We start from the raw sequence: 144,179 nt of genomic DNA, 5'->3' as shown, positions 1-144,179 counted from the left end.
CCCTGGAGGCCTGGATGCTCTCGTGGGACGACCCGCACCTGCGCTTCATTTTGTCACACGATGCCTGTGCCGAACCCCATTCCCACCGCTCGTCCGGATCCTCGTCGTCGTCGTCGTCTTTCTCGTCGTGTACGTCCTCGTCGCCTGTGTCGTCGTCGTCATGTTCCAGTTCCTGTGCCTCATCGAGCAACCTCTTCAACTCACAGGGTTACCCGTTATGGCATGGTGAGTGGCCCTTCATCGGCTTCAGTTGTAAATTTAGAATCTACGTAGGGTTGGCAGTATCTTTGCATATTCAGATTTTCGTGCAACGAGGGTGCTGTCTGCTGTAAAGCTGGGTTATCATGAAATACCACACGTATTACAAACCGTAATGTATAATGTGAGAAACATTCTTGGGGCTGTGGAATAAAAAGAAAGATTGTCTGCGCATAATACCGTAAAAACCCACATATAATACGGACCCGCATATAATATGAGGTGTTATTTGGGGATAGCAATAACGAAAAAAAATGTTTTCATCCGTATATAATGCAAGCAAGGAAAACCCACAGAAAGCATTTACAATCTAATCTCGTTAATTCGAACACGCTTAATTCAAACTGACGCTGTGGTCCCGTCAAAATTATGTGTATTCCTATGGGCAAAAACGCCCGGTAATTCGCACGCGAACGCATTTGCGACGGTTAATTCGAACATACGGCGCACCGACAATGCCCTCAGCAGCGCTCCAAATCACGCGGCGGCGCCTCTGACCGGCATTGCTCCGACACTGCCATAGAGCAAAAGCTTAGGATAGACCCCTCAACGCCACGCGGAGAAAAAGAAAATGAAAAAAAAAAAAAATGCGGCGGCAATTTCACTTTCAAATAGCAAGGTCGCTGTTTCACTGTCGCGCCGGAACATGCATGTACAAGCCGACGTCTCGGCCAACTTCCCGACAACGGCAGAAAACGAGACTTCAGGGAAAGGGCTAAGTTGGCGCCGCGCCGGCGGGAGCGGCGGCAGGCGCGCACGGAGCCAGTCGAAGGTGGGGGGAGCTACAAGGGACTTGAGAGGGATGGCGAGGGGAGCCACTGTCACCGAAGCGACGGCGTTGCCAAGGCCAAATGCGCTTCTCTGCCGCCATTGCAACCAACTTTGCAACTGAGATGTCATCTGAGCCGTGAATGCTGCCCTCGGTAACGCCGAAGTGCCGCCCTGCGGCTCAATTTCCGATGGTCTCGGCAGCTAAAATAACTTTCCTTTTAAAGGCAGCTGGGTAATACCTTCGCGGTCCCGACATCGTGCGAGATAGACTGGCGAACATGCAGATCCTTAGCATGGTCAAAATGGCACCCGTTGAAAGCAGCAGCAGCCTACCGACGCCACCGCAAGATGACGCATACTCCGCTACAAGTCTTGACGATGATAGCAGTGAGCAAAAACGAACCCGAAACTGCATTTTTAGGCTGAAAACTTTGGGATCCGCATATAATAGGAGGCAGAAATTTTACATGGGAAAATTTAGAAAAAAACCTCGTATTATACGCGGGTTTTTACGGTACAATGAAGTAGCACTTGGCTTTTGGTCTTATATGACCTATTCAGTAACACCTTATTAGGCTAGGACAGACACGTTTTAGTTCTTCTTTTCACACGCCATTTTCGAATGGGATTCTCTAACCGCACCATATCTACTGCATAATTTGTGACTGTCTTGCTGAATACGTAGGTGTGTAGGTACAGTGGAACTCCGTTAATTTGATACCGGTTAATTAGATTTTTCGATTCATTCGATCCCCACCAAAGGTCTCGGCCGGTGCCCACAGATTTCTGTGGGCCTAAACTTTTGTTATTTTCGGCTCTGAAATTGGCCTTCACCGGATAATTCGAACTTGAAGGAGGATTCAAACAATTGCCATAGCTCACAATGTCTGATTACAGTATTTACCAGATTGTAACCTCTACATTTTTTTTTTTTTTTTGTCGAGGAGATCGGCCCAAAAGTTGCCCGCGCAGTGCAATCGGACGCACAACCGAAACTGCCTTCGCGGTGTTTGTATGCTTCAGTGCGTAACACAGATGTATTGCGGCGAAGCTGACTTTAAAATTCCGCGTGACGAAGTTGACCTTAGGAAACCAGCCGCCAATGTGCAGCACATATTAAAGCTTTGCCCATTTTTCGTGCTAAAAAATTGGGTGCGCATTAGGCTTCTACTTTTGTTTAGGAGCTTTATTGTTATTTCTACATTAGTTTTTTTACTTCAGACGCACCTAAAGTGGACGTGGGTTTGATTCGGGGGCGTGTTAGAATAGGGCAAGTACTGCCAAATGAATAAGCGTTATGCAGTGACATTTTTTCTGCATCTTGTTTAGTTTGACCCATCGGATAATTCGATCAATTTCCTTGGTTCCGTCAAGGTTGAATTAACTGAAGTCTACTTTATATATATGTTGTTTCTTTTTATTTTATTTGAAGTGGTGTATTTCTTCTCCTTGTATATAATCGTGTGTGCCCGTCCTGCAAGGACTGCGTTGTGGTCTACAGTATGTAGTAAATAAAATAAAATAATGAAATAACACATTTAAGCCCACTATAACTTTAGTACCAGAATATAATAGAGTGGAACTTAGATATAACAAATTATTATAGATAGATATAACAAGGTAAATGTAAGATGTTTGTCGTCAATATCAGTGTTAAGAAAGCTATATGTCCTTAACACAATATTGGGTGTAGTAAAGATATTTCGGGAGAGGAGTCGGATGCGATTTCATTGTAACAGGGTTCGACAGTATCTCAAGAGCAGTGGGAGCCCTTGCCCTCACTACAAAGTGAAGCTGCAGTGTGCATTGGTGGCACCGTCTGCAGCAGAAGTTTTCTTCTATAGTTATGTTAAGTAGATGTGTTTCATAAATTGACTCAACCTGATATAATTGTTATTATTGTAGTCGAAGACTTATTACAGCAGCAACAGATGCCTAGAGAATTATGAGAGAATAATTTTCCAGCATACTGCGACCTTGTTCATTGGTTTTGGCGCACCTTCAAAATCACTGCAAACTGCAGCACAACAAAGACGAGATGCAAAGAAACAACGATTGACGGGCATGCTGTGCAGCGTTTCCTTTCTTTCTTGGCATATCATCTTTGCGCTATTATTCAAGACTAATTCACAGTGACATGCCTAAGTGGTTTATTTTTGTGATTCATAACCTGGCTTAAAAGAAGTGCTGCAAGAAATGCTGGATGCTGATACGATTGGATCTTTGGTACATCACCATTTGAATCGCCTGTGTGGCGCGGCCACATTGTCTTGCTGCAAGTGAGCGAGTTGAGTGATGGCCACTTCCACCACACGCAGCGCAGAGCCCATCCCGGTGGCGTGCTCGCGGGTGGAGGCCCTGCGCTCGCACGGCTACCAGCAGGAGGCCCTGCGGCTGGCGGTGGCCGTGGTGCGCACCATGAAGCGCCAGCAGCGCGAGTGGCAGTGCCGCTGGCAGGCCGAGCAGGAGCGCTCGGGCATCCACCACCACCACCACCACCATCACCACCACCGGGGGGGACGCACCTCCTCCTCCTCGTCCTCCAGCTCTTCGTCCTCTTCAACCGGTGAGTCCCCTCTGCCTCTCTGACGCCGCAGAGCTACATAGAGTTCCTAGCAATGAGAACACAAGGACAGTTCAATTCGCTTTATTTCCCAGAAAGAGAGAAAAAAAGCTTGATTAGTTTCGCCCAAAAGCAAAGCATTGACAGCGATAGCAAAGTTGAGCATTGTGCTTGAAATGCTCAGACAATGTTCTAACTATGCGCGAGTGCGACATGTTGGCATGACACAGCATGCAAGGCAACTCCTGTTGGGCAGATGGAACGGCGCCTTGGCAGCTACACCAGGCATCTCACAATGCTCGCAGGATGAGCGTTGAGGATGACCAGTGGCATTGGAGGCATTGCACCTCGGTGGTGCATGAGCTGAGATCAGTGAGAAGAAACTGTCGGCAGTAGTCAGCACCCAGTTAAATAGTAAATAGCATTAGCTTGGCGTTAACTGCTCAGACCAGAGCACACATACAGCAGCTCAGCATGATGGTTATTGTGCCTACAGCGTTCTTGCACACAACGCTCGGAAGAAGGCATAACGCTGCCGTTGCTCTGCCATAGAGGCGATTAAGCCAAGCGTCGATGGTGCGTCCACTTCACTTCGTCGTTTCTGCAGCCAAACGCACTCTGCATCTCTGGAGGTCCTCTAGCCATCCACGCGCGATCCATGCATGCGCTGTCAGCGGAGCAGCATAACTATGTTCGTTGAAGGAGAGAAGTATGACACTTCAGCACCGCATGTTGTTTTTTAAGGGTTGCAAATACGGTGAGACTTGTTAAATTAGAAATGGCTTTGCCTAAACCAGAGAACAAATTCTTGTTGAGCTGCCTGAGAGGGAGGCATTCTTATTTGATGATTGCAAGTTATTAAGCAAAAGTTATCTGCCCCCATACGTTCGCTCAAGGGCTAGTGTGTCTACCACCGCAGCTCTCGTGCAGCAGAATCGCTCGGAACAGTCCTCATTTGTGTCACTCTCTCTCCTTCGAGACTCCTGTAAGTGTTGTTATCCCCTGTATTCAAACAGAAACAAATATTCACCAATTCTGAATATTGGATTCTTGAATCCAATACAAATTGAATATCAGGGACTATTCGACAAAACCCTTCAGCGACAGAAAATTACATCCATTTGAAGTCTGTAGTGAAGGCACCTCACAACAGACAAAGTGTAGCTGCTTTGTTTGGTTTATTTCAACAGTATTCTAATTAAGAGTGCGCTTGATTCATGGTATCATGACCGTTTTCCGTGCTGACACCCGCCCCCTTTCTCTTTTCCTGGCTTGCAGGTTTCTCCAGCCTGACAACGCACAACAATACGGAGGGCTGGGTGGGCCACCCGCTCAACCCCATTGGCTCCCTGTTCGACACACTGGCTGAGGCCTCTCTAGTTCCAGACAGCAAGCACCTAGAATACTTCTATGGTGAGTACTGGCACAGATCTCTCTCGGGGTTTCATCTCGCCTTCCTTAGCCTTGCGCGCAGCTCTGCATTTGCGCACGCAAACTCGCAGCCAACATGGCTTGTGTACTATTACACCAGAATGAAACGCAAATTGAAAAGGAGCAAGAACTATGCAGGTGTAGTTCATGGCACCTGGGCTAAAAATGATGCACAGGCACTGCTTGTGCAGCATACATGCGGGGCTGAAGGTGCTGCTACAGCATGTTGCAGCTGCTTTTCATTCATGCACTAGGGTGCGGGCTGTTTGGTCTAATTGCTTGGCCAAGCCTGAGACTTGCCGAGCCTGGCAGGTGGAAACACTTTTTCACGGCAATGCACACATCCGGTTATGTTTTCAGTGTATCATTTCGATTGCAGTGTGCCGGGAATAATACTTCCTTAGTCCGGCAGGTGTGGATAAGCAACTGAATAGAGCTCACTTTGTAATGCCTATAACGAAGTTCGAAGCTCTGGAGACCCTTACGACTTGCATAGGAACATTGTCAACTATTTTAGGAAGCTTTCATATGTATTCTGAGAACATTCGCCATGTCACTAGTGAGTGTGCTGGTACAGTTTAACTGGTAAATCAATTATCGCACTGTTTCTTGCTCCTTCTCAGAGCAATCCACACTCACCAAATTTCTTGTACGTAAGAGTGTTTTTTAATCGACTGACAGTTGACTGTCTGCCATTTGTGATGGTGATCAGTGTGCTAAGGGGACAATGGCCTTGGCAATGGCCAATTGTGGACGGCACTTGTTAAGAGATGCTTTGCAGGCACTGGCCCAAGTCTTTGCAAGTACTGACTGAAGGATGTACTTCAATATCGACACGACCCTACCTGTTTGCATTCCCATCAAAATGGTTAATTTTGAATTCCTGCATGAATTCTTGCAGAATCTCTGCCGGGCCCCAGTGCCGAAGAAGCAGCAGCTACCGGCAGTGGTAGTGGCAGCGGTGGTGGAAATGGCGGTGGCGGTGGAGGGAACAATGGCGGAGGAGGAGGCAACAACAACGGCGGAGGTGGCGGTGGCGGAGGTGGCAACAACAACAACAACGCGGCTGCAAACTCGTCTCACCACCCTCACGCGCCACACGGGAATGGTGGCGGTGGCGGCGGCGGTGGTGGTGCTGGCGGCTCTTCGTCGTCGTCGCCTCCTTCCTCACAGTCATCGTCAGCGCAGCCGCGGGAAAGACCCAGGCAAGTTGTCGTGTTGCCATTGTTGGAAATGAGTTATGGTCAGCTCGTAGGAACAAACCTTGGAAATGAATTGGCTAGTGTAGTGAATGGGTACAGGAAGTGTGGCAACCCCTGCTGTGCTATTGTAACATTCACACTGCCCACAAAAGACGGTGTGAAAATGCACTGCAGTGTAGCACCTTTCCTTGATGGTATACCTGCAGAAGCGATCTAAGGCAATGTTCACGTTGTTTGCTTGCACTCCCCCACCCTGAATTTCTGTGTACCGGGATACGTGGCATAAAATGACACGCAGCAACACCTGCCTGTTTCCCTCCACCCCCGAAAAAAATTCCTGGCTGCACCACTTCCCACCAATAAGCCTTTTGTTTTAAAAAGCATGTGACAGGATGATATGATGTGATGTACTGTGTACTCTGTCATTGTTGAGGGATTACCAGCCTGGGGCCCTGTACATTACTTAATGTGTGGGAGGATCTTTGCAGTTTTCGGAATTGTCATAAAGTAAGCAAGGTATTAGTCATGCGAGCAACTATACCTGTATATTGTATGCCATTCACTAGCGCTCTATGCCCTTCAGTTTTGGAAAATGCAGTGGCCACGAATTATTCACAAACTTTGTATTAGGCCAGAAAATAGGGGTGTACGAATACTCGAATATCACCAAATCAAATCAAATAGTGAACGTTCGAATATCCAGATTTCATAATCTCTGATGGGTCATGCCGAACCTGACATCGAAATGCCTCAGACGGTGCCTGCTCTTTACTGTCGGCACCGACTACGTGCAGAGCGGTGATCGAACCACGTTATGCGCAGTCTTTTGTTGTGTCCCGCAGATTGGCTTTACGATAACCCACCTGCCGTAGTGTTGGAATAGCCCTTCTGTACTCTGGAGAAAAAGTGGGAAGCAAAACTTTCTGTGCAATAAATAAATCATTGCCGCAAAACACAGGTCTACTATTAAATGGAGAACCTCATTGGTATTCAATACAACAGTATGTTACTAATTCGCTAGTTTCAGGTGGACAGAAGCACGTCAACTCTATTCAACAGAAATTATATTGATAAAAAAATATTTTCCATACCTTCATATACTAGAACTGATCTGTAATCAGTGCTGGTATGCTAATTTGGTGTTCCTTTTAATAAGAGTAAACCATACTGTGTACCTTGATTTCTTTGTATTGTACCTAAGTTTCTGATAGCTTACTACATTCTTGTTATTCAATGCTAGATGAATCCGGAGGATGTGCAGCACCGTAGTTTCTTGGCCAAAATCTGTAAGCATTAAAGTTTGTGAAAAATTTTCTGATAATCGATATTCGATTCGATATTAGGGCTTTTTTTTCTTCATTTGATTTGCTATTTGATTCAAAATGTACTGTTCGGTATTTGCACATCCCTGCCAAAAATACAAGATATTGAGCTAAGCTTGCAAATGAGACGTCGTTTGCAGTATTGCTCCACGTGGGGTGACAGCATCCACTTGGATTGCACGAGGTGAAAGTAAGTTGTTGCAAAAAGTGCTCCGTAGCATGTTTTCAATGTGGAAAATTTTAGCTTAGATGTTCTGTGCAGTAGAACAACCTCACTGTGTACAGCATTCGACAGATTCTATCGAGGAAGCAGTTCGAAATGGCAAACCTCTGAAAAATCATCCAGCCTCTGCCATAGTTAGTGCCTTCTTCATAGACGGTCACACACTAGATAGGGCTTCACATGACCACCTGTGACGAGACTGTGACGATGCAGGTATCGTCACGTTGCGGTGCCGGGGAGTCGGGATCGCAGCGAGTCGCTCCTTTCGCTGGCTGTGGAGGCGGCCTTGGTGGGACTGGGACAACAGCGGTCCATGCCCGTGGGCCTCTATGCACAGGTAGGCAAAGGCTCTGGTGCACTCAACTAAGTTGTCATGATACGGCAGTCCACTGGTGGGTGCACCGCAGTCACCACGTTGGCGGTTCGCATTAGATCCGGATGTAATGCCTGTAGTTTAGTTCACGTTCAGGCTTCTGTAGTTGCATGCATTGCTGGTAAGGTACCGTGGCTTGTTACTGTGTTCATACTGTTCAGAACTTAATTCCATGTGCCTTTGTCAATGTCAACTTCATCGCTATAGCAGCTTTGTCATTGTAAGCATGTAACATCATTGTTGTTTCCTGCGCATTTCTTAAATGTACACATTGTATTTTAATAAAAAGGATGTGGGCAGTGAGTCATGATGGGAACATTTCTGGCGGTGTTTGCACATTTGAAGAATTGAACAAGTGTGATGATGAGGGCACTGGCCCCAGTGCTTGTGCCTCTTTGAAATTGCCTTGGACACATGTTGCTGTCATGTTTACGTGGTTCCAGACAGATCATGCTTGTCTTATCGCAATTTTTACGATGCTTCTATAAACTTCTTGAAATGATGTCCCACTAGGGCATTATTTGCCAAAACATGCAATGATGTGCATAGATCACTTGGTGATGAAAGCCACGGCATTCTTTTTTGGTAGTTTTGACCATGATCACTAGAAAATAATTTCTGGAGAGGTGATTTTTGGAGGGAGACTGAAGGGTACAACTTTCATATTTTGCGATAAGATGGGCACTTTTACATTTTTCCAACAATACCTTCAAGGAAGGAAAAGAGCATCCTCTTTGCTGAAAGTGGGCACTTGTCCACTGCTCACAGTGCAGCGTCAGAACTGCACTCTTTGGGCTACTGCAAAAACGGGTGCAGAGAGCAAGTGCTGTTGCTCACCTTGGGCTTGGATCACATGCACCAACCAGCATGCGATGTAATAATGGCTTGCAGAAATATCAGATTTGAAGAGCTTGTGATTATGGTCCTTCACTTTAATGTTGCTATTCTGGAGAAAAGCGGGATTTATAAATTGCCTGCAATCTTCTTTCTTGTTTGTAACAGGTGAGGCACTGGGTTTCCCTGGAATATGGCGTGGCAGCTCATTCTTGTTCTTTTTTTTTTTCTTTTAAAGTTATTTTATAGCGCACGAACGTGGTGCATACATGCAGCACAAGCTGAGAAGAGATTAGAAAGTAGCCCAAAGAAACATTTTAGCCGCATTAAAAAAGAAAATGCTCATCTGTTGTAGGACATAAGCTGCCTTGGCTCGATTGCTAAGGTTAGGTACTACCCAATAAAAATCAGTGTTTCTCAAACTTTAGCAGTACGGGACCCGTTTTATATATATATGTTACTTCTAAAGAAAATGGCGTTGAAAGAGAATGGGCACCAAGACAGGAAATTCATCACTGTTCCAGCAAGCAGATTGCGCGTATAATTGGGCCCTCCACGACCCCCGTAAAAGGGCTCGTGACCCATTTGGGGGGTCACGACCTGAAGTTTGAGAACACTGCCATAACTGAAGAGCCATAGGCCCAACATTCTGGAGCGTTGAACTGCGACGCCTTAAATGGGGTCACGGATGGCGTCACAGCGCCTAACGTGGTGTGTGTGGTCTCTTCCCTGCGGCTTGACAGGAGAAGGCGTGCCGGCAGGAGGAGCGGCTGATAGCGCGCCTGCGGGACGTGGACGCGGATGGCCTGCTGGTGGGGGTTCTGCGCAAGCAGGCCATGCTGCTGCTTGAGGGGGGCCCCTACTCGGGCCTCGGCGTGGGCGCCCACCCGGAGAGCGTGCCCATGCACACCTTCGCCCGGTACCTGTTTGGGGCCCTGCTGCCATACGACGCCGACCTGGCCTACAGCGTTGGGCTGCGTGCCATGCGGTCAGTGGTGGCCCGTGTTGCGCATCTCGGACAATCGCACCAACATTTGACCTGAACAGGGGCAGGGGTAGACAGTTAGTCTAGCATGTAAGATATATCGTATGGACTCGTGTAAGGGCCGCACTTTTTTTTTTTTTTCACAATTTTGACGAGGTGCGGCCCTTACACAAGACGGAGCCTTATGGTCGAAATGGGGCCGGCCCAGCCAGTGACTTGTGCGCACTCTGGCTCTCGCCACCTAGTAGCAGCATGCGGAAGTACACAGCACGCAAAAATTCGTCAATGATTGCACGCAGCATCGGGGCACCAAACGTGATTGCTTCTCGGTTGTAAATTTTTTTTCTCCAAATTTTGGGCTGCCAAGTTGGGGGCGCCGCCCTTGTCTATACTTTATGCCTCTTTTTGTTGCTTTTGTCATAGATTTTCATTGTTGCTTGAAAAGAAGATGAAAAGAGGTTGTGGGAACAGATAGACTTGCCCCTTATGTCCAAAGCGAGTGTTTTAACTAAAATACAGCTACACTAAGGCCCTTAGACCATAAAAAATTGGTGTCGTTCATTGGTTTTGGTGTCTGAAAAAAAGGAACTTTTCAATGCATCCTGAATTGGAACATTGTTTGATTCCCCCCGTATACTGACAGCCCATCTCTTAAGCATTGCATGCTCGAAGAGTTTTGCTGTCTTTTGTTTTTTGGGCTGGTAGATCTACACATTAAGTAAGGTAAAGGTAAAGCTTGTTATATCATGTCGAGTTCACAATGCACAAATAGTACTAAAGCAGTGGCTTAATTTCTGGCATGGCCTCTCACTATGGTGTTATCGCTTGTTATATCATGTCGAGTTCACAATGCACAAATAGTACTAAAGCAGTGGCTTAATCTCTGGCATGGCCTCTCAGTATGGTGTTATCGCTTCCCGTGTGCAGCAGTTCACTGTGGAGCAAGTGCAAAGTGGCGGTTGGCAATTTGCAAGTACTGGTGCTTCTTGTGCCTTGAAGGCATTAGTCACTCAGAAGCATTCAGAACTTGCTTGTCAAGTAGAAGAGGATGTAACGGGTTTTCCCTTCGTCTTTGACGTTTGCTGGGACTGCAGGCTTCCCATCCTGGAGAACCAGGAGGAACCGGATGACCCCGGCACGGGCGCTCCTGTCGCCCCTGCCGCCAGCCGGTACCCGCGGTGGTTCACCCTGGGCCACGTGGAAGTGCAACAGTGTGCCCTGGCCTCCACCATGCTCTCTGCCGCCAAGGGTGAGTGCAACCACCGCTTGCCCTTGTGGAACGCCCTGTTCCTCTTCTTTTATCTACAGCGAAAGAAATTTCGGGGAGCTGTCAATAATTCACTTATCTCTTTGCGGTCATGTGTCGGGCCCTTCCTGACACGCGAATACTATATTTGTTACAGTCAGATGTCAAAAAAGTGCGCAACACACTGGCGCGTGCTTGCGTTTGCTGGTTTTTTGGGTTGTTAGCTCCAGCTTTCGGGAACTTTTTCGACTAATAAGTGGCACTTTGCGATGTCTCCCGATGGGTTCATCACTTTTTTCTTCCTTCTTCCAGGCATGAAGGGATTTTCGTGCGATTTGTGGTGTGAAGCACCGACAGGATGGCCGTGTTTTCTGCGCATATGTGTTTATAAACAAAGTTCACATGCGTTCAGTGGATCAGAAGACTATTTTAGTGCTGTGGATGAATATATTTTGCTTTCAGATGGTTATCAAATGCCCTCGTATGAAAGCACCTTAGATAATTGCGACAATCGGGAACCTACAGACCTGCAGTTTAAATTCTTGACTCTATCCAGGAGAGTACTTCAAACGCTATTTCGGACCATGTCAGAAACCTAATTTCAGATATTGTAGTTATACAGCATCCCCTGCGCAAAATTTTATCGGGGCTCTCCCCACATTAGGCAGCAGAGGAAACGGTGCCCACTGTTCCGGTTTACCTGCTACAACTCGGATTTCCCGCCTACCCCTTTGAGGGTGGACTCGGCAATTAGAATAGTCGATTTAGTAAAAGTTTCAGATTTTTTTTTTTTTTTGCAATGTCCAGGTGTTTTTTTGTTTATGGGAAAATATTAGAAAGAAATTTGAAGTAGAAGTTGAGAAAACCTCACTTTATTAATGTGCCGTTGATGAAAATCGGGTAGAGAGTAGGGCTTCAGTAGGCGCCATTTATGCACCGGGGAGTGCACGGCTTTTCGTTGATGCAACGCCACCATCGTGGTACCAACATAAAGGAGAGAGATCGGAGCTTCAGTTAACTGCAGCACCATATTGCATCGTGCAAAACTAATAGTAAATGAAGCAAGCGAAAAGTGGAAAAACTAGCATCGCAATTCGTTACTGCTGCCGCATACTCACACAGGAAGCGCTCCTATTGGCTGAGGCAGATTTGAATCACTGGTACCTGTTTTGCACGCATTTTGACAGCAGCAAGCTGTGCAGTAGGCTGCGTCACTATCCCACTTTTCTTTTGTTACTGCACCCAAACTGCAAAATTCTCAGATGTACCATTCAAAAAGTCGTATCCAAAAACATGGGGAAGAAAAGCTCATAAAGTCGAACCTGGGTGTATCGAATCTGAAGGGGATCACCAAAAAGTTCAGTAGATAGGTAATTCCATATATAAAATAAACATTTTATACAGAAATTTTCAAGGAGGTTTTACAGATTTTACAGAATTATTCGTTATATGTGGGTTCGGTATATTCGGGTTCAACTGTACGCATGTGCTTATGCAGTTTTTAATGGTTGTTAAGGAGAAAATTAGATGATTATCAGCCCTGAAGCATTGGCAAGGTTCCTTCTATAGTATATATATTACTCATTCATTACCAATTCAGCTGAAGTTTTGTTGTGGTTGGCCTTTAAGTGAAACTTTGTCGATGCATGTAGGAGCTTGTTCGTATCTAGAAAAGTGAGGTAACGATAAGTGACATCTGCACTGCTCAGAAGCTCCCAGTGGCAATCAGAAGCTCCCAGTGGCAATCAGAAGCTCCCAGTGGCAATCGTAGCAGCATCAGAAGTTTCTGGTGCCACTAGGAGACATCCCATAAGGTGTAGGGTTTAGTCATGGAAAAAATGAAGGAAAGCGATTCAACCTCTAGTCGACGTCGATGAAAGACATTGTCTTCCTGAACAAGTTGGGGTTGAGAATGGGGCGGAGTCACAGTGCGCGGCACTCTATCGCGTCATCCCTCACTTGAGGGTCACGTGAGGGGAGTAGAAGAAGCGTCGAACTGCTTAAACTTTACAATGGGCAAATGCCCATCTTTGGGATCCGCCCACATTTTTAGACTGCCCTATCTCCGGGGTCGGCCCACGAAAGAGGCTAGAAATGGAAAAGTTTGGGTAACTCGCTAAGAAAGACATTGTCTTTAACCCTCTAAGTGCTGGCAAAAAATCCAAAAATGTGTTCAAATTTTTTTTTATTGCACATCTGGATAGCACTTTTTTTGCAGATTCGAAATATGTACTATATGACACGGGGGATTTGCAACTTGTGTCTGAAAATACACAAAATGTAAAATGAAGAGGCGCTGGCAGAAGGTTTTGCCCGTATAACTTAATTCACAGCCTTGCCATATCAAAACTATCATCGTAGTCGGCGACATCAGAGTCCCGGGGCGTGCCTATAGCACCGAAAACACTGCCATCACTGTCAGTGCTTTTATGCAGAAGCAAATCGTCTTTGGGGCTTGGAAATTCAACCAAATTACTGGCAGCAGCCATTTTTAAAATCTCTTATCTAAAGACATATTGAGTCTGTAGACCCCCTGGGGGGGGGGGGGGGGGGCAAAATGGGAATCTGCCAGAACATCAAAATAGATTGGACCAGGCCGGCATGTTACTGGCACTCGGAAAGAGAGCGCTCAAACACGGTACTAGATGAGACAGACTACTCTTTACTGTAACCAAGTAAGACTCGTCCACGGCAACTAAAGGATTAGACGCTTCTGCAACATATTGTGCCCTGCACTGGAATTTGTTTGTGTGACATTTACTTCAGTGAAGCAGAAGTTTCCGATGCCACCATGATCGCTCTCCCCTGCTTTTTGATGATGGTGGATGCTTGGGTTGCAGGGATGGTTCGAAGGGGGGGTCTAATGCATTAGTGAGTTAATAAATTTCTGTGTTATAATAGCTGGTATGCCTGAGTGACTAAAATAGCTGCCAAGAAGATGAGTGCCACACACTTCAAAAAAATGAACGCCGTGCTTTTCTTGTCTTGTCTGTGCCGTGCAGACGATGTGATGCGCCTGCGGACGGTGATGAAGTCGTCGCAGCGCAACATCCACAGCTCGTCGCAGTTGTTCAAGCTGGCACAGGACGCATTCCGTATTGCCGTGCCTCAGGACGGTGGTCCCAGGCACCTGGCCCTGCTCAACGTGGCCTTTGAGCTGGGCTTGCAGGTGAGCATCGTTTCCCGTGTTGTGTTGTACGTTCCCGCTTCTTCCGTAGATTGTGGAGTTCATGGGAGCAGCGTCCGCTAGACTGGGCGTACGCTTCCTTTTCCGCCGTGTTGCAGGAGCTTGATACTTCTTTTGCTGGTCATTCTTCACCTTTGAGCACCCGCCGTGTTACATGAAATGCTGCACCAATTTCCTGACTTGACTGCTCATGCTAGCAGAGTGCCGCATCTGTCACTGTGGTTGATGCAGGGCAGGGATAGTGCATGGCACACTCGGGATAATGAGTGTTTACCTGCACACACAGCGTCGTCGCGGCAACTGACGCGGTGTCCTGACGGTTTCTGCGCCCTGTGTCACATTGCAGGCCTTGCACTGAATCAAAGTGAAGCAACCGTGCGAGTCCAGCATGCATACACATGGCCATCCGTGGTGCTAGTGTGGCAAAACACCTCCCAATTAATGGGCATTTGATGCAATATAGTAATGCATACGTGTACTGGAAGCAGGTAACGAGTCCAAATTATTCTAATTTCTTAACGACAGTTGAAAGGACGAGGTTTTGTTGTGGTATTGACACGTTTGTACTGACGATAGCCAAAATACTTGCAACTATTCGACAAGATTGGCATACCATTGTCTTTGCATTTTGTGTCGTCAGATGAAATCGTAACACTGTGATGTGGCGGTCGACGTGCAGGTGATGCGGGTGACCCTGTCATCACTGAACTGGCGACGTCGGGAGATGGTGCGCTGGCTGGTGACTTGCGCCACAGAGATCGGCCTGGAGGCCCTGGTGTCCATCATGCAGAAGTGGTACCAGTTCTTCACACCCACCGAGGCTACCGGTATGTGGGGTTGGGTGATGCGACTGTTTTTCAACCTGTCGGATGCCATCTTGAACTTATTTGAAATCTTCAATCTAACACTGTTTTTCAATAGACACATTGATATGCAACTACCTCCATGTATGCATGGGAGACAGGTCTTGAATGTGAGGCTTGAATGTACTACATGTCGCATGCGCCGCAGAGCCCCTCATGCTTGATACCGCCCAAGCGAGCATTTCACTTCGTTTTCGGTGCAAGAGGAGTGCCTAGGGCGCTGCAGATGGGCTGCCCCAGCTGACACAGTAGCAGGCTGTCACTGCTAGCACTCCTCGTCAGCTGCCCAATATGGGGATCGCACACACAGCGTTGGCCGGGGCCACCTCTGTTGGTACAATGTTGCAGCGAGCGTTGCAAACTTGCGACCCTCCAGATTTCAGATTCTTTGACAGGTGACGAATCACGCCGAACAAATGGTCGGCGCCAGCTACGTGCAAAGTGGCGATCGAGTCACTTGATGCGCAGTCCTTTTGTCCGTTGAGATTGGCCTTACGATAACCCACCTGTCGTAAAGTTGGCATAGCTCTTCTGCATTTTGGAGAAAAACAGGAAAGCAAAGCTTTCTATGCAATCAATAAAAGACTGCTGCAAAACACATGTCCACTATTAAATTGAGAACCTGTTGGTATTCAGTACTACAGAACGTCACTAATTCATTGTTTCAGTGGAAAAAAATCTCTTGATTCTATTCAACAGAAATTCTATTGATAAAAATGTATTTTCCAGACCTTTATATATTACAACTGAGCTGTAATCAGTGCCAGCACACTAATTTTGTGTTTTGATAAGAGTAGACCATACTGTGTGTCTTGATTTCGATGTATCTATGTTACTGATACTAGGTGGAGTGAAGAAGTTAAGAAATTCGCAGACGCAAGTTGGAATCAGCTAGCGCAAGACAGTGGTAATGGGAGATCGCAGGGAGAGGCCTTCGTCCTGCAGTGGACATAAATATAGGCTTATGATGATGATGATTTTACTGATAACCTGCTACATTCTTCTTGTGGAATGCTAGGAGACTCCAGAGCATGTGAAGCGCTGTATTTTCTTGCCCAGAACTTGTAAGCATTAAATTTAGGGAAAAATTTTTCTTATATTCAATATCTCATGCGGCATTCGGCTTTTTTTGCTTGATTCGATTCTATATTCGTTTCGAAATCAAATATTCAGTATTTGCACACCCCTACTCAGTAGTACTTCGTCTTGGACAAGTAGGTTCGGTATGCTAAACATTGTTTTTGGGCTCAAAAGGAGACCTGCAAATAAAGAATACACACACAAAGCACCGTGTGTGTGTGTCCCTTCCTTTGTATGTCTCTCTGAACCCAAAAACAATGTTTAGCAACAAGAAAAATTCACTGTGGTATAATAGGCACCAACAAGAACAACAAAGAAGACGGAAAACGTTGCCATTGTCTGTTTTCTCTTGTGTTCTTGTTGGTGCCTAATACACCATGATAAATCTATACCAACTGACCCAAATTCCAGTTCTTCATTGAGGAAAAAAATTGTAAAGATGTTGGGCTGCCTTTTCTTTTTTCTTCCCCTTGTGCCCAGGTCCAGTGGCCACAACCATTATGTCCCATGCCACCATTCTTCGGCTCGGACTGGACTTCAGCCAGCAGGAGGAGCTGTCGTCGTGCGCCCGCACCCTGGCACTGCAGTGCGCCTCCAAGGACCCCCCAAACTGCGCCCTCAACGCCCTTACCCTGTGCGAGGGAGACGCGTACGCCTTCGAGACGGCGCACCAGATCGTCGTAGACGCCGCAGGCTCCGGGGTCATGACTTCCTCGCAGCTGTTCACCGTGGCTCGGTACATGGAACACCGCGGCTACGCCCACCGAGCCTACAAGTTGGCCGTGCTGGCGACGCGCGGCGTGCAGCTCGCGTACAACCAGGACGCCCACCCGGCCATCAACGACATCCACTGGGCGTGCGCGCTTGCCCATTCGCTCGGCCGCTCCGAGCTCGCGGGGCTCGTGCCATTGCTGGTCAAGCACGTCCAGTGCGCCACGGTGCTGTCGGACATCCTGCGCCGGTGCTCGATGGCGGCACCGGGCAGTATGGGGACGGCGCCGCTGGATGCCAAGCGGCGTTGCGTGCGCGCCCTCTCCCTGGACAAGCCCCCGCTGCGCCCCCTGCTGGACGCGGCCATCGCGGCATACGTCAACACGACCCACTCGCGCCTGGCCCACATCTCTCCGCGCCACTACGGCGACTTCATCGAGTTCCTGGGCAAGGCGCGCGAGACGTTCCTGCTGGCCCAGGACGGGCACGTACAGTTTGCGCAGCTCGTCGACAACATGAAGGCAGCCTACAAGGGCAAGAAGAAGCTCATGTATCTAGTCAAGGAGCGGTTTGGCTGAGAAGGGGCCGGTGGGGCACACCACCAGTCGAGGCAGTGCGGCGCGGGCAGCCAAATGCCTCCACCGGGCACGTTGGCCGAGGGCTCTGGCATCGCCTCTCAGTCAAGCTCACAGTGCCAGTTTGATGGCTCTCGGCGTACTGGCTACAACTGCCGACGCAGGGTTCTTTTTTTTTTTTTTCTGGAGCAGTGGCAACGATATCAAAAGCACTCCTCGTCCATTATTTAAAGGAGCTGCTTTTCCCTTCCTGCTTCGTCTCCCCGCCCCCTCCTTTGCCTGACGCATGTGCAGATACGCTCTCTGAAATTGGAGCAAGTCCCGGTCTGTTTTGTGCGCAGATGCCTTTCTTTTTTTTCCACTGGGCATCCTGAAGAAGGTATCCCTTCCGCGTCAACCTTTTTGTCCTTGACAGAGAATATTTTTTACGTTGTCCCAAAGCAGACGAGTGTCTGTGGAGTGGTTTTACTACTCGTGAACTTAGTGAAAGACGTGATGCCAAACCACCTTCGTTCTTAACGAGATGCCTCTCTCGGAACTGTTGCTATCAGGGGCTGAAAAACAAACGAAAAACAAAAAAACAAGAAACGTGGCAGGCCTGGCGAGAGACACTGGTCTTTGTTTTTAAGAGTTCTTATCATTTTGATGTTTTAGTTGATTCACACAATAGCAGTATTGCAGAGAGATGTCCTCTCTCTCTCTTTTTTTGTTGTTCGTTGTTTCGTGCCTACAGTGCGCGTCTCTTCTATGCTGAGTTTGTTGTTTGTCGTACTGTATGTTGCTTGAAATAGGTTGTACCCCATGCAGGTTGCGTTTACGTTGTATCACGCTCCAGATGTGTACATTCATTGTGTTTCCCGTATTTTTTGTTTTGCGCACAGGACGACATGCCACCGATGTGCTGTAGGCTACTTGCACTACCGCAGATGTTTTTAACCCACCGCGTTTAGTTGCTAGCCAAACCAATTACTCGACATGTTAGCCGCAGAGTGGCTGATTGCCAGTGCGGTCGTCTTGCTTGTTTGTGGATGCGAAACTGCGGCAAAAGCTCCTCTGTCTCGTGAGTCCGAATGAAGAAGGTAGTGCCGCAGCGTGCATGCATTTTACCCTAAGCCTAGATCAAACATAGTACATAAACATGATGATCTTTTTGTGTGTGTGTGCGCGCGCGCCCACATAGAACTGTGGGCGCTCTTATCACTCGTTCATTCCTCTGTTGCTCATTTTTACATGTTCCGCGTTGAATTCACTGTTCCACAGTGGCATTGTGTATAGTTGGTGGCCGACACAACGGGGAGGCAATGTCAGAGCCACAGTAGGTGCGTTTCTTTTTCTTTCTTTCTTTTTAAATTTTGTCATGTTGTTCGCGTTCGATCTTCATGACGGGTAGTTCTGCCGGAGCAAAGTCCTTGGAAGGTTGCAGGTGGCAGTGGAACAATTGTACTCCCACACAATGTGCCGCAAGACTTCGAGAGCATGTGGGATCCTTTGTAGGCTTCTTGGAGCCATTTGCCATGGTCTCACCTATAACCGACTAAGACGTCTGCCAGATTAAGTTGTCTACTCTCTACTCTACTATGCATCACCGGGTTGCACCTAGTAGTGGCCTCACCGAAAGACGTCGCAAATGGCACAAGGCCATTTTGCCTTGTGCCGTACGTGGCAGTAAGAGGACTGAAGTTGTCAACCCCGGTCGACGCCCACCATTTTTGGTTGTTTAAATTTGAAAGAGCTCAAGCATTTGCCAACAGCTATGGAATCTGCTTTTTCTTTTTTTTCCCCTTGACCTTGTCTCTCGCCAGAAACTGCCGGTGACGGGTGCATGTCGAGGGACAACGAATACGCGTCGTCGTTTGCAATCGCGTGTAACGATAAGTCCCTCTTTTTTTTTTTTCCATATCTGTTTTGTGGTTTGATGTCTTTTTGGCCACACGACGAGCCAGTTCTGTTCCGTGTTGTCAAAATCGAAGAAGAGTTTGCGGCCGCTTGTATATAGTCTCGTGTCCGTCTCCGCAATATTCCAGATGCGGCACGCACCCTCCTCTTCTGTTGTTTTTTTCTTGTCTTTTTTTTTTTTTTGGTTGGACCTATAGCTGTGTTTCATGATTGCAGAGGCCTCTTTTGTTTCTGAAAGTATTTGGTGACAACGTCCCTTTTTCAAACGCACTATACTTGCTAGAAAAGCGGAAGCACGCAGTTAAGTCACTGCGTGACGTCGTAGTTTTGACATTCTTGTTCATGTCCCTAGACAACAACTCTTTGTGCCTTGCGGTTGTTACAGTTCCGTTTATCGTTCGTATATTTTCTTTCATTTGCACCATATCTTTTCCACTTTTCTCCGTTTCTTTATTCATTGTTTCGCAATGTATCCTTCGTTAATACTGTGCAAGTAGAATCAAGTGCGTGCGCATTGCCAAAAAAAAGAAATGAAAAAAAAAAATTACGACAACGCGGCGCGCCATTCATTTGAATATTGCGTATCTACTTACTGATAAAAAGAGAAGCAAAACGCTGTTACGAAAAACTGTGCAGTGGGGCTGATGTAGCAGTTGAAATACTAGTCAGCGCTTTCATTTGGGTGGGCCATGCAGTTACGCACAAATATTTTGCACTATCCTTTGCCCGGTGTTTTGTTGTCTGGCATTGCCGATTGCTCACAAAAAAATGTTCCGTTCCGTTACTCGTCAGCAGTTAATCCTTCCTCTCTTTTTTTTTTTTTTGCACACTGATGGGAGGGGGGGGCGATATCAAGATCAGTGTTCTTTGTCAGCAAAGACAAAGAACACTGAAAGACAATATTCAGAATGCTGTCGTTGGCAAAACAGGCTGTTGTTCTGGTTCAGCGAGGAGTGATTCATTGCTGGAAACATAGTATTTTTATGGACATCGTGTACAAAATGTCGTCTTCTAGAAACACTTGGTGCCCAATGTCGTGCAGGAGCTACTACTCGTTGCGACGTCTCGGCGGCTACAGCACTTTGCTGTTGGCTGCAAGGTCGTGGGTTCGATTACCAATAGCATTTCGATGAAAGCAGAATGCAAGACCGCTCGTGTACCGTACCAAGCTTTGTATGCATGTTTAAGAACCCCAGATGGTCAGACTTAATCCAAAGCCCCCAATTTAGCGAGTCCTTCATAGCTGGGTTTCAGCTTTCAGGCATAAAAACCGTAATCTAATATTTTACCTCAGGACCCTGATTATGTCATCCTGATAGTTGTCTTTGATTTGGCCTTTTTTTCTAGTCTAAACCATTCTTTGAGGTTTTTCGCTGGTTATCACTGATTCAAGAAAAAAAAAAAAAACAGCAATGGGAAACAGGCTAATCTCTGAAGATAAGTCTCACAGAATTGGAAGTCTAAATATAGCTTCTTGTGGCATCACCCATAGAGCTTTGTATACTCGCCTTTGTTTTTTCTCTCTGAAACCATTGACCATAAAAATTTGCCACCATGTTTAAAGGGGCTGATACCAACTTACCAACTACAGTGTGCAGTAAGACACTGGTGCAGATGAAAAAATATTGCTTCATATTGATGGAAGCCAGTGCAATGTTCAGTGAATGACAGTTCCCGTTTAGAGATACAAATCAATCGTCATGTCCGCAGAGCAATCCTCCCAGTACTGCTGCTTTTCACGTTTTATTTTGTTGCCAACAGGCAGTCTATGCTTCCCCGGCCTCGGCAGTGGCTCGCTTCTCCGTTGGCAAGGGCCACAGATCAATGCAACCTTTTTTTCTTTTGGCGAACCAGGCATGTAACAGTGTTAAGTGTTGTATTATACAATCCAAGCAAAACATAAGTTATTAAGAAAATATGCAGATTAGAGACTTGCTCTAAAGAAAAAATGAAAAAAAGCATATTTGGTGGGGCTGTACAAAAAAAAAAACTCAGTCTGGTATGATTCTCTTGCTAAGCCTTTTCCCACCTCCTTTCTTTTTATTCATGTCTGATAAAGAAAAGCCTACATGTTGTTAAAAACAGCATTCTGTTTTTAAGCTCTCCAACATTAAGTTGCTTTAAGCCTCTGAATCGTCACACGCACACGCTTGCCATTCTTGCAGAAATCAGCCACTCGGTCAAGGAAAACAATTGGAGAGAAATGAACGTAATCCCCTTGAATGTCCTAAAGCAGTTGTTTGACATAGCAGCGCAAGTTCCACTCGCAGATGACTACAAAGCAACGTTACTGCCACGTCTTTTGTCCTGTGAGAAATCGTCGGTCTGAGGGTGGATTGCTCCATTCATCTCTTTAGTGAAGGCCTGCTTTCAAAGTTTTCTTTCCTCTTGTCCCTTCCGCATATGCCCAACTGTCAAGAGGCCTTTGTCTCTCGGAATCTCTTCGGATGATCTCTCTAGCAGCGAATCAACATATCGTACAGCTTGCACCGTTTCTAAGCATCTTACTTCGTGATAGTCTGTAAATGTCTCCGGTTACATATGCATGCTGTATGTGCAGTATATATTTTGGCTGAAGGCATAGAGGTCTGTCGACGTTCACAGCAGGGTTGGTAACTTCTTTCTTTGTTTAACAGTATCGCTAGGTCATAGCCCAAAACACTCCATCTTTAGCAACAAGTCGCTGAATGATGATAATGATTGATTGCTTGTAATTCTGTCTCTTTACGTTTCGATTGTTCCTGCATGTCTTCTATATTAGTTCTTGGACTGTAGCTCTAGGTCACGTTCACTAGGGGCCGAGTCAGCATTTGAAATGCGATAAGGGAAAAGAACCCCCGATTTTCTAAAACGTTATCAGATCTCAAGATTGTGCTTCGCCAAGAAAAGCAGATTTGATGACCCAGGTGGCTCTCCTATAAGCTCTTCGGTGTGTCTTTAAAACTAGGAACAAATGGAGGCGCAAATGGAGGCTCTTGGGATAAAATTGGGGCGAAGCGTTAAAAACTTAGAAGTCTGAGGAATTTTACCAGATCAGTTTAGCGACTGTTTAAATCAGTAAGATAGTCACCAGAAAAATCACTAAAACTCCAAACAAAATGCAAAGTTGTCGTTAAGGTTACCTAAGAACTTATTCAATTTAGCAACTTTCTCGCTAATTAACCAACACTGCCTCGCAGGTGTCTGGAAGGCAAACTTGAGGGCTGGCTTGTTATGGCACAAAGTACTGTGTAGTCCTTTGAGGAAAGTAAAACAGACCATTTGAAACATTGTGTAATAGTTCTTCAAGTAGATCTCCAATGAAAACGACTATTCTTTATGGCACAAAGTACTGTGTAGTCCTTTGAGGAAAGTAAAACACACCATTTGAAACATTGTGTAATAGTTCTTCAAGTAGATCTCCAATGAAAACGACTATTCTTCATTTCCCGATCCTGTATTCTTGGTCAGTTGTTACATTGTAACGTCACGTTGTGCAGTCCGATTTTGACTGCCTTGTTCCCCTTGTTAGGTGCTTGTTGATTCTGCCATGACCGCCACTGCTTTGCTTTTCCACACTTCTCCTTTTCGTGTGCTATTATCTAAATGTGTTACGATACCCTGAGTCTTCTTAGAATGCTTTGTTTATGGCACAGGTTCTTGTGGGCTTCTTGCCATGCATTTAAGTGCCTTGTGTTGAATCGGGAAAGCCGCTACTTCCTTTTTTTTTTTTTCTTAGCTAACAAGTAGGCCTGAACAACAACCTGAATAGCCATAGGTCAGCATTGTATCTCGCAGCATACTGTGCCTTTAGCTGCAAGTTTTGTATCCCTAGACTCTATAGTTTTATTCAACGAGGAGTTTTTGTTCTATACCCTTTACCAACTTCTGGTGCAGGTTACACAAACTGACTCCGTTATAAGTTCTGCCTTATTTCTTGATCCTGTTTGTTGGTGTGCTGTTGTCAGTGATTGTATAACCCACTAGCTGCAGCTCAAAATGTGTGAAAAAAGAAAAGAGAAAAAGTTGTGAAAATGATGTTTTCATTAATTACAGCCTGGAATAGAAAATTTATTGCACATTACAAGTAGTATACATGAAATGAGGGTACCAGCTTTGCAACTTACGTGTGAAAAGGGCAAAGAAAAAAGAAAACAAGGACCATCTATCACATGCTATGAGTACCTTGGTACCATGTACAAAAACAACATTTCAGACGAGCACGCCTTGATAACGGCATTCCGGGGTAGCTGTTGTTTGCACAGACAAATTAGGCTCGTCTTGGGCAGTTTGTGCAAAACATTCTCTGACAAGACTTACGCAGGGAAACTTCACCGTCCTGCTGATTGGAGCAGTATGCTACAAAGGGGCCTACTTCAGTTTCCTTTAAAATTTAACTCGGCAGTTAAAAAAGTTGTCTAGGTCTGTGTATCTGACCCAGGTACTCTGCCTTCCCGAAGCAGTTGCTCTAACATCTCAGCTAGCCAGAAGGCTAGCGCGTAGAAGCAAGTCCAAAACTTATTGGCAACTCATTCAAGTAAATTCAACATAAATCAGCAAAGTAAGGTTTATCGTCCCCTGTCCGAAATGAGTTTTCCATCAACTTCCAAGTTGGCTTTTTCGATTGGCTTGAATTTGGGTTCTTTCTTGCAGGGCGTACTGCCACAGTCCTGCAGACAGCGGTTTTAACTCGCGTGAAACTTTCTTTACCTTTAGGATTTCCATCAAACCCATTTGGATAATTTGTTTGATTAAAGCTCGTCCTTGGCACGTAAAGGGTTAACGCAGTCCTTTAGTGGCGTGCCTAATGAACAGTCCCACTTTGCTAGCCCCACTGCAACGGCTACGAAGGCTTTGTGTCCTCGTCATTTCCCGAAAGCTATCGGTGCTCGATTCTTCAGTGGCTGTTTGGCCACATGACAGCCATAGTAGTGTATCTGCCGTACGGCTTGACGCCCCTTATTGTCTCTCGTTTTGAAAACGTCGCACGCGAGTCGCTCGGCACGACTCCTGAACGAACGGAACGATGATGCCTTCTGTGGAGCTGCCGCAGTTGCCTACCTCACACTGAGCTATGCCAAAGACGGACCGGAGCTTCCATGTGACGACGATGCCTTCTCAAGTTTTGCGCATCACATATTTTTTTTTTTTTCAAGGATCTCACGCTCCTCCCGAAAAGCATCGAGTGTTCCGTTCTCATTGGGAGCCCTGTTGGGCTGGTCAGATTGGCTCGGTTGTCGGCTGGTTGACTAGACCGACCCATCGAAATTGTGCGATGTCTCGAGCCTGACTCTTGTAGATACATATCGCGTGTCTTTTCGCATTTCAAAGCCCTGCTTTGACTTATAAACCACTCTCGTTTATGCGTTTTTCGTTTTTCTACACTGATGTTAGTGTGATGCAACAAGCGTGAATGGTGTTTTTCTAGTTTCTGTCGTGTGGTGAGGGATAGAAAGTGCACGGAAAACAGATTTGTTTGAAGGAAACCGTTCTGCTTGTACGGACCATGCATTGCAACTGCACAACCACTGTTAGTAGGCAAGGTAGCGTGGCGAGGTCATCGCGCCAGCAGTGGCAATGAAACTGAACTGTTGACCAGTGTGCCAGGCACCGTGTAATTATGTATTTTAATACAGTTAAGCATTCGCTCGGACCACTTAAGACAAGTAAAGACAGTTTAATATAGATACAGATGACTGTGATGAAAAAAAACTTCGATGCACTATCGGGCTGTGACAAGGGGCACATCTTGTGTATCCGTTCTCGGAAATTTAGATGCGCTTCTCATCTGACTGGCATTATCGCCTCTACTGTATCTTTTCATTATCCTTTGAGCGTCATCAGATTCACTAGAAAGCGTACAGCAGTGCCCTAGTTATTAGTAAATCAGTTTGTATTGGCACTTGGCGGAAAATGATGTGTGTACCTCAAATTACGAGTTCCAGCAATGTATGCTTGGCTTTTACAGTTCAGCAACAGAGCCTGCAGCCTTCGTCAAAAGAAACAAAGCCACTGAGAGTACTAGTGTTGCCGAGTCGTGGCTGTACTGTGTTGCACCTGCAAAGCTCCTGGCTTTACCCACCATGCTGTGGCTTAGTGGCTATGAAGTCGTGGGTTTGATTCCCGACCAGTGTAGCGCCACATTCTGATGGTGGCAGTATGCAAAAATGCTCATGTACTTTCCACTATGGTGTGTCTGTTAGCCCCAGCATTGGTTTGGGATGCTAAACCCTGTGAGTCAGTCATTAAATCAAACTTCTGGCGCTGAAAAATGTTGGAGGATAAAACAAGTACTTATGAGCAAACAGCACTTCGAGAATGAGCCACACAGTGAAGGACACACAAGAGCATTGACTTGCATCGAATGCATGTACACTGAAGTGAATGCATACAAATACATGGAGCACCCACAAAATGGGCACTTGGACAGCTCGAGACATGTTTGCGTTAGAACCTACGGGTGTTGAACGCATACAACCTCTGTCGAAATGCTGATGTGCATTTGTGTGTTCTTCGTACATTTGCTTGCATTTGCCTCGGTGTACACGTAGTTGTGACTCCATTCTTTGGGTGACCTATACTGCGTGGTTCACCCTCGTCGCATTTTTAATTCACACGGGGTGCACACCAAGTTTCCTACTATCTCGTCACCTCATTTCAGCATCGCAAAACATAACAACGAAAATGATGCTGTGGGGTTCTAGCAGCGCGGATGCAACAAAAAGCTGCCTTGATGTTTCTGAGGAGAGCTGCAGTCTAGCATGCAGTTGCTTTGTCTCTTTTGCCGAAGACTGCATGTGTAAACAACTGTGCTGTTCTTGTAAAGCCTCTGACTCTTATTTGCAAGAAGTGTCCTTAAGTTTTGCTTCTTGCCACTAGTTTGGTGCTGGCCTTTGGATTTGTTTGCCTAGGTGTTACGAGATGCCAGAAATGGGAGTTACAGGGCAGTCCATCCTGCTTTGTAGTGTCTTATTTGGCGTTCTGTTGTGCAAACCTTCACTTATTCACTGTGATGTCCCCACTGTTGTTGCCGCAATTTGTTGCTGTTTGTATGAGTGAGGTTTCCATTTTTGTTTGTTTATGTGAGTGAAACATTTCTTTATGTGTAGACCTTTGAAATAAGTGTCAGTATCATTCCGTAATCATAGCAAAATGTGAGGCAGGCCTCCAACAATGTCAGTCAATGATCTACCTCTATCGGGCAAGGAAAAAGGCAAACCAAAAAGACTGTTGTGGTTGTGAAACATGCAAGCATCATTAAAGCTTTTCTCTGCTTTACTGTAAAACCGCAGTGTGGTGGAAGTGGTGTTGAACTGAATATTGTAAGCTGATCTCTGTATGTTCTGGCATGGCAGCAGACAAGCACTTCAGTCGTAGGTGCACCAACCAGACGTAAAAATTCCGTTATTTCCTCTGAGCTAGTTGCTCAGAGGATATACCGTTACCGTTACTAATGCTAGTTGCATTTGACTGGAAGGTATAATTCTGTTCAAGGGCACCCAGGTTTTGCATTTGCATGCTCAAGCCTGATGGTCAGCAAGTGGACTTATGCCCTCTTTATGACTTGCAGACATTGCAGTTATCATTGTAACTGGTTCACGGAGTTCAGTTAAAAGATTTGCTGGATAATTTAGTTGCACCGTAGATGATCCGGTAATGAAAAAAGTCTCTTCATAACTAGAATTCTTCCCCTAAGTTGTTTTATTATTTTGTATTGGCACGTTGTCGTTGCACATAAGACATTGACACTTTTTCTTTCTGTAGATCTTATCATTTCGATGAAATTCAATTCTGCAATGCTCACACTCGCGAGTCGTCCAAGTGTAACAGTTCTTGAATTGCACCAAAGAAGCACGTTTCGTCTTGGCAGGTTATTGTACCAACTCCCGAGAAACGTCTCATTCTTTTGCTGCTGGGGAAAGCGATTGAGCGCGTCGGCCTCTTCTAATTGTTAATGCCAGTTTGCAACTTTGAAATGTGACTTAGTCTGCTTGAGCACGTCACAGAAGGATTTTTCACGGTGAACCAGATATCTCGGTGATCGAGAAATGCAACAGCACTGTATGCTTTACAACAGTTTTCTCTGGCAAAGTTCGGCAGATGGCACTGCATAGACTGTGAAGTGAAGAGTATTCAGCACTCGTTTTAGGAAGTTTCAGAGAGTGGTCTCTGCTTGTGGTACAGCGGAACTAGGTTGACGTTTAGGTCCAAACCACGCAAATCGTCACGTACACGTCTGACTATGTCCGTATCACCATGTGCATCATAATTGCTTTGGGCTTGTCACGCGAGTCACGCACGTAGAACCTAAAGAAGCTGGGCGCATTGGTAATTCATATTTCAAACTACAGCGCAAGAACTACAACAGACTTAAAAGAAGACAGAGAGGACACGCTCTGAAATTATGGCAGAGAGCTGGGCTAGTTGGAATTTTGACGTTTCATGCATTTCCAGGGCTCAAGGGGAAACAAGAAAACAGAGAGAACAGACAACAGGACACGGAATACGCTCTGTCCTCCATGTCCTGTTGTCTTTTTTTTCTTGGCTTTTCTGTTTCCCCTTGAGCGCTGAAAATTCATGAAACGACAAGCTCTGAAGTTCTGTGCTGAAGGCACATGAGTGATATGCATGCAATGAGTCTACCACATACCATTCTTCATGCCTGTTACTGTGCGCCCATCATAGGTGTATGGATTTGGGTAAAGAGGAGCTTGAACAGCTGCTGCTGTTTTGTTCACCTGTCTGGTTGAGGCAGATGCAACAGCTGACTTAGCTGCACATCTCTGGATCACATATTCGCAGTTTACAGCTTTTTTTTATGGGAGTGCACATTTGCTCCAGTCTTGTGGTGCAGTGTGCAGAGAGTGCACACTGGTGCACTTGTTTTTTAATTCGTCAGACACATGGGGACCTCGAGACATTCAAGGTGATGCGGAAGCGTAGCCCGACGTGTGCGTAACGGTCCGTGTGGTTCGGGCTTTCATCTTTTCGTGGACGACATTTTCCTGAATTCTTAATTTGCAAAGCCAGTGAGGACCAAGCAATGCATGTTTTGTTTGTGGCTTCGTTTTGTACTATTTTGTGTCGTTTCATGTTCTGTTGAGCGTATGCTATATATATATATATAAATATATATAAACTGCTTGTGCAAGAAGAGAGTGTGCGCGCATGTGCATTTCGTGTCTCTCAGCGACATTGCCGTCGTGATCATCGTCATCGTCATCATAGATGAGTATGTGTGAAACTCTTACACGCATTGGTTTGCGTGTGTTCACTTGCTTGTGGCAATTCTGTCTCTTCGACACTGTACTCCGAAGAAATATCATGTACAGGATATATTGCGCAGATAACCATTGACAGTGCAGTGGGTTGGTGACGTGATTTTCCGTTGCCGACGGACATATTTGCAATCGCCCCCTCGCTGACTCTTTCCCTTTTTTTCCTTCTATAAAATCTTCCAAGTATGTGCTTATGTATCTATGAACGCTATGCAACATGAGAAACAAAGACGACAAAGGACAAACCAGGTGATGGAAAGAATGACCAATGGCGGTTTGCTTCGAGGGACTCATGTGACGCATTCGTCTTGAACTGTGCAGTGCAGTGTCTGTGTGGTCGTCTGGCGTTGGCGAGCCGGCCTGTCCCTGGAACAGTTGGCCATTGGCTTTGGACTCATGGTTGGTTTGACAGGTGTCCGTCGCGTGTTGTGCGCTCTCGGATTCCACAGCATGTCTGTCGCAATATGACGGGCAACGACCGAAGCTGGCGCTGCAAGACTACGACAAATGATGGAAAGACATTAGTGCGCGTGCCTGCTTGCCCGTGAACTGTTGTGTGTGGTGTTTCTCGCTGATGTACCTCTTTCTTTTCTTTCCTCTATCCCCAGTGCGCATATGTGCATTTGTGTATCTTGCGAGCGTGTGGCCGTATTACTTTTTGGCATTAATTTGCGCCCTTCCACGTGTTGATTGCTTTGTTCTTTCTTTGCCCTGTTTGTAATGTGTTTGATTAGAAACCTACCCACCCTCAGGACAGAGGCTGCCAATTTGCCTGCTTGCAGTTGCAAAGGAGCTTGAATGCTAAAAACTTGTTTCAAATGCGTGTTTGTTGCCATTTGTTTTAATTTGTTTTGAGAGCGTGGCATTTCACCGCCTCTTAACAAATAATTTTGGGCGGTGTCGTTCTTTGCTCCCGACATCACATTCGGCCAACATGAGGGTACGCATCACAATAGTTGTGCTTTGCTTGCTGTCACACCACAAGCGTGAGGAAAATGTGTGCCATAACCCAATCTGCTTACTTCAGTCTTATCTCCAGCTGTGGAAGCTGTGAATGGGACTGCGATACAGCATTTGTGGCATTGTGTAGATACCACTGCTTATGCTAATTAAGACATAAATTTTGACATTATGCCATAATTACAGGAAAGTTGAGCGTACATAACATTTGCATTGGAAAGCTTTCATATGCTTATGAAGTGGAAGCAGTGGTCTCACGATGTAGCTGTACCTTTATCTGCATCAAGGATGTAGTGGAAGCAGACGAGGGACAGATCGAACAGATAAACAAATTGATAAAATTTGATTCAGCTCAAGAGATAATTTTTATGCATCATTTGCTTTCTCTTATCTCTGTGACTGTTCTAGCAACTGCGCTTGTTTTTCTATTGTTTGCTTTTCAATGCTCAGAAAACCTAATAACTAGCGTTCTGTCTTTTCTTGAATAAACATACAAAAGTGATTAAACTGAACAGAAAGGGTGACCTTCTCTGTTCCCTATATTTTCTTACATATCCACCAGTTTTTTGCTTCGAGCTTCTGCGTAACCTTCAGCTCGCCATGCGGCGTACAGTTTAGGATAGCGCAAGCAGCGTAGCGCAGACCTACTTGTGAGAAGTGTTGTTGAGTGATTGTTTTGTTTGCATTTGCTTTGTATTGTGTCCCTTACCTCATACCTCATCGCAAAACCATATCCATCCCACCTACCTGATCGGCTAAGTTTGTTGAACCGTTGTTATTCCTTTGTTCTTGTTCTTTTTTACTCTTTTTTTTTTTCGGTCAACACTCGTCAGCTGATGAAATGTAACCGGTCCACCTGTGTTATCACTATTTATTCGAATGGCTATTTAAAGTGTTCGCATTGAAACAATTGAAGGGCAAAATGTGCGGTGGTGTGTGTGAGCATTGAGTGACTATGACCTTCGGAATAAAAACGTCTCAAACTGCTGTCAGCTGTTATTTTCCAAATGCAAAGCCACCATTCAACCTGTCGGACATGTCAATTCATATTTGGCTACAGGCATCCGAATGGTAAATTAAATCTACTGCATGTGTCATGAAATGTGGAACAGACGTATCTGTGAACAAAGTCGTTGAATGACTGACAATGTAAGGTGTGGTAAAACGTGATACAGACATGATGCACTGTGGAATACAATGTTAAACGGCAGTTGTAATGGTCGCTCACTTCAGTGGTAGAGGTAATCGCCAACTAAGCTGAGGGCTTGAATTGGATAACTGCACTATTTCATGCGCGAGTTCATATGCCATGTCTGCAATGCTTGGGGATTCTTGCAGTAGACCTGCTTAAAACAGGAAGAGTGAAATGGGGAGAATTTTGTGCAAAGCTCATGCTTGGGACAAAAAAAAATAGCATGATCTGTGCATGCATAGTTGAAATGCATGTCCATTTTGAGCACTCTGAGATCTTGAGGCACTGGATTTATGTTCATTCATTGACATAAGATTGGTACATAAGCAATTTGCTTGTGCAGAGTGAATCGTCGGCACCATGTACAACTGCGTTTATTTTTTTTGGGCGTTTACTGGGCTATTAATCGTGTATTCATCAGGACTAGTCATTGGGTAGAACACGTTCTCCATTGTATGGACTTCAGCACCAGACGAACTGTGCCTTCCATTCTACGCCCTCGCTGCTCATTATACTCGCCTGATTTGGCCTTGTGCGAAATTTCGGGGCTCTCCTAGCTGGAGTTGCAAATGAGGGTGCATCGCTTTGACAAAACCGGGGAAATTCAAGCAAAAATCCTGCAGTGTTTGAAGAAGTCGCATAATTTTTGGACACATTTGCAGGTCCCACTTCACATAATTACTTCAAAGGTTAGGACTAGGCTAAAGCTGCGTTTTTGTAGTGGTAGTGCCAATACCAAAGATCTTGCAGTCCTGTGTGAACTTATAGTCACACCTGCAGTGCCTTAATTGGACCTTTAGGTGGCCTTGTATGTTACATGCAGGGTGCCTGAGGAAGAAGAACGTCGTCGTTGATGACAGCAGATGACGGGGCTGTGATGAGATTGGAAAATTATCAGGCATAGGATATGGAGTTGGTTCACTCAAGACCAGCAATCGGGTGTTTGCTGGGAGAGTCTGTCGTCCTGTTGTGAACACAAAATAGGATGATAATAATGTGTTAAACATGTGGTGACCTTGCAGATTTGCAGTTATAATTTATGTGGGCATTGTTATGCTGCGCACAGCACCTATAAAGGCAGTCCTTGTTTACGACCCCCCCCCCCCCCCCCCCAGAAAAAAAAAAGTTATCTTAACTGGGGGGTGTGATGCAGCGGGCTTATTTAATTTTAGAAGTGGAAGTCAACCGCTTTCTTTCCACTTTTACATGGAAAGCAAAAGATCTTGGGAGAACACTGGCGTCATCTGAAAAATAACCACAGCTCCTACAGATACGACCTTAAAGGAAAATATTGAGATGACATTTCTGGACTTGCCTTTTTTTTATGTTAATTGAAGGTCCAAACCCTTTCAACAATAGAAAAAATAATGGCAATTGTCAAAGTTCTCTAAATAAGTTAATATGACACTAGCTTGTTTTGGACCAGTTTCAGTACTGATGAGGTGTGTTTAAGGAGTAGCTCACATTGTTCCTGCGATCACTGCGGATGTCAATGAGTGCAACCGGAAAAATGTGCGTACTCTCGTTAATTTTTTTTTATGGGCCACATCAGCAAAATTTGCTCTTTGTCATGGTGTTACAATAATGTTGACCACAGGGAATCGAACCGGAACTGAACCAAAACCAGAAAATTGGAAAAAAAAAATTATTTTTGCTCGAACCAAAGCTGAATCGTTACAATTCTTTTTCGTGGAACCGAAAGGAAACAACGGTTTTCGGTTCACGTTGGCCACCTTTTCATACATGCATTGCCTGCACTTGTGGCCCAATTACGCTACCTCATTTGTGAATACACACCATCTTCCCATGATTTTAGAAGTAACAACACCATTAGTATGGTTTTTCAACGTATTGCGTCGAGAGCAGACATATTAGTAATACACTTGTAAGCGTTTGAAACTGGTCACTGTCAAATAGCTTTCTGTTAGGAGAAGTGTATGCGACTGTTGAAATAAAGAAGGGCATTTCCTGGCTGAGTCGTGGCTTTTAAGTGCACAAGTTGAAGTAGGTGCAGAGATATGACATTGTTTCTGACATGTGCGTATCCACAGCATGATCTTTAAATCAAAACTTTCTTTGCCTGCTATCCTGGATCGGTGCTTCCTTTATTCATTATAAACAGGTATGGCCTGCCCACTTGGTGGTGATGCTTTGTGAAGAAATGGGCGAGAGAATGGGAACTAGCGTAGGGGCAAGTTCAAATCGTGCGGACAAAGGACGTCTCGCAGAAAGATTCTACGACAGTCCAGGATCTCCTTTTTGTGCTGTGGCTCCCCTCTTGATTGACCTCTTCCATTGCTGAAAACTTGCGGCACAGAGGACTGCGAGTCCTCTTATATCCCTGCAGCGGTGCTGGGTAAAGGCTGTACACTCCTATACAAGGTGTATGAAGACGGCTTGCTTTTTTGATGTTGCACATCAAACAGCGACCTATATACATGTGTCTGGTCCGCTATGACAAGAAGTCCTCCCTTTGGAAAAGAGTGCCAGTCTCACTTGTCAGAGTCGTGCCCGTCCTTACTGTAAGCCCTTAAGCTAACATTGGCCGCTGATTCGTTTTCCTGCCGAATAGGATCCGGGGCCTTAATTCACAAAGTGTTTAGCTCGTAAGTGCACTTTCATGTAACCGGTCCACCTGTGTTATCACTATTTATTCGAATGGCTATTTAAAGTGTTCGCATTGAAACAATTGAAGGGTAAATGTGCAGTGGCATGTGTGAGCACTGAGTGACTATGACCTTCGGAATAAAAACGTCTGAAACTGCTGTAAGCTGTTATTTTCCAAATGCAAAGCCACCATATTCAACCTATCGGAGCTTTGCTAGTAATATTTCCAGCATATAAATTGCCTGAAACTTTCTTTTACGAGCAATTTTAGCATTTGTGACGCTATTGGAAACTTCCCTAGGGTGACTGCAGGTTAAAATAATTTTAAGGCTATTATTGTTCTGGCGATGTTCAGCTAGCGCACATATAATAGGCTAGAAAATTACTGTGCCGTACAGCCATATAAACGTAACATTGTCCATATGTCATATGGCGATATGGCCATACGGTGCATATAGGTCATGACTTTCGTGTTATCGCGTTGGCTCGTGATTGGTTCATGTTATGTATATCACGTGCTCTAGGCGGGCGACGCTACATGCTACCGATGCTACTGCGTCAACATGGTGAAGAGTCGTGGGCTACGCAGGCTAAACCCGAACGGTCCAGCTGCGCGACGTCTAAGCGAAACACGCGCACGGGAGCGCGCTTTTCCATTCATTTCCATTCGACGCACCGCCCACGATGCTCCGCGTAAGGAAAAGTGGGTCACTTTCGCTTTCTCGCGTTCGAGGACGTTTCAGCAGTTTCAGTTTCACTCCTGCGCGCTCGGCGCGAACCGCTTTTGAAAAGCCCTTTTTCAAGCAGAGACGTCGCAGAAACGCGACGCAACAGCGTGCAAAACTAGGATTCGTTACATATTCTCAAACGGAGCTTGGGAAGTTTGTGGGCGTAATCGAAACAAGCGTTGTTTCCGTGATCGGTTTGAAGGGAGGCATTCGCGCGTTCGAAAGGCTTCGGGTTGTCCGCGCCTCGAGGCCCCTAGAGGACGCCCCGGTCGGCCTTGCCGAAATAGGCGCTATCTGGGCTTGCTTGTTTTGCGGGGAGCAGCCAGCGGTTGGGCGTGTGTGTTTATGCTCGGCGCTGGGAAGGCGCTATTATTTCGGCGCTAGACGAGTGAAGGATTTTGAGAAGACCGCTTTCTTCCAAGGGGCTCGTTCGACGTCCGCCTCGCGTCGTCGACCGAGAGATAAACCCGGCACACCTTGAAACGACGGGAGTGCGCTGACAGCGCCGGTAAACGCAGCCGAACATGCCGGTGTTTCACACCAAGACCATCGAGAGCATCCTCGAGCCAGTCGCGCAGCAGGTAAGCACGGGGCCGTGTGTTTGCCTGCGAATGGCTGCGAGGGGCGGCGGGACGGCGTCAGCTCCGGTGCTTTGCTGTCAACCCCCACACGTTACTTGCGCCTTTCCGGCGGGGCCAGGTGTGTCGAGTAGAGTTCTCGCCCCGGTTCGGCCGAGGCTTGCCGCCAGGTTCACCTTAGCTTGTTGCGTTCGGCGCGTGCAGTGCGGTTCCTAAACCGGCGCACGGACGCGCAGCATGCCATGTCGGAGGAACCAGGAGAGGGGGGTTGGTGAGGAAAGGCAGGCCTGTGTCTTGGATGTGGCACGCCCGACGCACAAGTGCACCATTGTGCCGAGTGGTTTGATTCGAAGCAGTACCTCCGGCTTTCGCGGTGTGAATGACATTGGAAGACCGTGTATCATCCTGTCGAGCGAGCAAGGACGAAAACGCCCTTGTTTCGACGTTTCTCCTTGCTTTGATTATATGCGCCGCCGAGGCGCTGTCAAGAGGATTTATTACATAAGCGGCGGTGTCGGGTATCGCACGCAGTGCAAGCTCCGCGTTTTAAACTTTTTCTCGCTGTAACCGTACTACGTGTACTAGAAGCTTGTTGGCTGCCAAGATCGGATCGCATCTGTCGGTTCTGTCATTTCGTACGGCGTCCTCAAAATGCTGTGCTTTGCGAACACGCTACACTGATATCCCGTGCGACCTCTTCAGGCTGGCTGGAGGTTTCGGCAGTTGACTCAACCGCTTGTCATTCGACGGCCACTCAAGAGGGCTTATGTCACCGTACTGTCGCGGCAATGCTGAAGCTGAGTCAGCTGGAAGAAAGCGATAACAGCGCTCTCTCGACCTGCTCAGTCCGAATCATAAAAGGAGCGTTCGCGAGGATACCTCACTGTTCGATGATATCATCATCGATGCGTCGTACGGGGGGAAGCGTCGTCTGCTGCCGCGGCTTTGAGAATCTGATGCAGACGACATCGTCGAAAACGGTTAACACGAAATCGAATTTGTTGCCTAATCGAACGGATCGGGGTTTATATTTGCCCATATAGAAGCGCGGACGATACGCAAAATCGCTCGCACTATCGGGCTAACAAGCAGTCATGTTGATGAATCTCTCCTTCGGGTAACGGGGTCTACCTTCACGCTTGGGTGACGCTTCGGTGACAGGTGTGTGACGAGTCCCGAAAGCGAGAGATTTTGTTATTTATTTGCAGTCCACCCTCTTTTGTTGCTATATTTAAGCGGGCGCCCCCAACTTTGCCGTTCGTTTTTAAGTTCTTTTCAGCACGGCGCGTCTCGATTGCGAGGCGTATGACATCGTGTTTTGGTGTCTGCACTTCGCTCGGCAAAAAAGACCCTGTTGCCTCATACGTTTTGATGGTAATGACCGAGTGGAAACGCGACGCGTTCGACTCGATTAGCAACAGTAAGGCGAGCTGAGTGTCTCAGGAGCGTTAATTGCTCGTTCAGGTACGATCGAGGTATTGCAAGAGTAGCGTACGTAGGTGCGCGTTGTACGCGGGCGGAATGCGCCACTTGATCATTTCTCCGCCCACATGAAAGACTCGAAAAAGCGTCGGCAACAACCACTCAACGCCGTGACGACACAGATGCAAGCAGGCGATAATATAAAAACCAATTCGCACGATGCCGTCACGTACTCGCGCCAGTGTCCGTAGGTGTTTGGGATTGGGAAACCGCTCGTGAAGTCCTTTTTAAGGTATTCGCCCAGTAAAATTCCTAACTGTGCCATTGGTGCCACCTCTGTAGCATCACGCCATGCTTTCCGTTCAGAAAAAAAAAAAAAAAGAAACATTGTACATAATTAACAAGCGCACAGACGGATACGGCGAGATTGAGTTGAACAGCTCTATGATTTGGATTTATTTCCCTGCAAGGGCATATAGTACGAAACGTCGGTACTATTTCAGAGTTAACGTGGACCTGAACTCACTTAATTAGTTCACGAAGCGCCCTGTCCCCTAAAAAATACTCAACTTGTTTCTTTTTGGGGGTCATATATGTACGACTAATTGTAATAGCTTCGGAAGAATTGATGACTATGGCTGGTACACGCACATATTTAAGCTTTACGTGGACTGAGCTGCTAATCAAGCAGTTTTCTGTGCTTTCTGAAAGCCATCCCGAAGTCCTGCCATGTACTTTAAAAATCGCATGGTAAACGTGATTTTTTTTTTTTTTTTCTGCGATCATGCAGATGTGGTTATGACCATGTGGAACCTGATCACAGGGAATTACTGAAGTCCTTGACGTGATCGCTGCAATAGTTGTTGCAGATACAACATTGGCCTTGAGTCTAGAAATATACTGGAATTTAAAAAGAAGTTGTCTTTAGTTGCATAACAGTCCGGCTCCCGCGCTAGTTTGAGTTGATCAACCTCGTCTGGCTTGTTCTCCTCCTCATTCAGAGAGAAGGATACACCAGTCCGTTTCGTTTATCTACGCTTCCATTCGTAGCGGAGGCGGAAAGTGTACTGCCTCGAAGAGGTGCGGCCGATAATAGCAAAAGAGGCGAGCAAAAAGTTAGATTCGGAAAAGAAGAAGAAAAAAAGAGGAAACAGCTGAAACCCTGAAACAGCTAGCGGCAGTAGCAGACGAACCGCAACTCGCCACCATCTTGAAAAAAAAAAAAAAAAAGGGGGGGGGGGGGGGGGCGTTGGTGGCGCCATCTGCTTAGCTGGGTCACGGTTTCCGCGCTGGGCGCGCTAATATTAGAATGGCGCGTCTCGGATTACGGCCCATGTGCGCGGCTTGCTTTATATTTTGTTCTTTTTTATCTTATGTACGTGTCACTGGGGGGGCACGAAAGTTTGTTTGCCTCCCTTCCCACACACTCATTCTCTTTCCCACACTTGCGCTGTGGGCCCTCATCAGTGGGAGAGAGAGGTGCGAGTGTCGACTTATGGAATGAGGTGATGAATGGTTTATGGCCATGTTGTGCAAGATGCTCAACTAGTTCACTGAGTGACAACTTGCACAACATGCTTGTGCAGTGTGGTTTTGTTAGGCACAGTCCTTTACTGAGGCAGTATCTTGTGTTCAAGGTTTTCAGTGAGCTTCCGGAAAGATGCAATAAGTTATGCTGTACCTTTAATCAATCAGTCTAATCGATTAAAAACATTACTATACCCGTGCCACATGCACAGAAAATGACATTAACTTGAATGCCATATTTGCATGATGCCAGATGGATCAACCTAAAGTAATTTGCCTTAATGTCATCATTATTTATTGCATTTGCCAGAATTCTTTTGACTCAGAAATGCATACTTTCGATGCCATAGCTTGCGCAGTGCAGTTTAATTGAAGTATTTGATCATGAACCGCACCTATTATGTAAAACATGTACACAAATCTTTCAAACATAACACTCCTGTCAAGAGTGGTACTTGGCGAAATTTCCCACGTCGGCATTGCAATGGCTTCGATGCGACAGGCACCACCTCATTGACACCAATTACGTCCTACAGATATCCTATGGACATCCACTGCCAGGACATGGATATCCTAGGGATGTCTTGAATATGTCCTGTGGACATTCCTTACACGATCGTTTGGTTGCACTTTCCATGTCCTGTGGACATACCTTGCATGTTCACGAGGGACATTGTGGGGACATGCTGCATACATTTTATGGACATGTGTCAGGTCCTTTCGCACAGTGTTTGCTATAATGCCAATTACGTTCGCTGCACACTGTGTGACAGATGCAATGGGCAGAGTGCCAACACATCAAGAACAGATCTGCACACATTACGCGCACGCGCATGCATGAGGAAGTACTCCTCATTCTTCTAGGCCTTCTGCCAAGCGCAAGTGGCTTATTGAACTAACTGAAGTTTCCACAGTAAATTGCGTCAGAAAATTCGCAAAGTGCGATGTACGCTTGAGCTGTAGGCATGAAATCTTTATTTTAATTGTAATTTGAACATGCGAGAAAACGTAATCGTGTTACGAGGAAACTCAGACAAAGCCTCTTGGAGGACAAACATCCATGTGTATGCCAAAAAATGTCCATGTGCAATACCCTTCGGACATCTGTGGACGGATACGTGAAACACGATCGTGTACCACGTCCTTTGGACGTTCAGGGTATAATATCCGGAACTGGATGTCTGGCGGATGTCCTATTTGTTTTTGAAGTGGTGCACTGACTTTGGGATATGAATTGGATGTTGTACGTATGAAGCGTTTTCACTGGGACTTAGCTTCTGGGCTTCGGACTTGACATTTAGCGGCAGAGGTTGCTATGGTTGGTTCCAACATTGTAACAGACAGCAACAAACTCAAGCTAATGGCATCATAATGCACCTGTTAATGCGTAAGCATTCTTTGGTGAGTACCCCAACAAAATCTGTCCGTCCCGTGACACCTTATATCTGTAAATAAATGCATAACTGGTCAAGTTAACACGTGATCATTATAATAGTGTAATAGTATATGATTCGTATCGTTAGAAAAAAAAAAGAAAACTTGTGACATCGTACTCGCCATGTCAAAATCGTAACAATAAAGGAAAATAAAAAAAGCTGTGGTGTGACATAAAAAAAAAAGGTTGTGACAGCATTTCAGCTCAGTTGATACGATATACCTACAAGATAAATGCATACTTGCTCAAGTTAACACATGTAATTGTTGTAATAGTATAATAGTAGATGATTGGTAGCGATGGGTAGACATACATAAGCTAGCTAAATAAGTCAGCAAAAGCTAAGTAGCACCCGAGCCACAGAATGCTTACGCATCAATGGACAATTCTCAGAATTCCTGTGGCATTTCATGAAGGCACATTAACTTGTTAACACATATTTATCTTTTATTAGTACCTTGAAAAAAAAAAAAGACACTGTCATCAACGTCATCGTGTCACATGTAATTAAATTTGGACGTGTGGCAATTCCGCTGAAAAAGAAATGTCATTTGGGAATGTTAGGCAATAACAACTGAATCTTATTTTTTGTGCCCTAGTAGCACAGGTACTAGGCGCAGAGAAATAAGTAATAATACATCAGGATAAATGCATTATAATTGTTTGATAGAAGATACGGGAGCATTGTAGGGTTCAGTAACCAGCAGGTAAGGATTGCTTGAGCAAACCAGAACAATGAAGAAATGACCCCAGTGACTGCCGGGGATGAATCGCCCACCTTTGCTTTCAATCTAGTACATGTATGTGCACAAATAGCCTCCTCTATTTTTTCAGTGCCAACCCTGCTGACTCTCCCAAACCAGGTGTCACTGAGAGGGCGTCACTTTTCCAGTAGTTTGGTCGCAGTTTCATGGGGCATGGTTAGGGTCATGTCAATTATCCTTCATTGTACATCATGCGGAAGCCAAGGAGCGGACACAGAGTGGCAGCAGTGCCCAACTAAAGTTTTCTATGCTGTAGTAGCAACAAGTATAATATGACTGGGAATGTGGTGCCGCCGCAGTAGGCTACTAGCTTTCATGCATTGTGGGGCGACTGGGGAGGCATTGAAAAATACAGGAGGCTATGATACACATCAAGTGTATCAAGTGTACCAGAAAGCTGGAAGAATGCCAGCATTATACTCATCCATAAGAAGGGAGACGTAGACGGAGAATTGAAGAATTATAGACCCATTAGCTTGCTTTCAGTGTTGTATAAAATATTCACCAAGATAATTTCCAATAGAATCAGGGCAACACTTCAGCCAACCAAGAGAACAGGCTGGCTTCAGGAAGGGATATTCTACGATGGATCATATCCATGTCATCAATCAGGTAACAGAGAAATCTGCGGAGTACAATCAAGCTCTCTATATGGCTTTCATAGATTATGAAAAAGCATTTGATTCGGTAGAGATACCAGCAGTCGTAGAGGCATTGCGTAATCAAGGAGTACAGGAGGCATACGTGAATATCTTGGCAAATATCTACAAGGATTCCACAGCAACTTTGGTTCTCCACAAGAAAAGTAGAAAGATACCTATCAAGAAAGGGGTCAGGCAAGGAGACACAATCTCTCCAGCGCTATTCACTGCATGCTTAGAAGTAGTATTCAAGCTCTTAGACTGGGAAGGCTTAGGAGTGAGGATCAACGGCGAATATCTCGGCAACCTTCGGTTTGCAGATGACATTGTCTTATTCAGCAACAATGGGGACGAATTACAGCAAATGATTGAGGACCTTAACCGAGAGAGTGTAAGAGAAGATGTTGAAGATTAATATGCAGAAGACAAAGATAATGTTCAATAGCCTGGCAAGGGAACAAGAATTCAGGATCGCCAGTCAGCCTCTAGAGTCTCTAAAGGAGTACGTTTATCTAGGTCAATTACTCACAGGGGACACTGATCATGAGAAAGAAATTTACAGAATAAAATTGGGTTGGAGTGCATATGGCAGGCATTGCCAAATCCTGACTGGGAGCTTGCCACTGTCGTTGAAAAGAAAAGTGTACAATCATTGCATTCTACCGGTGCTAACATATGGAGCAGAAACTTGGAGGTTAACAAAGAAGCTCGAGAACAAGTTAAGGACCGCTCAAAGAGCGATGGAACGAAAAATGTTAGGGCCTAACGGGACAGGAAGAGAACAGTTAGGGACATGGTGGGGAATGTTAGGGACAGGAAGAGAGCGGTGTAGATCAGAGAACAAACGAGGGTAGCCAATATTCTAGTTGACCTTAAGTGGAAAAAATGGAGGATGGATAACCGGGGGTGGACCATTAGAGTTACAGAATGGATACCAAGAGAAGGGAAGCGCAGTCGAGGATGGCAGAAAACTAGGTGGGGTGATGAAGTTAGGAAATTTGCAGGCGCAAGTTGGAATCAGCTAGCGCAAGACAGGGGTAATTGGAGAACACAGAGAGAGGCCTTCGTCCTTCTGTGGACATAAATATGGGCTGATGATGATGATGATACACATAACACTGAGGTGCCACCTGCCACCTTGCAGCAATAATGATAGCAACGTCTACATCTCCCTCCTTCCTTTGAGTTCATAAGTCCAACCGCTTTGGAGGAACCACCAAGCGTCCATGACACATGCGAAAGTACAGATGCAGACAGCAGAATAATTGTGAAAGTCCATATAACACTTTAGCCTAGCATATGCAAGAAGAAAAAAAAAAAAGGTCTAAATCTGGCACATGTCATCCTGCCCTGGTTAATAGTTTTTACAGGCTAGTTTGAAGTTCCTGGCAGTTTTCATGTGGGACAGGCATGTGGCCATTCCATACTTTGGTCCCATGAAGTTCCATTAGTCATTAGGCAAATATATTGGGACAGTTTGGCAAATTAAAGTTGGCGCTTGTAGCATGTCTGGGGTGTTGCGAGCTGGTAGACTAAATATACCTCGAAGGAAAAGAAAAATTGTTCATTACCGGGTGTTTATTAAGACAGAAATTTTATATTTACAGAAAGGCGAAGATGATAGTATATGGACATTTCGAAATACGCTATCAGTAGGACAACTCAAAAGGGACAATGTTATTATGTGTAGTTATCGATTTTGTAATCAATGCAGTGGAGCATAGTATGTTGTGTATGTGAGACCCTAGGTGTCTGTGCTGTAGTTCAGCTAGCAGTGAAATGAGGCGATGTGTAATTCTGGTTGTTCATTTTCATTTTTACACCCGAACATGTTTCAGGAGAATCTGGTTAAACCCGATTTCTCCCCGAATTCCAACACCACATACCAACCTATTATTTTTATTTTTTTTAACGCTGCATGGAGTTTGCAGTGCACACTCACTAGCTACCCTGCCTCAGGACCACGAAGTTTGTTCCTGTTCGCTTCATTGACCTATAGTTCATATCACAAGCTGCGTGCATCACTGTGCACGCTACACGGCTCTCAACCACAACCGCCCAACGAGCCGCCTAACTCTGAGCTTATTAACTGACTGACATCGTTGCACTGACATTGTTGTGCCTCGCTAATGGAAGCTGTGGTGTCGAGAGAACTTACTCTCAGCTGAGATATGTTCAAAGATCGGACAGGTCTCCGATATGTTGCGCATGCAGTTTGTAATGTAGGTTAACAAGGATGTGTGAAAAATCGATGACCAGCCTTTCATGAATACCATGTTTCATTTCCTTGAAGTTATCAATGCTCCTTTACTGTCATTATTACTTAATAATTTCCAAACAAACGCCTAACTTTGAAGTATTTGCTAGAAAACCATAATGTCCCCCCGATAATCAGCTTGAAACAGATCCCTAGTTTTAACACATTATCGTTAAGGAGCTCGTCATACCCTCCTCTAAAAATTTTAAAATATATAACGTAGTACAATTGTACATTTAACCCGAAAAAACCCGAATTTCGGAATGGTTCTATAAAATTGGAGGGTGCTTAGGCTTCGCCTGTAAGAGTGGAACGCGATAGCGTTATCAGGCTCCATTCGCATCACATTTTTCTTTATGAGTAGGCTTCATTGCAGCACACAGCGTGGGAAAGCCAGCTTACAAAGACCAAGCTTACACTGATCCCCGTAAAGTCGTCTTCACTTTTAAACACAAATGCATTGCTGGGAATACATTTTTACAGGAGCAATTTAAGCCATCTTATATAAAAATGTGAAGGCCCTAGTACCTTTGTTATTATTTTATTAATTGTTTGCTGTTGCCCTGAGGCGCGTGCATGTCCAAAATTTAGAAAACATTCCCCTCAATGTTGCCTAGGACCAAAGTACAGCGAAACACCATCAGAATTGAAGGACGCTTAAGCTTCACCTTTAAGAGTGGAACGCGATAGCATTCAAAGATCTCTGGCTGCTTATCAGGCTTTTTTCTCCTATATTCAAATCACAATCCAATGCTATCATGCCTGTAGGTTGTGGATAAGTTGTATTTTACGATTTTTCTGACGGATTGTACTTTGACAAATTCAATTTTTGTTCACTGATACCTTGCGCCACGCAGAGGGCATTGGTTCGGGATGATAATTTCCACCAGACACCGATGCTTAACGCCGACGCTGGATTTTCTGCGACACGGAGCCCTTAACGCTATCGTGTTAAAAAACCCGATTTCTCCCTGAATATCAGCTTGGAAAATAGCACCCGATTTTTATCCCCCGAATTAAAAAAAAATATATATATAAAACTCGAAAACGAACAACCCTATGTTTAATGTCCTTAGCAAGCTGCCTGGGAAGCAGGAGCAGGCTTTAGTTAATGTGTAGCAACTAAATGCCAGTTTTTTGCATACACTATCAAGCTGATGCTTCCAAAGCAGATGTTCATCAAAGACAATACCTAAATATATAAATGAGGAAACTCTTTGAATTGGTCTATTGTTTAACGTTAAGTTAAATAAGTTATAATCGACGGCCTTCTTTACAGAATGAAAAATTGCATACTTGGTTTTATCCACATTTGTAGTTAATTAGCTGAAAACAAGGCGTAAATATTGAGTAATTGTGTCGTTATGACACTCTTAAGTCCACAAGCGAGCTACCACAAAATGCTACGGTTGTATCTTCTGGGTACATCAGAATTAAAGCGTCATGTAGTGCCTTTGGGAGATCATCTATAAATATAGAAAAAAAAAAAGCAGTCCCAACACAGAACCTTGTGGAACACACGCCATTTTCTGTGCCACATAAAATGGGCTTCATCCCCGGCTTGCACATGTGGCAACGGCGAGGAGGATGTTTGCCATATAGCTCCTCGAATGCCCGAGGTGCCCTACGCTTAGAGGGCAGCTAGAACAAGAGCTACACTCAATTGATCCTCACCGACTGTTCTCACTCGCAAAATTGCCGGGCCCTTGGCCATCACAAACCACACAGCGTAAAGCATTGAGGCACTCGAACATTTATGCGAAGACACAGGCATCCTTAATGAGTACCAGATGCTGCACCTGAATAATAACCACAATGTAACCACAACCTGCTTCTGTTATTTGTAAATGTTTCGTACTCTTTACAATATATTTTTCTTGTTAGTATATTATTACTACTATAGAAAAAGGAGTAGCCGTCACCATTATAGGGGGTCGACTTCTCTTTTATATTCATTTCAATAAAAAAAAGAGGGGTTGGGGGGGCGTGAAACACTAAAAGAAAATCAACGCAAGTACGCCTGCCCTGCAGATAACAAGGATTCGAGAGTGGTTGAGTTGCCCACATATTGCAGAAGGGTATTCCATTTGCTTATTGCCTTAGGGAAGAACAATAAACGATATGGAGTTCTTGCCTGTGGCATTAAAATTATTTTATTGTAGCTACCTCTTGTCTGTTGTGATTTATTGAATTGCATGTAAGTGTCGAATTTCATTTTAGTGTAGTCATTAACAATGCTAAACGACTGTAAGCAGTGTAATTTGTGCTGAGGTTTTAGTGAACCCAACTAGTAATGTAATCTAGCTAGTGACGAGAATTTTATTTATTTTATATTGGTATAGGCCAGATAGCTAGCCAGATTCAGGAAAGTCGTCAAGCTGCTCAAGGAAATGTTAGCGTATTTAAGACATCAGAACACCCACGGCATTCCAATGGTTGTTGACACTGGGATATTATGTAGGCCCTGATGTGATCTGTCGGGCCGCAATATTCTGGAATAGATTGTCTGCGTTTCATCAGGTGGTGCTCTGTTGCTATCACATATGCTTTGGCGTCATGTCTTATTTTTCGGTGTTTTCAGTAAAATCTTTCTATTGCTAGCGCTCATATCTATTTTTTTTTTCAGCCGTTGTAGTTTTGCAGTGCTGTAGTTCACAAGTATAGAATACTAACTTGGCCAGCATACTATACTTTTATTGCCAATTCTTGCAGTCCAGGTTAGTCAAGAGTAAAAATAAAGTTTATCTTTTACAATATTTGTGAACAGATAGAGAAAGGTACATTGCAAGCGGAAGTCCCACAGCATGTTGACTGAAAGAGGCCCCAGCTGATGATATGGAAGTCGGTACAAAATCTTGCTAGAGCAGCTTAACCGTAGGAGCTTACAATTGAAATACCAAAAAGTAACAAGTGATAACAAAACAAAACCTCTGAAAAATTGCGAGAACAAATAAATAAAATAAATATTTGTGGATTCACAGGGTACAAATATGGGCCTGCCCAAGCCAGCATATGACTTGTGGGGCGGTGCCCAGCAGCAAGGGACAAGTCAGCATATGTCACTGTCGGTTCACATCACGAAAATAACTGGATTAGGGATCAGGCAGGAAGAAAAATAAAAAAAATGAAGCGTACAAAACAAAGATAAGACTGCACATCTTTCCGACTGCCTAAAGAGAAAACACTAATTGGGAGGTCATTCAGAACACTTGGCACATAGAAAGCACGAACACGTTCACCATGTCTAGTCCGCACTCTGGGAAAAATTAAATGATCTTGTGGACGCATTGTTTGAGCAGGTACATATGGCAGGCAGAACTCGTTATTCCACAGATATGTAAGACTAACACTTTCTTTAAATAGCAACCTGAATGAAGGCATACGTGAGCACAAAAACAGACTAGAATTGTTGGGAATAGGAACACCATACATCAAAGCATGAATTAGAATTTAGTAAGCCAATCAACCTAATTGTACCAAAACACTGAACAAAAGTAAAAACAACAAACTCCAAAGCATCTTGGTAAAAGAATATCAGTAATAAATACACATTTATTCAAGATTTAATTGAACCACGTAGTATGCATGAAAGAAGTTTTCTTCTTGGTACCTCTTGGTACTTGCTTGGTGATTAATCGTGTACTGCTTCAAAGCAGAATAATAACATTACAGTTCTAAGCTTGGCCACTTGGTTTTTGTCAACCATTGTGTCTCCATATATTGCTCATTGTCTCGTATGTATTGCATGGCTCAGAGTAATTTGTACATGATAGTGGTGAAAGAAAATGCACACACTATTGGTCAAATGCAAATTATGTTGAGTTAGCATTGATAACTTGGGTGTTGTGGTGCAGCATTGAGACCTGGCTGTAATGCATATTATAATCATGTATTTATAGATACATCATTTTTCATATTTTTATATTTTCTTTACACCTATTTTATTACAATTTTCCTCACGCCTATCTTTTCTCTTCTCACCTTTCTCATGGCCGTGGGACAGTTCAGGTGTCTACTGGGAAGTGAGACAGTTACGATGCTCGTGGCCTTTGATTCCTCCCTCCTTTTGTCCTAAACACAACAAACTACTACTACTACTACTACTACTACTACTACTGCTACTACTACTACTACTACTACTACTACTACTACTACTACTACTACTACTACTACTACTACTTCTGCTACTAACTACTTGTAACTGCTACTATTTGAAGGACCCCATTTTGGGAATCTTGATAATGTAACATTTGTGTGTTGAGGGCATTTGTCACCTGGCTTTCAGCGCAAGAGATCACGGAAAGTACCTATTGAAAAGCGTGGGGGTCTTCACAGAAAGACGCTTGTCCAATCTGAGAGGGCGGCACGCTTCGTCAGTGTCGCTTATGCGGGATACCGAACTGTAAGACGTTGCACGACTTCCTTAAGGGTCGGTGAGACGGGCTGGCTGGTGCATTGGTTTGGTTGTCGCTGGAAGAAAGCATGAAGTGCTAGGGTGAAAGAGGACAAAACCTATTGAAGACATATTAAAATAAAAAGTTTGTCTGATTCTATTGTGGGAGCATGCTTGGGACCTACTGAGTTTGTTAACCAGCTTCATTGGGCACTTTACGCATGAAGCTTCCTTGCTGGCATGCACAAGGAAGTTGTAATGGGCTTAACTGTCCTTGCAGTTTTGCACACTCTTACCCTCTCTTGTACTGCTTGGCCTGCAGATTGGGAAAGGGTGTGATGACTTGTATGTTACAAACCTGTTTGAGATCCTTGACGCCTGCTGAGTTTGTTAAGTGGCCAGTGGTTTTTGAGAGACTTCTTAGTACACAAGTGTGAAAAAGAAAAGAACAATGTTTGATTTGGCATTGCTAACGACACTGATTTTCGGCAAGTTAGTGCGAAAGCAACGGCCAGTTGGTTATTCATATTCAGGCAGGTACCGTGCTATGGACACGGGCAAAGTGAGGGGACATAAAAGATGCAACATTTTCAGTGTGATGTGTCATTTTTATGTGCCTTCACCTCATTGGTGTCCTTAGCGCTGTTCCCACATTAATTTTAGCAAGTTGTTGCTGTTGTGTGAGGTGATTCAATACAAGGCGTTTTGCCTCTGTTCCTGTTTCTACTTGCTAGTATGATCCACTGTTAAGAGGAAACAGCCAAGTGGCTCTCAATTTCATAGGCGCTTCAGCTGTGCATGCTAGTGGAAGTACGTCTATGCATTGTGCAAGCATTTACAGGGGAATCAGCACCACCTACAGGCTCAAAACTGGGTGCTTCCGTGAAATCTCTCTTGTTCTATGCTTGCACCTTCCCTTCAGCAGTAGATTGTGCTGGGCTGTTCAAGTGCAACAGGAATGAAAACACATGAAGTAGAACACCTCCAATGGGCAATACTGTAAATTATCTCAATTTCGCGAGCTTTCGTCCTTTCTTTTGAATGCTAAAATTTTGAAATAAATTCATGACTCTTAAATTTCTGCAGATAATTGTGGCCCTAGAAGCATGTGCTGCAAGTAAAATGGGATCTGTGAAATATTTGTTAGCCTAGTTTTTCACAAATTGTAGGCACTTGACAAAAAACTGTGAAACTTGAGTCCTTGCTAGTATTAAGCCATTTGCAGTGACTTGAGAAGAATTGGCTCTGCTGCGTATCCCGTCACCAACGATGATGTAGGCCTTGAGCAAAGTGTGTTAGCAAAATCATGACATAGTCATTTGAAGTTGCGAAAGTTGAAACAAAAGAATGCATTCTAGTTATCTGAAACTTGTTTGCATTTCATTTGCCCATGATAGTACGTAAGTGCTGTTTATGTCTGCTTAGGAGCATGGCGATTGTCTTGAAGCTTGTCAATGAATAAGTGTGTAAGCTTAACCTAACCTTATTTGCTTCTGTTGATTTAACTTCTACAGTAATGCAAAATTGGTTCAAATCATATGAACTTTGAAACAACAGTTTTTAAAGCATAAGCACCAAGTTTAACAAACGTTTGGAACTTTTCAGCAAGGTCAAGTTTATTAAAATGAAGGCCAGATTAACACATGTTGAATTAATGAGAGGTCACTGTATCATGCATGTTTAATGATACAAAACTGTGCTGTATGAATTAGAGGGATTCCCCATGGTGTGCTGAAAAAGGAGATTTCCCATGCTGTGCTGAACAGTGTGCAGTGGCCGAGTGGAGGACGTTGCTTTCACACGATTGTTGTGAAATAGCGAGGTCATGTAGTTTGCTAGTCTGTAGTGCAGATAAGCCACAGAGGAGCAAATATTGATCTTTTTTGATGGTTCACGTTCCACCAGGTATCCCGTCTGGTGATCCTCCACGAAGAAGCCGAAGATGGCAACGCCATGCCCGATCTCGAGCGTCCCGTCAAAGCTGTCAGCATGGCCGTCTCCAACCTCATCAAGGTGCGCTTCCATTCTTTTTTTTTTTTTCCGATACTGCAGGTCGTAAAGACCAAGCAGCAGGGGTAGTACAAAACATAACAAAATGTGACATTAACTGTTGTTGATGGAGACCCTACGCACTAGAAAATAATCTAAATATATGACCATTAGACAACTACGAACCATTTGATGCTAATTGTAAAAAGAGAACAGTGCACCTACAGTGGAAAATTTACATCAGGCAAGGGTAGTACATTATCTGTTAGTGCATGAATTTGTTAGTAATGATGACTACAAATGTACATGAGCCAATTAAACAGTTACACTGAGGTGTTCCATGAACAGGAGGCAATATTTTGCTAATTTGTTCCAATCGTTTGTCATTTGTGTTTATTTCAATCGTTTAGGCATGTCATCATTTCATCTGTTCAGTAAGAGAAGGCATTGTTAGCACTAAGCACAGATGTGAATGCATGTCAGCTTGCTCGCTCGCTTGCAGTGTTTGCCAACATGTAAGCGAATGCTTGAATCTGGTTGGTACTGTTGCATCAGGTTGGGCGTGAGACGATCAACAGCAGCGACGACCAGATCCTGCGACAGGACATGCCTGCCGCCCTGCAGCGGGTCGAGCAGTCCTCCAAACTTCTCGAGGAGGCCTCGGCCATGCTCAAGGCTGACCCCTACTCGCAACCTGCCCGCAAGAAGCTGATTGAGGGTGCTCGGGGTGAGTGTCGCTTACTCTGATGTGGTGGGGACAGTCTGTGAAGTGACGAAGGTTGACAAACTTTAAACTAGTCCTTTAGTGCACAAAATTCTTTGCTGCAGAAGAAGCGAAGGAGCATAGTGATGGGGAATTGAGAAACAAAGGTTGCCAAATCAGGTCCCACGTGTTGGATATAGTGCCTGTTTGAAGCCATCCTAGTCTATTGCAGTTGTGTAAACGGTGACTGGTCAAGTGCGTTAGTAACGGAATGTGTGTTAACCCATGCACCATCAAATCACCTCGTCTGCTTCTGCTTCCGTTTTCTTATGCTTTGTATGCGTGTCCATCACTTTCGTCTTGCTTAGCTATTGCCACAAAACTGCTCTGCTGCTCACCCTGCTAGGGTGCTTTCTTATTCGTTGGGTGCCAGTGACGCATATGTCCGGGAAGAAGTTAACTCAGCCATGGCAGTCTCCCATAGTGCATCTTCTGGCACAGGGAGGAGGTTTAGCGATGAGGTCCTTTCAGAGGACAGCCAGGAATATTCCTCTAATTCCTTTTCAAATTGCGAATTTCTGCTGTGAGCTATCCCTTCATCTCTGCCTCAGCCAGTCTTGGCTCTTAGAGCATATGGTGCATGACTGCAGCATGCTCATTGTTGCTGAACCATCGGTGTGCCTCTTCTTTACAATTACGAAATGTGTAAAGAGACAATATCTTTAAGTGCAGAGGGACAAAGGGCAGGTGTGTTGTATGTATTTATTTTTTTAGGGAGAGCCTTTCTGTTATTTTTTACTTGTCACTGACTATAGTAGTCATTGTGATAGTTACAGTAACTGTGGAAATGTGAGATGCAAACAATACTTAGTGTAATCGATGCCATCTTTTGTTAGGAACTCGAGCATAACACAAGATCATTAGCAGAGAGCATGAAAAGCATTATGTAGCACAAAGCTAACTGACATAACACGGCACTGAGCAACGGTTTGATCATTGACACTTGTCAAGGGCACTTTGAATGTAACCTCTCTTTAATTTAAAAAAGCCAGCTTGACTAAATCTTACATGTTTCCATGCTCAAAACTTTGCCAGTTCTCAGATTTTGAAGTCTATTTTGTGCGAAGCCAATAGCACAACATTGTTAATGTACAAAGCGCAACATTTCAAACAGTGCCAGGCATCCTGTGTTCATTGTTATTGTTGCGTGGTTCACTTAATGGGTACATACCAATTGACCACACCTATTCTTGTTGTAGTCTTGCAAGCATATCCTTTCTTTTGACATTATCCTTAGGCATCCTGCAAGGAACATCTGCCCTTTTGCTCTGCTTCGATGAGTCCGAGGTGCGCAAGATCATCCGCGAGTGCAAAAAAGTGTTAGACTACCTGGCAGTGTCTGAAGTGATTGAGTCCATGGAAGACCTCGTTCAGTTTGTCAAGGTACGCCTTTACACATCTTGATGTTCTGATGTTCACATGGTGTTGATGAGTGTACATGATCCAAGTGAACTGAAGCCAAGCTGTTTGAGTCAAGCGGGCCTTGCAGTCGCACCATGCGATGTTATCTATAGTTCAAAACCACTAGATTAAAGGGCCCTGGGTTGTCGGGCTTGCATTGCATCAATCATATCTTCATTCTCTTTATATGCATGCACAGAAAAGCAGTTTATTAACTTTGATAGCTTGTCTGTCTTACACTCATTCTCTATTCTGGTGCAACATGCACTGTTTGATTTGCCCGGCTGAACTGGGCATCATATGTGACAGTTCAACTAATTGAAATGCCAGTGTTTCTACAACTTGAAAATGCCATACGTTTATGAAAATTACTGTTAGAGGGGTTAAACTCACTCTGTCTATTCTATCCGGTCGGTGCTCTTTTGTGCAGGTTGTTGAATTGTTCAATTTTAGTGAACCGGAAAACTGGCAGATTGATGATAAATAGGAAGTGAAAGTAGCACCTTGTAGTGTCAGCGAAAGAACTGGCCCTTCTGGTTCTAAAGTGGACAGTTGGCTGCCCTAGTTCCATGACACTGGGTCTACAAGCTTGAGCGAGTGGCCAAATACCATCTTGCGACCACACATGCTTGATGAAGTTACTGAGAGAATTGATTTTTGTTAGGGTAGCTGCCTGTGACGGTGGCAGTTGTGACAATAGCACTGCTCGTGACGGTGACACTGCACCTGCTTGAACGCAGGACATGAGCCCGTGCTTGACGAAAGTGTCACGTGACGTGGATGCCCGGGAGAAGGAGCTGACCCACCAGGTGCACCGGGAGATTTTGATTCGCTGCCTCGACTCGGTCAAGGTCCTGGCGCCCATCCTCATCTGCAGCATGAAGATCTTCGTCCAGATCCTGGCACAGTGTACGTGCACGTGACAACTCTCTGAACGTAGACATATATATGATTCACATGTCGTGTCTCACAGGGCCTTTTGTGAATGCATCTTTTTGTTTAACCAATGATAATGCAGAGGTATTAGAATGCACTAGAACATGAAATTGGATAAGTTGGTTATACCTAATGAGGCAGAAGAGCTATGTAAAAGACAGAATGACGAGAACAGTGCCTGCATTGTTGTTCATCCCATATTCAACGCCTGCTTCAAATTTAAAGCGATCGTCGCCTATGCAAGTTGAACAGCTCGGTAACAGCAGCAGAACTGGTAGCGCCACCTTGTAATGATTTCTTCAACCAGAATACCTTAGAAATGTTATTGCATCATCATTGTTTTTACAGAAGAGAGAAAAATTCGTGGGGCAGCAACATTCATATGGGGACGGATTACCAGTGAAGCTGTTTAGGCTGCATACGTGGGCTGCATACATGAAATTATAAATTTTTTTTCATATGGCACCGCACTATGCCTACACAAGTGCCGCCGCGATCATCGCACCTCCCATGCATCTGCTGCAACCGCTAATGCAGCCGCGCTGTCACCTCCGACACGCGGAACGTTATAACCACAGAAGTGTAGGCCATGTGCACAGGTGCCGTCGCTGCGCTCTTTCCCCCTCTCCCCTCCCCATTTGCAATTCCTGTCCATGTGCCGTGATACGGACGTTAGACGCCCAGAGTATCTCCCCTGGGAGTGCATGCGGTGGATGCATGCGGGGGCTAGAGGTAAACAGCTTCGCTGTAATAAAGAAAACCCAATCCGCTATACCCTTATGATTGTTGCTTTAGTTGATGTTAGTATCACAAGACGGCACCACCAGCACTACTGTGCATGCTTTTCCCTCTGCTGTACTGGTACTCCGTAAACTGTAATATATTTACGGACAGGTTAGAACTCTTCCTTGCCTCTGTGTTTTGGTGCCTTGATTATAGGACGAATGCGCTACCCACTAGTCTGGATTTAATTTATTCTACAGCTCAACACACAGTCTATGCCATTGTCACTGTTGTTTTCACATCTAGCTTCATTTTGAGAGAAAAAAAAGGCTGAGCTTGAGCAGCCACATGTACTGGTGCGCAACCTGATGCAGCGGGCAAGGGTGTTGAGGAGGCGGCAGAGAACCGCAACTACCTGGCGCTGCGCATGACGGAGGAGATCAACGAGATCATCCGCGTGCTCCAGCTCACCACCTACGACGAGGAGGAGTGGGATGCCGACAACCTCACCGTCATGAAGAAGGCACAGGTGTGTAAGGGTGGCCGTATTGACTGTTTCCTTACTGCTAGAAAAGTGCTCATTTTCGGTGCCTCGTTATTTTAACGTTTTATTTCAAGATGTAGTAGTTGCAATGTATATGCCAAGATATATAAAACTGTAGCCTGATCACCCGTTTTTTGAGTGATAGTAAAGCAGAAATAATTTCTCAGCGATTATGAGAATTCATGCTTGGAACCTCAAAAAGAAGCACCTCAAGAAACATGAAGTATTAGTACTGTGAGTAAAAAAGAAACAACAACCAAAAAAACTACAATATACCCTATTTACAGTGGAACCTCGCTGATACAATTCTGTGTAATACATTTTTCGGGATGATAGGGGCAATGTATTTTCATTCGGTTGATACGATCGCATTTTCCCCTGAAATTGGATGATACGACTGCAAACTGGTATTTCGGAAACTCGTAGCTTTATATTCAAGTCTACTAGATTTTAATTACATTCCAACGACCCACGAACAACGTGTTAAAGGCCGGCGACACTAGCGGAAAAACGTGCACCACAAAAGCTGCCGCGAAGCAGGTTTTTCGTGCCGTGGGAGGGATCGGTCCTGGACCAATATAAATTAGTATTGTAGTAGTATTGTCTGCTCAGCTTTCGCTCGGGCTTGTTTTGGTTGTCTTTTCAGGTGAGATCTTCATGCGGTCACGTGGCTGAATGAAGCGCCTGCCCTTGTCCGTCAGTCGTATCGGCAGCTGTAATGAAGCGGCTCGCATTTTTTTATTCTCCTGGATTTCGTTTTCCTTTTCTTTGTCCCGCAGACACCCTGTGTTATAGCCAATGATGCAGCATGGGAACATTGTAGCAAGCGGTTTTGTCTTGCCATAGAACGCACGCAAAAGTTTATAGTGCCAGGGCCGCTCACTGTTACATCCAAGTATGGTGAAAAGGGGTAATGCTATAAGTGGGTTTGAGTGTACTTCTCGCTATCTAATTAAAATATATGGATGTTTGTCCCTTATGCTTTTTTCATGCAACCCTATTATAAACAATTATCGGTTATAACAGTGGGATTTTCTTGGCACTTGAATACTGTTATAAATGGGTTCGACTGTACACAGATACACATACACGCTCTCCTATTCCCTCTCTACCTCTACCATGTGACCAGCTTCCTGCACTTCACACACACTTTTTTCCCACTTTGACACTTCCAATGCTAATGCATTAAAGACGACAGCATTACCACTCACTGGGAGAGATGCAGGACTTTAAACATTGAGATCAGGCTCCTGCCTGGGCATGCAGTCGAGGCATTCAGATCAACATTTGCGCTCGATTCTGGGATCTGCTTACAACCGGGTGCCTTTGTCTTCTGTTGAGGTGCTATTCAAGGGCAGTTAATAAGAAAACAGAGTTAGTTACCAGCCCTGCAGATTGGCCAAGATTGCTTCGATAGGATATACCACAGTGGTAATTTTTAACCAACGTAACCAAAATTAAATTTCATTGCCGGTAGCCTTGAAGTCCGACCTTTAAAATTCTTGGGTGCAAATTACTTTGCCGTAAGAAGGAACACATCCCGCCCCTCGAGTTTGCCACGAAATTTATTTTGCTGGCAAACATCGTCACGTTTGGTAATGCTTAAATCTAAAATACGTACCACACTGTGTTGTGAGAGTGTTGTTTCATTCCGCCGAGTGACTGTCTGTACCCGTTCAGACAAGAGTGAAATCTTTCCGCCTCCCATCTTTTATGTCCTCAGAACGCCATTGCGGGCAAGATCCAGTCTGCGCATGACTGGCTGGAGGACCCAATGGCTGTCACCGGCGGAGTTGGTGAGAAGTCGCTGCGGCACATCCTTGACTATGCCAAGCGGGTTGCCGACCGGTCTTTGCCAGCCGATGGTGACGCTATCCGCAAGCTCTGTGGCGACCTCGAGTCTATGACCAATGCTCTGTGTGAACTGCGCCAGGAGGGCAAGGTTAGTGTCACAACCATTTCCCTATTCTGGATGCCTGTCTTGGACACCAGGTGCGCAAGTGTTTGTAGCTGAGCATAAGGTCGCAGCTTTGAAACAGTTATTTATTTATTTCATCATTCATCATTAGTACAGAAGGAGGTCCCGGAGTTACAAGAACTGTCAGGGGGACCTCCTATTAGTAATTTAACAACGCAATAATTAATACATTATGGCAACATAACAGCAACAGACATAAGAATACACAAAGTTAGTGAAGCAAATAATCAAATACAAGAAAGGTGCTTACAATAATTGAAGTTCAAAATATAGGCAAATTAAATACATACAGCGTATGAATAGATAAATAAATTGACACGTTATGGAAACATAGGAATGACACATATCAAAGAACACGAGGTTAATTTAACAGATAATTAGAAACAAATATATGCTCACAATACGCAAAGTACAAGTGTTATATAGACTATGTGACAAAAAAAATATAAGACAACTAAAGAGAAGGAGAAAAAAAAAGAAGGCAAAGGAAGATACAGAATAAAAATAAATAAAAGCAATCAATACATTAGATAAATACAAAAACATTGAAAACTGGAAAATAATTCTGTATACAATATAGACTCATAGTAATGAGTCTGTGGCCAGTAGTGTCGTTAGTAAATATTTCTTCGTATCTCTCTTGAATGTTAATGTTGTGCGGCAGGCTTTAATATGGGGAGGTAGTTTGTTCCAGTATTTAATGGCCGTAAAAAGAGCAGTAAACATTCCATAATTAGTGTTTATTCGAGGGAGTAAAAAATTGTTGTTAGCAGAACATCTCGTATTGTTAGTGTTGGTAAGAGCAGGCCTATTAAATGTATCTAAAATAATTTCATGATTTAGTGTGCGGTATATTAGTAAAACCAATTTGAGCTGGAGCATGTAACGTAATGGTAGTATTTTTAGGGTACTGAAAATTAGTACTGCATGTGACATGTAACTGGAGAAATTGATGATCCTCAAGGCTTGATTTTGTAAATGTTGCAGATGTATTATGTGCGAGCAATATGTGTTTCCCCAAACTGAGATGCAGTATTGCAAGTGACAATGAATAAATGCGTAATAAAGTGAAGTTCTTACGTTTTGTGGAAAATATGAACGTGTTAGAATTAGTACTCTTATTCCAAAGGCAATTTTTTTTGACACCATGTCAGCATGCAAGTTAAACTTAAGTTGGGGGTCCAGTTTGACGCCAAGGAAGACAACTTCATGTGCAGGTGAGAGAACATGAGTTTGTAATACGAGTGGTGGCGCGGGCGCGATGACGCGTTTATGTGTATGAAAAAGCATAAACTGAGTTTTCGAAGGGTTGATGTGAAGTTTGTTAGTTGTGCACCACGCAGACAAGTTGCTTAGGTCGGAATTTAGTCGGTCTATTACGGTATTTATGCATTTGCTATTAGTAAATATAGTGGTGTCGTCAGCATACAGTATAGATGAAGTACTGGTTAAACAGTGAGGAAGATCGTTAATGTACACCAGGAATAGTAAAGGGCCTAAAAGCGAGCCTTGTGGGACACCCTTAGTGACTAATTTAGTACGTGATAGTGAACCTCCGAAATTTACAACTTGTGTTCTGTTAGTCAAATAACTGCGGATGAGCGTAAGAGCTGGGCCACGAATGCCCAGAGTTTCTAACTTGTAAGAAAGAATGTTATGACAGATGGTATCAAATGCTTTACTGAAGTCAACGAAAACTGAACCAACAATATGGCCGTTGTCAAGGGCATGTTTTATTTTGTCAGTGAATGATGTTATAGCTATTTCAGTTGAATGCCCTTTACGAAACCCGTGTTGCTCAGGCGAGAGAAGATTAAATTTGTGAAAGTAGTTTGTTAAGCGGTGTACAAGTAGTTTCTCAATAACTTTGCTAAAAAAAGATAGCATGCAGATAGGGCGATAGTTTGATATTAATTCTTTGTCACCTTTTTTTAATATAGGAGTTATTTTACCGTGTTTTAATTCGTCGGGGAAAACGCCTGTTATGAACATGCAGTTAATAACGTGCGCGAGTACATCGGCGATATGAGATGATACTAATTTGATTTTAGATGGTTGTAAATCATCAAGGCCGGGACCTGTAGTTCGTAAACTAGCGATTGAGTCTGATACTTCTTTGGGTGATGTAGGGAACAAGTAAAATGAATAAGGGGTTTGCCTGAGTACTGGCCGTGGTGTACTATCTGGTGAATGATCTTGTGTAGGACAGAAAAAACTATTGAATTCATCTGCGATCTCAGTGGCTTCCGTTACTATCCTTGTTCCTGTGTTAAGCTGGTTAAGTGCGTGGTTTGGTGAAGACAAATGAAGAAAGGACCTAACGGTATCCCAGGTTTTGCGGGTGTTATTTTTGTGTCTAACAATCGCTTTCTCAAAGTAAGAACGCTTGGCTTCTTTCAAAAGTCTGGTAAGTGTATTAGAATAAGTTATGTACCGCGACTTTAAAGTTACATTAAAAGGTTGGCGTTTTAATTTTTTATGAAGGCTATCACGTTTTTTAATACTTTGTAAGAGGGATCCTGTTATCCATGGGTTTCTAGGGGCGGAGAACCAGTGAGTGTTTTGTGTTGGGCTCGTACACTCCGAGTATACGCTTTTAACTTTGTTGTTAAATTGTTCGAATGCCAGGACTGGGTCTGTTATAGAAAGAATCGGGTTCCAGTCGATTTCTTCAATTTGACTAATGAACTTAGTGGTGTGAAAGTTAGCTCTTTTTATGTTTCGTTGGTACGGTGGGTTAATAGACTTTATTAGAATGAATACAGGATAGTGGTCAGTTATGGGAACAGTGACTACGCCAGCGCATTGCTCTAGGTGTAAGTTTGATAACACATGATCTATTAAGGAGTGAGATCCTGACGGAGGACATCTTGTGGGTATGGTTATTAATGAATCTAGGCCATATCCTGCATAGCAGTTGGTGTAATTAGAGCAATGGCTATCATTGGGGTTAGTAATACAGTATCTATGTTTATGTCACCGAGGATGAGGACATTTTTGTTTTCGTTTGCAATGATGTTCAAGATAGCATCTAGTTGAGAACAAAAGTTTGCGGAACAAGATGATGGGGAACGGTATACTGATCCGATTATTGTGTTTCTACTGTTAGCTGAAAGAAAAGATTTATCGAATTCCAAAAATACAGATTCAACATTAGGGCAAGAGAAAGATAGATCAAGGCGACGGTGATATGAATGGTTATCTTGTACAAGAATTGCTGAACCACCATACCGAACATCCTTACGGACACATACTTCCATTGCGTATCCGGGTATACCAAACAGTTTGCTATCAGCGTTTGTCAGCCATATTTCTGAGAGGCAAATGATAGTGAAAGGGTTATTTAGATTAGAAAAGAAATCTATCATGTTATCATAGTTCTTTGAGAGGCTACGTATGTTAAAGTGTATCAGGGATTTATGGGTGAGCCTGCTGTTATTTAGTGAACGTTTTAGTTCTTCTGAAGAAAAATACATTGTCCGGGATATTTATTTGATTAGATATGAAAGCAGAAGGCTTGGGCAGCTACGAGGCGATTAGCGAGAGGTCGCGTGTGCAAGAGATGACGTACACGCGGCTTCCCTCTGTCTTTCGTGCTTTGATGCGGCAGTTGTCCGTCCATAGAAATTTCCATTTGTGCTGCTTTTTCAGTTTGAGGGCTTGAGCAAACAGTCGTTTGTTGTCTTGTGTTAAGTGGTCGTTAATAAAGACCTTTGCCTCTGCAGACGGAGGGAAGCCGAGAGTAGTAGTGTTTAGTCGTGCTTTCCGGGCCTTGCTTACGAAATCAGCCTTCTTAGTGCGGGAACAGAAGCGTGCAATTATGTGTTTGTCCTTCTTCGCAGGGACGCGGTGAACAATGTCTATGTCAGATGGTGCCACAGGGCAGCCAATCTTGTCGCCGATTTTTTGGAGAACAGCGACACAATTCTCGCCCTGTGTGGACGGCACACCCCTGATCTCGACATTGTTTGTACGAGAATACTGCTCGAGGTCCGATACCCTTCTAGCCAGCTTTTCGTTTTCTTTTGCGAGTGTTTTGTTCTCTGCATTGACAGCGTCGCATTTCGCCCTTGATTCTTCGTACAGCTGGTTCATCATGCGCAAACTTTCGCGCATTTCTGCGATTTCTTTCCGAAGGGCGTCAACATCGCGAGCAAGTTCTGCATTACTGGGCATAGCTAAGAAACCACAGGAGTAGCCTTGGCAGCAGCAGGCGTGACAAAAGTTAAGAACAGAAGTGGCAAATGCCGTATAAAAGCGAAGACTAACCTGCGCAACCAAAAATTATTGCTTAGCGGTGTGTCCTTGTTGCCACGACTGCTGCTGCCAAGTGAAGCGCGGGACCAGGCGGATCCTTTTTTGTAGTGCTGGTGGCGCCACGGAGCGGTCCAGTTCAGTGGTAGCGCTGCCAGATGTCACCAGGTGCCCACGGTGATATCGACTGGCGAGGATGGTGGGCGTGAAGTCCACGTGCCAAGATGCCGTATGCTTGTCACCACAACGGCGGTGGAAATCAGCGCTTGCCGATTGCTGGGCTCCAATCTGCGCAACCAAAAATTATTGCTTAGCGGTGTGTCCTTGTTGCCACGACTGCTGCTGCCAAGTGAAGCGCGGGACCAGGCGGATCCTTTTTTGTAGTGCTGGTGGCGCCACGGAGCGGTCCAGTTCAGTGGTAGCGCTGCCAGATGTCACCAGGTGCCCACGGTGATATCGACTGGCGAGGATGGTGGGCGTGAAGTCCACGTGCCAAGATGCCGTATGCTTGTCACCACAACGGCGGTGGAAATCAGCGCTTGCCGATTGCTGGGCTCCAATCTGCGCAACCAAAAATTATTGCTTAGCGGTGTGTCCTTGTTGCCACGACTGCTGCTGCCGTTTGATCCCCATCTACGGTAACTGCATTCCAGTGGAGGTGGAATGCAAAAATGCTTGTGCAGTTTGATTTAGATGCACATTAAGGGGCCATGACACGGTCATCCGACTGTTCTCAGTTTATCATTGTAACTGAATGTAGAGGGCCCAATATGATCATACACATCTCAGTGCTCATTTAACTGAAAATTTCAGTTTGAAATCTCTGCCTCTAAACCCCTCCCATAAATGGCGTCCGTCATTTTGGCATGGCTGTGTGATGTCGGGAAATGAGGGCCCACTGCTGCGTCTTCTTCTTTGAAACAGTTCGAGACCACATCGGGCGTCTTGCTCCGCACTTACTGGCACCTAACGATGCAGCAATGGTGTCGCCATTGAAATGTGCCCACAATTGTGCGTTAAATTGTGCCCGCAGGGGAGCAATTGCCCTCGGGTCAGTGAGGGAGGTGCAAATGGGCCACTGGCAAAATATGTAAAGTAGACTACCACGCAAAGCTTTATTTTTCCCAACTAAAACTACCTGCCTACCATTCTGCTACAGGTTTGGTGTGCCAGGTAGGAAGCGCCGAAAGCATGTAGCTTCAGATTCAGTGCGCCTTCTTGAGTCCGTTAAAAATGATGATTGTTCATTTTTGTTGCATTCATCACTGTCACAGTGTCTCTCGTTTTTAAATGCGCAGCAACTAGGTGCTCTCTGCATGTGCAGCGATTGCATGGGGATTCGGCGGTTTTGTTTGATGAAAGTCACACCATTGAGACGAGGGCGGGGGGCTGCAATGGGTCTAGCCCCCTCCCTCCCCCCCCTAATGGGTATCCTTGTGCATGCCTATGGTTCCACCTGAAACGGATTATCAGTGCACTACTGGCGAGCCACTGCAGGGTGGCTGTCAAGGGACCAATCCTTGCCCCAAGCAAAATTTTCCCTGTGTGCCAGTTACCGATCCTGCCGTGTCATCTTTGCACACAGGGTGCATCGCCCCAGGCTCAGTCGCTGGCTCGCGGTGTTGGTCTCAAGTTGCGCGAGTTGAACAACCTCATTGGCCAGGCCATCACCAATGTGGAGCGTAGCGGCATCCAGCAGTTGGCGCACACCGTGGGCGGCCGCGTGGAACAGGCACTTAAGTGGCTGGTCAACCCTGGTGTCTCGGACCGTGGCCTCGGTAGGTGGCAGCAGACCCTTTCTCTGTTCACTGCTAAACCCATTTCACGAACCCTTTTAAAGGAGCACTGAAGCACATTTTAAACACAGACACAAATACACAGACACAAAGACAAAAAACACAGACACAGGAAAGGCATACAAAGACAAGACTTGTTAGTTATGGAAAACCAAGTAGCCCTACAATTAACTTAGCTATTCTAGACTATATGCTCTTGGCACGTAAAACGATGACACTTGGCGATTGGGAGGTTAGGAAACGTACTTAGCTATTCTAGACTATATGCTCTTGGCACGTAAAACAATGACACTTGGCGATTGGGAGGTTAGGAAACGTGGGGAAATATTAGAGAGAACAGTGACGTGGAAGCTGAGATAATCACATTTTTCTAGTGTGCTTTTGGCATGAATCGAGTAGAAGCCATTGCACCGTGTTTTCGTGGATGCAAAGCCGCCATTTTGGAACTATCATCAAGAGGAGAGATCTGAGCTTCAGATAGCCACAGCGCCATATTTTGCCATGCATAAATAACAGCAAAAGAAGCGCACGAAAAATGAAAAAGGAAATGATCTTATTGGCTGATGCAGAATTCAATCTCTGGCATGTGTTTCGTGCGCATTTTGACTGTGGCGAGCTGTTCTTGTCCTGGTGAAGTTTGGCGATTGCGATACGATGCTTCGCTGGCTCGTGTTGGTTTCGTTAATGTGTGTTCAAAATGCAAAATTGGTGAATTTACAGTTCTAAATGGCAGAATGGTCGTTCGGAAAAAAAAAAAAAAGAGGAGAGAGAGAGAGAGAGAGAAAAAGGGGCTTCATTGTGTGCTTAACTCCCTCCCCCGGTCGCAAGATGTCCACCTCTCAAGAATTCCTCAGGAGAACCCTGCTTTTAGGTTAGTTTAATTTGATACTTAGGTTGGGTCTTTGAATGCCTTGAATCATCATAGACACCATTATGGCGTCATGATGCTGAAGAAAATTTGCTGATGAAGCAGTAATGACTAGGTATGACGGTGCTGCTCAATAAAAAAAATGAAAATTGGCAGGGGATGATTGGTTAAAGGCGATAGCTTCGAGGTGTGAAACTTCTGAGACAATCAGTTGTGTGTGATACAAGCTTGCAACGATGAGAAGATGACTGTGATGACAATTAAACGATAATGACAGTTTGACAGCAGTGGCAGCGTGACGATAGCATGACAGCAGCTTAATGACAACAGTGTGATAATGAAGACAGTGCGACGACGATGTGACGATGACGATGGTGTGATGGCAGCATGACGGTAGTGGAACGATGATAGCGTGACGACGATGATAGAACAATGGCGAGAGGGTGACAATGCTGGAATGTTGGCGCAACGGTAACAGTTTGACAATGGCAGCATCATGGCAATGGAATTATGACAGCATGATGACGATGCGACGTGATGGTATGACAATGGCAGCATGACAAAGACTATGAAGACAGTGCCTGCGCGAGCCGCGTGGCCAAGGAGATATGAAACAGAGATCAGATACTCCAACCACGAAAACATGGAAATGAGTCAAAGAAAGCTATTGCTTTAATGAACAAGAGTGCTGTCTGCGTTTATTCTGACTGCGCTCGGATGTGATAGCCGCACCGATCTTGGCAACGGAGCGAGTCAGTGTACCATGATGTCATGATGCATCCACCTACCGGAGCCCCGAAACTGAAGCAAGTATATTAGAAACACGTATATTAGTAAATTATTTAGGACAATGTGACTCTTGCCATTATTTTTTCATGGGTTTAAAGAGTTGCGACCTTTATTTAATGCAAGAAAATTGCAATTCAGAAATGTCAGCTGGCTTTTTCGCAACGCATCATTACCCAACATGTGGCAGCCAGATACATAGCTAAAATCGGGAATAACGTGCAGCGTGGGCATTGTTACTGTTTTTGTACATTGCATTCTATCATATTTAATGCAATAAAGCATGAACAACGCAAAAGCTGCAAAGGATTGACCATTTCAGCAACACACTGGCCAGCATATTTTGGGCATCGTCGGAAAGCCTTTGCAGTGTAATACTTTGCCAAAAGGGTGTTGCTGGTATCGCAGCAATAGTACCGAGTCAGCTAATTGCCAGTCAGAGTGTCTCTCTCTTTTTCGGGCTACTCCAAATCTTCAGAGTGTCAAATTTTAAAGGACAATGGCCCTTATTTACTATAGACACTGCAGCACTATTTTCAATACCCCTTTTAAGTCTGTGAAGTTGGCTTTTCCCACATGTAACTGGACAGCCCAAAATGTGGCGGCAATCCTCGTCACTAAAACAGCAGCTTAGAGTTGAACGCATGTTGCTTACTGAACTCCAAATGAATTTGGGTGCTTCACACGCACGCACTGCATAAAGAAAATCAACAGCTGTGCACATATTAAAGCACTAGGCAATATGTTGATTGCAATGTTTTGATCATAGGTCATCACAGAAAAGCTACCTTGCCGTTAATGAAACTGGCCAATCGTTATCGGTGTTCTTTTGCCACTGTTTACTTATGGCATTGGTGGTTCTACCCTGCTGTTAATGAAACTGGCCAATCGTCATCGGTGTTCTTTTGCCACTGTTTACTTACAGCATTGGTGGTTCATACTGGCAGCCTTTTCTACAAGAAAATTATGGATGTTTGTATCTCTGACAGTGAAGGCTCTGTGAAAAGTTGATGTGTTAACGTTATAGGAGAGACAGTCGTCCGCACCGCCAGAAAAGAAACCGTTGTCATCAACTGCATTTAATAAGTGACGGATTCTTGCAATGTGGGTCCATTCGATTTGCTTGTGGGTCTCTGCGGGCACTATGGTACTGTAACTAACTCTGTTTGCCTGCTTCCATTGGATTTGTTTGATTATCTGCACTGTCGCTGTTGGACCAAAAGAGCAACCTCGTTCATGGTGCAGTGCCATTGAAATACCCTGAAAGACACGAGAAGCTTGCACAGAAACCAAAAAGCAGCCACACGTGCCAGGCCATTCAGTGATTTGGCCAAGCAGACGACACGGACCGCACCTCAGCACTTGATTAAAAAATGAGAGCAACGTGCTTTATTGGCACTGGCGGCACCACGTATGCGCTGCACCGGCACTGCCTAAACTTTTTTGGCACCGGTGCTGGAAATCACGTGTGAATCGAATATAGCCTATATTTCAGTGTTTCGTTCCATCTTTCAGGCGAGCATGCCATCCAGCTGACGGTGGAGGAAGGCCGGCGGACTGCGGAGAGCTGCCCGATGCCGCAGCGAGCTGAGATCGTTCAGCTGTGCAACGAGATTGACTCGCTCACGCGCAAGCTCAAGGACCTGTGCAGGCGAGGCCAGGTGTGTGTGCTTGCGCAGTTGATGTTGTCTTAGCAAGGCAAACTGTTGGGTGCGTTGGCAAGCATTCACATTTTACAAAACGAGCATAAAATTAAAATGAGGACGAGAACTTCACTTGGACGATTGGCAGTTGTCTTTCTCATCTTCATTTTGTGCTTGTCATGAATGTTGCATGACTGAGGAGTTGGGCACGTGATTGGCCAGTGGGAAAGCAAGTGCTGCTCAGAAATGCTTGCAAGGTGTTATGTGGATGGAAAAAAGACACTGGGGAGTGACTGCAGTGGAGAGACAGGGGACTGCGGTTTTCTAAAGAAAATGTGAAGTTCAGGATTTTAGCTGAAGGGTTGTCCAGTCCTTTTTGCCTGGTCCTTCTGTTTTCTTCGTTCTCACCTTGTACGCCTCATTAACACAAGCTGCTTTGTCCTTGTCTTGTTGTTCTCTTTTTGGCCCTTCTCTTTTGCACTGTTTTGCAGAATAATGATCCTTATAGCAAGATTGTTAAACTGGTTTGTATCTCTGTTGATCTGTGCACCTTTGGTCTCATTTTGATGAACAGGGCAACTCTCCTGAGGCGCTGCAGACTGCTCGACTCATCTCGTCCAAGCTGCTCGAACTGAAGCACAAGATCCAGAAGGCTCTCGTCAACAGGGTAAGGAGCCATAGCAATGCATGGGCAGCGTGATGTAGCACAGGCAAAAGAAGAGAGACAAAGCAAATAGACATGTGCTGCACTAGCAACAAAATTTTTATTCAAGGGCAAGGCTTACATAATACGTATGACCATAGGTGACAGAACATGTGATGTAAGATAAATTGCAAAGGTAGATTGACAAAGCCAAGGGATAGTTCATCGCTACGCTTGGGCACTGCCTTTTCTTATGACTTGTTTGTCAATGTAGGGTCGACAGATTTATTTGTTCTTACGCTGCGTGAGGCACTTTGTCACTCGACGAGGGTGTTGGCAAGACGACGAAATTAGATAGGTGGCTAACCACAATGCACGAAAACAATGGACACTAGCAGATAGCAAGCAGTATTCTGGGTGATCATAGTCAGGAGCATATCTAGAATAACAGTAGCAGGGGTTGGTCACTGCAGCAGTTCGTAATTCAACTGAGGTTGCAGTTTGCGAGGAGTCGTGTGGGGTGATGCGAAGTTTCAATAGAAGTCTGTTGCAGAATTAGTGGCTCACTGGTAACTACATGCAGTTGGTATTTTGTCCAAGTGATTGCTTTAAAAGGACTTGTTTTGGTGATGATGTGGGTTGCTCAAGCAGGCGACGTTTGAAATAACGAATTTGTCTGCTTCTGCAGTTTGTTATGTAGTGTTTTCTCTTTTGCCGTAGGAATCATGAAAATTCAGTTCAAATTCAAATGTGATGTTCTATTGCAGCGATGTATTTTAATAATGAACAGGTGTCTCCGAGAAGAAATGTTATTAGCTTCATAGGCAAATCCCAAGCAAAGCTACAGGTTTATGGTTGAGCATTGTAATCACCCTGACTGTGTTGTTGCGTGCAGGTGGTCGAGGATTTCATCGACATCACTACTCCTTTGAAACAGTTCACCGAGGCGGTGCACGCTCCTGAGGGTGAGGCTGCTGCTCTGTTGCATGATTTCGAGGATCTTGGCTCTGTGAATAGCACGGTTTACGGTTGGACTAGTTGTTATTGCATTGCGAACATTGCGCCAAGTAAAAGAAATTGAGGTAAGGCAGACATGACATGCGTAGGTTTACGACTATGGTTTTTTCATACCTCCCAAGTCTCCAGAATTTTTCGTAACGTTCACAAAATTAAGCTCGTTCTACGACTTTGAGAATATTGTGTCATGTTTAATGAAAAACATATTCAGTTCCTGAAAAAGTTTCGGTGTTCGGAAATGGGTGGCGCAAGACGTCGTATACCAGAGCGGTACTTTCTTCAAGCAAGTTTATTCGGTATAGTTCTTGAAGGAGGTGAAATGAGCGACAGCAGTGTCGCTGAAAAGGGGCTCACTTATCAGTTCCTGCTGTTAAAAGTTTGCTGCTGCTTGTGTGCTTTGTCTAAAGTTAGACCATCGTTAATCAAGTCTGCATGTCTCCCTCAACAGGTTTGTGCTAAGGGAAAAGTTTTTGAGAATGCATGTTGTCCCCCCTTTCCCGACCCTTCCAGAAACACGTGTTGCAGGCATGTGTGCAGAAGGTCTGGGCTATGTCTCCAAATTTCCTAATTTCATCACACCACAGAATTTGCTTTTGTCATCAGCTGCATTCTTCTTGTTCTGTCTACTCCGATAGACGACCGGTCATCTTCTTTATCCATTGCACAATCTGCCCAACTCCACTTTATTTTTCTTAATCTTGGCTAGAACAACAGAACTAGACTGTTATGTTGCAATGACTAGGAAAATATGTTTACTTGCCACGATGGACAGTCTCGATGGCTTTGCCGACATGTGCTTTCACCTCTCACAGGTACACCCAATAGAGAAGCGAACTTCCAGGACAAGGCTCGCAACCTGACCGAGTTCTCGCAGAAGGCAGCTCGCACAGCCCGAAACGTTGCTCTCGGTGGCGCGTCAAACAAGAAGCTTGCCGAGGCGCTCTTGTCCTCAGCAGCTCAGGCGAGGCTCCATTCGATCATTCATTCACTCACACTCATTGCCTTGTTGACAGTGCAGCATTTTAACTTTGGGTCAGTGCAGAAGTCGTTTTGCTTTAAGGTTGTGATGAAGTGACAGGCTTTGGTAAGACATGTTGTAATAATGCTTCTGAAACCATTGTTGTTCTGCGACACAAGCAGGGGAACGGCAAATCTCTACCATACCTAAACGTTCACCAAGTGGTGAGTATGAAAGGCTTATGAAAGTAATTGAACTGTCAAAGGGCCTTTCAGACATTGAAACTGAGAACGACATTGAGGGATAGAAGCATTCCTTTATTGTAGAGCGCATAAATTTCGGTTGAGAGGTGTTTGAATGGTCAAATTTTTAAAGTAGAATCAAGTATAGTTAATCTTTGATAAAATGAAAAGAGATATGACAAATTAATGAATATAGCAATGTCAGTACAAAAATTTTCTTGTCGATATTAGTCTGTAATGAAATATGGGATATATAACGAAGGTATTTTTGTTGCAGAGGCAGCTCTTATATGACGGTAGCTGACTGCGGGCCAGCTGCACAAATGCTGTTGGCCATAAAGTGCACACACATCACGAATGTGCTATTTTAAGCTTTTGACATTTATTCTACCAGAAAACATACCTTGAGCTTTTGAGCGAAGAAATGTTTGCTTCGCTATAACTGATATTGTTTTGGACCTTGCATTTTTAGTTTTGTTTTAAAAGTATATCCATTCAAATAAAACACGGCCAACCAAATTTTAGATTTACCTCATTATAACAATAGACTTCCGTTAATTCGACTCTGGTTAATTCAATCCCGACCGAATGTCCCGGATGGCACAATACTGGAAGCCAGAAAATAGTACATTAAAAAAAATTGAAGCAGAAAGCTTGCCCACTTTAGATGTATTGTTATGTACTGTTTACAGAATCCTAATAGCCTTTTTCATTGCTGTGTTCGAGTTGTAAACTTGAGAGTCGATTTTTCTGAAATTCTGCAATTTTCAGGAATTGTAAAATAAAAAAAACTTAACAGCCTAAATAAAAAAATTGCTTCTTTACAGTCACTGGATTTTAACTTCTTCTTTTAAATGCTGCAGGCCTCTTCAAAATGCTTTAGCTCGGGAGCTCCTATCCAAATACATGGAGACGAAGAAATCATTTTTCTCACCAACCACTGCAGCGATTTTTGATGAAGCTTGTTGCATAATAAATAAATAATTAAATAAATAAATCAATAAAAATAAATAAATAAATAAAAGAAAACTTTATAATCTAGTAATCTTGGGTAGCAGAACTTCGATTTATGCTATAAAATGTTTTTTTTTTATTCTTAAAAATTGCAAAATATAAAAAAGAACTTAAGTATCATGTTTACAACTCTGTAACTCAATAATAAGAAAACAACAGTATTAGAATTCTGCAAACTGCACCTATTGAGACATCTAAAGTGAACAAAAATTGATTTATTAACACCGCTCTCAAATATACCGCTAATTTGTTTGTAGGACTTTTGCAAAACCTTTGTTAACGTTATTACAATTTCACCTAAGCAGTAAATTCACCTGTGACATTTGTCTGCCTGAACATTTCTGCTTCTATGTGTATACTGTGGGTGTTTATTATGCACATCTTCCTCATCTGTATATTATCATCATCACCACCACCACACTTTTGCCCATCCTCTTCTTCGCCTGTATCTGTGATCATCATTATTGCGTGTGTGCTGCGCTGGCTCGCTGACGAGCTCCCGGACCTAATAAACGTCTCAAGAGGGACGTCATAATATTTGGATTTGGCACCAAGCTAAAGCTTCCCCTTAACATTTGTTTGTAGTCTGCCTTGAAAGGACTCTCAGTGGTTGGGACTACTAATCTGGAACCCTGCCCTACAGTGTTTCAAATTGTGTGCATTGCAGCTTGCGACATGAAACCCCATCAATTAAAAGTTAATGTGACCTATGAGAATCAGAATCAGAATCAGTTTATTCAATACAAAAACGGGGTTAATTACATGGTAAGTATATACAGAAGGAGGTCCTGTAGTTAAAAACTGAAATGGGACCTCCTATGCATGATGACAAGAATTATTAATACAAACAATGGCAACATGTAAAGTTTACGATAATACAGGTTTTAAAAGACAAGGCATAAATGAAAAAAAATAATAAATGCAGCAGTTTAATGCATAAGAACAAGGCTGCAGTTTAGACAATAATAGGGAGAACTACAAAGGGTCCATTTCCAAGAAGATGAAAAGAATGCAGGAAATAGAGAAACACGATTAAAGTTAAAAAAAAAAAAGTTAGAAAAGAAAAAAAAAAACATACTACACTAAAAAAGCCTCTGGGACTTTCAGTGTCTTAATTGGGCTGACATAGTCTGTCAGTGTTGAACATTTTGTGGGCTGACCGTGACTGTGCTGTGACAGGTAGCATGTCATATCTAGTGCATTTGCATTCATAGCTGGGTGAGAATTCCTGTGACATCCTTCGTTTTTTTCCATTTCAGGTGGAGAGTTTGACCCCGCAGTTAGTGAATGCTGGGCGCATCCGCATGACCTACCCAGACAACAAGGTATAACTGAGTTAAAGGGGGCACCACCAGTTACAGTCAATGATAAATTATTCAGACACAGATAATTCGGACATGCCTGATTATTCGGACAGCTTTGGGGTACTGCCACTAGCCCCGTAGACCTAACCTACAAGGACGACCGAAATTTTGGACAGCTTACTGTACGTCATGCGATAATTCGAACTCTGAATGCACGCAGACCCACTTAGTCAAGCAGAAATAACAATTTTCATTTTGAGACTTCACCAGCGTAGTCATCAGCCATGTTGCCGACACTCTATGAAACTGAAACTAGTGAAGCTTCGTCGATCTAGTAGTTGCTGACGAGAATTGGCGCACGCATTGACTGTACTTTCGTCCATCTGTAGCGACAGCACGACAATGGCCAAGATATGGGCTGCGATTTTGTAGCGACGGCTTCCGCTCGATTCTACACTGCTCTTGTCATCCACCGTCCATGGCCGGCTGATTCGTTGATGACGCATGCAAAGTGTCGCTCTGACCACTAACGAAGCACAAAAAGCGTGAAAAAGAACAGCATGAAAGTCATTCCTAGAAAATCGCGGCCATAATATGTTTAGGCCGAGGGCAAGCGTATGTGTGCGCGGCAACACTAGTTGACAAATTTGGGCCACATTCTTGAACGATAACTTTCTAAGGCACTTCTGTTCTCACAATATTTTGTCTGACTATCACCGGATGCATCGATGGGCGGCAGCATTTTGGCACAGCAGTAGGCTTGCGTGTTTGGCAATGTGCCAAGAATGACGGTCGGCTCGTAGGCGATCCGAGTGATGATCCGAGAATATGGCACGCCTTTTTTCGCATCTTGTGGTTAATAAAGTCACTTATTTTTTGGCAAATCTGGTATTTCGGACTCCCGATCATGCGGAGGTTTTGGCGGTTCCCGCTGAGCCCAAATTATTGGTTGGTGACTGTATAGTCATTATATTGTCAACTTGTCATGCTTGGCCTTGACTGCTGATATTTGGTTGAGCATAGACGCATGAAAACTGGATCACTAAGCATTGCTTCACTACAGCTCAATTGCAAAAGGCTTGGGCCAAATACACCGTTTTATCACATGATTTAGGAACTTTTTGTTTTCATGTCTCCAAATGTTTACCTTCGACTAGCCCTGACTTGTGCGCCAGCAGCGAAAGAATTTATTTTTGAAATGTTTGGGATGCTCTGACATGTTTTATGGCAGTTCAAGGCTGGCACCAACTTTAAAGTACTACGCGTCTGTCAGCTTGCATTGAAATGCTGTGCAATTGTGTCTGCTATTTTCTCCGAAAGCCTTCGTTACACACTCTGGAACAAGAATGCATGGAAAAATGCCAATGCCTGGAGTGCCATGTTATAGAGGGGCAAATGTCTAAATGTTTCTCTGGGGGGCCCCCTCTTAAGTAGACCTGCCTTGAGCGTTGATCGACTGGCATTCTGTAGCCGCGACATATGTCAGGGAATTAGCCAGAAGCCAGCTAGTGAACATTAGTTAATAAGATAGCTAAACAATGATTTGCATGCAATTTATGATGTTCACGAGTGTAGATAGTGTGTGCCTGATAAAGAGTAAAATCACTTTGTCAATGCCCAAACGTCTGGCATGTGCACCTCCTGACCACTGCCAACTGGTTCATCGGTATTAATTCAGTACCAACAGTCAAAAAATTTAACGGGCTCTTACTGTAAAGTATGGAGTGCTGCTCATGTTTGTTGATACCACTCTTGAAGCCCATTAGGGTCACTTATAATTAACAGGCTGGAGTTGCCACAGTCAAAGGAATTCTTGTCTTGTTTGAAAGACTGCTGAGCGACACCCAGTGGCCTTTGCGTGTTGCAGGCTGCGGATGAGCATTTTGAAAACCTCCACAAGCAGTACTCGGAGAGCATGATGCACATGCGGAACCTTGCTGACGAGGCCACGGACACTGCGAGCTTTGTCAAGGTCACAGGTGAGCTAAGCTGCTTCATTTACGTGAACTCAGTGCAAGGAAAAAATGTTGGGTCTTGCTGCTGCCTCCTGCAGACGAAATTAGCAGTGTTGGCTCTAATGTTAGGTATTGCCATGCTTGCGCTGTTGTACTTTTGGCCCGTGATTGCTCGCGCTCAGGTAATCACTGAGCCGCAAGTCATTCTTGCGTGAGATGCACTTCTTGTATAGAAAACTTTGCGAACATTGCCTATCACTTAGATCACAAGATTGGCCCAGCATTATGAGAGTGTAGGCATGTTGGTAACACTGCAATACATTCCTAAAGCTTAAGCAAGCACTATCGACTGCCGTTGAATATACTATACTGTGGCCAGACTTAAGCAGTGTGATTCGATTCAGCAGTTTCTGGCTGTGCTCACAATTGTTGTTGCTTTGCTTCATGGAGACACGCCTTTTGGTTCGTGTTTCTGCTAGTAAAGTGCCACTACCCTGTTGCAGTATTATGCAGTGATGAGGAGGCAGGTGTAAACACCTCATCTAGCTTAACTGCTGACTTGTTCTTTCTCAATCTTTGCGCAGATGGGGTGTTTTGCAGTACGTCTTGTTTACTGCTGTGTTCGAGTGCAGTAATTGCGCTTTTCGTTGCGAATAAATTGGAAATGTACATCGTCAGTGCCAATGCCCGCAAAATGTGTTGATTTTCTTGGTGAAAGGAACAGTGCTGCCATCTATCACCATTCTGGTGAAGCATGGCGTGCTCTGTGTTTCACCTTCACATTTACAGGCAGCAACCATTCCTTCCTCTGAAACAATTGCTTTTGGGTTCTGTGTTGCAGCAGGTGATGTGAAGTTATGATTTTGTTCTGGATTAAACAGGCTAGTGCTGCATCTAAACATGGTAGTAAAGAAAATAAAATACACTGTGAAATGCTACATTTGTGCAATGTTTGAGCTGTGAATGAGCCAGCGATTTAACCGGAAGAGCTATTTACGTGTCTCTCTTAAACAACATTTGGCAGATGGATCACGTCACTGATGAAGGTGCATTAGATCATGACTGGTTAGTGTAGGGATTCTTTTTGCTCCATTCTATTTGTTTCTAACCAGGGGCAAGCACCTTTCGTTTAGTTCTTTATGCAGCCTGCGAGCCCTATGGAGTGATGGGACTACTTTGCATTGCGCAGAGGACATGATCCTGAAGCACACCGAGCTGTGCGAGGACGCCATGGCTCGGCAGCTGCCCCAGCAGATGGTGGACAACACGTCGAGTATTGCTCGGCTGGCCAACCGTGTCCTCATGGTGGCCAAGCAGGAGTCGGACAACTCCGAGGACCCCATCTTCATTGGCCGGGTCAATCAGGCCGCCGACAGCCTCCAAGGCAGTGAGTGGATGTTATTTCCATTGTAAAGGCTCAACCGCATGTACGCGATTTTCAAGTGACGGCGACAAGAGACTGGTTTGGCTGTCGCAGAAGGTGATATGTCACCCTCGTGTCGTGACACCAGTTTTTGGCCGGCCAGAAAACTTAGCTTGCTGCTCAGAAGTCCAGAGCCAAGAAGGATGGTGCCTGAAGCTTGGGCATATTTTGTATTTCCGTACTATCAGCTCTTTTTTTTTTTTTTTTTTTGCTGTCTGTTTGAAGTTTTCATGTTCTTGTGCCTTTTCAGCTGTGACCCCCATGATCCAGAATGCCAAGCAGGTGGCCACCCGTATCTCGGACCCAGTGGCCCAGTCCCGCTGGAGGGAGTCCAACAAAGCGGTTAGTTGGGCCTAACTGCACATTAAAACACGCTCACATTGCTTGTGCGCGCACATTAGTTGCAGCTCTGGGTTTGGCTTCCCTCAGCTGCATGTTTCCTTTTTTTTCTTCAACTGTAATCTCCACTGCCTTGCATACAAACAGGAAGATAGACCCGAATTTGCCCTCTGAAAGGAATTGAAAACTGTACAAGTTCCTTTGTGTCGTTCTTAAGAACAAAGCACCAACAGAGTAAGATAAGGAGAAATCAGGTACTCCCAGACACTGCATGCAATTAACATGTATTTATTAATATAAACATACAAATAGCATATTAGAAGTACCGTATTTACTCCATTTTAACATGCCCTTCATGTGCACCTAATTTTTGTTTCCAGAATTGAAAAATGCAGTGCCTTCGATTGTAACATGAACTCCAATTTTCATACTTCAAGAAATTATGATTTCAATGCCCTTGATTGTTCGTTTACTAGTTTTTCATTATAAGAGAGGGGACAGAGTAACGGTGATTTGTTGTCAATGATGCCAGTGATGATAGCTTGCCACTAATGTAGATTTAGTTTTGTAGTTAGTAGATGTAGATGTAACTAATGTAGATTTAGTTAGTAGATGTAGTTTTGGTAAATGTTTCTTGAAAAAAGTGTGCATTAGAAATGGAGCAAATACGATATGTGAAACTGTGCATGCACCAACACCACAGACCCTTCCTAAATATTCAACAGACATCATCATAGCCGTGCGCTCTTCAGTGCCGCTTTGAAAGTGATCAACTTTAATTCAACTTAAATTGGATGTCTGGCTTGTCACTCTTGGCTGATGTGGCATACTCTGCGTTTCCTGCAGCTCATCAACGCGGTTGGCCAGGTGCGGCAGGCTGTGACAGTGACGCCCGAGGAGGAGCTGCTTCCGCACCTCATGGGACTGCAAGCAAACGGTAAAGCCAGAATGGCCCATCATATTCTGTGTTATCACGTGATTTCACACCTCGAGAGTCACGTGAACGGCAGTTTTGCTACCAGGATTGACCGTGCTATGCATGTGCAGTGTCCTTCGAGTTCCGAGTCACAGAAGCGTTGTACATACGCAAACTGTAAAGCGGGAGACACGTGGTAATAGTAAGTCTAGTAATTGTATCTAGAAGGACAACAAAAGGGGCAGGAAAGGAAGGGTTGTAGCCATCCTAAGTGTCTCGCTTGTCATTGGACACCTGAACTGTCCCGCAGCCGTGCAAAAGCTACAGGAAAGGGGAGAGGAAAGTTAGAACAGGAGAGACGTTACAAAGGAAATGGGAGTACATAAGTCATTACAGAGAGACATAAGGGTAGGTACTGGAAAATACAAGAGCAAATAATCATGCAGACAACCCTCTCCCCGCCATAAAATGCACTCTTGCCACAAGATTCACTTATGAATAGAATTTTATGTTATTTGTATTTTCACAGTATGATTTAGCATCCGATCCGGCATAAACTGGTCCGAACAACCACATTTAATAAGTTTCCAGAATGTTACAACAAGTTCCAACAGCTGGAGCAAGCATCTTTTACACGCGTTGGGTTGGACACTGCGACGTACCATTGTCTCCTGCTTAACCCTTTGTTTTGTGGAAGTTTTGGGGAGTATTCTCGTGTCATGATGGCAGTGTTGTTGTTTTGTTTATTGCAGTGTCGTTGTTTGCCGGTGTACAGTCAACTTCCGTTAATTCGACCATGACGGGCCTGTGAAATTGATCAAATTATCCAATGTGCCAAATTAATCATGATAAAAAAAACTAAAAAAAAAACTGATTCATTTGGCAGTATCATCCTGATTCTAACATGCCCCCAAATCACACGTGCTCCCACTTCCCATGTGTGCAAAGTAGAAAACTAATGTAGAAATGGCATTAACACTTTCGTGACCGCGCCTATTCCCGTCGACAGTATGTTGTCGATGGTACAAGTTGAATTTTCGCGCCTCTCCGAGCGCTCCGGACAGCTAGCGCCATCGAGCGTGTTAAAAGAGAGACTATTTTATCGGTTTCGGTTTTGTGTTTCTCTTTTCCACCGCGCGGGGATTTTTAAAGCGCCTGCATAGTCGGGGTGACGAGCGCTCGTCGTTTGGCATCTACGTCGCGCGCGTCCGCTCCACGGAAACGGCGGGTTTCGACGGTTTCCGACGCATCTGGGCTCGAATTTGCGGATGATCGTAGCAGCACAGACTCGGAAGACGACTTCGATTCGTCGGACTTCATTACGAACGAAGAAAGTGCGGCAAACCGCCCCGGAACATCGACGGGTATCCGCCGTTCAGTTTTGCTTTCTTCTCGGACCGTGTTATCGCTGCCGCGTATCGACGTAATGATTTCCGGCGTGTTCTAAAGGTCACAGTTCTTATCTGCAAGATGTAAACGTCGTTCGGACGGGATCATTTACCGGCGGACGCGCAGAGTTGAGTTTTGTCCACGAAGACGGCCGGGAGTGCACCTTGGAATCGCGCTCCGAAGTGCTGTGTGTACCCGTGTGCCTCAAGAACTTTTGTAGATACAGAGCTTATATTTGCAGGCTGATTTCATATATCCCTTTTCTTGAAAATGTATATTTCGATTTTTTAAAATATTTTTTTTGTGCAAAGCAGCATTGATGTTTTTATCGATCTTTCTCGTTCTTGATGCGATTTTTTTGTTTTGATAATTTTTTTCGTAGTATTTTTAATAAATATGCAGTTTGAAATTAATACCGTTGGAAAGATAATTTCTTCTTCTACAATTTGATACCATACACTTCAACATGAATCATTTCCTGTGGCAGAAAAAAAAATAAAAGCCATACTACCCGAAAACTACTGATTTTCCCGCGGTCACGAAAGTGTTAAAGCACCTAAATGAAGTAGTTAATTAACGCGTGCCCGATTTTTTAGCAAGAAAAATGGGCAAGAGTCTAAGGTGTATTGCACAATAGCGGCCGAGTTTTAAGATCAGCTTCACCACAGTACATCTGTGTTATGCAGTAAAGCATATGAACGCCTCAATGGGTGTTTTGGTATGTCTGATTGCACCAGGCAGGCAATCTTCAACAAAATTTTTTAATTAAAAAAGCACGTGTTGGAATTGGGTAAATACTGTAATCGGATATTGTGAGCTATGGTTATTGATTGAAAGTCTTCCTAGGGCTGGCCGAAAATAGGCCTGCCGAGGCAGACGCTGCCACTGAAGGGGTCGCTATTAGGGTCACCATAGGGGTCAGGCACTTGCGTGCCGACTGGTCAAGGTCAATTTATCGGGCGAAGGCAAATTTTGGAATCGAAATTTAAAAAATGTATAGAAATCCATAGGTGCCGGCCAGGACCTTTTGCCAGAATCGAATTAACCGAAAATCGAATTAACCGGAGTAGAATTAACGGAAGTCTACTGTATCTGCAAGTGCAGTGTCAAGTAGTATTGAGCAAGTGTGAACGCTTAACCCTTTTATGTTTTTCTTTTTATTGTCAGTTTCTTTACCGAAACTTACCTAAACTACCTATTCTGTATGACAGAGTGAGATTATCTCGTAGAAGACACTCGGCTGACAAGAAAGGCTAGGCTTGTCCAAGAAACAGTTTTGGGACAGGTTGGTGTGAGCGAGCTAGGCTTGCTCGAAGCATCGACTCTCCATGGTCTAAGGTGCCCTTGTGCTGTTCTATCCCACCAATCAACAATAAAGTACTAGTTAAAAGGAATTCAGTTAGTGACCTTGTGTGTATTTTCAAATCCTCAATTTGCGAGGCCTCAAACATCATACTGTACTGGATTGTACTGTACTGGATTGTACTGTACTGGATTGTACTGTACTGGATTGTACTGTACTGCCTCGCTGTTATGAAGCCCTAAGACTGCTTCATGGTGTCTTGTTGATGCTTTGCTGTTTCCACGCCAGTGTCACGTAACATTGATATATGCCCTGTGATGACTGGATTTGGGGGGCTTCTACTTGAAAGCAGCGATGAATGTGCAAAGAGGAGAGGTTTTACCATGTTGCTGTGACATGTTTGTGGGCTCATATCAATCGCAAATTAAAGTTGCGAGCCTATCTCTTTCGGGAGAAGTGTAGCTGTTTTTGCTGCAGTACTCCAGTACCCCTTCTGAGTTTCTCATGCATAATTATTTATATCAACTTCTGTTAAAACATATAGACCAGATTATTTTAGCCTCGCACGCAGGCTGCAGGCGCGCTCCAATACTCTCGACACCACAGGCCACCTCTCGGCGTGGACTGCGGGAATCAGCGGATTAGCGTGCGTTTATTTGTGCGTGGTGCTTGTTAGTGTCGTTGCTACTCACGGTTTGAGTGAGTAGCAATGATGTACAAAAGCTTCTCGTCAGGCCGGCATTGTGCCGTCGTCGGCATTCTTGATAGGAATGTGGCTTTCATCGCATCCTTCACTCGGTAACTTTACACTAGGTGTGAAACGCATTTCAAAAACTGCTACCTTGTTTGGATAAGTTTGTCGAGGCACGAATGAAATGTAGTTTTATAGCTTGTGAGTTTTACTTTTGTCAACAACTAAAGCTTTGCCACAACACAGTGTCATGTCACTGCAAACCACAGCAATGCTACATGCAGCTGTAGCATGCTTATTGGCACTAATTATCTTGCACCATGGCTGGCACTTGCCAGAACACTTAATCTAACAGAATATCTCGCTTTACGGCGCATGGAAACGAATGCATATGTTTTCTGCAAACGAAAATGCGTCGCCCTCATTGCGACCATGATACCACGAAACTTCAGAAAAGACGCGTGTTCTACTGCATTCGTCATGCATACATAATGCAGAAGTGAAATGAGCCTGCACTTAGCAATTTTAAGCGTCAACGGTTCACTTGAAGAGCAATTCATTACCACCGCTCCTGCTTCCGCCAGTGCAGCGATTCGCGGTGCCCGCAGTCCACAGCCAATGCTACGCACCGTGGCTCCACCGTCGCGAGAAAATGGCGGCGCCCGAGAACGGCTCTGAATTCTAGTCCATAGGTTGTTCATCTTTCATGTCTTCGAGCACTGAACTAACTACTTGCCGTTCTTTTAGTAGTGACACAAGTGAAAAAAAAATGTTAAAAAACAGTTAAAAAAAACTGTTTGGACCATCTTTCATGAACCTCTTTCTCTCGTCTTTTTTTATTTTTTCTTTTATTTTTCCAATGTCCACTGAACTGTGCATTCATCCACCTGCTCCCTTTTGTACTTCTGTGGCCCTTCTCCAGCCAAGCCAACCGTGCGGTCTCACGACGTCAGGGTTCCCGACTTTAATGAAATGTTTGACGTCAAGATTGAAGTGCCACCGGCTGAGAAACGCCCGCCTCCCAAGAGAGGTACAGGTGTCCACAAATTGGCCTGGACTGTTGAAGCAACCCCTTAATGCTTGATCCCACTTGCGGCACAAAAAAAAAAAAAAAAGAAAAAGGGGGAGAGGGTATCAACACGCCTCCTCCCCACCTGTTGATGTTGCTCGCATAACACTCCCAATGCCTAAATGTGTTCGTGGACAGTGACAGCTTTGCATGGATTGGCGTTTGCATTCTGGCAGTTTTAGACGTTCTCTGTTTGTGCAGCTTATTCATACTTGCAGCTGAGCTGAGAGGCAGGATGACTTGCTTCCTGAAAGAGAGCATACTGCTCTCCTTACCACAGATTCATCATTCTACCTTGCCTATTGTTACCCTGCGTCTCCTTAACACACATTGATTTGCTTTCTGTAAGGCATCGCGTCCCTCACTGACCAGAGTGGTGCCCCTTTTGCACTCTCTCTGGTCATCGGCATTGCAGAAACTTAGATGCGCAAACGTAATTTCCTCTAAAGGCAGGCGTAACCGTGCAGGTTTTCCGAACCTCTTCCTTGCCCTCAATGCGAGGCTGTTTTTCCAAGCTTTGTTTGCTGCTCCATTTGCTGCTCCAAGTTGTCTGACATATCTTGAATGAATGCCAATACCGTCTCAGGTGCGTGTGCCTTAACGGTGGTGTGCGATCCCAATCTGCCAACTGCGTGATGACAACATTTATTAATGCCTGTTTTGGGTTGCCCCTTCATGCCATTTTACAGTTGTATGTGAATTCGCTTAAGTCTTGGCAATTGGCGCCTGTGAGTTCTCTCTAACTGTGGTGCTTAGACATGAAGCCCAAATCTCCCCGGTGCTTCGCTCCTCCCATTTTGTGTGATTTCTCATTATTGTTCTCTTTTTGTTGTTCTTTTTTTGTGAACAAAGGGTCATGTGTACTACCTTAATACCCGTGTCACATGGGTGTTACAAGGCCCTTTAAGTGAATTCTGTATTGATGGGATAACCAGCAGCAGCTGTGTGAGCAGTGTCAACAATGATTGTGTCCTCAGTGTGTCAAGCTGAAAAAGTAGTGCAAAAGTTGATGTCAAGACCTTAAAAGCCTTTGAGTGTTGATAATGAGCATTGTCATCCACTTACGGTTTACATTAGTATATAAAAAAATAAAGGGTCAACCAAGTGTTGATGCTAAGGACAAGGTCAACTTACATGGTGATTCAAACGATTTGATGATTAAATGTTGATTATATCTCTATATTGTTGCTTTCTATCTCTTTTTCATGTTCACTATTCACTCATTTTGTATCTTATTCGTATAGAATTTCACTTCAATTTCAATTTTTTTTTTTTGTTACTTGGACCTTGTCTTCTTTAGCGTTGACACTTGGTTGACCCATTCTTTTTTTGACCAAGAGGCCAGGTGGGCTAATTCCGGAGCTAGTGCAGTCTGTTGTGCAATGTGGTTAATTTTCGACTATATTGGCACTAATACCGGCTGTACCAGTAATTTGATCTACTCTGCAACTATTTCTTGCTTCTTGTCTAGTCTAGTTGGGACCTACAGTTCGATACATTCTGCGACTCTGCGATTCTCTTAAAGCTCAAAGGGCCATTTTTTTTTTTCAAGAAGTGATTACAAGATACCTAGATACTCCAAGCCTGTGTGAGGTCAGCAAAGAAGACCTTGTCTTCAAAAAATAGCTGGCAGTGTCTCTTATTAAGTTTGGTGCAAGGAAACATTATAGGCAAAGAGAGTGCGCTATCCTTAAAGAAATAACTTCTTGGGAGGGGGCTCCTTTTAAGATATAGCTAAGGGCGAATCAGGAATTTAGGAGGAATCTACACAAGGAATTGTATCCCGCCCATTCCGTGTCAGTGGCACGAGCAGCACTTGAGTGCTGACATACACCAAAGTGCAAGTCGAGTTCCGTCGATGGCTTGACTGTGGCTGGCGTGATTTGTTCCTCGCTCAAACAGAAGTGGTGGCGGAACCGCCCATTCAGAAGACGACCATTCCCAGGCAGTTGCAGGAACACAGCTACCCAGGTGGGACCAGCGGGAATGGTTTTTCCTCGCAATTCCGCGCAGGAGTTGGCCTCCTGATTGCTGAATGGCTGCCTCATTCTTTTCTGAACAGCTTTGAGAATGAATTTTCTCTTGCGTGCCACTACTTAGTTTTCAGTCTTGCCAGAGAACTAAAGATGGCCCAGCCTGACTTCGCGAGTGTCTTGGTTTTCCGACTTTGGATTGGGCTTGATGCTGTCTGGCGTGGATTTTGCTTGCGTTTGATTCCAGAATGAATTTTTAACCTTTCTAAGCACTGCAGTGTGTTTTGCGGTGCCTATGCATTCGTTGTAAGGGCTCATGGAAGTTTGCTGTGGCGTTTCTTCAGACCTGATGCTGAAGCCATTCCTATAAGCATTAGCGTCACTTTTTTTACACCAGTTGCAAGAGGCTGCCTGAGAGTGCATGTGCATCTAAGCATGAGAAGAATCAATGCCTGCTGTTTTATACACTCGAGCTATGGCAACATAGAGTTGCGTTTGTGGCATTCTTGCAGCGGTTTTGATGAACAATGAAAGGCTTGTCTTGAGTTGGCCTTGTGGCTTGGCTTTAGCAGCGTGGTGTGTAGACCGCATCTGTAGCTCCAGTCATGGCACACTGCACATTGTGCATATGACTGTACTTGAGAATGTGGATGTCGGAATGTCTAGAATGTGAATGTTGGAATGTCTCCAGGTGCTTTGTTCGTTTCTGCAAAGGCGGTGGTGTGCATGGACCATGTTGATGTGCTTGATTCATTTCTTTCTGTCTACTGTTTTGCTGTATATCATGAGCTTTATTTTTGTGGCATCACATAAGGAGGTAAAGGTTCGAGCCTCAGCCTGTTTCATGCCTTTCCTAGGTTTGTGGTTACTGCAACTGGACGCCTATTCTTTCCCATGAAGGAACAAACATTTCAGAGGAGTGACTCTGCTTACATGAATAGTTGAGCAGTGCAGTGTGCTTTACAGGTGTGTCACCGATAGATGATGTGTCATCTGTAGTTGGCTGTATGTGCTGTCAAAAAGATCACATCTGCTTTCCATGTACCACTCTTGATTTTACTCGCTGAGCGCATTCATGCAGTTTAGGAAAACCTCTTCACCATAATTTGACACCTTTTTTGATGATAATGCCAAGACAACTGCACCTAAAATTAATGTGCTTTGTTTTTCTTTAATTTCGTGCAAAATCCTCGTTCATGTTTGCAGATTGGCATGTGTTTTGACAGGTGGCGTCAGCGCACTGTTTGCAGTAAAGGAATCCTTGTCACAGCACTTTTAATGAAATATTGCTAAATCGGACAAGTACCGTCACTCGAATTAGTGTGCAGTTTATTAAGTCAACAAAGCTCGTTTTCAGTGCCTGTTGGATTCGCATGGTGGTTACAGCACCAAATGTCGGGCTGTTTAATTTCTGCAATTATTCTGCAGTTGTGCACTTGCATCAGCGCTTATCAGGGAGCTCTTCCTTGTCAGGCATTGTCGTGATAAGTGCATGCTTGCGCAATCAGAATTGGTGCTATCATCCTAATGAGCACCGTGGGGACAGGCTGAGGCTCTGCCTTTGTCTCCTCTTCTGAGAACTCCAGTGTACATTTTTCCTTGGTTCACCCTTCCTATGACGTGTGTGTAAGCTTAATCTTACTGAAACGTAGTTAACGTCCCGGGGTTAAAATGCACTTTTTTTATGACTTGATCTTTATGTTTTGCTATATTTGTCACTGTATAGTGCTGTTACAAGTGCAAATTTAACATATCCGTCCCGGGCGTCTGCGATGGGCGTGCAGCGAACAAAGTGGGGACCTCAACATTGTGCTCTCTTCAGTTTGAGTGAAAGAACTGTACTGTTGATAAGTCAAGCGTACCCTTGGCAAGACAAAGGGAGTTATGAAGAAATGTTTATTGCGACAGAATAAATTAAGTTGTTTGCATGTTGCAAGTTTTGAGGTTCTAAAATTTTTAGCTCTAGTTTATATTTAAGGACCCCTCACAGTGGGAGTGTTTCTGGCAGCCTTTGAGTAAGTGGTGACATTGCCAGTGGTGTTAACGTTCCCCAGTATTTTTCTTTTCATTTTTTGGTTTTGTTGCTAGCGAATACGCAGTTACCTTTGTACCACACAAAGAGCATTGTTGTGCCCTACAGGATGACTTACCTTCAGTGCTTATGAGAGCGCAACTTTTTTCACTAGCACCTTACGTGCTTTCACCTCCTTCCTGTCTGTGTACACGCAGAGATGTAAGAAACAAGTACTGTTAGACTTACTGAAAAGAGCTGCAACTGGAGATTGTTAACCACTCTATTGTTCCAAAAGAAAGCACTCATTAGGGAACGAAAGTGCCTAGAACAATAGCGTGAACACTGGCATCACGCTGATGATCTATGTCCTTTCGACACGTTCCAGAGGAGGCCCCACCGAGACCCCCACTGCCAGGATCTGGGGAAAGGGCTCCACCGAGGCCACCACCACCGTGTGAAACTGATGACGAATTTGAAGAACGCTTCCCACCTCCTCAGCCGAACCAGCCCATCATGGTGAGCCATACACGGTGATGCCAACCTATAGTGAACTTTCCAATGCACCAAGATTCGGCTGATAATGTAGTGCTTCTGTAAATTGCTGTGTACAGTAGAAACTCGTTGATACGATTCTGCATAATAGGTTTCTAAGAATGATACATTTTTTTTTTCTCCCGATAATACGATTTAATTGTATAATATGGTGGATGATACGATTTTCGGTTGATATGCTTTATTTTCCGGCTCCAGTGAAGATCGTATCAACGAGATTCCACTGTATTGGCTCATTCCGTCCCACGTGTGGCTTGTATGATACCTGAACAGCATTGTTATAGCCATTGTTCGAGTAGTGATCTTGGGTTTGCCTTGGAGAATAGTGTACTCAGTGCCTGACAGAATGCATGGGAGTTTGAGTATCCCATGATTAAGGTACCAATAGTCATTGCCCCTTGCCACATGCACCTGTCAAAGAAAATAAAATTCTTCTATAACCCAGTTGACGGTGCACTGGCTAGGTCCTCACTGAGAGGAAATAGTTCTCGTGCCTGGAAAATTCCCCTTGTCAATTGATTTGTACATCTCTCTGTCACTACACATCTTTCAGTGAGAGACGTGGTTTCTGCAATAGATACCAGGCTGCCCCTGCAATCTACCACAAACGGTGTGATCGTGCTCACACAGCCGATCATTTAGGCAGTCTGTCCGACACATAACTGACCACGTGACATCTGTGCACTTAGACGTCCCGAAGCATGTCGCTCTTGTCACGAGGTTGGCTCAGCAGTAGCGGAGCACTAGAGCCATCTATTACCACTTGCTGTAATCGGGACAAATCGGTTCCCAAAATCACGCACTTGTCCTGCGGGAAAGACACACCTAAGGAGGTGCAAAAGGTTTCCATGGATGTGTGGAAAAAATTAAAACGCCAGGGGCCACAGGGAGAGTCGGGCATCTCCCAACACGCGCTGTCTGCAAGCTGCAACAGAGCGCGTGTGCATCTCTGCAGATAGCAGCACATGGCTTGCACCAGGAGGTTCGTCAGTGGTCGAGCAAGGACAACGAGATCATTGCGGCCGCCAAAAGGATGGCTATCCTCATGGCACGACTCAGCCAGCTGGTCAGGTGGGTTGCTCCTTTCACCACCTAGTGCCATGACCCTAAATGTGCAAAAGCTGCAGTGGCATCTCAAAGATTGGTCACAGCGATTGCAGGCTTGTCTGTGCATCAAGGGACCAATTTTTCACGCTTGCAAATTTTCACTCTGGCCTCTGAGAGGGTCTGCTTTACTGGTAAACATTTGTGCATTTGTTCTTTATTCAATTTCGATCTGCTGTAAATTTATGCCATCTAGTTGTGGTTGAAGAGAGCTGAATGACGGCCCTTAATAATCAGCGAATCTAGTCCACCGATTACTGTGCCTGTACAACTCGGTACTTTCTGATAAATTCAGCTGTCACTATAAATTGGCTTTCTGTGAATGAGGCTGCGTACATTCAAGTTGGCTTTAGCATGTTAAATACTTGCTGATGCGCGGCCAGCGTGGCCAGGCCATTTGTAAATCTAGTATTATCACAGCGCGTGCTAATAGCAGCAGCGAGCCTGCGGCCCCAAGCAAAATGTCGGTCACATGCCTTATCATTATCACTTTACTATGCCGGAAAAATAGCATGTTTTTAAGTTGTTTCGATGTACAGAAACTCTTGTTACGTTTTCAGATAAAAGAAAGGCGCATGATGCCTCAAGACTAACACTTATAATATTGCGTATAACTTTCAGCAAACTTGACTTGTGAAATTGTGTAGGGGAAATGGGGCGCAGTACAGTACAGGGGAAAGGGGGTTTGAAAATCTGAACTTCTGTTTTAATGCACTCCTGCTACTTACCCTTGCCATTTTCTTCCACTAAATTTAGCGGGCTATGTCAGTGGGCGTTAACTGGAAGTTGTCTAAGGCCTATGTTTGTAAACAGTGAAGGGGTATATAGTTCAAAGGACAATGTAATATAATAGTTCAAAGGACAGTGTACTGTGGCCTGCCTCTTATGCACAATGTGCCGGTGACCGCACATTCTTCAGGCGTCAGTAGTTTATTGTACTCTATGCTTGTTCGCATGGCAGGGGTGAAGGGGGCACCAAGAAAGACCTGATTGCCTGCGCCAAGCAGATTGCCGAAGCTTCTGAAGAGGTGACTCGCCTTGCCAAGGAGCTCGCTCGCATGTGCACCGACAAGCGCATGAGGACGGTGAGTGGCAAATGACAGGTGTCAGTTTCGGGTCTAGTGCGACAGTGTCATCGCCGTATTCATTAACAAAGCCTTCCTGCAGAAATTATGGGTCACAATAAAAAAAAGAAGTAAAAGAAATAGTCTAGTGCACAATGCAAAGCACTGGCAGCAATAACTAATGCAACTATAAAAGAAGTGTTGAATTTCACAATGTGGATTTCAACACTTCTTTTTCTGTAGTCGGGCAGTGCACTAGCTTTCTCCACTTTGCAAATTTCTGCGAATTTCTTAATTTTTTTTTGAAAACTGCAATACAAACCTAAATATAACACGACGAGTGACTTCAAGTATGCAAAATAGAAAATAAAAAAAAATATCTGCCCGTAATATCACTAAAAGATACTTGGTTCTTCATCAAGTAGGACAAAAAAAAAAGAAACACTTAAGCCCCTAAAAAGTTTGCTGCCCATATATAGTATGAGAAGTAAATTGAATGTGGTGACATCTGGAAAGGGAACCTCATATAACAGTTAAACCTCAATATAATGAAATCAGTGGCTGATAGTGTCGCCCGCAGTGGAGCGACACTATCATGAAGAACGCAGGTAGACGGGAGCTAATGCTTCGTCTGCCGCTCTCTTCAACACGTCGCCGAAAGTAGGAGATTATGTATCCTCCAACACTAAACGCACTGGAAGACAGTGCACGTGAAGCCACGGAAATGTTGGCTTTGTACCCACCGCATATTACCTCCAAGATGCTAGCCTCGTGGTTGGCTCATGTGGTAGAGTGACTGCTCCAGAAAAGCGATGGTTTATTTTCAATGCCTGGATCAGGATGAAATTTTCTTCAACTGTGAAGTTTGCTCTTCGAGTAGACCGAAATTGGTTCCTTTGTAGCCTTCCCTGAGAGTTGAGTGAATGCCAGTTATATCTTATGCCATCCGCCTTGCGGATTTCTGCAGGACTTACTTGAATAACATCTTATTCTATGTGACCTCATTGTCTGCTGTGATCGACAGTGGGCAAACAAGGGAGGCCCTGACGTCAGGGCCCATCAAGCCTCACAAAGACAAGCTCCCTTTCCGCAAACGTTGGCCTCCAGGCTGAAGCTTCCCCTGTTTGCACACTGTCGAATATGTCAAGCCTTCACGTTCCCTATAAACTCTTTTTGCTTGTCTGGCTCTCTGTCTGCAGAACATTCTGCAAGTTTGCGAGCGCATACCAACGATCGGCACTCAACTGAGAATACTGTCCACCGTCAAGGCCACCATGCTTGGTGCTCAGGGTGAGTGTCCCTCGTATGTATATCTCCTGGAAATGGTGTAGACTCTTAGGTCGTTCAACCAAGCACTAGTTTGATCTAGTTGGTGCTCCATGATTGAGTCTGGGTTCGGTAGCCGAGCAGACGTGTTTCTGGTTAACATCCCTGCCTTCTCCCTTTCTTTCTTCTATATGTTAAGAACTGAGGCTAATGGGACAGTAGAGACAAAAACCGAGGCCCAGATTCTGAAGCCTTCCTTATCTCAGTAAGGAAACCTTCATTGTTGTTAGGCTTCCTTACACCAATTCCGAGAGCTTTCTTATAGTAGAGGCACCCTTAATGAAGGCGTCCTTGACACTTCCTCCTAGTAAGGCAGCCCCAAAGCTACCTTCATACTTTCTTTCCCTGCTCCTGGCCCTGCCTGGCCCTGGACAAGTGCTTCACCTCATCACTTGCCCACATGATGCTCACCTGCACTGGCACGCTGTTGCTTGTTGCTGGTGAGACACAAGCCCGGTGTGAAGAAAGAAGTAGCGTTTCACCTAACAGCTGTTCAGCTGTTCCGATACTGGGTGCCAGTGTTGCCAGACAGTGCCATGCTTCACACTTGTCTATGGCAATTTTCCACATCAGGCAAACATTATCTATGTGTCTGTGTATGATACTTCAATTTTTAAGTCTACTCGATGAACTTCCTGTATTATATTACTTAAAAGCATTGTGTTAAAATTTTGTTCGATGGGTACCCTCAAACCCGGATGAGTGGCATTCATTCCTTACATTACGGAAGCGCTCCTTCCATGAGGACGTGTGAAATGGAGCTTTCAGAATACGTTTGCTTTCTCCATCGAGACTTCATGGCAAGGAAGCATGTGGAGCTCTTCATGTAAGGTATGAAGTTGTCTGAGGAAAGGAAGGTTTCAGACTTGAGGCCTTAATCAATCTGCATTGTTTAATTGCCCTTCCAGAAACCTTGCAATGTTCGTGGCGCCAAGGGCTGACAAGTACCATGCAGCCCCCGAAGGGGCTGCATGTTACTTCTGCAATTCAATGTTATTACATAGCGACACTAGTGATCTTAGAGGTCATGCTTTACTGAGTGTAATGGCCTGCTTTCAGTTAGTGCCATGCAAATGGAGGGGCAGTACACTCCCATAAAAAGCACCTCTGGAGCAGTGTGAAGATGTAGCACCAATGAGTTTCTGTGTAGAAGCTTAACCGAACTACATTTCTTTCTTATTGAAATGTGGTTTGATGAACATTTTTATGAGTAGTCATTGACTACAATTTACCAATTACAAACAGGAAATGTTACTGCTACTGTATTTTCAGTGGCTGCATTTGCATTTGTGGTCTTCCCGCTTATGAAAACTCTGTTCACAGCAAAAGGGATGCTTTGGTCATCTCAGAACACTAATCTATCACCTTAGTGGGACTAAATATTTGCCTTGGTCGCCCCTTTAAGTTATGAGTGCACATGGGCCTATGTTCCGAATTTATTGATAATTCAAAGCATGTTTCGGTAAATTGTCACAGTTTCTTATTGGCTGTAGTTGTCAGTGCTTCTACGTTATGATGGTTCTGGCTTATGGAAGTCAAACCATCCAAATCACTACAAGAGTTCAAAGAGGTCTTTCACACACCTTTATCAACAACTGTCGAAGTTAGCCTCATAACTTATCCCTTGTGTTACTTGATCATTGCACATGCTATTATTGATGCTGTCAACATGTGCACAATAGCTACCATGACTTTACGTAATGAACTCGGAATAAGGCCCTGGCATGATAGTTTCTCAGTGACTGGTGTGTGCTGCCATAGACATGGAGACGTTCCATAGACTACCAACGTACTATCATGGTTGTAAATATGCTGTTATTAAAAGAATAGTGGGTTGTGGCATCTGCTCCTGTCAAGCAATGCGAGGACAGAGGGTTTCGAATGGGGGGTTTTGGAGACACAGCAAAAGCTGGTACATCAGATGATTTTCTGCAGCCTGGACCTGGCTGGTGAAGGCCAGGATAGTGCCAAGTAGGTTATTGACCTTACTCAGCAGTTACTTGGCTTGGTACCACTGGTTCAAGGGTCCTGTGCAATCCTTGGCCGTTAGGGCCGATGTTTACTAGATTACTTGATCAATTTGCAAGCTGCACCTTGGAGCTCCACAGAAATTTGACCCGATTCTATTGCCCGCCACATATGCTGGGAAGATGCAAGCACCACCACATGGCAGACAGCAAAGAGTATGTGTAGTATGCCCTCGGAGATCAGCACTCTCCTGTCAACTGATGCCTTTTTGTTGCCTCCAACAAGGTGGCATTGCAACTGCTGCCAAGATGCGGCTTGAGAGCATGCACATTATCTCAGAGGCCATGCTGCTCATGACTATCTCTCCGTTGTCTGACCCATGGAGGAGAGTGCTGTGAACGTTCCTGGTGGGTGTAGCTGGCAGTTCAAAGGGGTCACACACAGCACAGCGGTTATGCATTTGACAGTAACCTAGTAGCATTGGCTCGAGCTGAATTCTGGTGGTCTTGAAGCACAGAAATACTTTTGTACGGAAATGTTTGTGCACCTTAATAACTTCTTGGTGATGGAATGTGTCCGGAACCCTACATTGTAGTGTCCCTCATAGCCGAGACGTGGCTTTTTTGCATTGAAATCTGTGGGTCAGTCATGTCTAAATCCTCTTGGCATTTCTTGTTGAGGACGATGCTTGTTTCCCACAGAGCCCATACCGACGCCCGACGGGAGCGAGATTATCTGCGGTAAAAGCTCCGCATGATCTCCTGTTTGGTGCACGGTTTTGCCATAGGCCCCCAGACTTTTGTGTCTGTCAGGGGCACAGTCTGCATTGTTCTGGAGTGTGTGCGTGTGTGTGTGAAAATGTGTGGAACTAAATTGTGGTGATGCCGCGGTCACATGGCTCGATGGACTAATCCAATGCAGGCTCTCACAAGAAATAAAGAAAAGGCTGCAAGGAAAGATGGTAGCATCCGTGCTACCATGCCCTTCCCCTGTTTGTTATGTTAGCATTTTCCCAAGTAGCGCCCCTTTTCAATGGTACATTCGACTGGTGACTTTCGAGCACTCTAGAGCGCTCTCACAGGGTGGCTAACATTCAGCCGGCCAAAATCTTGCACTCAGAATGCATTCGCCTGGCTCACTCAGAGCGGTTGGGGGCACTCTCACCTACGAGCTGGGAGCACGACCGAGATCTGACAGAATATCCCAATCGCACGGCTCCTCCGTTTGCTCTGGGGGCAGCTGGATGTTCGACTCGGGCTGTGCTCTCTCTGGCTCCCCTGTCGAGGGGCCTTCGCATCACTGCTAACCATGTCGTAGCGCAGTAGGGACCTGTCCAGTGTACCATTGATTGCCATCGAGCATTTTGATCTCCCTCTTTCTGCAGGTGAGGTTGCTAGAGTAGATAGACACTTTTATGTCACTAGTGGCACGTTATGCTTATGTCACACGGCAAGCTTAATAATCCAAGCAAGACAGAGGTTCCTAGGAAGGTGGAAGGCCTGAAGTGGTTATTGGTGGTTGAACGAGGAATGTCGCTGGAGCCAACATTTCAACAAGGGGACTTGTCAGCGCTAGGGCAACGCTGGGCGTATGTCGAAAAGCAAGTCCGCTTGCCAAAACGTTGGCCTCTGAGACATCTGTTGTGTGATCACCATTGATCAGGCAAGGTTAGTGACATTTAGTGATTAAGGTCTTAACATACCAAATTAGCCCATGTGATGTGGGTGTTAGTATGGAGTGTTTGTAATGCATTCATTCAGTCACCAAAAGTCACGTCCCCTGTATACAGGTTATGCCATCGGTGCCATTCAAACGTGTTCATTTAAAGATTGTGTCCATACCTTGTGGTGACGAAAAAGAAACAAACACTTCAGTAGTGAAACAAAACAAAAGGCTGGATGCAGGAAAAATGTGACAGCTTTGCCAACATACCTAGTTTTCCCACTAAAGAAATGTGAACAGTCAGATAGGCAGCATAATGTAATGTGTGGCCATCTTTAGTCATGCTTAGATGTCCTGAGAAGCCATCTCTGGATGCTGTGATTCTCAGTGTCTGATACTGAGTACCCTGTACCCAGTGAAGACAGCACAGTGTATAATAACACCGTTGCTTGAATCCCTGTCTTACAGTGGTATCAACTTATGTATGGACTTGTTAAATGTTTTGACCATACTAACAGTAGTATACTTCCATATAGTGTTTGTGTGCATGTGTGTGTGCTCGTTAACTGTCTGTGCCTTTGTTTCTAAGTTTTGACTACTTTATTTAGTATCTTTATGTTAGCTTGTTCTTGCTAACAATGAGGTATGTAATGCTGTGTATGTACATTCAAGGAATGCCAGGACCAGTGTTAAGATAGAATTTTAGGCATGGCTACTGAGAAGAATGAATTACAGCAGGATGTATTAGCGAAATTGGAGTAATCGTAGCTCATGCTCATGATTGCAAGGCTTCAAATTTAATGTTAGACTAATGACTAGCCCCAGCAGACCTTGCCAAAATCTATGACATTACAGGGAGCTGGTGTGGGCATTTTAAGCTGTACTTGCAGGACAACTTTTCTTGGCTACGAAGCAAAGGCTATGGGGGCGGAGCTTCGGCCCATGTATTCGTACGCAATGTAGGCCAGGCATGCTTGGCACCAGTTTCGGTTTCGATTTCTCTGATCTTGCATAGCTCTTCTCCTTTAGTGAAGGCGGACGCAGTCAACTCGACGTGAATTTCTGAAGCTAATCAATGCTTATAGTCATCCCGCATGTATCAAGATATCTGATGGTTTTGATTCCTGGATGAGTTCCCCTGGTTTCCGTGTAGGCGTTGCACACACTTGTCTTGCGCGCTTTGACAGCACTTTGTAGCTGAAGTTGTTCATCATTCTCTCACAAGAGCTGATAGGGGGGATAGCAAGCGATGAACACTCACCAGAAAATGCTGGCCTCATTTTACCTCTTGGGAATCGTGCGTAAAGCGTGCAGCAGTTTTGATTTGTGCGAAAACCCAAAAGGAGGGAAAACAAAGAAAAGCATTAAAATATCAGTAACTGACTGTTGAATGTTACGTATCCTTTCAAAATATGTGCTGTAAAAAATGAATCAATGGTGTTTTTTTATTTTCAATGGAAGCAAACGCAAACGAAATTGCAGAGCTACGTCCAGAAGCGGTGCCACAGGCACACTTTGGTTACGTAGATCTCACTTTATAGCCAAGAAAAGTTGAGAAGCCACGAGAAGTTTCTGTGCCCTTTCTGTCTGGCATACCAAACTTCTACTCGTAATGAAACTTATCTAGTACAGTTAAACCTCAGTATAATGATGACAGATATGATGAAGTAAATCAATCCGAAAAAAAAATGATGAAGTAAATCAATCCGAAAAAGTTTTTCGCCACTGATATCAGCCCTTATGCTTGTAATGAATATCAGATATAGCAAAGGTATTTTCTTCTTGGATACTTCATTATAGCTATAGTTTGACTGCCCTTGCAATAGCAGAAGCATAGTCTACCAATCCAACCAAACCTACCATTTCTAGGTATGTCCCTTAATGTTGCTACAAGTTTTTCAGTTTACCCTACAGACAGTGCCATAAACCTCATACAATAGCATGTCCTTAAGTAAATGTCACATCTTCCTTGATTTAGTTTTCTTGTGTTGTGCTAAACACGCACATTGTATTGTGTTCAAGTCAGGAAACTTCTTTTTTCCTTATTTTCTGTATGCAAATTTCGAGTTCCTTGCTCATTTTTTCCTCTGTTCATCTTTCTTCCATTTCTTGAAAAAAAAAAAAGCAGTAAAAAGATGGAGTAAGTAGTGTTTTTGTCTTCGCTTCAAGAACTGGCGAACACGCTTTCGGCATGTTGCTTCATTCAGCAGCACGTTTTTGGGCAACACATGTTTTTACTTCATTCTCTTGCGCTTTGCACCTGCACTCGCACGAATGCACGTCACTGGCTGAATTGGAATGACGCTGTGTGAACCGAATTGCTGGTGACACTCTCTTGTGGTTCACCCTTCTTGTTCCTTTGTGAACACCACTGCTTCCTCGTCATATGGCATGGTTTCTTGCACTGTGTGTGGCTTTTTCATTCGTTTGCTAATATTTTTTCTCTGCTGTTGTGTTTTTGTTTCATTGTATTACACTGTATCTTTTGTAGGCACAGCGTAAAAAGGAATTGCAAGTTGTTTATGAAAAATTTAGATAATGCTGCAGATTAGCTGATCGTCGATAGAGACCTGCCACAATGGTTGATCAGCTATGACATCCTGCTGATAAACATCTAGATGCAGACTTGATTCCTGCGACAATGACCCCATTCCCACGATGCTGGAATGCAAGAATGGTCATGTATAGTATCAGTTTACGTGTTTGTTGAACCCATGTGAATCTGGTTAACCAGAGTTAATCTGGAGCCCTCCAGTATAGCTGGCCAGAGCATTTAAACATTGAACTCGGGAAGCCTTAACCTTGGCCGGTATAATGTAAAACTATTACAATCTGTTCTTATTCCAAATCTGCCATTAGCCCTCCCTGATAGGGCAAAATGGCTCGAGCGCTGCCCATATGGGCTGGGCCCGAATCATTGCGACCTATCACGGAGGGCTAATGTTTCAGCTGAAGAAGTAAATATGTGATGTAGAGGCATCCTAGCTGGTGCTTCTAAATTAACTGTCTTTATTCTCTGGGTCTTTATAATGATTTCAGTGCAGTGAGGACTCTGTCCGAGTGATGCACCCTGATTGACTTGGCCAGTGGAAGTGATTGAACAGTTATTAATTATCAAAGATGCGTACACACCAAGCACATTTTTACCCTGGTGATAGAGAGTTGCATTGTGCCAAAAGCTGTATAAATTCATTTCTCTTGCTGTAATGCAAAATGCCCTTTGTTTGAATCAAACAGCTTATTCGAATAAGTTTTACACAGTAAAGCACCCAAAAAAAAAGTTTTACACAGTAAAACACCAACACCAAAGCCACTTGTTGCACTGCCAAGCCAGAGGGCACAGAATCAAACCTCAGGCCACGGTAGCCACATTTCGGTGGGGGCGAAATGCAAAAACGCCTATGTACGCTGCATTAGGTGCACTTTAAGGAACCCCAGGTGATCAATGTAATTCGGAGTCCCCACTACGACGTGCCTTATAATCATATCGTGGTTTTGGCACGTAAAACCCCAGAATTAAATTATTTTCTAAAAGTTTGATTACGTTTTGTTAAGTAGCTAGTGCTTACAGGCAAAGACGAATAGCATTAAAAAAATATATAGTTGTGGCTATGAATGTCTCTCAACTGTGTTGACTTCACATTGCGGCGATGCATTTAGCTGTGGGAGGACACTGTTTGAGGCCAAGGTGCATCACTCGGTCTCTGAGTCTACGGAAGGCATCGTTGAATGCATCACTGCATCACTGGCAGCATGTTGGCAACTGGCCCAACCACTTCTCCTGCCTCAGCCAATAGGTGTGCTATACTGCAGGGGACTCACAGGCATAGAGATCAAACTGCAGTTGCTGGTTTAAGCAAGCATACACTTTGCAGGACAGCAAAAGAGAGACAGACATTCGTGCAAAGTGCGTGCCTGTTTAGGCTTGCAAGTATGGACCAGTAAACCCAGCCGCATGTTCTCTCAAACTACTGTTAGTGATCCTGTGCCAGTACTTCGAGGTTCTTTCAAGCCTTGTCAGGCAGAAGAAATACATTATCAAGGCAGGTGGCATCATTCAAAAATACCGTCTTGCAGACTAGTTGGTTCATACTTGAATTACAAACGTGCTGCGCAAGATGTGCACCAAAAAAAATAAAGAGGACAGGGCAGAGTGGAGTGGAGAGGACAGCGCTCTGTCCGTTCTTTTTTTCTTTCCTTGTGCATCTTGTGCAGCACATTTATAATTCAAGCATAATTCAAAGCCTGCGCTTCTATACCTTGGTCACACGGGGCACTTTCGATTGCTATCTAGTCCGAATTTCTCAACCACAATTGGCTCTCTCTTTCATCTTATGCAAAGCAGCCAATCATGATCGAGAAATTACATCTCAATCGAGCTCGATAGTATCCAAATTGCCCCATGTGACCAGGGTATTAGGCGTGTGACACCGTAGACACGGTTAAGGGTGTAGTTTTGTCCCACAGCACAGACACGCATAGTGTGTCCCAGGATGTGTATCCCGTGACCTTGTATGTGCATAGCATTCACAAGATGCGTGTCTCGTAATTGTGGATGCGGGCAATGTTGCCAGGGTACACTTTGTGTGTTCATAATGTACCCTACAGGAAAACGTCTATAGTACACAATGAAGAAATGGGATATTAAATGAGTGACGACTACTGTAGTGGGACAGGACAGCACCCTAAACTGTGTACATTCTTCAAAAAAAGTTTACGATTGCATGAACCAAGCTGGTGTAGCTTGAAATGAAGCCACAGGACGGGAAGAGATGAACCCTTGTTTGCTGTCCGCACCCACACAGGCACGGAGGAGGACCAGGAGGCGACGGACATGTTGGTTGGCAATGCCCAAAACCTGATGCAGTCGGTCAAGGAGACTGTGCGTGCCTGCGAGGCAGCCTCCATCAAGATCCGCACAGACTCCGGACTGCGCGTCCGCTGGATCCGCAAGCAGCCGTGGTACCAGTATTAGGTAGGGCATTGGTTTACCCAGGTCTTCTGACTGGCTTTCAGATTAAGTTCACTGCTTGCCTGCGGAGTGGCTTTGTCATGCACGGACAGTGCTGAAGTCAGCTGAGCTGGGCTACCTTGGTGGCCGCATCTTATGTGGCCAGAAGTACTGTGACAGAAAACTAAAGCATCATCATCATCATCATCATTTAATAACCCTTAAAGGCCCCTTTCAGGGTATTACATAAGGGGGAGGCAAAAACAGAAATACAGAGCAGTCATGATATCAAAAAATTGTATGAACGCTAAATATAGGAAAAAAGAAAAATAAATATACATATACAGTATATATATATATATATATATATATATATATATATATATATATATATATATATATATATATACATATATAAATCAATAAAAATACAGCAGTAGTAGTAAGACGTGGCACAGGTGTAAGCAAGGTGATTAGGTTTGATAATGGGCTGTCAGTAACTGCTTGAATTTTGAGCTATCACGCTCAATAACTATTGATTGTGGCAGTTCGTTCCAGTGCTCTATTGTGATGGGCAGGAAAGATTTCTGAAATGCGGTGGTAGTTCCATGAAGACGTTGTATACTTAAGCTGTTGAAAAGTCGACGAGAAGTGCGGTGAGGAGGAAGAAGAAGTGTATTACGCAACTGGGGAAAATAGTAGTAGAGTTTGTGAAAAAGACACAGTTGTGCAATTGTGCGGCGAGCTGACAAGGACTGGAGATTAAGAGAAGATTTAATGCTACTAATGCTTGTGTTCCAATCGTATTGTGAAGCTATAAATCGCGCAGCCCGATTCTGTACAGATTCTAATGTGTTAATCAAGTAAGTCTGATGAGGGCTCCAAATTGGTGAGGCATATTCGAGTTTAGTGCGGATGAATGTTTCGTAGGCAAGTTTTCGAATAGAAGCGGGTGACATTGATAGGGACCTTTTGATTAAGCCGAGCGATCTAGAACAATCAGCCGCTAGTTGTAAGATGTGGTCAGACCAGGTGAGTTTGTTTGATATTGTGACGCCTAGGTAGCGGTATGTATCTGTGGGTGAGAGGACCGATGAATTGCATGCACTACAAGTGATGAAAAGTTGTAGGTGTAAGGAGGAGGAATAGAAAAGGTACTGCTTGGATTAGACGACAGATGTCAAATGTGAATATTGTAGGAGAAGAATCAGCCCCGATGAAGGTACTTGTGTACGTCATGAACTGAACTTATATTACTCTAGTGCTGCTTATATATTTGCTTACATTGAGGAAGGAAAAAGGAAGTCTAGGAGGGAGCATGACGTCGGGAAGCTATCCTAACCTAGGCAAGGCAACCACCTCTGACACCGCCCCGCCCTCTTTCTCCATTCACTTGCGGCCCATCCAAGCATTGACTCTTGGGAAATAGGCCCTACACATGATTGCTGGAACTTTCAAGACATTGTTTGGTTTTTGGCAATTTTTAGTGGCACCATCGTTCGAGCGACACAGCAACGTCAGGCAACTGCTGCTGCGCAGGAGCAAGTCCCTGGCAGCTATTGCAAATCTCACAACGCTGGCCGGTGATGAGTGTCGCTAGCAGAGTTGCAGGCATTGCGCCTTAATGGTGTACGAGAGGAGATCGAAGGAAAACCTTCAGCAGTTGATGCTTGCAGTGTACTGTCTGTTCTGCTCGGACCACTGTACGCACCATGGTGTGGCATGCATACAGCTGCTTACAACGCACAACTCTCGTGCCAGAAGTAGCATTCAGAATGCCGCCTTGGCTCCGCTGCAGAGCCACTTAGCGATCGCAAGGGTGTGCCCACTTGGCTTTCTCCCCCCCCCCCCCACAGTCAAATGTTCTGTGCATCTCTTACATCTATAAAAACCTTCTAACCCTCCATGCATGGGCCACACATGCACGTTGACACTGAGACAGCGCGACAGCGGCGCCGTCGCAGTCTGTGCGCTTGTGATACTATCTTTGTGATGCAACTCAGGACTGTGGCATCCACAGGTTCAAACAGGACACCAAAGAAAATCACTAAATCAGTTGAGACTGATGCACTATTCTTTTAAAACTCTATTTTCTATAATTTTACAATAAGAGCTTGATTACTTGAGAAAATGAAAATTCTAACTTGCATGTCTTAATTTTGCGCCATAACCTCTGCACTGGTACGTCAGTGTGACGTCGTACATTTCGAAGTGTTTTCCGAACTAACAAGGGTAAAGGGAAATGAAAGTGGATGAAAAGATAACTTGCCGCTGATGGGAACCAAACCCACATCCCCACACTACACGTGTGGTGCTTTACCTATTAAGCCTGCCTGTGGCACCATCCCTCAGGCCACTTTCTTGGGTACTTGTGTACAAGGTTAGCCCCGGGAGTGTTAGCCAGCGACACTTAACGGACCAAGGCATTGAACGTGGTGTGTTTGACGTCCACCTATAATTGCATAATTGCACCTATTACAGTGGAATCTCGTTGATATGATCATCACGGGAAGCGGAAAATAAAACGTATCATCCGAAAATCGTATTATCCGAAATACATTGCTCCACTAAGACATTGGCTGGGAAATGAACAAAAAAAAACGTATTATCCCGAAAAGCGTATTATGCAGAATCGTATCAATGAGATTCCACTGTATGTTTAAGCCTTCGAACCACTTTCTGAATGAGACTCCTAAGATGTCTTTTGTTGATTGTACTGCAGACGGAGACGCCAGATCACGACAGAGCACAAATGCAGAGCCTTCAATCAGCCCTCTGCTGTGCGTCCCTTTGATAATGCTGCATTACATGAATTGCCACAAAACATTGTAGCAGCATCCAGGGAAAGCTGCTGCAAGGAGGCCAGGTAGTGCAGATGTGGAGTTCTGCAAGCCACGGTTGCTTCAGGTTGCAGGTGATTGTCGTGCGGTAATTGGAACAGGGAATGACTCATCCACCGAGAAATTCTACGTCGACCCCTGGACTGCTGTTCTGGGTGCACCTTGTTAACAGTCCTTTGTTTTAGCATCTCTCCTTTGGTGTTTCTTGTTATAAGTGGGTCTTTGCATTGTTGAGCTTATGTTACTGTTTACACTTAAGTAGTGTAGTCCTTTGTTCGTTGACCTCATTGTTGGCGTAGCGAGAGTTTTTGTTGACCCTGCTAACCAGCTTTATCTCATCAACTTGAGGCAGGGCAAGCCCACTTAATGGTTCAAATTGTATTATGTCGTACGCACAATAATGGTCTCTACGTTTCAATTGAAAATTTTGGTTGCATTTTCAAGTTCGAAGTGCAACCATATTTTTAGTTGGCGACTATTGCGGAAGAGCTTGTTCTTTTCTCTTGAGCACTTCCGTCGTGTTTTTTAAAGATTTCCTTCATGGGGTAGTCGAATTATGTTGTGCTAAATGATTTTAAGTTTTCTTAGCAGTTAGTGCACTCCACCCGGCAGTGAAAAAACATATCTGAGACAGGGTATCTGCCACTGAATACTTAGTCGGTGCTTGCTTGGCTGCTGAAAAGAAGCTTTTACTTTCTTGGCAAATATCGCACTAAACTTACAAGTAAGCTCGCTTAGATTGTGCGATACAAGTATAGCTACACATGGCTCTGTCACAACCTTAGCGTACATTTGTGCAAAAGTTTCTTCGATGCATTTCCGATTTAGGCATGCTCAGAAGCAGACGAGTGTTCGTGCAAATGATTTTTATATTGCAACGGGGAGTGGTCCTCTTTGCCCACTGAAGACGAGTGTGCTAGCATAGTCTATTTTTGGATGACGTTATATTACTGACAACTTTACTTCGGTGACTACCAACGTGTCTTCCATGAGTTGGAACAACAAAGGCTAATAATGATCCTTTCACTGAGCTACATAGCATTGAGGATTTGTCAGTTTATTTTTGTCTGTGGGAGTTATCCCACAGTGAAATGTTTTCACACTGTTGAAAGTCAATGACTTGTATATTCTAGCACACCTGGACTATTAACAGGAGTAGTTTTAACGCACTTTTACATCTAGCTTAATCTGAAACAGTCCATAAATCAAGCAGTTCTTTTAGATTTTAAATGAATGCCTGTGCATTTCTGTGCAACATGGTTGCCGCAACGTGTTCTATGCATTGTTTGTCGATCTCTTCGGTAAAGAGTAGCTGTTCTCAACTTGTGTCTCAGTTTGCTTGCACCCAAAAGTCACGTCCTGCCCTGCTTCTTGCATGCTCCAAGTTTGTCTGAGCTGGGCCATGTGCAAATCATGCATTTTCGTCTTTCTCTATTAACCCAGTTTTTAACAACCTTAATTTTTTTTAAAGAAACCGGTGTTTGTTCCGTGTTTTAAAAAAAACATTGAGCATTTGTACACGCTGCTTTGCTCGAAGGAACTGGAGAGATTCTGAGATGATCCTCACTCTCGCACACGGTTGTGCCATATGTCTCTGGAATGTCTTTTATTTTGAACCTTTTACATTGTCGTGTGTACTCATTTTAAAGATACGCGGGTTGTTCCGTTGCCTCTGGTGATCCAAAATGGTATCGAGTTGTCGAGTGCTGTGTTGGCTAGACAGCCTATGCTAGTGTCACTGCCCATCCAAAACAGCCCAAATAGGTGTCAGCACCATTTTTTTTTTTCTGAACTTGAAGATAGAAAGCTTTCTAGTTTCACTTTCCGCCTGGGCATATGTTGTATTACTTTGTAAGTGTTTCTAATGGACAATGCAGTTATTTCAGTTTTCAGTACCCAGCTTATTGTACTTAGCATTTTGATACACGTAGTTTTACTTGCCCTAAGTAATGACTGCAACGTGAGAGTAGTGGTGTTTCAAAGTCCCTGTGAAACTCTTGCCACGGACATGTTTTGCCATGCATTGTAACGTCCAGGTGCTTAGCAAGAGCAATTTAGAGTGATTTTGCTTGCGTCGACTACATATGGATGTGCTAATCAACTGGTGATAGGACAAGCTTCAAAGAAGGAGCGCATACTAGCTTGTTTTGTGAGAGTTCCGTAGCCCAAAAGCCCGTAGCTCTTTTGCAGCGACTGTGGCCTTAAGCAACATCGCATTCTTCGTGTCCATCATACGGAGCCATCTCGTACCACCAGAGGCAGTGGACGTTCAAGTGCGAAAAGCTGTGCCCGAATAATGTCACGATTCTGTTTCACTTCTATGTCAGTGCGATTATGTTTTTGACCCTTTTGTCCTTAGGGTTGTACAGTCAATTATCGATAATTCGAACTTCAAGGAGCATTAAAACCTGTTTGAACTAATGTAGTTTGAATTAAAGGAAGCTCATTGAATGGAGGAATTGCGTGAAGCACTGCATTAGGCGGAGCATGTGCACCGAGCTCGCACATGGGTGACCAGTTCTGGAAGTATGGCTTCATGGCAGCGTGACATGTGCTGCCGTGAAGCTGTACGTCTAGGCAAAATTTGCGCTGCTGTGAAGCTACACCTCAGGGCAAAATTAGCATGTAACCCACACCACGACACTACTGTTAAATTCAAAAAAATTTGGTGTAGGTAATGTGTGCAAAAATATGGTACTTGCAACAGGAGATGGGAGCAGCAGCCGGTGCGCGGCCGCACTGCCAGGCCAGAAGCGCCGTCACATGAGTTGGTGCGCTTTTGAGAGTACAGCCGGCGGCACGGTGTGTTCGAATTAACTGTTGAAAACGCTTACTTGTTCGAATCACCGGGCGTTTGCACGCATTGATGTACACATAATTTTAACAAGACTGCTACGTCAGTTCGAATAAACTGGAAGTTCAAATTAAGCAGGTTTGAATTAACGAGATTTCACTGTAAAACATCATCATTGTTACCTTTTGAAATCGATGACTCGCTGCAATCCATGATGATAAATGGAGTAGGAGAGAGTCGCATTATTCTGGCACTACTTTCTCTGATGTCTTTTCGTGCCGACTATCACTTTTTTTGTCACGGTGAATTGTTCTTGGTGTGTTGTTCACCTGGTGCGTGTCTGTAAATCGCCCAGCTTCATTTACAACACATTTGGCGAACGTTTTAAGCAGTTCGTGCAAGCAGTGTCGCAGTTGAGGTGTGTGGATCAGTGTCACAAATGTGTCTCCTGAAGTGTGCAGTGTTTTTTGTCCAGGGTTCACTCAAGAACACATCATTCACGTTTGCATCAAATGCGTTTTTACTCTTGAGTTTGGTATGGCTTGATTGCATCGGTACCAATGGTGTGCAAAGTGCAAAATTTTCTCTAGGTTTAGAGAAACCATACCCGTGTAACCGGCCGGTTAGCTGTGAGCTAGCTGGGTCTTCATGCACTACAGCAGTTGGAACTTTTGTGTAATTAGCATAAGTCGTGATGGTGCATTTGGCCTCATTTGTTTTAAAAACACCCAGACTGTAATGTGGTCATTGACTAAATTTAACCTTGAATACTAAATACAGGTAACTTCATTTCATGCAGACACGCAAAGTACAATTCACTCTTAGAGAGAACACATGACTAGTGTTCACACCAAGGTTACTTGAATGCATCATGCACTCCGTAAGAAAGAAAGTGCTTCATGTGGCACATTGGTTGGCTTATAATGGCAAGAAATTATTGCCAAGGGCCTTCGTGTCATAAGCGAGCTGTAATCAGTCCCGAAGTACTAGTTTGGCGTTCCCTTTAACAGTGGGCCATACTGTACAAGAAGCAGGCACATACTGTTGTTGAAGCTGGGAGGGTTCAGGAACAGCTGGGAGGGATTACGTGCAACAAGATGGCATTTAATGCATGTTCGTGTGTGGCTTCTGCTCCTCTCCTCACGGCCAAAGGCTCAAGTGATTTGCGTGCGAGGAGTGACATGTTCTCGTTTTGTTTGCGCTTGCAGGCGTTGGTGGTGCCTTTCATTCATTATGCAAATGCTTTTCTTATGCAATGTGCCACACTCATGGGGCAGTGTGCCCTTGAACTCCCAGTGCTTTTTTTACATGCCAGTGACTACTTCGTGTACTGCAATAACCACCTTTATTTCTTATTTATATCATCTATTAGAGCTAATAAAGTAATTATTACTCCTTATGTTCTGCTTTCGTTTTCTTTGGATGCAGCTTTTAAAGGAGGGACACTGAAGAGAAAAAATTATTTGAGAAAAAAATGATTTTTTCTGTTGTAAACTACTCTTCTACAATACCAAAAACACCACCCTTACCATGATGAGACACTTGGTTAGCCAGAAAAAGCGCAATAGCAAAAGACTGGTGACAATGCCTCCTTGAAGTTCCCGCACTAGCTCGCTGTGACATCTTGGGTTTTGACAGCGTTTTCTGGGGCCTAGTTAATTCTCTAGCGGTAAAGGTACATTGTGTTCTAAAGGAGCCAAAGATTGAACATGGCGAATTTCGGGAACTTTTGCTGAGCCAACGTGGCCTAAATACGAAGGAATACTTAGAAATCTGTGATGTCACAGTGACGTACTGGCGATGGGGATTCGACACGAAATTGAAGAACTGAAAATTTTATCTTTGTTTTTTCTTCTAATAATCAACCTATTGTTTCGAAATTAACAACAACAGAGTTTTTAAAGAACACTTTATCTCTCTGTACTGGCTTAATGTATTGCTTTAGTGTCCCTTTAAATGTTCGCGTGAGTTGCAAGATGTGAAAGTCGCCTTTCCCTGCTCTATTGATCTCATCTGTCTTCATGTTGCACGTTGTGCCATGATACTGTATGCACACCTGTGTATTTGCAGAACTTATCTTCCATAACTGCTGCTGATCGTGATTGGTTATGACCAAGGTGATAGTCTTGTTATCGCATTAATCGCTCTCTCAACTGGTGGGTGCCCGAGCAGCGGCCAATGAAGGCATGCTTTTATGAATGGTTTTGTGAATAGGGGCTTCGATGTTAACTATAATGTTTGCATGTTAATTTTTATTTTTTTATTTGTTCTGGAACCTACATCGCCGAGTTGGAAATTATTGTAGGGGGTCGAGGGGATAACCAGAATGAAAACATGCAAGCAAACAGACACAGCTGTCATGTGTACATTCAACTAAGGCACACATCTTTCAAGGATGTGGAAAATATATTTGGTGGAACATCCACAACACTTGGATTCCACTGATAAATTGGAAAAAGAAAGAGGGAAAGAAGAGAGGGGGGGGGAAATTCGCAAATACGTCTGTACAGCATATTATTTCTCGAACCTTTTTAGTGTGATCATTTCTGTGCGATATACAGTATGGCCTCATCATGTAGAAACTTGTTTATTAATACCAGTTTCATAATAAAAAATGCATGTAAAAATCTTAATCGCAAAAATTTTCTTCATTGCTGAACAGTTCTTCAACCTAGTTAACTCATCTTAGTTATACTAGAATTAATGTTATAATTACAACTGACAAAGCATGCAGCACAGTTTTGTATGTGTTCAGGTTTATAGATTAGCGTTTGGTCATGGGGATTCCATACTGTACAGGCATATTCAAGGACTGGTCACACATTGGTGACACTACAGAGCTTCTTTAAGGCTTTTAGGGGCAGATTTGAAATTAAGTTTAATGAAACTGAACACACCATTTGCTTTACCGGTTGCATAACCTACAAGTTTATTCCAAGATAAGTCTGAAGAGAAATAGGCACCAAGGTATTTAAAATGTTCGATGTGGCCGAGGGGGGTTACCAGACAGGCTATATTAATATGGAGGAATGTGTGGACACTTGTAACAGCCACATATTTTGCACATAGGTTGCTTTTTTAACAATGACGTAAGCACTACAAAGTGTCATGGCCCTTCCGAGTCGTTTTTCTTACGGCTGACTTGATGCTAGAAGAAACCTTAAGGGTGATTAGAGCTATCCTTACCTATTTTTGAACCAAACTTGATAAAAGATGGTGTGCTTGTTTAGTTTCTTCTCCCGATTCTAAATGTGCAGTTATTTTTTCTGTAGGTTCATGATTTCACTACATAATTAAAGAAACAATGTATGTTGTCCTTTCTACAATAGACAAATAACTGCCACACAGAAATGTACAAATGACATATGGATCAATAGCAGAAAGCCCAAGACTCGCAACAATGGAAGCACTTCTATGATTGGGTCAGTATTTCTTACTTTATACTACACTGAAGCACTGGCTCCAGCAGCCACTGGCGTAGCCAGGGGAGGGGTTCGGGGGGGGGGGTGTCGAACCCACTCCCTCCACTCTGAAATTTTCTGATGAACTCCTTTCCTTACGGAACAGAAAGTTTCAGGAGGTGGGCTCCTAAAGTGCGACATGGATAATAAATTTAGGGAAAGCTTGAATGTGAAAGCAAGGCAAGAGCTAGTGGTGGTCAGAAGGAAAGAGGTTGTCATGGGGGTGATCCCCTCTCCGATGCACAGAACACTGCAGCCCCTCTCATGGCGCTCCTCTACCTCATTCCGGATCGTGTTAACCATAACTGCTGAGGGGGATCAGTGCTAAAAATTCCACACACAGATAAAAAGGGGACGACCGCGTGCATAAAACTTAGGGGCATTGTTACTCCTGACCAGACCTTCGTGTTGTTAGAAGAGCTTCTCACTTCTGGTACTTGACAGAATCGTCGACCACGCTGCGTGGAAGAAAGCATTCCGAATCCTAAAATATTGTGACTGGCTTGTCTAGGAAACGCATAATAAGCACCCCTCCCCCCCCCCCCCTTTTTTTGTTTTCTTTCCCTTGTCGCCGACTTTCATTATGTTAATAAACTTGAGAAGAGCTTGCGGTTAGGCTAGTTTGTACATGCTGTTAAGAATGAAAAAAAAGGGTAAAAAACGGGACAAGAAAGAAAAACCTACAGAACGTTGATTTGCGCACGGCAAAATATATCATGGATGGGGATGCCGGGCCAGGGAAGCTAAGAAACTGCCACAACACACAGGTCGGAGGGCAGGTAGGGGAAAGGCCTCGAAGTCCAATCAGAAATAGAAACGTAGGAATGTTGGGGGCCGTCACTCTGTTCAACGACCCGGTGAATGTTGACGAGTACGACGGCGACTAATGGAAAGCAATTTTAAAAAGGGGAGTGGGGTGATGGATACGAGGATGGGGGGGGGGGGGGGTGCACATAGAAGGCGTCAAGAACGAAGTTGGCGGGTAATTATGGACATAGAGAGAGCGCCTGGTCACTGCCCGATTACTCAACACCAGACGGCCGTGGCCCGTCGCCTAGCTGAGGCTCACCTAACCCGTCGTAACACGTGCTCCTTGCTGCTGAGAGCCCGTCCTAACGTCTCTGCAATTTTCAGAATAGATGGGCGTCAGGAGACGCGACACTTTCAAATCTCTCGGAGCTACTGGTCCTTATTTTACTGCGAACCACGGAAGCCGTAATTTTTAGAAAGGCTTCTAAACAAAAAGCAACCCTTCTTCGGACTGTCTGACTCATCAATTCCCGAATGTGATCAAATAACAATATGCGTCGTGTGATGACTACAATAGCATGACCACAAGTTAATTCAAACATCTCTTGAAACAAGCCTCACAGCAGGTCACCAAAAGTGAGTGAAACTGGGTCTAGCGCAAAGCTTCGTTTCGTTATTTTTAAATCTAGAATAATATAGCATGCCCATAATGCCGCAAGCGCGATTGAGTGATAGGCGACTTGTAAAATAGTGCCCGCCCTCTTCCGTACGTAGCCATGGCTGTACCACTCACAAGAAGATCTGGCTAGAAAACAACGGTTATCTCGACTGTTACCTGGGCTGCAACAAGTCTGGCCTGCAAAGAAGAAGACACACGATATAGTGCGCTGTCTTCTTTTTGTTTGGCCCCGTTTTTAGCGCTGATCGTTTGTCCAAGTCATGTACATTATATACATTATATAAATGCATCAATTCGTAAACGAAATTTTAGTTGTTACAGCATTTTTTAAAATAGCATAGAGATAGCATAATTTGATGTGAAGTGGCTGCACGCCTTATCAAAGAAACACCTTTCTCAGAAGTTAAGCAAAGTGTCGTTTCAGCAACGTAAAAACGTGCATTAAGGCATTCTTGTCCGGGGAGTGCTAGGAATGTGTCTTTGTGTGATGTACAACCTATATATATATATATATATATATAGAGAGAGAGAGAGAGAGGTGAAGGAGGGAGAGGAGTGTTGTAGTCGGTGGAGAACCCCTCCCGAAATAAATGTCTGGCTACGCCACTGCCAGCAGCATTCCTTGTTCAAACAGTAATTCACTTCAAGAGTCTTCATTTTCTTGCTAATTTCTGTCTTGTTTCAGCATGTGTTATTGCAAATGCCTTTCATGCGTACATTGGGGAAAGAAATTTATAATACTCTGTAAACCTTATGTGCAGCTAAATATTAGCACCAGTCAACACCAATATTTAAAAGCACTAGGCATATCAAATTATTCTTATAAAGACGAGGACAGCAATGCCAGATGAAAGGACGTACTCCTTGTGTGTGGCTAGCATTTCCTTACACTAAGGTTGCGTTTGCAGGTTCGATTTGCTTAAGAGACAGCTGCATTCCGAACGGGGCCAGACGCAAAAGTATTCGTATATTGAAATTTCACTGTGCACGTGAGAGCCCCAGGCGGTCCGAATTAATCGGCGGCACACTACGACGTCTCTCACAAGGCACAGTCGTTGCTTTGGGGCTTGAAATAACGAATCGGTTAATCAGTCAGTCGGTGACTTCCACATTGCATACCGGGGCTTCACTCATCTTGGTACGGGTGTCTCTACCGCAGCAGTGGTACGGCTACGGGCATACAGCTCCATCTCGACAAAGCCGTGCTCCTGTCTCTCTGGGCTGCTGGACCTGGAAGACAGCCTAAAGTAAAGGGCCCGCGCCGTATCGGGCTCTGCCGGCGCGTCCCGGAGTAGGCCGTAAATGAACGCCCAGGCCACGGCGACAAACGTGACTATCGCCACGATCGCTTGCGACGAGGGCCAGTTCTCGGGGAGCATGTCTCGTAGGGCGCGCAGCAACTGTGGCGCCGCGCCTTCGTAGCGGTAGGTCCCGGCGTCCCCGTTAGACATGTCTACGCGATGAGCTCACTCATCCGGCGTACAAGACGATCTGCGCGCTGGCCTGGCTCGCGTAATCAATACGTGCCCGGACGCGTATATGGCGTTTTCATGCGGAAGTCGACGGCGACTGTTGCCTGGTCGGGACCTGCAGGTAGCGTCGGTAGCCACCCTAGCACGCCGGGCGCATAAATGAAGCTCGGCGAGTAGCCACAGTCCCGCACAGCACCGAACGCTATGTAGCATTAGATTTAAATTTGTATTCGTGCAAGAGCCGCGGCGGTGCGCATACATGTGTGAATATAATATGTATCCCCGATGACTCGTAGTGGTCGAAGACCGATCGACGTACGGTGGTCAGGGCACATGGCACAGAAGTGTTCACAACGTCACCACGCTGCCGGGAACACGTGCGAAAGACGTATCGTGTGTAGGGACGCGTTGTTGACGCCGCCCTTCTGGGATATGTCGGTTGTAGATATGGGAGGAATCCTGTACCCGGGTCACACCCGGCGTCGCCCCGTAACCATGATGGCAGTTGCCTCTCTCTTCGCTCGCCGATGTCGGCGGCTTTCACCGCCGCGACACAATCTTGTTGCCATACAATGGCTCCTACCCAGTACGGGGCCTGATGATGATGATGATGACCTTAACGTCTTTGGCACATACCCACTCACGGGGATTGGCCAAGAGTCGGGCACATTTGACGTGTGCTAAGTGGCGGTTTTACAGCGAAAACCATTCGCCACATGTTTCGGTAATGGTCCCCATTGGCTGCGCCGTCAGTTACGTCGTTCTCTGCATCGCACCCATGCGCGCGGTCGTAAGATACGCAGTTGGTGCTGCAGCTAAACGTCGCCTCCCCTCCCAACCCCCCACAGCCTTTCCCACGACGGAAGATGCCGCGTTAGCTCTCCGCCGTGCGTTCGCTCTTCGTGAAAGCTTTCACTCGTACATACAGCATACAGCGCGTGGCGACAATTTTATCGCCTGTGGACTTATACGGAACCTCACGGTGACGGCAGAAATCCGCTTGGAGTGTCCACATAATTTCCATCGCAATAAAACAAACAATTTAGTTGTGATAATGCGCGAATAGGGCGGGCAGGATGATGCGCTGGCGGTTTTGAAATACGTAGGTGAAATGAAAGAATACGTAGGTGTAAGCAGGCACTGCCAATCTGGTGAGCTGTCGGTTCAAGTTGAAAAAAAAAGAAGCCCCACCCCCCTTAAAATATCTGTGGAGCATAAATTCAATACCGTGTATATATAAACAAATCTAGCAGTGCAGTCACTGCCCACCAGATGCCATCTGGAAAGGATGGTTCCTCCACTTCCCTCTAGTGAATATGAACTACATCTCTGGATCGACAGACCGTGTGGACATTTTTCTTGTTTTGTTTTACAGCACTGTTAATCCTTAGAAAACTGGACTAGTAGGTAACGTGTCACAGCATCAAAGGAGACAGAGAAAAGATGAAGAAAGATCCAAGATACTGTCGCGATGCAGGAACACCACAAATAAAAATACGGGGTAGCTCACTTTAATGAAACAAGAGTGAATACTAAGGGGTAGGCTTCGTCGTCTTCTCTCTAGCTGTGCAAGAGCTTCTTCTTCGTCCATGCGCCGCACATTGAATGTGGCAATATGAATTTCAAACCTTCACGCATGTGAGGTAATAAATTGGAGACGAAGCGATTAACAGTGGGTGAACAAGGAATGCTTCAGCTTGGAGCCAATGTTTCGACAAGCGCACTTGTCTTCGTCAGGGCAATAAAGACGAGCATCAATGAAAAACAAGGCGACAGGATGAATCAGGTTGGCAGGCCAGGGTTATACGTTTCTTACCACAGCCTTGGTGCCAACCAGTGATGATAAAAAATTAATGACATCACATTTAAACACGAAATAAAATGCAGTCATGCTTCACTTGGCGAACATTTCGCCAAGTGAACTGGGCTCGTTCACAATTTTTAACTTGCAGAGCGAACCTAGTTCCTCTGAACGAACCAAATGTGTATGCGTGTTTCATGTACTTCCATGTCCTCCTTGGCTGCCATTTTCCGTCTTCTAGTGTCGCTCTTATCCCACCTTCAGAAACGTGTTGAAGAAAAGGTGGTCAGTGTCATCCGCCTCATCTGGCTGAGCGGGACAAACTTAGACTGAACTGAGATGTTTCTAAATGTGCACATGGGCGTAAACACTAGCGTAAATTGTTCCCCTTCCTCCACCACCTCTCTCTGTATTGCAAACATCCCCCTTGCTTGGTAAACATATAATTTCTTTTTTAATGTATTTTCATATTTTACTGCATTTTCGCATGATTAAACAAGATCTAGGAACAAACAAATAGGCTTGCCACCGGAAACAATGGGAAAACATGTTTCACAGAAGGAAATCGCCCATGGAAAGTTTGTTGTGCGAGGCACAACTGTAACACCACACAATCTTTACAGCTTAAATGTGACAAGCGTTGTGACAGCTCACACCATATGTGCTTGCGATACTAGGGTGTTCATGCATCTTGAACGTTGCAGCCACATGTGCAAAGATAGGCCTGTCCTATCAGAGTGTAGTGATTGCTGTAGCACATTCTCTTAACTTCAATGGGTTCATCAAGGAAATGTAGAACATACAACATACAATGACACCGCTACGGAATAGGGGATATCATGATAACCGATTGAGTTGATTGGACAACCTATTGATGTTCTCACGGCTAGCGCATTTGCGAAGTCTAAAGAGTACCGACATAAAATTTTAGTCCCGCTCCTTTTTTGCCTCGTTAGATAGCTGCTGGCTCCATAGTAGTGGTATCAGGCCTCAATTTCTCGAATGCGTGACAAACCATGAATTCTATCATTGTTTAATGCGTCGAACTCAAAACATGTGCTAAATGTAGCGCGGCTGTGGGCTGTTGACCAGAGGTTCTCAAAACGCCGTGGAAGTTGGGGTTGTGGACTTGTGGTTATGTGATATCATTGCCATTTGGGTGATGCAGTGGTCACCACTGCACCTTAATCATCTCACCAAAAGACAAGATAATAAGGAGAGAGGAGGTGAGAAGGACGTGGCCCGTTCTCAGGGGAGCGGCAGCAGGAAACCAAGCTTACCCCGTGTAAAATGCAAAGTGGTGCATAACGAAAAAGGAAGAATTGCAGATGCGACGCATGCCCAGCTTTCGGTGACAGTGATTGTGTGGCATGCGACTACTGCACGAGGTGGTGTTACTAGACCAGGGGCGCGATCTTGTACGCGTTCCAAAATGGAACAGAGGCGTTCCGTTCCATCGAGCCGCACACGATTGGTCAATTTGAACGTCGCGGTTGAAATTGGCCAATCGTGTGCGGCTCGATGGAACGGAACGCCTCCGTTCCATTTTGGAACGCGTACAAGATCGCGCCCCAGGCTCACTGATGCGTGCGTAAGTGGCTTGTGATACCGTGTGACAACTACTTCCAATTTTTGTGATGTAATGAGATGCTCTTGCCAGTGCAACCTACACAGTGAAGGTGTGCTGGTTCTGGCACACATTTTTAACTGGTCGCATAGACGACGGGACTATTAATTATGTATTGCACGTTTGAGAAATTCTGGTGCCATAGGGTCGTTATGAAGTCAGCCGCTATCTAATAAGCCATAAAAACAAGATACAACATTTTTCTGTCAGTATTTGTTTAAGTTTCAAGGGCACAAGTTTGCCCAAATAAACGGTTCGCTGCATGTTCTCCAGTTGTTCTACTTCTAGTTCTCACTGCCACTACACCTTGACAATGTAATTTGGCTGATTTCATTATATAAAAGCTCAGTAATGCTAGCCCTTTACCTCACTTTGTTGGCACTGCTTGCGGCAGCGCGGGCCTTTCTCCACGTGGGCCTCTGACTCAAAGCAGGAAGTAAAGTCAAACAGAGCATGACTACCTAGATTGCTGGCACATCGCAGGAAAACTGTTTAAGTGACTCTGTTCATCTCGGGTTGAATTGTGAGAGAACTGAACTATGGGGTGTCTTCACTCGCAATTTTACCGCGATAGCATTGAGGGCCCCATGTTGTAGAAAATCCGGCGCCGGTGTCACCGGCCAAGAAAATCATCTCGAACCAAGCATCCCGATCCACGCAGGCCCTCCACGTGGCGCAGCGGCGTTACTGACCTAATTGAATTTCTCAAAGTACGACTTAGAAAACAACCTACAGAGATGATAGCGTCGGATTGTAATTTGAATGTACGAGAAAACGTAATTCTGTAACACGGAAACGCAAACACAAACCCCTTTTAACACGATAGCGTTTTCCTGCCGCCGTTTGAAGTTTGTCTTAGTAGGAGTGGCGCAGCCGCTCAGTTCCTTACAACACCCATCAAAAAAATAGTCAGGAAGCTCGCCCTTGGGTAATCGCTACCAGTGTTTCCAGGAAAACATTACGGTTACATAAGCTGCAGTTGCCGGGAACCGCGAGAAGCAGTCCGGGATCTTTGAATGCTACTGCGTTCCACTCTTCAAGGCGAAGCTTAAGCGTCCTCCAAATTTTTTTTGCTGCACCCAAGTTGTTTCTTGGGATGAAGAAAATGTTGAAGCTTCCTGAAGAGCAAACTGACATTCTAGAATCTAGATTAATCCAATGTTTGTTTTTAGTGTACCTTTAAATGTTTTTGCGTAGTACAGCTCCTACTGCTGTGTGCAGAAGATGAGATGGAAATCCTCCTCATAATACAAAGGCCAAAGAATTCAAACATAAAGACGGCAATGACTCGGGATTTTACAATGTCCGTTAGCAATGTGAAAGACACAAACACACAAAAAGAAGACAAACCTGCTTTGTAACGCTGCAGTACCTTATAGTTATGAACACATTTTTAAGCAGTATTATGATATTTGAGCTATAGAACAAGGGGCTGTATTTTCTAACGATCCAATCATTCTTTTGCAGTTCGTCATCGGCTAAGACGCAGCTTGTTATGCCGTCACCTTGATAGTTAGCACAGAAAAAAAGAAAAGCGCAAATTGGCTGTATGTTCATCATTATCCAGCGATAAAAAGAAGATCAATGCTTTACTAATGTCTGAACTAGTTCAAGCATTAATGTATCTCATTAAGCCAACTATGGTGCTATTTGTGTGCCTTGAATGTGTTACATACTGCCAGTGTTTCCCAACTTGCTCAAAGGTTAAACCTCCATACTCTAATACCACAACTGTCAGTTGCAAGCGCAAGCTTGCTTTGACTGCAAACGTTATCCAGAGTTTTCAATGCTGGTGAAAATCCGCAATCTACAGAGCTTGCATAATAAACCGATTGGTCTATAGTTGTAGCACACGCGGTATATATTGTGCAAAACTTTGCACAATTTAGCCAAAATGCTTTGCCTACAGTTATGTACGGCTTGCAGTTACACGACTAGCAGTTACACGTAACCACCAATAACAGAAAAAATTTCGTTGGACCCTAATACATGCAGGAAATGAATAACCTCTAACTGCAAGCTCTTGACAACAGACATTTCAACATCAAAATGAGCTGGCAAAAGAAAATTTATTTTACGCACTATTCTATAACACGGGTTATATGTCACGCACTATACACAGTCACCACTGAAAGAAAAAAGTAACGGTAGTCGTTTGTGAATGACAAATCACTCCACATTAAGCAGACATCAAGAAAATAGCCATGCTTGCAAGTGTTCTTGTCACACTGAAAAGGCAGATGTGAACACTTCGAAGTCGAAAATGAAAATTTACATAATGCCACGTCACTGCCCCCAACAGGCCTTTCACAATCCTTGACACCTATGACTAGCACATCTCACCAGTTCCTAAGTTTTATTATATAAACATGTGTTTCTAAGCACTTTTGTTTTCATAAACAACAGTCATAAGCGCTATGATCAGAACAGATTTTCACACCACACAGCTTTTGTGACAGGTCCTCGATGTTCTCATGCTTGATACCAGGGCTTGCTGTGATATCAAGTTTGCACAGTGCGCTACTCCCCAATGAGCCCAGTGCATCTATGTCCCTGTCTGTCAGACCACAGGAACCGATCCCAATCTCCGAAAGCTTGCACTTAGCCTTTGACAGGAAACTAACCAGCAGTTCTCCTAGTCGGGGTACATCATTTGTAAAGCAGCCAGAAAGGTCCAGAAGTTTTAGGGGATTCACATCTAGCACTGGCTCAAGTGCAGCGAGTCTGTCACTGTTTAGCAGGTTGAACCCAACGTGAAGCGCTTCCAACGTCCTCAAGCCCTGCAGACATGAGCCAGGGTCGGAGAGATCACAACATTCAATGCGTAGAACCGCCAATTGAGGCACATGCACAAGCAGCGAAGCCAGCGCTGTGCCCCCATCACTTCCAACAGGATTGTAGCTCAAGTCCAGCTCCGTGCATGGCAAATCGACCTGTGCCTTCTGTAAAGTCTGAACGGCAGTGCTGAGGTAGCTCGGCCTGAAGCCTGTACACTTGAGTGAAAGGCGATTGAGAGAGCGCAGTGTAGCGAGGCAGTCACACAATGCTGTCGCTGCTGCGGGGGTCAAAATAGTACCCGAGATGTCAAGGGTGTGAAGTGGGTCTTGGTGTCTTAAGGCACGAAAGAAGAACTCCACATTCTTGATGTTGAAGCATGGCATTGAGAAGTCCCCACTCTCAACACAGGGCTGTAGAATGGCTGCAAGGTTTACGCATGCCGACACATTTTTTCTCTCACACTCGGAACGGTAACGCTCGGCCAGAGGAGGCAAGTCCCACGACTCCACCTGACCGATGACTTCAGCGTGTGGCCCGTGCATTAAGGCGTCTATACAGTCCGATTGATCAAGCAACGCTCCATCCGGAAGTGTTATTCTCAATATGGGTCGCGTGCCTTGGAAATCTTGGTACCGTTTTGAAGCTTCTGTTGCGAGCCATCCGACTGTCCTTTCAGAAGCTGCGCCCTTAGGCAATGGAACCAAAAAAAGTGTGTTGAGGATACGAACTCGAACCGAGAGATTGCTTCCCGACGCTGCAGTCATGGCACTGCCGGGAGAAGCCGATGATGCAGTGAGAGTGTTACAGGCAGGAGAACTTGTAAAAGGTGGTGCAGCGAACTCAACACTGTTGGCGGTGTCAACAACTTCTGCGCCTTCACTGTCCTCAGTGATGCTCTCCTCCTCCTCCTCTTCGAGGCGCATGACTTTTGTGCAGAACGACTGTTCAGATGAACGGTTTCGCTTCCTTGTGGCAGGCAAGTTAGGTTCTGTCAGACATCTTGACTTAGACCTCGACTTCGGAAGGTCGTCTTCAAGCCAGTCATCCATTTCACTCACCAATGCAGGCAACTCTGCTTCTGCCGGACGCCTGGATTTTGGCTTCGGCTTTGAAAGGTCATCTTCAAGCCAGTCGTCTGCTTCACTCACCAGAGCTGGACCAACTTGTCTGCGTTTCAGTGACTGTGAAGAAATCCACGGACCATCTTCACCAGCAGGACCCAACAATGAGATGTCATTACTGCTTGTAGCGTTCGCCTCTTTGAGCCGTTGTTCCACTTTCTGCAGGCACACTTCTTCACTGGGGTCCATTGTCGACTGGTTGTCGTGTTTCCACTTACGAAGAATGTCCAGTGGAGTGTCCCCTTCGGCTGTCCTCAGTGATGGGCGAGCTCCCTTTTCCAACAAATATAATGCAACTTCAAAATGCCCATTTCCCAGGGCATCATGTAGTGGTGTGACACCTTTCATTCCGGGGCTACTTACTTGGGCACCTGCTTCTACAAGGCACTTCACAATTTCTAGGTACCCGTAGTTTGCCGCCTCATGCAGTGGTTGCCATCCGCTGTAGTCTCGGATGTGCACAGAGTGGCCCATCCTAAGCAGCTCTTTTACTTTCTTCAAAGAACCGTCAATGCAAGCCTTGTGGAGTTTTGTTTCACCCTTTGTGTTTATCTTTTCCTCCAGCTTTTTCCTTGGCCTCCGTGCAGTGTCACTGAATTCAGGGTCACTGTCGCTGGCATCTGAGATGTCATCCAGATCGATTTCAGACAAGGTGCCTGACTGCTGACTTTGGGTGGAGCTTTCAGTTTCGTCTGCACCGGCTGCACGGAGCTGTTCTATCCTATCCTGAATATCACCGTCAGTGCTGCCCTGCACAGACACCAGCTCCTCTAGGCACTCAAGCTCCAGGGAGAGCTTTCCTGCTGCTCGAGACAATGTAATAGCTTCTTGAATTGCATCCTGAACTTCTGGAGCTCTTTTACCGCACGTCTTCTGAAGCATCCGAGCAATGCTCAGCTTTGTCGATGCCATCTCGTCGGGCTCATCAGCTCTCAGGGAAAGTTCGAGGCGGTAGTAGTTGAGGGCCGAATCATATTCGCGGACATCACTGCATGTTTCTGCTAGGGAGACATAGAGATCAGCGAGCTTCTTTGGAGAGATGGCTTCTGGAGACGAGAGAGCTTCTTCTACGGCCATTTCGTATTCCTTCAAGGCTGGCCGGGGTAGCAAGCACTGTACCAAAGCATCACCGGCCTTTTCGTGAAGCCTGACACGTGTGGCAGGATCTGTGGTCTCCTTGAGGTCCAAGTCCCACGTCCTCAGTGCTTGGCTAAGCTTCACGCAAAGAACAGCACGTTCATGGTCCTCCTGTATGGAGCTCTTTTGCTGCATGGCACGCTTGAAAGTGACGCGGGCTTCGTCACGGTCTCCTGCCTGCAACATGGCTGCTCCTCGAAGCAGATGTGCTTCACACTTGATTTCCGCTCGCTTAGCCTCTCGACCAATGTCAAGCAGGCGTCCTGCCAGAGACAGTGCATTTTCCGAGTTTCCCTGCCTGAGATGGATGTTGGCCAGCGCTGAGAGACATCGACAAAGATCCTGTTTGGACTCGCGATGCTTCATAAACTGTACAAGCGCGAACTTAAAGCTCTCAACCGCCTTGGGGTCTTCCACCGCGTCGTAAAGAAGGCCCATGTTCAGTAGCAGACGGCCTTTCATGAGAACTCTCTCTGGCTCACTCAAGGTATCCGCAAGGTTGTCTTCAACTATGCGCAACGACTTGAGGTACGCATTTTTGGCCTTGCTGATGAGCCGTTCACTGGGTTTGGCTTCTGTCTGGTGCTGAACGAAGTAGCACTGCCCCAGTGTTGCCAGGGCCCGCTGCTGTTCCACATATGATTCAGCCTTTTCAGCCAATGCTAGGTAGCTCTTGAGGTTGTCATGGGCTTCATTAAAGCGTTCCAGCTGCATAAGACACTCGCCCCGTCGCCGGTGCACTTCGGCTTTGTCAAGCTGTGTCTGGTCTGGCAGCACCTCGCAGACTTGAAAAGCCTGCACAAACCAGCAGCATACACCTGTTAGTGATACTAATATTGTGGCTAGTAACGGCCTATGTCTAGATCTACATGTGCTGCAATTCAGATACCTTTGCAGTAGGCACTGAGCAATGCTGAAATGTACAGTCATGAGTGAAAGTTTATAGGCCAATGGTGCTGTGAAAATTATTGTCTTCATTGAAGCCTAGGCATGCCAGCTGTAATCGAGTGGCACAGCCTATGTGCTTAATGCAATGTACTGTGAAATTCCACGTTGCAGAGGCATGCCAGGAAAATTATTATATTTTTTTGCTGGTGCCGTGGTCCATAACTTTCTTCAGGACTGTACGTACTTGTAGTTCTGTCAAAAAAAGTTCAAGCAGCATGTACCAGTGAAACTGTGTCGTAACGTAACTATAATGACAAATGATGCTCTTCAGATAACCAGAATAATTAGAATTAAAAGAAAGTTGCACAAACCACTGAAACATTAGAGACAGTGGCCTTTAATAATTTCTGCACTACTATGTGACAGTAGTTGCTGCCATCGGCGACTTCTTATATCGGTGTCACACGGGCACTTTTTATTGTGATTCAGCCTGATTGGGAAAAGATTTCTTGATTGCAATTGGCTGCTTTGTGCAAGCTGCCTAAGGGAGCCAACCGTGATCAATAAAGTTGATTTTGGTCAGGCTCTATCGCGACTTAAAGTGCCCCGTGTGACTGGAGTACTTAAGAACTTCTGACAGTTATATGTAACACCACAATTTTCACGTACACTGCTGATGCTCCCTGATTTAAGGGGACGGTGGGGCTAGTCAAACTGCAGTTATGCAGCTTTTCTCCTCGACCATCGCAACTACAGCTGAATGCAAATATACTCACACGGCGAGTACTCTAATCTGTGCTGTGACAATCGGATCTTTCTCACGATTGGCTGTCACTTTTACACTAACTATAGAAGATGTAGGAGTGGCAAGTTCGAGCATCACTGCTATCATGATGTTAGCATACAGGATAGGACTACGCTTGATGACAATTTATCTCGTGCGCAGTAATGGGAGGCAAACTGAACTCTGGCTGGATGGCTCCCACATAATGATGATGTGACTGTACCTAGTCACCTCTCGCAAACCCGAGTGTGACCAACACGAGATGACAAGACAACAGCCTCCAGCTTGCCGTGCTTGCGATCCACCAACCTGGTGACCGTAAGGCAAGTAAATGCTCAGCTCATTGTGTTCCACATGAGTGGCACCACCTGACAGGAACAGGGCTTTGATCAGGGTTTTGATTGAACGTACCTCATCAAACTCGGCCAGCGCGCCTTCGTAGTCTCCGTGTTCACGCAGCGTGTCACCTTTGTACAAGCAGAGGTCGTACAGGTTACGAAACTTGCCGTGCTTCTGCGCGAGACACTTGTCCTGGTCGATGCGTCGGCACAGTGACGCCGAAGCGCTGCGGCTGCTGCCTCCCGGCATGACTGTGCTACGACACTGTTAGCGTTGCGAGTTGGCAGCGGTGCACGACGGAGGCTTCAGTCCAGCTTCCGAGCACACTGACGCGTTTAGACGTCAAGTAATGCCGTTCCGACATACGGACTGTGAGGAAAATTTGAAGCGTGCGCGGTAGGTCGGGCTTCACACTCGCAGAGCGAAGAACCCCGAGATCACTGCGATTGCAGAGCTGCCCTTGCTATTGTGTAACCACGCACAACTGGAACTTAATGCAGTGTACTTTGCTACTCGCCTGACGCTCATCGGCTGTTTTATTCCGAGCGGAGTGCGTGACGGCGCCATCGTACAGATGCACGTAACGGTATCACTAGGTGTTCTTTGTTATCACGTTGATCACGAAAGCAGTGCTCACAAACACGGTCGGGCGCTGCCGCTCACGGCCACACACAAGTTGTTGATCCAACGGTCTCAGACAGGTCGTCGCGACCGCGACACGTCGCTAAAGCCAATTTCCTTAATCCACAGAAGGATGAAAAGGAGTACGTATTCACAGGCAATGTCCTAAGGTTGAGTGGCAGTTAACGTTTCACTATGCTTTGCCGCCAAACTGATGTACCGCACCATGACATGTCCGCACAAATCGCGCCATTTGCTTTTTGTGATATTTTCAGCGAGAAGGAGAGCAGGTGCTCTAGTTTCGCTTTTAATTTTGTTGACATCTGTGCTTGTAATAGCAAATTATCTATTTGTATAAACTTTTTATATGTATTCGGTAGTTTGAATGCTCCAATCATTATCTCGGCAAAAATGACTTTTATAAGGGCGGCCATGACGTCAACATTCACTTTCTGCGCCTTTCGCTTCTTCTACAGGGTACTTTGGTGTTGGCTGTTAAGTGTTCTCGCATTTTAAACTCTAAATTCGGTTCGATCGAACGGACGCGGCTTTTCATCTGTGCACTATAAGCTCGTGCGTGGCGTGTTCTGATTGTTTCGGAACAAGCGCTGACATCACAGTGCGCCGAAAGCACGGCCTTCGAGATTGTGGCGCAACGCGTCGTTCATGTATGTATGTATGTATGTATGTATGTATGTATCACTGATCTGTACTATAGGGGGCTGGATGGCGCTTCGAGCGCGCGCAACTGAAGCTACCGGAAGTGATAGGCCTTGTCCCGGAAGTCGGCCGTTTGCGGCTTCGCATCGCTTTGCAGCTCGCATGCGCTCGGCGTGTTTTCTTTTTCTGCCCAAAAATGCCTGCTTGTTGTGCCGTGAATTGCCCACGCAGGCCGGAGAAGTCTTTTGGAAAAATGTTTCACGCGTAAGCATTTTTCAAATCAGTGTAATTTGCATTGTGCGTTGCGTAAAATCAAGGCTGTACCGCTGGCATTTCGGCGTGCATCCCAACACTACAAACCACAGGCACTACAAGCTGGTTCATTTTATGCAGAGGTTCCCGTGGTCTCGGAGAGATTTGTGCAGTCGGTGGGTTGCAAACTTAAGGCGAGACAAGTGGAGGCCATCACCGGGAAGCAGCCTTTGTAGCGACCACTTCGCGGAGTCGTGCTTCGACCGCACGCGAGCACGAACGCGGCTATGACCTGATGCTGTCCCTACGATATTCAATTCATTTTAACATTCTTTTTCACAACCAGTAGTCATCAGCATTGCTGAAGTGTGTGCACAAAGAAAGATTCCAGAATTTTTTTTTTAATGCGAAGCATTCCTTGGTGAACATTTGCTACTTTGACAGTATCTATCTATCTGTCTATCTAGCTGCATACGTCTTTGTGCTCTCATGGTCGTTTCGTTAACTTGGTATGTACCAAAGCTTGCATACTATGACAAGATTATATGACAAACATAAATGATATGTCATGGCATGCGTGTCATGTAGGTCATGAAACAGCCGCCTACGTCTTGGTGCCCTCATGGTCGTTTCGTTAACTTGGTCGGTACCAAAATCGGCATAGTAGGACAGGAGTGTATGACGAACATAAGTGATAGGTCATGACACAAATGTCATGACATGCGTGTCATGTAGGTCATGACAATGACCCAGCAAAAAGAATAACACTCAAAAACCACTGAAACGGGTTCGGACGTGGGTACTAAGTGAAGGAAACACTAAAGGGTGCTGGTAGAAGTCAGCCATGAGCATGGCTCAGCAAAAATGACGATGACTCAGCGAAAAAAGATTAACACACAAAAACCACTGGAATGGGTTCGGACGTGGGCACTAAGTGAAGGAAACACTAAAGGATTGTGGCACTGATCTCCACTTTAATTGATCTGCCCCTATAGTACAGATCACTGGATTGTGGTAGAAGTCATAGTCATGACCATGACTCAAAAAAAAATGAGAATGACTCAGCGAAAAAAAAATCAACACTCAAAAACCAACGGAATGGGTTCGGATGTGGTACTAAGTGAAGGAAAAGGCTAAAGCTTGATGGCCGAAGTCATAGTCATGAGCATGACTATGGCTTTCGCCTTAAGGTCTCTTAGGTGTAGCTAAAGGGACTCCCGATGACTCATGACATGCGTGTCATGTAGGTCATGAAAGAGCCGCCTACGTCTTGGTGCTCTCATGGTAGTTTCGTTAACGTTGTAGGCTCCCCGCACACTGCTTCGCATAACATCGATTGCCACATGGCGTGGGATCTGCCGGCTTTTTTTTTTTTTTTTAATAATAAACAAGATGTTTTGTGCATTAGCCTGCATCCTTTGTACCATATCCTTGCACCGTTAATAGAGTTAACATGTGATTTGAAATAAATGCGCATGAGTTTTCTTCACCAAACTTTTTGTTATTCACCACTCCGTGTTTGCTATGTGTTAAAGGAAGGACATCAGAGAGGAGTTATAACACCATGCACTGTAAACTGGCTATATCAGTCACGAGCATACATAAACTCCGTCTGAAAACAGCAAAGCGGAATTTAGAGCACATATGGAAAATGTTTCCTTGCTGGCGCATAAGTAGCCGAGCATATTCGATCGCGTTCAAGCCTGATCGGGAACGAATTTCTCGAATGTGGTTGGCCGTTTTGCGCGAGCCCAATCGCGATCGATCCTGAGACATCTCTACTGCAATCGAAAGTTCCTAATGTGATGCCATGTTTCACATAATTCTATGCAGCTGCTTTCCAAAGCTGGAATCCCGCGCCGATCGCGTCGCTATTGTGAATGATGGACACTCGAACGCTGGTCATCAATATTATTGTTTTAAGTAAATAAAATTACAAGAATACAGGCTCAGACTGGCAAAAAGGCATGTTCCTGACAGAAAAAAAAAGAATAACTATTATTGCGCAAGAAAGAACGAAAAAAAAAAAAACTATTCTAACGCAGCTTGATCCCCTTAAAACGCGCACTGGTAAAGGCAGCAGACACCTCCTTCCGGGACAAGCGGCCGGGCGTCTCCTAACTTCCGGTGACTTCACTTGCGCCCGCCGCGGTGAGCGGCGATGCGGCATCCAGCAAATTATAGTGGAGATCAGTGGTATGTATGTATGTATGTATGTATGTATGTATGTATGTATGTATGTATGTATGTATGTATGTATGTATGTATGTATGTATGTATGTATGTATGTATGTATGTATGTATGTATGTATGTATGTATGTATGTATGTATGTATGTATGTATGTATGTATGTATGTATGTATGTATGTATGTATGTATGTATGTATGTATGTATGTATGTATGTATGTATGTATGTATGTATGTATGTATGTATGTATGTATGTATGTATGTATGTATGTGTGTGTGTGTGTGTGTGTGTGTGTGTGTGTGTGTGTGTGTGTGTGTGTGTGTGTGTGTGTGTGTGTGTGTGTGTGTGTGTGTGTGTGTGTGTGTGTGTGTGTGTGTGTGTGTGTGTGTGTGTGTGTGTGTGGTGTGTGTGTGTGTGTGTGGTGTGTGTGTGTGTGTGTGTGTGTGTGTGTGTGTGTGTGTGTGTGTGTGTGTGTGTGTGTGTGTGTGTGTGTGTGTGTGTGTATGTATGTATGTATGTACAGAGTTCTGCATATTTCGCTTAGCATGTCCGACAAAAAAAACAAAAAAACTTCCACTTACTGCTGCACTGTTCTTGCTGACATTTTGCAGAAGGAGCGCATTTTGGAAATGACATCGCACGGGCGTTACTAAGCTGTCCGTAAAGAGCCGCGCGAGTAAATATATATAGTTTTAGAAAGGGGGAGAGAGAGAGTGAGAGCGTGCATAGCACGCGTACTGCGAAGTTTGTGGGTTCCGTCCTCACCGGCGACAATTAAGTCATCTATTCGTCCACGTTCAGTCCCCCTCTTTGTCATCATTTCCTACATTTCAATTTCAACCACAGCTAATTACCCAATGCTTTCCTTGGCTTCGTTGCCTGTTGGGTGTATATATGGTTATTATATATATACACACACTCAAAGACACCCCCCCCCACACACACACACACACCATATAGTTGACTAATACCCCATGGTGGGTATAAGCCATGAGGTGAAAGGATTACAACAACGCGCCACGCGTGTCAGGGCAGAAGAAGAAGAGGAGGAACAACGAGAAGGTCAAGCCTCGCTCAAGCGACGAGTGCGCCAGCGCAAGGTTCGTCGTCGCCGTGAGAACGTTCGCCCACACCAGCAGACTGTAAGGTAAGCAAAGTGCAGAGCGTGCATATCTTATCACCTTGTTCCAATTCGAGCGAGCCCTCCGGGCAGTTTGAAACCGAGAGGGCTCGGAGGAGCTCGATCGCAGCACAAGGGAAGGCACGATGAAGTCATATCAACATATTCTTCGGGGGATATAATCTGGACACGAAACGAATTACTTGTTAAATTCCCAGAAAAGTATTTATTTGCGTCTCTCGCTTTCTCTAATATATATGCGGTAATTCCTAAAATTCTTCGTCGTTTTAGGGATTCCATTTGATGTCTGAAATTTTAGTTCAATGTCTCATTAACCAGTATGCTCTCCGATGGTTTACTAATATTTGTTTTAATTGGGATATAATATTTTTTAGCTGAAGCGCACACGCACACACGCACGTTAGAAGGACACTAAAAGAAAAAAAAATATTTGACTTCGATTATTAAGTTTCTTTCTACAGTATTGAAAAACTCAATCTTGCTTTGAGAAGATGCTTGATAAGCCAGAGAAAAGACGCAAAACGAAAGAAGGTGACGACGCTACCTGCAAGTTCCCGCATCAGCTCACCGTCATGACGTCATGAATTTTGACGCCGTCTGCTCGGGCCTTGTTGTTATCGATAAAGCTGGACTACGCAGTATTCTAAATGAGCCAATGACTGAAGTGAACAAGTTAGAGATATTTTACTGAGCCAAAATGACCCTAATATGATAGAAGAGAGTTTGAAATTTGTGACGTCACGCTGACGTACCTGCGCTGGATTTTCGGCGTGAAATTTGACAAACATAACTTTGGCCATCATTTCTTGTTAACATCTCATTAGGAAAAGAAAGAAAATAGCGTTCGGACGTATACTAATTACGATTCTAAACTGAATAACCGTTTCTCTCTATAGTGTCCTTTTAAAACAAGAAATTAAAAACAATTGTCGTTTCAACTGTGTATTCAATTTTTTTTTTCACTCTCTGCCATGCGTCCGCCGAGGCAGTAATCTGCAGCGATCAATTTCATTTTACATGAAATTCACATTTACATTTTACATTAGGATTTTCTTATCACAATTAGCAATCTTGGCAATGACGGCAAAATCCGACCATACAAAGAGGGGTGCAAAGAATTCAAAATGAAGCCAATCCTTACAAAGCGCCCGATGTACCTTACATATGTCGATGTGCTTACAAAGCACATCGCCGTCTCCATGTTATGAAAGTCAAGTTATGACTTTCTCCAAGTTATGAGAGCCAGCTTAAAGGGACACTTAAGACCGGCCCTGGGTTCTTGGCGCTAAATATATATATATATATATATATATATATATATATATATATATATTATATATATATATTATATATATATATATTATATATATATATATTATATATATATATATATATATATTATATATATATATATATATATATATATATATATATATATATATATATATATATAATAGGAATGATACTTTGACCGTCATTTTCTCTTCTAGTGATCAACCTATTACTGCGACTCCAACGAAAGTAATGTTCTTCAAGAATAGTTTAGCGATATAAACTGATTCAGTGTTTCTCTTTAGTCTCGGGGTATTCACACGACGGACCAAACTCCGCAGACGAGAATGACGTGGCTGATCGGCTTGCTCATTGTGTGCGCTGTGATTGGCCGGCGCCGAGCCACTCATTGCTCGTCACGCGGAAATTTGGTTCCCTCGTGTCTCGATTTAGCCAAGGTAATTCATTATTTAGACAAGTCTCAGCAGGGTTGCGTCCTTTTGAACCAATGCGCTTGTGCCGTATAATAGTATCACCACTTCTCTCGTTCAACTAACACATTACTTGCATCTGGTGCCGTGCTGTTCGCTTGTTTCGTCACCGTCATTTGTCATGGTGCACCAGATAATTCGGAAAGCAGTTTTCTCTCATTCACAGGCTCCTCAAATGATTGGACGTGCAGTTTTTTTTTGTTTTTCAATCAATCAGAATGAGCTTTATTTATAAAATACAAATAATTTATACAAAAATAGTTGGACCAATAGCCTATGTGGCTAGTACCTGGTCCAATACAGAAATAGCATATAGGTCAACCACGTACATATTTCTTAGTTAATAATAACATTGCATACATGAACAAGTATTAATTTGTAAAGGAGGTGTTATTCCGATTGTCTAGACAAGAAGGAGCGTTTACATGCAAGATCAAAGTTTCTGGTTACTTTTACTTCCACAGGCACAGTGTTCCATGTTATAGCGCCAAAAAACTCCAATAATCGTTCACCGTAGACATTGCTGCAATAAGGAAGGTTTAGGTTAAAGTTAGTTGCTTGTCTGGTGTTTGCACGTGGGAAGTTAAATGTGGTGTTGGGTAAGGGGAAGTTAGTGTTCAGTATTTTATGAACTAAACAGGTGATCTTATAATTTCTTAAAGCCGTAAAAGAAAGGATACGAAGGTCAATAAACAGACTGCTACTAGGGTGATGAACAGAAGAAAATGTTATTATTCTTAGGGCGCGCTTTTGCAACTGCAGTATAGGTGTTAAGTAAGTTTTATATGTTAGGCCCCATATTTCACAACAATAGCCCAGGTGGGTATGAAATAAAGAAAAATATATGCAACGAAGCAAAGCACGAGGAAAATATTGCCTGGCACGGGCCAGGGTGTAACAGCTGAAAGCGAGTTTCCTACAGACAAGGTTAATTTGTTCTCTCCAATGCAAGTGACAGTCTAAAGCAACTCCTAAATATTTAACCGTATTAACACGTTCCAGAGTTCGGTTCGCTAAAGTCAAATTAAAGGTACTGTAATTTAGTATTTTCCTGTTGGAGTGAAATATGATATATTTAGTTTTATCAGTGTTTAGGGCTAGTCTATTTTCCGAAAACCATTGGTCTACCTTAAGTAGTTCGCCAGATATAATGTCTTGCAATGATGAGAGCGAGTCACCTGAGTAAACTAAGGCGGTGTCGTCAGCATACATTAAAACTTGTGTCAACTTAAGTGCATGCGGGAAATCGTTAATGTATAATGAAAACAGAATAGGGCCTAAAACCGAGCCTTGTGGTACACCACATATGACATCAGTGAAATCGGAGTGATGTTTATTAATTACTACTTGTTGCCTTCGTGCTTTAAAATAACTGTTTAAGAATTGAAGTGCGTTTCCAGTAATACCATAAGTTTCCAGTTTTTGTAACAGTATGGAGTGACAGACTGTATCGAACGCCTTTCTTATATCAAGAAAAATTGACACAGCAATTTTCTGCTTGTTAAGAGCAGAGTTAATGAACTGCGAAAGGGTTAAAACAGCAGTTGATGTAGATCTACCCGCAACAAAGCCATGCTGCTGTGGGCAGATAATGTTATTGTTTACTAAAAATGCATTTAACTGTAGTACAATGAGTTTTTCAAATACTGTGTTAACTACACTAAGAATTGAAATTGGTCGATAACTACTCGGATGGTTCGGATCGCCAGTTTTGTACACAGGTATAACCTTTGCAACTTTCAGTATGTTTGGGTAAGAATTACTTCTTATCGCATGGTTAAACACGTGACGAAGGGGTATGCATAAGATGTCAATATTGTTTTTCAGGATCCTAACCTGAATACCGTCAAGTCCGGATGCTTTATTAACCGACAATTTGCCAATTATACATTTTATTTCCTCAAGTGTTACTTCACGAAAATAAAAATTATTGCTCACGCTTCTCTGGACAATGGTTGTGGGAATTGTAAGAGCAGACTGTCTATATATATCCTCACCAATTTTTGAGAAATAATCATTAAATTTATTAGCAATCTGTGGGGACACATTTTCGGGAGTAACATATTGCTTATCCTCTAATCCTACTACATCTCTTACTATTTTCCATATTTGCCTTCCATCGCCATTTTGTCGCTTAATTAAGTTAGTGTAATAGGCTTTCTTCGACTTTCGAATTAGCATGACTGATTTGTTCCGGAAAAATTTAAACTGGCTTTTGTAGTAGTTGTTAGTTTTATTATGTTTTAGTTTGTTATAATAGTAGTCTTTCTTTTTTAATAGAGCAAGTATGCTCTCATTCATCCACGGACATATGGCGTAGTCATAGTTGTGTCGTGAATCGTACCGCGATTCTTCTATCACGTGGGTAATGTAGTCAACAATGTTTTGACATTCCATGTGTACGTTGTCGTTGTATAAATTATCGAAATTGGTAGTGTCTAGGATGCTGCGTACAAGTGGATAGTTTACCCTTGTCGAGTATTTGGAATGCCTTTGGCGCAAAGGATGAAAACAATCTTGAGGCAGAAACAAAAATGTTGGACAATGATCAGCAATTGTGGTGTCATAAACACCTGCCCGTACATCGATATCAGTATTGCACAAAATGTGATCAATGAGAGTTGAAGACGTGTTGCAAACTCGAGTAGGGGATGAAATCACATTTTTAAGGTTGAAAGACTGTAGAAAGAATACGTACTCGTAGCAATCATTTCTAGATAAGTCGATGTTCATGTCACCACAAATGATAATTGGATTGCGGTTAGTTATGAGAGGGTCAATAACAGTTTCCATTACAGAGATGAAATCATTAATACATGAGCTAGGAGGACGGTAAACTACGCCTACAACAACGCCACATTCAAGCTTCACAAAAAGGGTTTCGGCACTTTGGTTGCTGTACGAACCATCAACAAGACATTGAAACCCGAGCTTGTCCCGTATAAAAAGCGCGACGCCACCACCACGGGCTGTACTTTCTCTGGGTTGCGATAGCATGGTGTATCCCGGTATCGTTACTTTTTCGTCTCTTCTGAGCCATGTTTCTGTTATCGCGATGATGTCATAAAAAAACGAGTGTTGAGATATATAAGTTAAAAGTACATCTAAATTTCTGGCAATACTGCGGATGTTGCAATGAGTTAACGATAAGAAATCATGCCCTTGCCATGTTTCTTCGACATCAGCAAAAGTACTCATTTTATTTCTGTTTTTCTTTGTCTTGTGTCACGCTTACTGCACCTGAGTAAGATCCTCTGCGCACGTTACATGCAGCACACGCGAATTTTCTGTTTTGCGCATGAGGATCTTCCCATCAGACACCCAGGTGAATTTCCAGTTATGATCTCTCTTTGCACTCAGCGCTTTGCCCAACAGTACCTTGTTAGCTGGACACAAGGAACGGTATTACATGTGTGCATCATAATGCGTAAACAAACCCCCCCCCCCTTTTTTTTTTTCTTTTTGAATCCACACAGACTCCACGCTAGTCAACTCGACACAAACTTTATATTTTACTTTGTTTGGAAATGAATATTCGCTATCCAATTTGATTGGGAAATCTCACTATCCATACACATCTATCGCATATACAGGGTTATCAGTCCCTGCTATGCTCCACTTTTTATCTCCTTCGCTCTGTGGTCCGTCCAGAATTGTGCGTAGCGAAATGCATCTAATTAATTCCTCGTAATAATTTGCTTTCCAGTTTTGCAATTGTTCCAGTTACTATATTGTCTATATTGTCACGTAGTAGTGACGGTGAAGGAAACAGTCGTAAAACTGTGTATGACGAAACTGATTCTTTATTGGGCGAACCTGTGCCCACAAAAGCAAGCTACACTCGATCGAATCATAACGATAGCGGCGAACACAGTCGGCGATCGTTGAAATCTGATCAGCGGCAAAACGCGTCGGCTTTTATACCTGAGTCATCGAAGGTTCCAGAGTAATCCCGGGTGCCCGCGTGTCTTCTAGAAAGTACTAGACAATTCGCGTCGTTCATACAATCAGATTACATGAGCGTCGGTGACAGCAGACAACGGATGAAGCATCGATAACGTTCGAGAAACTACCGATACATGCAGGCGCGTCCTGCGCCTAGCGATAACGTTTAACATTTGTTAGCCGGTGAAAAGCGGTCACCGGTGAAAGATGAACAAGTACACGTGTCAATATATTTAGCCGAGAAACTTACGACTGCACAATGAAACATTATGATGAAGAAAAAAAAAGGAATTTAGGTAATACAAATGAAAGAGATAAGTATGTCTTCAACAGGTATACACGGGTATGAACATGGTCGAGGCCTAGCTAGTGCTCGACAGTAAATAACTGGATTATTGCGTGAGACAGACGGCTACAAAAAACAAAAACAAAAAGAAACGCATATTTCATCCATGTGTGTGTTCTTTCCGTGGTCGTCTGTTTTGCGCAATAGTCTATAGTTATAGTGAGACACGTGGTAGCAGCGCATACCACATAAACGGCGACCGGTTGCTACGGTCACGCTCCTACTGCGTCGTTCCAGATGGCGGGCGATGAAGACGATAGCAAGGACGAGGACGAGAAGAGTGACGAGAAGGCCGACGACGAGAAGAAGGACGAGGATCACAAGGAGGACGAGGAGGAAGAGGACGACGACGCGGGCGCGGACAAGGACGGCGCCCTGGGGAAGAAGAAGAAGCCGCCGGACTCCATGATGGTGCAGAGGAAGTCCGTCAGCCGATCCGGGTACGCCGTGCGCGAAGCAGTGCTCTAGAGTCCGTTCGGCGCGGTGGGTCGTCACGTACAGGTGACGTCTCCAAATTCTGCACCCTAAAGCTAATCTGGCACACTAAACTAAAGCCCATAAAGCCCCTCAATCTTCCAAAAGTAGCGCCACCGCGCTCGCCCCGGCGTTTCCTTCTCGCCGCCTCCTGTCTCCCCAGCCTCCCCCGCTCCCCCATTGGCCAATCCGTGTCACGTGGAAGTCCGTGTTGCGTGGAAGCACGCGTTGCTGCTTCCAAAACGGCATTATTAAGGCCAGTTACTCACTGACGAAGCAAAATCTCGCCTCAAGAACTGCTCCGCAGGGCTCGAACGAAGCTTTCCGCGGATTTACTCTGGTAGCGCTTCAGCCGTCGTCTGTTACGGCACGGTCGACATGGACAGCGCCACTGTCTAGATCACGCTGGCCGCGCCGAGCGGTCCCGTGGAACGAAGGAGGAGGGAAGTGGTTGGCGCAACTTTTAGACCTTGAGGGGTTTTACTGCACCCCAGCGACGGCTCTTCTATGATTAACAGAAACAGATCTCGAAGGCCATGCTTTTGCTGACTGCATGCGCCGGAAGTAATTCGGGAGCCGGAAACTCCTCATAGACGCCATGATTTAGACAGCACCTATACTTTTTGTTGGGCTAGTTAGCGAAACGTAGCAGACATGAATAGCACTCGTGCTGTCTATACGCACTTCATCCGTGTACGTGCGTTAATCTGCGCCCCTCTTATGATAGCGGAAGTTGATATTGTTATGGCGCAACCAAGAATGACGCCAAAGTCAGAAGACGACGAACGATTTGACGTGTCGAGGTAAAATCGGTCTTGACAGCCATCTTGTTTGTACCTCGTTGCCTGTCTTGTAAATATTGTAAATATACGTACTATTTATTTATTTATTTATTTATTTATTTATTTATTTATTATTTATTTATTTATTTATTTATTTATTTATTATAAATACTTTCAAGGCCCGAAGGCACTACAGAAAGGAGTGGTATGATTACAAACGTATGCAGTTAAATAACAGACAATGAGTTACAAAGCATTTTCCAAGGCGATCTTGAAACGTTCTGCATCTGCAATGGCAGCAATATGTGAACAATATGAGCTCGAACACGGGAGTGCGTGGAAAATAGCCTCAAAACCTAGATAGCGTCATACGTGGATGGCGCTGCCGAAACCGGAGGGGAAAGGAGGGGCGCTCTTCCGCTAACTGTTGGCACTCCCGCTTCGCTAGCGTACAAAAAAAAAAAAAAAAAAAAAAAAAAGTGGCGTATCCGAACGCTCAGCCAACATCGCTCAGATTTATAACAAGCATGACCTGTGCATTATGGCAGTCTACGTCACAGCAGATATCTCAGCAGCTGCATAGCTTGATGGGTCATTTGATGTAGCTGTGCGCGTTGATGTGAATTCATATCGCCGCTAGCGGCCAGTGACATGCTACAAGCTACCGTTTTGCAGCAATGATATCGAGGCGGGAGTGTGAACAGCCAGCGGAAGAGCGGCGCCCTTTCCAATTTGTTTCCAAAAGCGGCCGCTGCAAATCGGCCGATGTAGGGTTCGAGGCCATTTTACACGCGCTCGCGTGTTCGAGCTCATATTGCTCACGATAGTACATCTTTATATGTGACTTCCGCAACGTAACAAATTGGTGGATGTACTGGGTATCGATCCCCGTACCTCTGAGTGTTCCTCGTACAATCTCCGTACAGTACACTGACTGTCGCATGGATGGGAGCGCCAGGTATGCACGACTCGTGCAGCTAAAGCGCTCGCTGATTTCCGCTAAAACTTCGCAGAGAGGCAGCAACTTGCAGTGGGTTCAGTTTAATACAACGTTCACGAGAACAACTTGCGCTCTCTTTCGTTCACAACAAAGTGCTCATCGTCTGTGGCGACGTAACTAAAAAAGTGCCGCTTTTACTGCAGCGGAACGGTGACTTCATCTGCCGTCACTACGGTGAAAAACACGTTTCACTACAGCGATTGGTAATGTTCGACTTCTTTGTGATTAGTTCCATTAGCCATCGACGTTGTTGAGATTCACGACGCTTCTTACTCAACTTACACCGGTGTAAATTTATCCCGATGTAAATGCGTTCTAACAAACAATCGCCACTGGTCAAAATTCTTCCGGAGTTCCCCCCCCCCATAGGTCGGCAGAATAAACCGATACTCGCTCATAATCACCCACCTAATAGTCTCTGAGGCTATGTACTCACTCGCACTCACACTCTATAGTTCCTGCTCACGCCCTCTCGAACTCAGTAACACTGACTCGCGTTCACTGTCAGTTCCATTCACGCCTTCAGGTACTCACTCACATGGATACTCGATCAAGTTCAATCACACTCACCGCCAGTCACTCACTGCACACTCAAAATCACCGTCACTGACCTTCATTCGCAGTCACGTTAACCGGCAGTCACTCCCGTTCACATTCGCGTCCACTTACACCCTTCGTCACTCCCTAACACTTCCATCTCACGCATGTGAAGTCCGTATGAGTAAGTGTGACTCGCGATTCAGTATGCCGACCTATGTCCCCGGCTCACCACGGCATCCCTCATAGCCCAGATGTTTGCTTTTGGACGTTAAATACAAATAACCAAAGGGGCCGCGAACAACCCTGCGTCACCGTGAGAGTTAAAAGAGAGTGTATTTCTGACGAGCGCCGTCTATCGAACACTTTTCCCCGTGTACTCCCCGAGTGGAGTGCGTTAAAGTCTGGGAGTGAGCCAAGAGTAACTGTTGAGACCGAATCGAAGACAAATCAAAAGCGCTAGAAGCGAATCGAGTCGAATATCGAAAACTTTTAGAATCGTTTTCGAATAATGAACAACCGTTTTCCTTAGGTACTGTGGCGCGAGGTTAAGAAAAAAAAAGTAAGAGAGAGAGAAAGTGTGCCAATTAGCAAGTTATACTCTGCTAAACAGCCGTCTTGACCGTTAGTATAAAAATATGTTTTCATCTTGGTATTGACAACAATTTTGTGTCAATACAATGTTTGACGCAGCACAGGTGACCATTTGAAGTATTCGAAAAACATCCGTGCAAGCATATAGCGACTATTCGATCTGAACGCCGAATCGAATTACTATTCGATTCGTGTTCGAATGTTTCGAATATTCGCACAATTTTAATTAACTGTGCTAGTGGCCCACGCAAAGTGGAAGTACTTCATCGGCGATTGTATGAATACTTTCGGATATGGAGCGGAATGCGAGACGAGCGATTGTGCTCCCGCGTAAAGGAGTTTCTGCAGCACCCCTTTGGATAGCGTGATCAGTGGATGATACTCGCTGAAGGTGTGCCTCTGGAGTGACCTCATAGAACCCGCACTCTTAATCGTTAAGTTAGTAAGTAGCTAGTAAATGCATACGTTTACTACCTTCCCGTGTACTTCACTACCTTCTTACTAGCTCATGTGCTAGCCGAGAAATTCTGACGTTACTAAGTGATGCCTCTACTAACCAGAAATGTTTACTTAGTGGTTTTTACTACTAGGTAACTACTACGCCACTTTAGCTGTGCACTTTAAAATAATTTACACCCTTAAAAGCGTAAAATGGTGTAAATCGGTCTATAACTCATACCCTTACACCCAGAAACGGTGTAAGGGTGTGGGTGATAGATTGATTTATACCCTTATTTATTTGTAAGGGTGCATATTATATTACAGTGCGTTGCGAGGTGCTTCAGCAACAGCTGTCCGTAATAATAAAATGCGAGATTAAGGTCCGAATGATAATTTTTGCCGCCCCAGTTTCACAGCAGTGGCGAAAATGAAAAGTTGCGCTGCGTTCCGCCAAAAACATAGTTGTCGAAGAAATGTCCACTAGAAAAAGGCTTTTTAATTAACGAGTTTGAAAGGTATGGTGTTATTGCATAACTGAAGTCATTCAGCACAAAAAGTGTACCCTTTTGATAAAAGTGCAGGGCCACTGTCGCCACTTTCGAGAAATGCGCCTGCGCCCTCAACATCTGCGGGGAAATGTCACCTTGTTGCAGTTAAAACTTATCACCACTGCATTCCATTGCGCTGCTGAAAATTCTCCGGTAATTTTAAACCAAGGAGAAAAACAAATGATCTCGTATGAAAGATTGCCTTCATTATATCAAAATTCACCAAGGCAGAACATGAAGGAATGTTGGTTGGCGCAAAATCACCATCCATTTATGCGTTTTTGAAATTCCCGCGGTAGAAAAGCGTGACGTCATACGTGTCAATCAATCCTTCGACGTTTCGATCTCTCGCCGAGTATTTCTCTACCCTTTTCATCTTTTTGATTACATTACGCAGCTAGTATGACTAGATAGATATGCAACATTTCTTATTACCGACGTCATATATTGTATCGTACGCGCGTCAAGTTTAGCATGATTGATTTGGTTGCACATCAGCGCCTGTGAAACACTTGGTATACTGCGTATGCTTCAGGAATGGCTGCTCATGATTGCGTATCACAGCGCAATATAGACAACGAGGAGGTGTATTAACAAATTGTACACTGTAATTGACATAAGATGTATCAGATAATGACTAATTTATTGAGTACTGAACAAAATTGCGCTAATGAAATAATTTAACAGCACATGGGTGCACACTATAACTGAAATATATTAAATTTCTAATTTTTAGACGCACGCCTATTTTCTTATATATTCTGGTCTAGTATTAGTTAATTCAGGAAATGTGAGACCGAAATTTTCAGCAAAATGCAGTGGTGCTCCAGTTATGAGTGACCGCATCAGTTACTCTGACTGATAGTTATTAACTTTTTACCACACGTTTACTAACACACAGGTGCAAGGCGGTTTAAGCTAGCAGAGTTCGCTACCTCGTATATCCGTGGTCTATTACGGTGTTAGTGTGACACGCTTATGAAAAATTTAGATAAACTGTAGTTGCCTTCATTACGTTGGATTGACAATTATGTGCTACGTCGTAGCGCACACATGCGCAGACAGCAAGATAAAAAAAAGTTAGGTCCGTAGTTTGATGATTTGTCCAAATACATGGGTGCTAACCAGTACAACCGCTTCCCCAAAGTACAGCTATAAATACTCTTGCAGCTTTTCGCGAAGCACATGTCACGTAGCAGCTTTGTTCTGCAGGTGTCTTGTGGTTTACATTCGTTCGTGGCTTTATGTTAAAAAGAGACTCCAAGTCATTGTGCCATGATATCCCTTGTAAGCATTACGTACCGATAATTGATCCTTAACGAATATATATAACGAAAAATATACGGTATCTTTTTAGGGGCGAACCTCCTTAGAGTCGAGCCTTGTCCCTCGTCGCGCCGTCGTAGCCACGCTAGTACTGGCCGCTCCCGCTAGAAGCGCAGCTGTGCTCTCTTTCTCTTTCTCTCTTGTTCCCGACGTGCGCGCTCTCTCACTCGAGCCTCATCTTGCGCTATTGTGTATTGGGTATTGAGTATGGGATTTTGGGGGGTATTGTAAAAATGGCGATTTACTGATACAACTCAGCTTTTGCTTTAGTGTGCTTTCAGTCCGGCTTTCAGGCGCAGTTAATCGATACCCACCGTGGAGCATGCTCGCCCTGACCGTGCTGCGCGAATAGGGTGCTCGAACTCTAGTGGAGGTGTACGAGGGTTCTCGAAAAATGATGTTACATCTAACAAAGGCAGTGATTGTACCGTGACAAGAGCCACTCGCCTGCCGTCCCTTACCTTTTGCATATAGAGTTCGGCTTACGCAGTTGTTTCCTCCTCTCTTGTGGCATGCATAACGCATAGCGGCCGGCATTGCCGCCCAGCAGATCGCCGAAGGCGCGGACCAGATGCAAATGGCGATGACCGTCGTGGGCCTCGTGATCTTCGTTCTTGTCATCATCTTCGTCGGCGGTTTCGTCCTCTGGAAGGTCTTCTTTTCCTGTGAGTGCACGGCGCCAACGTCAGTGTTTTTTTCTCTTTTTTTTCAAAGTGCGCCAAGTCAATCAGAAGCGGAGTGGAGAAAAAACGCGAATAATTGCGCAGTGCAGGCGCTAATTGTCAATGGCGAAACACGTTTTTCCAGCCTAAATTGGCTCATTTTGATTCGTCGGGGTGCCCGAACGAAACGTATAAAGGTGTAGTTTCAAATACGAGCAATTTTTTGCATAGTTTCGATTTTGGCTCACTTTGAAGAAAAAAAAAAAAAAGAAAAAACGCTGCTCTCTTCTTCTTCTTTGTGTACACGCAGCGATCTAGGTTCCCAACACATATTATGACACGAGGCGGTTACGATAAGACAACTTTTGAAGCGTCGCAGTGATGTTTCATCTCTGTCACTCTTAACCTCGTTCCATACTGGTTCCAGCAAATAAGTGGAACGCACTTGAAAAAAAAAAGTCCCCCTTGCTAAGTGGTACATATATGTGGAACGAAGGACCTTGAGAGTCGGCTATGCCTTCGGTAGAGCTTCTTGCCACCGTGACTGTTATGTCACGCTCAATATCGGCGTTACACTTAAGTTTCACCGAGCGGAACATCATAATGTCTTTCTGCATATATTCCACCAATTAAGTGAAACGCATTTGCGAAAATGTGCCACTTACTTAGCGCAGTTTATGTGGAACGAGGTCAATAATTTTATTTTTAAAAAGAACCCCACATACCTCGTATTCCTTTCTGGCACTATGTGCACGCTTGATCGCACCGAGGTAGCGCATTGAAAAGCGCAAGAGCGCTGATGAAAGTAATATCTAAAACGTGTGTTGCTTACATGTTGAAGGCATTTCTGATTGAACCTGAAGAAAAGCAGTCGCTCGACCTTGTGTTAGGCGCAACTACATGAAGCCAACAGACAATGAAGACATGACAGTCATACAGGAAATTACCTGTGCCTGTTGTTTGAAATGTAGTAATGATAAGGTAAAAGGAAAGTTCGCAAAAAAAAAAGGCAACTTGCCGCAGATCGTAGCGATGCTCTACCAATGGAGCTACGGTGACAGCTGGCTCTCTCATCCAATTTGCTTTAGGCTTTTCATGGCTTCGTTGTCTGTTGAATTTGTGGAATTCTGATAAGAGCTGTGCAGAAAGTTTGAAAAATTTGTGTAAAGAGTGTTTTAGTGAAACGAGTTGGAAGATATAGACGGCTGGGTAATTACTCGGGGTGCTAGTGTACCATCATGCATGGGGGATTCACTTCCTTCATTGTATTTGACAGTATTTTACACAAGGCATATTTTTTTTTCAAGTGGCTAGATAGGGGCTTTTCGTGTATATTAGACACGAAATAATCAAACTTCTCATATATGCCATTCATGCACGCAGTTCTCGCATGGGGTCAACTTCTGCAAAGTTGAAAAAACTCACTGAATAGTTGAAAATTCCGAATCCGTTCTGTGACTCTACGATTTTAAATACTCTGAAGATGCAAGAAATCCGGTGAAAATAAAATCCAATGACAACTAAATTTCAATGGACGTAATTATTCAGTGCCTTAAGAGGAAGCTGTAGCTCAGGCCGAACTCCGATTTCACCTATTCAAATATATGTAAACCACAGAGATGCTTTACTGAGATACGCTCCGAACTGATTTTAATGAAATTTGATGAATTTGAGAGAAAACGTTAAATTCTAGTGACTTTGGCAAGCGATTTATGAGCTGAATTTTTTTTTCATTCGCCGAAAATTTGTAGTTCTGCACCAAGAATAGACGTCGCAGTTCCGTACACGGCATCCGTTAGAACATCCAAACCGGACAAATTTGATATATTAATAGATATGTTATGTGAATGTGTTACAATATTTACAAGAGTTTTGCAAATGTGCTACTCACGCATTAATGGCGTAGTTAACAGCCGCGTATAACACATCAATTTTGCCCGCTTTAGATGTACGATTAGATGCAATTTACATAATTCTGATGTCATTGTTCATTGCTGAACTAGAGTTGGAAACTTGATAGTTTCGTTTTATGAAAACGTGCGAATTTCAACAATATTTATAAAAACATCGACGGCATCAATCAAGAATCCGCTTCAGCAGTTAAGTATATTTTAACTTTCTCTTTTAAATGCAACAAACCTAATCACATTCGGTGCAGTGATTGCCGAGAAAAACGATTTCTCTTGTTCCATGTATTGAATGCTAAGTCCGCAAGAAATTACACGGGACATTCACGTACAGTGCTCGTAAATTAAAACGCGCCCAGTAAAGGACCCCTTTTACGCGCACTTACAATGTAATCGCTCGATAGTCGATTTCAAAGCACGGAGTAGTTCCAAGTGTATACGTTTTGGAGTCTGAATTAAGCCACTTTTATAAATGCAGGTGAAACTGGAAATGAAAAAAAATGCGTTGGGGGGGGGGGGGTAGTTTCGGAATCGTTCGTGTTTCAATTTATGAGCACAGTTCACGCTGTAGACTTCTAACGATAGTCGGTTTCTGAATTAAGCCACTTTTATAAATGCAGGTGAAACTGGAAATGCAAAAAAAAAAAAAGCGTTGGGTAGTTTCGGAATCGTTCGTGTTTCAATTTATGAGCACAGTTCACGCTGTAGACTTCTAGATAGGCTTGCTTCAAGTAGGCTCAACTTCCAGCTAGACCCGGTCGCATAGTGTCCGTGCAAACAAGTGGCTCTTTGAATTTACCTTTTTTTTTCACTCTTTTTTTTGCCTCTGCCAGCAAACGACGCCGTGGATCAGCCGACGATTGAGGACGCGACGAGTGAGTGCTCCAGCGTTTCATTTCTCCTTCTTCATCTTCTTCCTCTCTTTACAGTAAAGCCTTTATTGCGACAATGGAACATCTCGCAAACGTAAACGTCGCAAGTGCGCAGAACACCATGTATAAGTGCAACGTTTGGAAAATGCTCGCAGCTGCGCGAACGAAAAAATTATAAGCCCGCGCTGAAAATTGGTGGGAATGTGAGGAGTGATGAAGATGATACGTGGTGGGAAAGTTCATGATTGGGAGCGCCAAACGAGACGCTTACTCGCCGCCGTCTCAGATAAGCGATAGCCAAGATAACACACGCTTCGTTAGCTCGAAACACGGTTGATAGCGCTGCAATATGATAGCGCATGAACGCAGTGACGTGTTCTGTTTCTTTTCATATTTCGCGGGTTTTCTTCAAATGCCGGAAAAGAAGCGCTATACGCAGGTGGTAAATTGCTACAAAACAACATCGGTTGTTTCTGAGCCCCCTCTACTACGTAACGAAACGCACTTGGCATCTATAAGGTGAATATTGACACGCTGTTCGAAATTCATCTTTGGTAATGACTGGTTAAGCGGGATATAAAAATACTCTGAGGATCGCCACGGGACGCAAAGAATATGTCTTTGATTTCACCCAGCTGCGGCTTACGGCATTTTTAAGATCCTTGGCTCAAGTTACGTGAAACACACGGTATAAGGTGATACCCAACTTCATGGCAATAAACACAAACGCTCAAAGCATCATACACAAAAAAAAAGAGAAAAAGAAAGGCACTGCAGCTTACATGACGCACATGTAAAACAATGTGTATTTCACTGACAATTGATATTTGGCTGGATTACATAGAGGGCATAGCTATATGCTTCTTTAGGTGAAATGCAAAAACGCCCGTGTGCTTGCGTTGTAGTGCACGTTAAAGAACCCCAGGTGGTCAAAATTAATCCGGAGCCCTCCACTACGGCGTGCCTCATAATCAGAACTGGTTTTGGCACGTAAAACCCCAGAAAGACGAAAGACGATATGCTTCTTTATTGATCTGATAAGACTAAATTGTTTTTGGTGTGTCTTGATCGCAATGCCTTCACGATATGACGGTATTATCAAAGAAATGTGCAAATCCGTCTTCACAGCTCTAGTGTGAATTTGCAATATTTTTTTACTTCGTTTTGTGTTCATGCTTACATTGTTAACGCATCGTCCGGTCTAGCATATGTACGGCAGCATGCGGAATGTATTCTGCGCTGTCTTGATTAGCGCTTCTTAACGTCCCCTCTTTTCGCGCTGTTCTAAGGATGAACCACAAGAATGAGCTAGCCACAAGCCCACAAAAAGCCACAGTAAACCTTCGTTATTACTCGATCATCCGGACAGAAAATGGAGTTCGTTACAAGCGCTATTTCATTAAAGTAGCGAGGCCCTAGAAGAGCCACATCAACCCGCAGTAATATGCAGCCCAACAGTCCGGGGCCCCTGAAAAACATTGGAACCGAGCTGGGCTCATTAGGAAGTGACGTAATATACAGCGATATTCTGACGACGTCCGTCAGCAGCTGCCTCGTCTGTCGCTTACGCACGACGTGACGCAGCCGAAGTACTCGCCACGTGACCTTCGCAGTGCTCTTTGACCGCGCAGGTTGACGCGAAAGAAAGTGTCACCGTGTATGGCTTCACCGAGCTGTCGAGTGCTGATTTCCCGCTTCGCGTTTTGTGCTAAATTGGAACGCACTTTACGCATTGTTTTGTGCTAATGAAACGCGCTGTCTTTGCGAACGCACTGTTTTGTTCTAAAGTGAAACGCACGCACGCACTTGTGTGTGTGTGTGTGTGTGTGTGTGTGTGTGTGTGTGTGTGTGTGTGTGTGTGTGTGAGAGAGAGAGAGGAGATATACAGGGGGGAAAGGGTTCAACGGCCGCCGAAGCTCAAATGGTCGAGCATCACCCCCGTCATGTGGAGGATGCGGGCTTGGCTCCCAATCGCGGCAAGCTGTCTACCACTTTCCTTTCCATTAACATTGCTGCATTAAGGAAATCTCAATTATTTCTCCCATTATTTCGTCAGCTTCATCATTTATTTGCTACATTTGGTTGATACGCGAGGAGGTTTTTTTAATTATAATTCATTTTCCCGTTATTAGTTATTGCTTTTACTTTATGATTGTAGTATGTTTTCTTACCGCTTTTTTTAGCGGAAAATATCAGCGGAGGAGTTCCATTCCACGAAATGCCGGGAGGAAACTTCTGGGATGACAGTGAGTAGCGAACACGCCCGTGTGCAAAAGAGCTGAATCGCTCCATGAAGAATTATTCCATGAAGAATATATTCACAACGTATACGCTTGGTATGTGTGCGTAGTAGATGATAAACATACTATGAGAACGAATCAAGGCCAAACTTTCTCCTAAAATCATGACAAAAAATGGGGGAAAATGACGTTCCGACTCAATTTGTGGCTCCATTGTCACAACGTAGCGGTCCAAGTAAATATATGGCCTAATAGGCATTTTATAGCATGCTTTGCTGCCAATGTATTTAAGTGAGAAAATGTTTTTTGAATTGCACATTCGCAAGGTTGCGCACGGCATCTCTTTGTTTCGCCTTCACTGCACAACACGTCGGTTGGCGTTTTAAACCGGCTCGTTTGACGCGTTCCTTTTTTTTTTTTTTCGTTTTGAAGACAAGGTCTTATTTGGCAACTTCAGATTGATTAGGGCCATGTTCGTGGGGTCCGGTTTTCGGGCCACTTATAAACAGTATAACTGTATATTTAAACGAAATGAAGTAATAAAGCAACTCGCTGTTGCTTTAGTCACGTAGTTGATAATAGTAATTCCATGCTAGAGTTGTGCAAAGAAGCTCCCTGTTTTCTGCCGTTTCCCAGTACCAAGTGTTGGTGATTCCGCTGTCACAGTTGACCGATCGCGTGTCTTGTGTGTGTGTGTATGTGTTGTACGCCATTGTGGTGAACCCACGTGACCATCTTTGTCACGGTTACGAATGTGCCGGTGTTCTGTGGAAATGGCTCACGGAGAATGTAATTCTACGACGCGTTATTCAGTGATTACCTTGCGTAATATTTTTGTTTCTTGCGGCCATATTGTTTCTCAGGCTCCGGAAAGCCTCCAGTCTCCATCGTGTTCGCAGAAGACACCGAAAGCGTCGAAGAAAGTGAGTGCAACGTCTTGGGCGCACGTGTTTCAGGGACACTCGGGACAAAATAATTTTTAAGATCTATATATCAGCCTTCCACAATTAACTAAAAAGAGCTATCATTACTGGAAAGGGAGCCTTGGTAAGCTAGCAAAAGACGCGATAACGGAAGGCAGGTAGCGACACCGTCTTGAAGTTCCCGTACTATCGTGACGTCACACAGGGTGTTTCACTTAACTTGGGCCAAACTTTAAAAATGTGCAAATGGCCACGTAGCTGGACAGAACCAAGGTAATGTTGCTTGCCGTCGCTTGGAGATACTCGGATTATTTTTCTGCATTCCGCCCAATTAGATAATGAGTCTTAATAAATAATCAACTTCTCAAGTATTATAATTAGATGAAAAGTGTCAATGAGAAAATTGTAGAGCACCGCGAGAAATTCCCGATACAGCTTGTGTTTCTGATACCGATAGGAACTCCCGATACCAGGTGTTTCCGAGAAGATTACGAGAAACGTCTCGAAGTACAGATCTCGAGATAAAGTTGCGATTCTTTAGAAACTGGATTAATGCGAACGGTGGATGACAGAGAAGAGGTTAGGTGTTCTAATTTTCTTGCTGATTAGTTAAATACGCTAACTAGTCGAGCCTTTTATCTTTTTTTGATAAAATGCTAACCCCCTTTTTTTTTTCGTGTGTGCCTGTCGCCCCTAACAAAGTGGTGATCGCGCCATTTGTTACCGTTCAAGTTAACATCCTAGCTTGCCTATGATAGGATGTTGTTAATATGTTGCCGAAAAAAAAACATTAAACGAGATTCTGAATAAAAAATAGACTGTGCCGATGTCAGAGTGAAGCCTGGAATCGGCACTCGCACCCGCTTTTCGTGATGATATGGCTTCACACATTTTTACAATTGATCGGGGCTGTTTGATTGCCTATTAATAATAATTAGCGTAGCTTGCACTAGTGACGCAAGGCTAATGAAACAGCGGAGCTGATCGGCACCTAACTGGTCCTGGCCTTACGGGTTATGCTTTTCCGGAATTTATTAAATATTGATCGACTATCAATTAGCTATTGATTGGCTATCGATTCGCTATCGCAAGGTATTGGCCACGTATTTGGGCTAGGCTAAGCACTACCAAGTCATCCCCAGCATTTTCCGGAATTTCGCAAGGCAGCCTGGGAATAGTCAGGACCAGTGTCCACACGGAGGGTGATGGCCTGCCTTGATATAACCAACTATGCATCGTGAATGCGGTCGTGAGTGTGTGGATGTGGATATAGTGGACTCCTTGATTATTGATCGATTATAGATTAGTTATTGATTGGCTATCGTAAGGTATTGGCCACGTATTTGGGCTAGGCCAAGCATTACCAAGTCATCCCCAGCATTTTCCGGAATTTATTGATTATTGATTGATAAGCTATTGATTGGCTATCGATTGGCTATCGCAAGCTGAAGCAAAGCGCAGCTGCGCGCAGTGACGTCATCGCTAGGCGAGTTTTTGCGAATGCTACGCGCGGAAACGAAAAGCTTAAACAGCTCCGCTGTTAAAACGGCAGAAATCCGTCGCCACACAACAAAGGGGAAACTGGACGCGATGCAACCCCCTGTCCAGATCTTTTTGGACACAACACGGACGGAAAGCGTGTTCTGAACATTCTCAACGCGGCAATGACGTCATCACAGCCACGTACGCATTTTGTTCGCGAACTCGAACGCGCGACACTTATCAGGCTTCGTATCACCTGCGTGTGTTATCATTTCTTGGGTTATATTGGTCTTTGTTTTCTTCGTAAGTCACGAGGGCTCGTACCTGAAGGGCCAGGCTATCACGATTGGCCACCAACCAATCGTGATGAGTCTGATGACTTATGCAGTGACAACGACACAGTCGTTGCGTAACTGGGCCTGTTACAGACAGCACTTAATTTTTGTAATCTTTCCCGCAGTGACGTGAGGCTCGGAATTTTGAGCATTTAAAGTATAAAATTACTTAGGCTTTTTCTTTAAGCTATCAAGAAAGTTCATAACTTCGGCCACATATTTAATGGGACGCTATAGAGGATGTGCGAAGTTGTGTTGTGAACTATTTCTTCTGCAATTGAAAAGTGACCACTCTTACAGTGATGTAATTGTTTACGAGTGATCAAAATTGATTAATTCTGAGTGATCGAAACGAGTGATCAAAATTGAGTGATTGATTGATTGATTAAGTGGTTTTACGTGGCAGAATCCCGATATGACGATGATGATGATTTATTGACATGTCCTTTAAAAAGGGGCGGTGACATATAGTCACCTAGCCTGCTCGATTTAATGAGGTATGCTGCACACGTTTTTCATTCTAGCATTTGTACACTGGCCTAGCCAAGCCCGTTTCGCGCGGCACATCAAAAGCCGTGCTGCGCATGAGCAAGGATCAGTGATGTCACAGGGCTTGCGCACCGGAGCCACCGGAGCCGGCACCTCTCGCGCACTCCGCCACCGCCGGTCTGCGCATTCCAGAGGAGTGACGTCGTAGCCGTGGTAGACGCACTGGCGCCGGCGCGCGTTCGCTCGCTGTGCAGTCGCCGTCTGACACTGCGCTGGAGCCGCTGCGCTTCTGACTGGCGTTTGCCAGTGTGGTATAGCCATGGAGAAGGAGAGCGCAA

At 44.5% G+C, this 144,179-nt stretch overlaps 4 protein-coding genes across 11 annotated transcripts in view; 3 read left to right on the top strand and 1 right to left on the bottom strand.

Moving 5' to 3' along the window:
- LOC119433909 (zinc finger SWIM domain-containing protein 5-like) overlaps positions 1–30,724 on the top strand; it is a 63,309-nt gene extending 32,585 nt beyond the window's left edge. Inside the window, exons 8-17 of one of the 2 annotated variants that reach the window (XM_049659193.1) lie at positions 1–225; positions 3,353–3,595; positions 4,871–5,005; positions 5,925–6,228; positions 7,984–8,107; positions 9,721–9,965; positions 11,057–11,211; positions 14,211–14,377; positions 15,075–15,222; positions 16,825–30,724. The exon at positions 1–225 is cut by the window's left edge and continues 174 nt beyond it. In XM_049659193.1, coding sequence (XP_049515150.1) covers positions 1–225; positions 3,353–3,595; positions 4,871–5,005; positions 5,925–6,228; positions 7,984–8,107; positions 9,721–9,965; positions 11,057–11,211; positions 14,211–14,377; positions 15,075–15,222; positions 16,825–17,627 — 2,549 coding nt within the window. In that variant the 3' untranslated portion in view covers positions 17,628–30,724. Of the gene's footprint in view, positions 226–3,352; positions 3,596–4,870; positions 5,006–5,924; positions 6,229–7,983; positions 8,108–9,720; positions 9,966–11,056; positions 11,212–14,210; positions 14,378–15,074; positions 15,223–16,818 lie in introns of both variants that reach the window. The other variant, XM_037701192.2, reaches the window with a different exon arrangement.
- A 3,811-nt stretch (positions 30,725–34,535) lies between these two features.
- On the top strand, positions 34,536–102,872 carry LOC119433836 (vinculin). Of its 7 annotated transcripts, XM_049658976.1 has the most exons (27): positions 34,536–34,845; positions 47,174–47,290; positions 49,187–49,294; positions 49,826–49,997; positions 51,271–51,416; positions 52,175–52,343; positions 53,468–53,622; positions 55,361–55,579; positions 61,455–61,647; positions 64,835–64,980; positions 65,537–65,629; positions 66,501–66,570; positions 67,435–67,583; positions 70,096–70,161; positions 72,008–72,119; positions 73,285–73,482; positions 73,769–73,860; positions 74,704–74,794; positions 79,079–79,186; positions 81,128–81,196; positions 83,598–83,728; positions 84,720–84,835; positions 85,830–85,953; positions 87,132–87,222; positions 89,928–89,966; positions 95,694–95,863; positions 98,562–102,872. In XM_049658976.1, exons 1-26 carry the CDS (start codon positions 34,789–34,791, stop codon positions 95,861–95,863), a joined length of 3,201 nt encoding a protein of 1,066 aa, XP_049514933.1. In that variant the 5' UTR covers positions 34,536–34,788; the 3' UTR covers positions 98,562–102,872. The 7 variants fall into 7 exon arrangements, with proteins under 7 accessions (XP_049514933.1, XP_049514935.1, XP_049514934.1 ...); XM_049658978.1 differs by lacking the exon at positions 81,128–81,196 and having other exon boundaries at positions 34,537–34,845; XM_049658977.1 differs by lacking the exon at positions 89,928–89,966 and having other exon boundaries at positions 34,538–34,845.
- An 8,391-nt stretch (positions 102,873–111,263) lies between these two features.
- On the bottom strand, positions 111,264–119,200 carry LOC119433800 (tonsoku-like protein). The gene is made up of 2 exons (XM_037701059.2): positions 118,383–119,200; positions 111,264–117,094 (listed from the first exon to the last, which is right to left on the bottom strand). The coding sequence occupies exons 1-2, from the start codon at positions 118,557–118,559 to the stop codon at positions 113,657–113,659; spliced, it is 3,615 nt and encodes a 1,204-aa protein (XP_037556987.1). The 5' UTR covers positions 118,560–119,200; the 3' UTR covers positions 111,264–113,656.
- A 16,289-nt stretch (positions 119,201–135,489) lies between these two features.
- Positions 135,490–144,179, top strand: part of LOC119433162 (uncharacterized) — an 11,457-nt gene continuing 2,767 nt past the window's right edge. Inside the window, exons 1-4 of the mRNA XM_049659037.1 lie at positions 135,490–135,596; positions 138,334–138,375; positions 140,556–140,618; positions 141,476–141,535. Of these exons, the coding sequence (XP_049514994.1) occupies positions 135,503–135,596; positions 138,334–138,375; positions 140,556–140,618; positions 141,476–141,535 (259 nt within the window). The 5' untranslated portion in view covers positions 135,490–135,502. The remainder of the gene's footprint in view (positions 135,597–138,333; positions 138,376–140,555; positions 140,619–141,475; positions 141,536–144,179) is intronic.

This window comes from Dermacentor silvarum, chromosome 11 (assembly GCF_013339745.2).
Source record: "Dermacentor silvarum isolate Dsil-2018 chromosome 11, BIME_Dsil_1.4, whole genome shotgun sequence".
NCBI lineage: Eukaryota > Metazoa > Arthropoda > Arachnida > Ixodida > Ixodidae > Dermacentor > Dermacentor silvarum.
The sequence above is the reverse complement of the archived record's forward strand: the minus strand, read 5'-3'. Positions and strand labels throughout refer to the sequence as shown.

Bases quoted from the DNA above. Each gene is read 5' to 3' on its own strand.
- LOC119433836 (XM_049658976.1), top strand. From the start codon at position 34,789: ATGCCGGTGTTTCACACCAAGACCATCGAGAGCATCCTCGAGCCAGTC. The intron at 51,417-52,174 runs GTACGCCTTTAC...GCTTGAACGCAG, and splicing joins ACCTCGTTCAGTTTGTCAAG to GACATGAGCCCGTGCTTGAC. The intron at 79,187-81,127 runs GTACAGGTGTCC...TCGCTCAAACAG, and splicing joins ACGCCCGCCTCCCAAGAGAG to AAGTGGTGGCGGAACCGCCC.
- LOC119433800 (XM_037701059.2), bottom strand. From the start codon at position 118,559: ATGCCGGGAGGCAGCAGCCGCAGCGCTTCGGCGTCACTGTGCCGACGC. The intron at 117,095-118,382 runs GTACGTTCAATC...TGGTTTGTGCAG, and splicing joins CGCTGGCCGAGTTTGATGAG to GCTTTTCAAGTCTGCGAGGT.